Source organism: Mesoplodon densirostris, chromosome 18, assembly GCF_025265405.1.
Source record: "Mesoplodon densirostris isolate mMesDen1 chromosome 18, mMesDen1 primary haplotype, whole genome shotgun sequence".
NCBI lineage: Eukaryota > Metazoa > Chordata > Mammalia > Artiodactyla > Ziphiidae > Mesoplodon > Mesoplodon densirostris.
In genome coordinates this window covers 9636157-9758052 of record NC_082678.1, presented here as the reverse complement: position 1 = coordinate 9758052, position 121896 = coordinate 9636157, and the positions used below count along the sequence as shown (strand labels likewise).

General features: G+C 50.9%; 2 protein-coding genes across 9 annotated transcripts in view; both read right to left on the bottom strand.

The window, feature by feature from the left end:
• Window positions 1–1371: 1371 nt before the first annotated feature.
• MAPT (microtubule associated protein tau) lies at window positions 1372–102905 on the bottom strand. Of its 8 annotated transcripts, XM_060080738.1 has the most exons (15): window positions 102783–102905; window positions 49226–49345; window positions 45022–45108; window positions 42400–42486; window positions 38235–38300; window positions 32827–33939; window positions 30141–30196; window positions 27362–27559; window positions 26169–26301; window positions 24912–24965; window positions 22907–23172; window positions 12678–12770; window positions 8342–8423; window positions 6323–6435; window positions 1372–2002 (listed from the first exon to the last, which is right to left on the bottom strand). In XM_060080738.1, the coding sequence occupies exons 2-15, from the start codon at window positions 49326–49328 to the stop codon at window positions 1787–1789; spliced, it is 2667 nt and encodes an 888-aa protein (XP_059936721.1). In that variant the 5' UTR covers window positions 49329–49345; window positions 102783–102905; the 3' UTR covers window positions 1372–1786. The 8 variants fall into 8 exon arrangements, with proteins under 8 accessions (XP_059936721.1, XP_059936715.1, XP_059936717.1 ...); XM_060080732.1 differs by lacking the exon at window positions 24912–24965; XM_060080734.1 differs by lacking the exon at window positions 24912–24965 and having other exon boundaries at window positions 32827–33732.
• A 17215-nt stretch (window positions 102906–120120) lies between these two features.
• Window positions 120121–121896, bottom strand: part of SPPL2C (signal peptide peptidase like 2C) — a 2062-nt gene continuing 286 nt past the window's right edge. Inside the window, 3 exon segments of the mRNA XM_060082626.1 lie at window positions 120121–120449; window positions 120452–121537; window positions 121540–121896. The exon segment at window positions 121540–121896 is cut by the window's right edge and continues 286 nt beyond it. Coding sequence (XP_059938609.1) covers window positions 120121–120449; window positions 120452–121537; window positions 121540–121896 — 1772 coding nt within the window.

Below are 121896 nucleotides of genomic sequence, written 5' to 3'. Positions count from 1 at the left end.
GAGGGGCGACATCTATGTATATGTTCAGCTGCTCCAGGAGGACAAGACAGCATTGCTTCCAGCCGAGACTGGGGGAAGAACCGTTTCCGAGGGGGCATGTTTCCCTTTTTGGGGTGAGGGCTGATTATACGCTCTTGGGGTTGAGCAGTGGCTGGGCTCTCTTGAGAGGCTGGCAGTCACAAGCTGGGGCAGACGTAAGGAACGGAGGGAGTGTGGTCCTGCCCTGGGGGCCTTGCCTGCCCGTCCCCGTGCCATCTCTGGCATCCAGGACGGCCAACCTGCTGCCAGCTTGGCACAGGAAGGGAACCAAGCCTTCTGGGAGAAAAGGTTCTCCAAGGAAACAAGGCATAAACGTCCAGGGTCACTGCGAACCCCACCCTGGCTCCCATCTGGGATGGGGGCAGGGGCAGGGAACCGAGTGAGGTCATCAGGTTCATCGTGAAGGACGTGCCAGCTGGGTGAGTACAACTTAGACCGAGAGACTGAGGTCCCCCGCCGTGTCCGGTCCTCACCCGCCTTGACTTTCCCCCTTGGTTTAGAGGAGGTGCCTCCCCATCTAAACAATGTCCGTTACTGAGAAAGGGGGGTGGGGTGAGGCTGGGAACTCGGGACAGCGTGATGTCATGAGGGGTACAGGCGGTGACTGGGCTCCGCACGGCAGACACAGGCATGGTGGGGCAGACAGGTGGCTGCGGTGGCCGTGGGAGGGATGAGAGGTTCAGGAGCCACCTCCCAGGTCCCCGTACACTCCAGAGATGCCAGAGGCCCAGGCTTGGGAACAGGCGGATGTCCCCCAAGAGGCACAAGTCCTTACAAGGAACCGGTTAGCCCTAAAGTCCCAGGTCTGTGAGGTGCCAAAATCGTGGCTGCAGTTCCAACCTTCAGAACTCAACAAAACAGGGTTTCCGCGGGGCACAGGGAAGCCCCTCAGCTCAGGACCCCCACCCTGCGGGGAGGGAGAAAGGGGCCAGCGCTCGGTCTTCTCCGAGGAAGAAACCCCCAGGATGCCACTCCCGCAGCCTGCCTTCTCCTCCCGCCCCCTTCCTTCTCCTCCCGCCCCCGGTGGAAGCCCTTCTCCCTCCAGAGCGGGGCACGCCGACCCGCAGCAGACCCCGGGCCACCAAGAACCGGAGGCCACTTGGTCCGAGTTTGCTGTGGGCGGCGGAGGCTGTGCCCTGCCTGCTGCGCCTCCGGGCCGTCCTCGGCATCTCCTCCCTGAGCTCCTCCGGCATCCTCACGCCGCGCCCTCCCTCCGCCCCGTCACCTCGCCCTCCCCGCTGCCCAGCCCCCCCCGCACCCCGCCCTGCTCCAGAGGTGGCCCGACGCCTGTGGTTCCACCTGTGCACCAAGTGCCGAGTCCCTTCTTGCCGCTGCTGCCTCTGTGACACCCCCAGAATGGGGCGCCCCCCGCCCAGGCCCTCGAGAGTCCCCAGAAGCAGCTTTCAGAGCCTCTCCTCCTCCCTCTTGCACTCAGAGGGGAAAAAAAAAGAATCGAAAGTAACTGCCCAAGGAAATTCTGGGTAGGGCCATCTTTCTTAAGGTTTTTAAAAATATTTTATTACGACTGGCCCGCCCGTCAATTTGGAAAGATGAACTTGGCTCTCGTTCCCGTGACCGATTTGGAAGTCCCGAGCCAGAGGCGAGCGACAAGCAGGTTACGTGATTGACCGATCTGTGAGGAGCAGCTGGGGGAGGGCAGAGGGCGAGGGGCCAGATCATTATTCTTTTTTTTTCCACACTCTCTCACTCTCTTCTCTCCACGATTACTGACCGCCCGGGGGCCTGATCACAAACCCTGCTTGGCCAGGGAGGCGGACACCTCGTCGGCGAGCGTGGCCAGCTGCGGTGAGTCCACCATGTCGATGCTGCCGGTGGAGGAGACGTTGCTGAGGTGCCGTGGGGACGTGTCCCCCGACACCACGGGCGACTTGTACACAATCTCCGCCCCGTGGTCGGTCTTGGCTTTGGCGTTCTCGCGGAAGGTCAGCTTGTGGGTTTCGATCTGCAAGAGAGGAGAGGGCAGGGTGAGGCGGAGGGGCCCCGCCAACTGCTGGCCTTGGGTGGGAGGGAGGTGTGGTGGGGACCACAGTTTCATCGTTTCCCGACGGCTAAGCTGCTGCAGGGTCCTGGTCACCTGCCAGCCAGCCTCCCAGGCCCCTTCTCCAGAGGCAGCGACCACTGTGAGTTCCTTGCGTACCCTTCCAGAGATAGATAGGCCACCACACACGCAAACGCGTATGTGTGAGTAGAGGGGAAAAAATACCATACATAAGGCAACGACAACCACAAGCTTCGCACTCTGGTGTTTAGACTTAACACCTTGCCTTGTCATCAGTACATAGCTCCCTCTCTGCTCACTGAGGGCTGTGTGGTTTCCTGTCACAGCAGATGGACCAAAATGTATCCACGCCCCTGTGGGTGGATATTTAGGTTGTTCCAGTCTTCTGCTCTCACAGACAATGCTGTGTTTGAATAACCTTGTGGGCGTGTCATTTCACATGTGTACTGTGCGTGTATCCCACAAGTGGAATTGCTAGTAGGTCAAAAGGCGTGTGCGCATTTCATTTTGACCTGCACACATTGCCAAATTGCAAATGAAAGTGTGGAAGGAGAGGCTGGAGGAGATTGAGGGATGGGGCCGGAGCCCCTGCCGCCCAGCTGTGAGCCACACACGTGCCTCCCCTTTGCCAGTGACTGAGGAGGATGCTGGAGGTGGTAGCAGCTGTGGGCAGCCCTGGCAGGTTAGACTAGAAAACACGGTGCAACAAAGCCCTTTTGAAAGTAGGGCGTCGTTCCCAAACATACAAACAGCTCATACAACTCCATCAGAAGAACAACCCAATAAAAAGTAGGCAGAAGACGTAAGTAGACATTTCTCCAATAGACGACGTACAGATGGCCAACAGGCACATGAAAAAATGCTCAGGCTGATGATTAGAGAAATGCAAGTCGAAACCACATGAGGTAACACTCACTCCAGTCAGAACAGCCATCATCAGAAAGTCTACAACTAAACTAGAGTTGCCATATGATCCAGCAACCCCACTCCTGGGCACATACCCAGACAAAACTGTAATTCAAAAAGACACACACACCCCTATGTTCACAGCCGCACTATTCACAATAGCCAAGACGTGGAAACAACCTAAATGTCCATCGACAGATGAATGGATAAAAAGGATGTGGTACATATATACAATGGAAGACTACTCAGCCATAAAAAACAAAATAATGCCATTGCACAGCAACATGGATGCAACTGGAGATTATCATACTAAGTGAAGTAAGTCAGAAAGAGAAAGACAAATACCATATGATACCACTTATGTGTGATAAGTGGAATCTAGAATATGGCACACATGAACCTATCTACAAAACAAACCGACTCACAGACATAGAAAACAGACTCGTGGTTGCCAAGGGGGAGGGGGGGTCGGGGAGGGAAGGACTGGAAGTGTGGGATTAGCAGATGTAAAGTATTATATACAGGATGGCTAAACAACAAGGTTCTACTGTATGGCACAGGGAACTATACTCAATATTCTGTGATAAACCATAATGGAAAAGAATGTAAAAAAAGAATGTCTACATGTGTATAACTGAGTCACTCTGCTATACAGCAGAGATTGGCATGATGCTGTAAATCAACTATACTTCAATTTAAAAAATTAAATAAGAAAAGCATACAAATGAACTTATTTCAAAAACAGAAAGAGACTCACAGACATAGATAACAAACTTATGGTTACCAAAGGGGAAAGGGGAGGGGAGGATAAATTAGGAGGTTGGGAATAACATGTACAAACTACTATATATAAAATAGGTAACCATCAAGGACCTATTGTATAGCACAGGGAGCTATACTCAATATTTTGCAATAGCCTATAAGAGAAAAGAATCTGAGAAACAATATATATATGTATGTATGTATAACTGAGTCATTGTACGGTACACCTGAAACCAACACGACATTGTAAATCAACTATACTTCAATTTAAAAATAAACAAAAGGTAGAGCATCCTTGACCCAGAGGTCTCGGCGCCAAAGGATTCCTGGGAAGCTCAGAAGCAGAAAGCATTAGCTGGAGATGCCAGCAGTACATAATAATTCTCTCCTGCTGAGTCCTGGAGTGGTGAACACAGTAATTCTCAGCCTGTTTTGGATCCTAAGACCTCCTTGAGCATCTGGTGAGACCAGGAAAATGTGTACACACGCGTGTCTGCTCTCATACACACGTGACAACTGCTCCCTACAATTTCAGGAGTCCCTGGACGCCAGGTAAAGAGGGCCTGTTGCAGGGGCATTTGAGTGTAGAGAAAAACCAGGCTCCCATTTAAGCCATATGCTTCTTTTGTTCACGCTGGGTTACTACTTTGAACAAAGAACTCTTCCATATGACTACAGCTGAAAGGCCGTTTTGACCTAAGCTTTGATAAGAACACTTACGTTCTTAAGAAAAATGGGACAGCATCCTGGGAATGTCCCCACATCCCCCAAACTGAAAGGAACTCAGGTGGCGGGGGTCCTATGCTGCACTGCTGGTCAGCAGTTTTGCTCATCACAGAGGGAAATAGGGGACTGAACACAAGAGGACCCTCTGGGACCAGGTCAGTGTCTCCTGGGCAGTGGGTAGGGCAGAGCCCACCCTTTCTGAGGCATCAGAGAGATGAGTTCCAACAGGAGAAGTTCTGGCTCGGATTTGGCTCTAATTCATGTTCTTTGATGAGTACAAAGCTCCAGGCCTCCTCCTCAACATTGCCTCATCCGGGTCTCACAACCACCCTGGGACAGCAAAGTTTCCATCCGCTTTGCTGAAGGGGAACCTGATGCTGAGATGGCTTGTAGATCTTGCCTGGGTCACGCCTCCAAGCAGAGTCAAGACCAGAGCTTTTCCCAGGACACAGAACCTTCCAGAGTCAGGGGTAGAGGCCTTCCTTCAACTGGGAATCACCAACGCCCAGGCCTACCCAGACTCATTCCATATACAATATATTCAGTCAGACTCTCTGGGGGTGGGACGTGGTCTCTTTAAAGCTCCCCAGGGCAGGGAGGCCCTGCATTAAACAGGCTCGGGGAGGCAATGGAAACAAGCTGGGCTTTTGCAGAAAATCTTCTCATTTCCCTGGGTCTCACTTTTAATAGAGACCCAGGCGGCACTGAGAAGTAGTCCTGCACCTGGGGAAGCCCAGTATGTGGAAGCCTGATGGTCAGGGAGCCAGGACCCCGTCCTCCCCCCGCCTTCGGGCGCCTCCATCACGGGTCAGGTCGGCCCCGAGGTCTCGGTTTGCAACCTGTGATCTAAGAACATGCCAGCAAAGGCTTCTCCAAAACTATGCTGTCGGGCTTTCACTGCCAAGGTGGGGTGTGTCTGTTCAGAACCAGAGGAGGAGGTGGTGAGCATGATGGGGGGAGGGGTGGTGACTGCCTTGGGGACCCTGGTGGCCTCCAAGCAAGGCCCGGCTGCCACTTCTGACCAGCGGGGCCCCCTTGGGCTGCACCGCTGCTCACTGCTGCGTCGGGTCTCAGTTGCCACACCCGTTCTGGGACATCCCTTCTCCCTTCACCACTCCTCGGTCAGCTGCCGGGAGGCACTGAAGACTGGAAAGTGAGTCACTTGCAGGACTTGAGGGCGGGCGCGGGGCGGGAAACCCCAGAGGGCACTTGGCTGTCTTTATGCAGAAGAGAAAAAGTGCAGCCACAGGACGGCATTGTGCAATGGGCCCAGAGGGAGACACTGGTGTCCCCCGACCCCCACTGCCCACAGACACCCAGAGCCAGACCCAGGGCCTCTAGAAACTGCAGGGAACGCTGAGGTCCTTGGTCTAGCAGCCTCCCTGTGGACACTTAGAGAGGCTTTCCTGAAATCTGGATTCCAGCATCACTGTTTTGCTCTAACTGCCTAGTGACCCATTTAAAAGTTAGGTTACATTCCCGTGACTGGCTCTTGGTGACTGGGGCTGGCTTTGGTGATGGCTACTTCATTTGGGGGATGCTTGCACACCACAGGGCATAGGGCAGTGGCTCTCACCTTTAACTGCACTAAAGAGTCACCTGGGGGCTTTAAAAGCTCCACTCCAGGTGCCCAGATGGCACCTGAGACCAATTAGTCAGAATCTCCAGGGTGGGGCCTGGCATCAAGTGTGTTAAAGCTCCCAGGGTACATCAAAGGGCAGCCCAGGTGGAGCCCCGCAGGCCTGGTGGTAGCTGAGAATCCATGTCAAGCCAGTCAATACAGGACCCTCAGCTCTCCTGCCGTGGGAAACTGGACCAGCCTTGTCCACCTGACTCTGTTATAGCCTCCTCCCCGCCCTGCCCCTTTACCTTTTTATGCCCTCCGCCAGGGACGTGGGTGATGTTATCCAGGGACCCGATCTTGGACTGGACTCTCTCCTTGAAGTCCAGCTTCTCAGACTTTACTTCCACCTGTCCACCTCCTGGAACACAATACACACAAGGGCACCAAGCCTTGAGTGAGGGCTAAGCAAGTGAGTGATTCCATGCAGACGCCTACCTTGAGGGGGAGCTAAGACCAGCTTTTATATAGAGCGTGGTTTGGAGCAAGTAGGTCCTTCCAAAGGGCTTGAAAACAGTTTGCTTTCTCTCTCTAATCAGGGTGCACATCAAATATTTACTCAGCAAACTCTTCCTCCTTAGATGATGCAAAGGTAGATGACAGCTCAGTTCGTGAGAAATTATTCCAAATTAGTTGGCTTCCAAAGAGTCAAGTCTTTCTATGCCAACATCCTATAAGCTACAGCCCTATCAGACCTCAGAATTAAACTAAATGGCAAAATGCACCCTTAATAAGGAACGGCCCTGACCCCTTCTCCCTCCTCAGACACTTGATGCCATGCCCAAGTAGGGGGGATATGGCCTGAGGAAGAGACGAACTACTTTACTTTCTTTGGAAGGATAAAGCCAGTTAAGAAAGCTGCTCCCTTGGGACTTCCCTGGTGGCACAGAGGTTAAGAATCTGCCTGCCAAGGCAGGGGACATGGGTTCGAGCCCCAATCTGGGAAGATCCCACATACCGTGGAGCAACTAAGCCCCTGTGCCACAACTACTGAGCCTGCTCACCTAGAGCCCATGCTCTGCAATAAGAGAAGCCACCGCAATGAGAAGCCCTTGCACCACGAAGAGTAGCCCCTGCTTGCCACAACTAGAGAAAGCCCGTGCACAGCAGCAAAGACCCAACACAGCCAAAAATAAATAAATAATTTAAAAAAAGATATCCATACTTTATTAAAAAAAAAAAAAAGAAAGAAAGCTGCTCCCAGTGTGGTAGGATGGTGGCCTCAGGAGAGGCATAGTTTTCACTGGGAGAGACTGAACACCCACAAGATGTCCAAGGGAGGCAGGAAGTAATGACACACTTTCTAGACTACATTTCTGATGACCTTCTCTTCCTGCAGTCACAGTTCAAGTAAAGACCTCAGCCCTGAACAGGGCCTAAAGCAGAAGGCCCTGCTCTGGCCTTTTAGGCAGAAGTTAGCTCTCCAAGATGGTAGCCAGTAGCCACCTGTAGCTACTTAAATTGCATTTATTTATTTTTAAATTTTAATTGAATTTTATCTTTCTGGCCACGCCGTGCGGCTTGTGGGATCTTACTTCCCCGACCAGGGATCCAACCCAGGCCTGGCAGTGAACGCGCCAAGGCCTAACCACCGACCGGACTGCCAGGGAATTCCCCAAATTTAATTAAATAAAATTTGTTCAGTTCCTCAACTGCACCAGCCACATTTCAAATGCTCAATAGTCGCATGTCATTAGTGGCTACCATACTGAACAGCACAGGTATAGAACATTTCCACTGTCTCAGAAAGATCTATAGATAGCACTGATTTCTATACGGCATGAGATGAAGAGGGAAAAGGTTAGCATGGGGAGTTCCAACAGCATCATTTTCTGTTGAAATGAAGTGACAGTGGGAGCATGGCAACAGCCCAGGGTCCCATGTTGTAGCTGGGGCAGTTGGTGAAATGCCCCTCACGCTGGCTGAGGGCCAAACTGGGACATCCACATTAGCCAGGCTTTGGGGGCCAGTTCAGGCCCTTTCCCAGCTCTACATACCCCGTGTGCAGCCTGCTTGGAGAACTGCGGGTTAGGATTTAGACCAGCATCTGCCCTCCCTCCTTATCTTGTCCTGGCCAGCCTGGCCCTGCTCAGGAACAACACATGGAGCCACACCTCCCAGGCCGAAGCAAGTTCCACCCTTAACACTCTCCTTGATGGCCCATCCCATCTGTCCTTCCCAACCACTTCCGGAGAAGGCACCACCCCATCCTGTCCCACCCCTCGGGCCTCCCCGCCCCGTCCTTGCCTTCTACAAGGGCTGGCTACCTGGCTTATGATGGATGTTGCCTAATGAGCCACACTTGGAGGTCACCTTGCTCAGATCCACTGGTTTGTAGACTATTTGCACCTGGAGGAGAGAGAGAATGAGAGGGACAATAGGATTATTTTCTTGGGGGCGTAACGCAATGAAAAGCAGCTGTGTAAGTCCAGGCTCCACTCAGACAGTGTTTTCCTGTCTGCCGCGAGGAAAACACCCTAGTCAGGGTGGGAAAATGTGTTGGAATTCTGCCAACCTTGCCCCAGGGGAGCTGGGTCTTCACAAAACAAATGGAGTGCCTTCAATTCCACAGGACAAGGACCCTCAGGGAAAAACAGGGCTACTTCCCCATTGTGCAGGGCCTACACCTTTGGTTTAGCAAACACTTACATGAGAAAAAGTTATTCTCTTTCCTGACATGAAATCCACAGATCAGGTTCAGTGAAGACAGAAAGAAAGAAGGGATCAATATGATGTTTGTGCAGCATTTGAAAAATCTTGGAAAAGCAAGAGAGCCATATCTGCTGGGCCTCTGAGAGCAGAGGGCGGTGTGGGGCTGTTAGCAGCACTCCTCCCAGGAGAAGCTTCACAAACCCAGCAGCCCTCCACAGCAGTGGTGGCCAACGAGAGGGCCCCAGAGCAGTCCCACAGCCCAGTAAGAGTTAAGCACCAGCTGTCCTCCCCACCGCCACCCAGCCCCAGGGCACAGTGTCCTGGACATTTTGGTCCTTTACAGAAAGGAGCAAAGCAACACCAGCAGGATGGGCAGGCGGCACAGCACAAATCACAGGTTTAGTGTCTCAGGCAGGTTCAGCAGACACACGTAGGGGAGGCCTAAGGGCCTCAGGGCTCAGAGCCAGCCTGAGGGTCCAGCATGTGGCCAGGCCACACAGCCACCCCCCAGCCGCCTGCTGACCTCAGCCCCCCGGAGGAGAAACCCATGGGGACCCAGCATTAGCAGAGGAGTCTCCTAGAGGAAGTCTCTACAAAGCCATGGCTGTGAGGGGTCCCTGATGGTCCCTGAGTGACACTTCCCTCATGTGAGGTCACCTGAGGGTACAGGAGGCCCATCACCGTGGAGCCAATCGGCCCCTGCTCCCTGCCCTGGAGTCACCCAGGGGAGAGATGGCCTCGTGCCTGAGAACGGGGTTAACAAGGACATCAGAAAAAACGGAGTTTTTACTTAGGCCTAAATCATCTGGAAGAATCCCAAATTACACTAGTTAATCAAAATCATACTGGCGTCTGCCGATTACTGATGGAGTTGATTCAGGCTGACAGGTGGACGTGGCCTGTGTGCGTGGGTGCGTGGAGGGAGGTGTGGAGAGCCCGCGCCTGTGGCCATTGGGTGAGTTAAGGACGGATTCTGAGCACAACGGGCCCTCGGGGGTGGGGTGGGGCAGGGCTATGGGAACTCCCCCCTCCTTCCCTTTATGCGGGAGATGAAAGTGAAGGCTGGTGTGTACAGGCTTCCTTCTCTTCCCTTCAGCCTGGATTCGGTAACCAGTGGGGGAAAAGGGAGGGTGGAGCAGTGAAGAAGGGAGAGCCTGGATTGGCAGGGAGGGGAAAGGAATGGGGGAGGGGGAGGGAAGGGGAGAGGAAAGGAATGGGGGAGGGGAGGGAATGGGGGAGGGGGAAGGAATGGGGAGGGGGAAGGAATGGGGGGAAAGGAATGGGGGAGGGGAGGGAATGGGGGAGGGGAGGGAATGGGGGAAAGGAATGGGGAGGAGAAAGGAATGGGGGAGGGGAGGGAATGGGAGAGGGGAAAGGAATGGGGAGGGGGAAGGAATGGGGGAGGGGAAAGGAATGGGGGAGGGGAGGGAATGGGGGAAAGGAATGGGGAGGAGAAAAGAATGGGGAGGGAGAGGGAATGGGGAGGGGGAGGGATGGGGAGGAGAAAGGAATGGGGAGGGGAAGGGAATGGGGAGGAGAAAGGAATGGGGGAGGGAAGGGGAGGGGAAAGGAATGGGGGAGGGGGAGGGAAGGGGAGGGGAAAGGAATGGGGAGGGGAAAGGAATGGGGGAGGGGGAGGGAAGGGGAGGGGAAAGGAATGGGGGAGGGGGAGGGAAGGGGAGAGGAAAGGAATGGGGAGGGGGAGGGAATGGGGAGGGGGAGGGAATGGGGAGGGGAAAGGAAGCGGGGAGGGGAAAGGAGTGGGGAGGGGAGGGAATGGGGGGAAAGGAATGGGGAGGAGAAAGGAATGGGGAGGGGAAAGGAATGGGGAGGGGAGGGAATGGGGGAGGGGAAGGGAATGGGGGAGGGGAAAGGAATGGGGGAGGGGAAAGGAATGGGGAGGGGGAGGGAATGGGGGAGGGGAAGGAATGGGGAGGGGAAAGGAATGGGGAGGGGGAGGGAATGGGGAGGGGAAAGGAATGGGGAGGGGAAAGGAATGGGGCAGGGGGAGGGAGGGGGGGTCAGGCAGACTGGAGGCCGGGGAGGGGGAGGGAGGAGGCCAGGCTCTGGAGTGAATCCTGGAGCCGGCCAGGAGGCAGGGAGAATCCCTAGGAGAAGGAACAGAGCCTGCCTGCTGGGGAACCACCTCCCAGCTGAAGAGAAGAGGGGCCGGGAGCAAACAGGCAGAGCCCAGGCCAAGAGTCCACTGTCCCCAAAACGCCTGAGGCTGACATTGTGCTGGGGCTTGTCACCCCCCAGCCACCTTTCACCAGGAGAAGAGCTCTCTATGGTGGCTCCTACTGCAGTGGCCACAGGCCAAGGACAGCGCTCGGGGCCAGCCCGGGACATCCTGTGGCACTCTGCTGGGGTCACAGGCTAGCCCACCAGCTGGCAGAGAGTGCAGGGGGGAGGGGAGGTGCCCCTGAGGAAGTCCCTTGATGTCCTGGGCAGAGCGAGTGTACACCCTGCCCCCACCTTCCGCCTGAAGGAGCGGGGGCGGGGGGGCGCTGACTGCAGCCACTGGACCCCACCCCTCGGCCCCAGCAGCACAAGCTCCCACCAGCTGACCAGACACACCAGACGCGAGTTAAACCGGAAAGCACATGTCTTTCCTTCTCTGGCCAGAGGCTGCCGTCTGCAGGGAAGCCAGAGCGCCGGAGTCAAAGCTAAAACAGCAACAGCACCGGGAGCCCACGATCACAGCCTGGGGTGGTCCCCACCCCTTCTCTTGGCGGAAGACGAGGTGGCATTGGGACAGGAGAGCAGGGACCGGGGGCACAGCAGAGATAGTGAGCGGACACTGGTGAGGAAGCGTGAGTGAAGCGCCATGCAGCAGCCTCGTCAGTGGCAGAGCCAGGACCCGGCGCTCAGGGCAGGAGGCAGCGCGTTGCAAGAATAAACCCCCAGGTCCGGACGCGGATATGCGGGCCAAGGCTGGGCACTTTCTGGAGAGAGCCCCACCCGGGGGCTCCCACTGTCACCCCGGCACTGCCAGCCAGAGGCCAGATGCCTGCTCTCAGAAACCATCCTCCTCCCCAGGGGTGGACCTCAAAGGGTCTCGAACCTCCCGTTCCCCGACGTGTGTAAACATTTGCCTACAGCTGACCAAGAAGGCTGGGGGAGCGAGGGAGGCTGCGGAGAAGGGGGGCCGAGCCTCAGGATGCCGAGTCTGCACCCATTTGTCTGTGAACTTGGAGGATAACCGCAGAGCCGGTCAAGTGGGCAGGCGAGAATGAGGATGCCAGCCCCAAATCTCAGGGACACATCCACTGGGGACGCAGGGAGTCCGCAGGGACATCTGGAGGAGGCCGAATTTAAAAGGGCTCCAAGCAGCATTTCTGTCCACCCTCGGCTGCGGGCAGGTCCCTGGTGCATTTCTGTTGGGCTCTCTCGCACCTGGAGCTTCTGCCAGGGGGTGGAGCTGTTTTCAAACAGGAGCCGAGAGGCTTAAGAATCAGCTCATCCCTTGCAAAGGCAGAAGTCAAAGGCGAGCAGAGCACGGCCTCTGCTCTGAGGTTGGATGGTAAAGACCTTTGCGTCGGCTCGTCAGAACAAGCGGGCCAGCTGTCCCCAGTGGAGCCCCTTAAAGTGAACCTGCCCAGGTGACGGAGCAGTCTTAGGCGCTGCCACCTTCAGCCCAAACTCAAACGGGCTGTGGGGCTCTCAGCGAGCGGGGGTGAAGATGGGGCTTATGCTGTGAGGACCCAGCCACCAGGAACAGGTCGGAGAGAGGACCAGTCACCTTCCCCGTTCCGCCCACGCAGCTCTGGGGCACCCCTCCTGGAACGGTAGGCGCGGGTGTGGGGAGCCTGAGCTACATTTACCTGGGGACCCGGAGAGACTCCGAGCCTGAGAATGGTTTATTCTATGCAATATGCAAGTACAAACACTCATGCCACTTCTCAAACCCGGAACCGCAGCTCGGCGCAGGGATAGTGTGACCGTACTCACACTGCCGCCTCCTGGCACGTGTTTGATATTGTCCTTTGAGCCACACTTGGACTGGACGTTGCTAAGATCCAGCTTCTTATTAATTATCTGCACCTTTGATAGCCAGAAAAAAGGATGAGTGACACACCACACTCAGATGCATCTGCCCCGCACAAACTTGTCTGGCTGCAGGCCAGGGAGAGGAGGGCAGGGCTCAATCACACCTCCCCGGGAAGCATTCCCGAACTGTGAGTGGCTGGAGGTGGACCCCACCTTACAGCACTGGGTTTACAAAACGGATCCATCAGGAGGCAGTTCTTCCCTTTACATGAGGATTGCGTTATGGAGGACCCCTCACAGAGCACCTCGGAGGCCTAAAAATCGGAGGCGAGTGTCCACCAGGTTGGGATGGAGCAAAATGGACTCAGTTACATTATTAAATGAATAAATAAAAGCCCAACTCTGGCCTCATTCATACACCTACCAGACCCCTGTGAACATTCACCGAGACCTTTAGGTGGCTGTTCTCAAGTCTGTTAGGTATTGGAATCGCCTGCAGATATATTTTTAAAATCCCAGACCTCACTCCTGACCTTAGAATCTCAGTCTTTGTGCTTATGAAAAGCACCCCTGGTGCTTGGTTCAGATGCATGGCTAGGTTCAAGAATCACAGACTTCATGGGGAGGACACAGGTGGTTTTATGGAGAAGATAAATCTGGACTCCCTTCCACGGGAGGCCTTGGCCTCCTGGAAAGCAGGGCAAGTGCCTGCCCGTCACCGTCGGCTCTCCCTCGTCCACAAACCACCAGGCGCTCAGAGGGAACGGAGCGATGTTCCCAGGGGACCTTCCCTAAGTTTTCCTGGGCAGCTGTGGTCCAGATGGTGGAGATCCCACTGTATTTCTGCAAGGCTTCTCCTTCTCCAGGCACCAGGGAAAGGGTGTGGGGCTATCAACATTCCAGGGGGGAATGATTTTTACCCCATTTGTCTGTGTATTTCATAGACAGACAACCATAGTGCAGACAAGAGGAGCTGAAACACTGCGTTTTGTCTGCTAGCGCAGGGATCACATCCTCGCCAGGTGTCCTCCATCAGGAGTGCTGGATTTGGAACCAGTGGGCCTTAGTTTCTATGAATCACAGGTATAAATAACTGCCAACTGAAGTTTCCAATGAAGAACCGGCACTGCCCTCTGAAATTCTGGAAATGGCACCAAGACCTCAGTTGCCGCCAGGTGGGGGCCACTGCCCCTGAGGCCCAGGGGCAGCTTTTAGAGCAGCTGTGGCTGGGGGGTCAGAGCCGGGGCCTGGTTCATCTAGGGTGAAGGGCCCCAAATCTGACCCAAGAGCCAGAGGCGGCCATCAAGGGGTCCACAGGTCCTCAGCCAAAGGAGGAAATAAGTACATGATAGCAAAATCTGTCCGTCCTACATTTTGGTTTTAAAAATGGCCTTTCCCCCAATAAAATTAAAAATAAAAATGAAGATAAAATGGCCTTTGCTTTATTACATTATTAATTATTAAATTACATTGGTAGGAGATATTATTTTTAAATGTCCTTAACCTGGCAAAATTAAATATAGTCATCTTCTCTTGGAAGCCCATTCCTGTTTTTTTCCTTAATTTCACTGCTCTGAATTGAAAAACCTGGGAAGCACACATCTAAGCCATTGTTTTGTTTTCTTTTATGTTCCTTTAAAGTAAAAAGCTATGCCTTGGGCTTCCCTGGTGGCGCAGTGGTTGAGAGTCCGCCTGCCGATGCAGTGGACATGGGTTTGTGCCCCGGTCCGGGATGATCCCACATGCCGGGCTGGGCCCGTGAGCCATGGCCGCTGAGCCTGCGCGTCCGGAGCCCGTGCTCCGCAACGGGAGAGGCCACAGCAGTGAGAGGCCCGCGTACCGCAAAAAGAAAAAAAAAAAAGAAAAAAAAAAAAGCTATGCCTTTTTTCATCATAAAAAAGTAACAGGACATTACGATTTTGAAAAACAGAGGTTCCAGAAAGAGGAGAAAACGTTTTCTTGCTAACCCAGCACAGCCACTGTTGCATTTTCTTGAATTCTCTTCAATTCTCATATATAAAAATAAAACTACCATCTCAGACATATAAATGGTAGTAAATATTGTGTACATACTATTTTATATCTTCCTTTACCAAGTATTTGCCACGTTCTACAGTCATCAGAAGCATTAATTTAAAAAATGTCATATTCCATTTCATGTTATCTGTGCTATCAGATATTTATACTGATTCCATTTTAAAGAATACAAACAGTCTCATCATGAACATTGTTCTGCAAGGATTTTTTCCCATTTTGTGAATTATTTTCATAGCACAGGGTGCCAGAAGTACAATTTCTGGGCCAAAGTTACAAACACTCTAAAAACTCTCCACACAGCTCTCCAAATGGCTTTCTAAAAGGGTCAGATTAATTTCTCCTGTGAGCAGTTGAGAAAGTCAGTTTCACCATGTTGCTGCCAGCATTGTGCATTAAAAGAAATTGTTTTTCTTATTTCTTTGATTAAAATAAGTAGATCTGTGTTATTGGCTTATTATGCATTTCTTTGATTATTATTAAAATTGTTCCTTTGTCCTTTTTTTTTTTGCTAGTAGTTGTATTTTTTTTTTCTAACATACAAACATTGACATTTTTATATACTTCCTTTGTAACTTCCCTGGTTTTTAAATGTAAAAACCATCCCTCATTTAGAGGCTGGGTAAATACCTAATTCCACGTCACCCGTCTCACCTGCCATCCCCCCGGCCCCGCCCCCAACCTTTCTGATGAAGAGGCCATTTAAAGCCCAGAGAAGTTCGGTGACTTTCTCAAGTCAGTGGCAGAATCCACACAGGAATCTAGATCTGGATGTTCTGCGGCCACGGCTACCTACGTAACAACAATATTTTGCCTGAGCTGTTCTCAAGCCTGTTGTCTCATAAACCAAATAAAAACAACACTCTCAAGGTGAACAGTGACATCTCTCCTGCCATATAGGAGACAGCATGGCAACGTCTCAGCCCAGGCTTGAGCTGGGAGCAAGAGGTAGAACAGGTTTTCTCACCCTGCTTTGTACGCAGTGGCTGTCAACCTCTGCACAATGTCCTTGAATCATTTCATCCCACCCTCAAATTTTAAGGAGTCCCACATGAACTCCTGCTTTGGGGATCATTTTTTTTTTTTTTTTTTTTTTTGCGGTACGCGGGCCTCTCACTGTTGTGGCCTCCCCTGTTGCGGAGCACAGGCTCCGGAAGCGCAGGCTCAGCGGCCATGGCTCACGGGCCCAGCCGCTCCGCGGCATGTGGGATCCTCCCAGACCGGGGCACGAACCCGTTTCCCCTGCATCGGCAGGCGGACTCCCAACCACTGCGCCACCAGGGAAGCCCTGGGGATCATTTTTTATTGATAACTTTCCATTGGATAAGTCCCAGAAGCAGACTTTCCAGCTTTCATAAGAGAATCGGAGCAGTTTAGAATTAGAAAACACACAACAACACACAAAATAATAAAACAAGAAGATTGAAAAGACAATCATAAAAGAACGGGAGGTCATCAGGACTGACAATTATAAGACTGATCATTACACTTAACTCTGAGCTTCCTGGAAGCCAAGGCAAAAAGCGAAAACATGTTGGGTTACATAACTCTCTTATCTGACAAAGAAAACTTACCCGTTTTTCAAGGAGGATTGCCTTATTTTCTGTATTAATCCTTACAAGAACATCATAAAAAAACTCAAGAGCCATTAAGCAATAACAAGATGTGCAACATACACAGAAATGTTTTCTCTGTGAAGCTTTTTCTTGTTCCAATCCCACAAAAAAGGCAACGAGCTTTTGTGGGATTTGGCAGGAGACATAAGGATATTTACAAAGCAGACCTGAATTACTGTTAGTTGTCAAATTAAGTCAACACCCTTTTCAGAATGGTAGATTTACAGAAAGGAGAAAAACGGGCAATGGTTTGTATTATGAAATTGGAATCCTGAAACTTAATTTCTCAACTAGAGTAAATGTATGATATTGAGACTCAGCTCTGGGCAGACACTGAAAATAGCCAAAGGAAAAAAACAATGTTTTGGAAGCTCCAAATTTTGATCCCGGGGACTCCTAGTCAAAGGATAAATTCCTGTGGTCACGGTTCGACCCTGGAGGAGAGGCTGGGGTGGTGTGAGCCTGGGAGCGGGTCCAGTTTGGTTTAATCCATTTCCTGGAGAGTCCCAAATGGTTCCAAACCCTCATCAGACCTTGTTCTGGTTCTGTTTGGGCTCAGCTTTCTTGAGGGGCTCCAGATCGCCCAGCCCTCGCCACTCCCACCCCAGCAGCTTCCAGGCTGGCCCAGTGTCCTTGGGTCACCCCTGGTGAGGCCTGTCTCGAGCACTGCCTGGCGCTGGGCCTGGCTTGGCCTCGCTAGGGTCAACAGGCCCCGTGCTGAGGATGGGGGCCTGGGATGCTCTGGTGGGAATTTAACCTGGGGTGGGCACTGGACGCCCGAAGCAAGCCTTCTCTTCAAGTCCAAGGTGGTCGGCCTGAGAACTGACACAGGAGATCAAGTAATAGGGGAGTCACCTTTAGAACTATTTACACTGTTCCTTTAAACAGTGACTGCCCCAAGATTCTTTATAATGATGGGATTTACACAAGATTTTCTTCCAGAAACAAAGATGCTATGTATAGGGAGAGATGCGCAGAGAGTCTCAGAGTTACAAGGCTACCCCAGAGCAGGCTCTCAGCCTGGCTCTGCACAGCCTGACACTTCAGCTCAAGCACAGCTGAGCGCCTGGCCCTGACCCAGGACAAGCAAACTACCCTGGGCACAGACTCACTTTATTTACTCCACATAAATGTTCTACACGTGTTCTTTTAAAAAAGAGACAAAAGTTTCAACAGATGCAACCCATTTTTGAAACAGTTCTCCAGAATGGAGACAGACGCGGCGTGCCGTCGCCATCTTGTGGCCACCTGGAATATTGCAGCCCAAGGCTTTCCAAGCCCGGCAGCTTTGGTAGGTTTCTGTCCTGCCTGGGGCCTTCTCACCCCGGTTACTGCCTTGGACATCCTTGGAGGAAGTGACTTTAGCTCCATCTGCTCAAAGCCAACCAGACCACGCCCCCATGCTCTGGTCATGACTCTGCATGTCCCTTCTCACCTCGGAAGCCACAGGGATACCCTCAGTTCTCCTTACCTGGCAGCCTCAGCCCCATATGAGCTCCGTCTCTCTCACGATGGAAGGTACCTGGGACCTCTGTGCTCTCCGCTGACCACACAGCGACGCTGCTGAGGTTGGTGCTGCCTTCACCTGGGCTGGGCCCAGACCTGCCCTCTTATTCACCTCCCCCTCCGTGACTCACTGACAGCCAAGCCAGAGTCTCCACTACCCTCTTTCTTCACCATCCTATCCTGTCCTGTCGGGGCAAACACAGAGCTGGTTCACAGCAGACCCAGCAGGGACCTCCCTCTAGCAGCTGTTAACTCTCCAAAGTTCTCGCGTAAACGGACAAAACTCCACCCTAACCCACGCCCTTCTGCTACCCCAGCTGGTACCAGTTTTAGCTTTATTTTGCTTTTGCTCTGAGTATCTCCAGGTGCAGTTTCCCACTATGCTCTCTTCTGTGTCTCCAGCACTCTATATGGGGGACTGTCCTTTCAAAGACCCAATGACGGTCCCAAAGAAGGGTCTGTCCTATCTTCTCTGACTTGGTATCAACTGATATTGTGGGTGAAACTCCACAACACAGGTGACTCTCAGTATGGGGGACCCTTGATGGTGCAGGCTGCTCCCTCCTGCATATGCTTCCCTGGCCAACCTCTCCTCTTGCCCTTTTTTATATGCTCATATGTCTCTCTCTCCTGCCTGGGCCTAGGGGCAGAAACTCTCATAACACAGGGCCTGGCGCTCAGAGGTGCCCCAGGAATGTTGGATCAGTGAATAAAGGAAAGAGAGAAGGAACCAGCTTTTGGTGCTATTGTATGTTCTGTTTTCTAATTTATTTCTGCTCTTATCTTTGTTTCTGTATTCTTTTTTCCCTCCAATAAGAACATAATTTATATGCTGCAGTCATTAATTTTTTTAAATAATAAAAGCATTTAAAATTATGAATTCCTTCTAAGTACAATTTGGGGGCATCACCACATAATTTATGGCATTTGTTATCAAGGCACTTGGAAAAGGCATTTTCACTTCCAAATTGAATGAGCAGTGACAAAGGAAAAGTGTTTTTTTTTTTTTTTTTTGTGGTAGGCGGGCTTCTCAGTGTTGTGGCCTCTCCCGTTGCGGAGCACAGGCTCCGGACGCGCAGGCTCAGCGGCCATGGCTCACGGGCCCAGCCGCTCCACGGCGTGTGGGATCTTCCCGGACCGGGGCACGACCCCGTGTCCCCTGCATCGACAGGCGGACTCTCAACCACTGCGCCACCAAGGAAGCCCAAAGGAAAAGTTTATAATTCCCAGGCATTTGTGGTCATATTGGTGATATGCACACAATGAAGTTCTGGTGTATTACACTGAGGTTAGAGATTAGAAGCAATTTCTGCTTCTCTATATTTATAGGTATTTTTCTTTATGGACTAAATAGATTATTGACATAATATCTGAACTCTGAACAACAGATAAACCCTTTGCCCTACAGTTTAATTCCTGATATTTGTTAATTTTCCCCTTTCAATTACATGGACTTTCTTTGTCCTTTTATCTTTTACTTTACTAATATCTACTGTGACACCTCCAGTCACAACTGTATTTCTATCCATTTTTTTCTTTTTTAAAATATTGATTGATTGATGTGGACCATTTGTAAAGTCTTTACTGAATTTGTTACAATATTTCTTCTGTTTTATGCTTTGGCTGTGAGGCATGTGGGATCTGAGCTCCCCATGGGGTCTCAGCCTGGACTGCACACTGGGAACCCCTAGGCAGGCCCTCTCAAGATTCTCACGGGCCAGGGAGAGGCTCTGGCACTAGGATTTGTTTGTTTGTTTGTTTGTTTTTTTGCGGTACGCGGGCCTCTCACTGCTGTGGCCTCTCCCGTTGCGGAGCACAGGCTCCGGACGCGCAGGCTCAGCGGCCATGGCTCACGGGACCAGCCGCTCCGCGGCATATGGGATCTTCCCAGACCGGGGCACGAACCCGTATCCCCTGCATCGGCAGGTGGACTCTCAACCACTTGCGCCACCAGGGAGGCCCTGGCTCTAGGATTTTTAAAAGAATCCTCCCCCTTCCCTGCCCCAGGGGATTCTTCTTTGCAGTCACAGGAGAACTGCTACGCCTTCCTGCCCTCCCCACCTTTGGTGGATCCAGCTGGTTCTGTTAAAGTGGCCAAGTGATCATCTGCATTTTCCGTTAAAAGTAATTTCGTTTTGGACTCTTCAAGCAATATATGTTCACTGTAGCAAATCATGAAAACAGAGAAATGTACGAAGCAGAAACCAGATGTTTTACATTTTTTTCCAACCAGTGATCTGCTGCGGTTTTCAGTCTCTGCAGGTTTACAAACATGACCGTCTCCTGCTTCTCCTTCTTCAATGTGTCATCTGTTCCGGGAGTTGAGTTATCCTTCAGACTCTTGGAGCATTCGTTGTCCCTTCTGTAGCCGAATAAACAGTGATTGAGCACTTACTGTATTGTATGTTGGGCTGAACGAGAGGCCACAGGGACCCAGAGATCTCACAGGGACCTTGAGGGACCTTCAGTCTAGTCATTTTGTTTTATTATTTATTATTTACTTATTTATTTGGTTGCACTGGGTCTTAGTTGCAGCAGGCAGGCTCCTTAATTGCAGCTTGTGGGCTCCTTAGTTGTGGCTTGCCAGCTCCTTAGTTGCGGCTCACGGGCTTCTTAGTTGCAGCACGTGGGCTCCTTAGTTGTGGCATGCGAACTCAGTTGCGGCATGCATGTGAGATCTAGTTCCCTGACCAGGGATCGAACCCGGGACCCCTGCATTGGGAGCGTGGAGTCTTATCCACTGTGCCACCAGGGAAGTCCCAGTCTAGTCATTTTAAAAGGCCTTCTGTGTGGATCCCAGGTGCCTTCTTTTTTCCTTTTCTTGTCGTTTTCCCTAGAGATGAATGTGTTGAGCTTTGTTGTGGGTCAGGTTTTCTTTGTTTCACACAAGTTTCTAGGTTTTCCATGGAATTTAAGGGGAAGCTGTTACTTCCCCTTCTGCACTTCCTCACATCTCCCCCCCAAAAAGCCCCAAGAAAAGTCACTTTTCTTCTTTAACCTTCAGTTGCCATGGACACACGTCTGTGCCCAGCGCAGTGCGGCCATAACCTGGGGGCACCCTCCCCATTTCCGCCCTGAGCATCAAGTCACTGGCCCTCGGGGCCAGGCAGCTCAGGTGCGAGGGGTGGGTTCCTCCCCGTCAGCCCTGTCACTGCTGCTCTCAGCGGAGTTACGAGAACGGGGCCAAATGGGCTGGGGCAGCCGGCGGGTGTTTGCGGGTGTGTGACAGAGCCCCGCAGGCTGGGATACACTGATGGCCATGGTCCCCTCTCGCCGTGATGAGCACACGCTGGTCACAGCCCCACGGTCTTCTCAGTGGTGCAGAATTGGCCGTGTGGGGCTTTGTTTTTCAGTTTTCAAAACAGAGGCAAATGCTCTGTGCTATGAAAACAGAGCACACGCAGGACATCCACAGCGTTGAGGGAGGGGTGCGAAGGCCAGTGGGAAACATCCCATCACCTTGGAGACCCTCTCCCTGGGGGTCCCTCTGCTCCCAGAGCCTCACAGAGGGGTCAACTTCAAGCCAGCGCCCCAGCCAGCTCTACCAGAGCCCCTTCTGGAAGGAGACAGGCATCTTTACGAAGCACAGCAAACACTGCAGGAAGGGAAACACGGCTCAGGCCCAGCACTGTGGCCCAGAGACCAGTGCGATGAGACCCCGAGAGGCACCCAGACCTCCCCACTGGGCAGGACCGTTCGGGTCCCAAGGATGGGAAAGGCCAGCAGGGGTCCCTGAGGCTCCACGGGAAGCAGAGTGCACGGTTTCAGGCAATGGCACCAACGTGGACCATAGGTGCTCCGAGACACCCTCCCTCCGCGGTGACCCAGGCCCCAGACAAGAGTGATTAATAAAATCAAGAGTGCGGAGGCCCCAGCTGGGGGTCCCGCCTGAAAGGGAAACATTGGCCCCTGCCCACCAGGAGGCTCACTGCCCCCAAAACGGCCCACCCTGGAAGGCCCAACACAAGAGCTGGGTCTTGGCCCTCCAATCCCTTTCCCGCCTGCCTTCTTCCTTCTCTGTTCCCCACCCTGTGCTCGTGGGGGAGGACTGCTATGGTCTGAATTGTGTCCCCCAAAATCCACATGCTGAAGTCCCAACTCCCAGCACCTCCAAATGGGACTGTATTTGGAACAGGGTCTCTAACGAGCTCATTAAGTTAAAATGAGCCCATTAGGGTGGGCCCTAATCCAATATGACTGGTGTCCTTACAGGAAGGGGGGACTGGGACAGAGCGACACCCAGAGAAGGACCATGTGAGGACATGAGGAGAAGGCGGCACCTGCAAGCCAAGGAGAGAGGCCCCAGAAGACATGAACCCTGCCGACACCTTGATCTTGGACTTCTGGCCTCCAGAACTCTGAGGCATTACCTTTGTGTTGTATAAGCCGCCCAGGCCGTGGTATTTTGTATGTCAACCCTAGGAAACTCATACAACGGGGGATGGGGTCAAGAAGAGGAGGGAGAGGGTCCAGGCCGTCCCCATTTCTCTCTACCTCTGGCCATTGGAAGCTCATTTTCTCCAACTTTGGGAGACCCAGAAATGTCATGAGCACCCATTCGTCCCTGGAAGAATCAGTTGTTCAAAACAGAATCACGAATTTCCCCAGAATTGGGACCTAAACAAATGTCCAACCAACACCAGAGACACACCCACCTATGGACTGGTTGTCTCATTTTCGAAACACAAGGCAGCCAGGGAACCCCTGTGGCACCCACTTTGAGAACCGCCAGGTCATGGAGCTACAAGCCTGTGACCTCAGGTCCGTCCAATCAGCAAGGGCTGAAGTGAGGAAGGGAAGAACCGGTACTTTCTCTCCCCTGAGCAGGGCACTCACGGCCTGGTGGTGACCCCAGTAAAGAACCAAACAGTAAACTGCTGTCTTTCCTTGAAGAGGCTGGGGAGGCGCTTGTGCTATGGGGGGCGGCGGGGGACCCAGGCTGGTGGTGGGAGGAGAGCCGCTCGCCTGCCTCCAGCCCAGCTGCGGGGGACCCACCCGCCTGCTTTTGCACAGCCAGTCTCTGCACGGCCTTACCTTCCCGCCTCCTGGCTGGTGCTTCAGGTTTTCCGTGGAGCCGATCTTGGACTTGACGTTCTTCAGGTCTGGCATGGGCCCGGGGGCGGTCTGCAGGCGGCTCTTAGCTGCAGACGGCGACTTGGGTGGAGTGCGGACCACTGCCACCTTCTTGGGCTCCCGGGTGGGCGGGGTCGGCAGGGAAGGGGTGCGGGAGCGGCTGCCCGGAGTGCCTGGGGAGCCGGGGCTGCTGTAGCCACTGCGGTCCCCGGATTTCCCAGATTCACCTGGAAAGGAAGGAGGTCATGAGGCCAGTTAGCAAAGGGCTATCTGTCCTGGGGTCCATTCCCAGACTCAGGGCTGGATCAGGCACGTGGGAACAAGGTCAGAAGCTCAGTCAAACCAGCAGGAGGCTGCCCTCGGTCCCATTTCTAGAGAAACGTCTCCATTCCCAGCCGTGCTGCTTTGCGACAGAGATATCCTGCTTCCCAGAGAAGCAAAAGAGTGGTCGTCAAGGACCACCCTGTACCCCCTAGAGGGGGACCAACTCTGCCCTGTGGCCCTGGGGTCAGGAGAGGCTCCAGCTAGCTGTGTGGTCTCAGACAAGTCATTTACCCACTCTGAGCTCAGAGGAAAAAAATTGTAATGCCTGCAGTGAGTGAGGCCGGACAGGGATACGTGGCCTGTGCCCTGAATAAGGGCAATGCAATGGTGGGCCAGGGGCCCATCTGGATCCACTGGACTCTTTAACCACAGGGTGAATTTTAAGCTGTTCACCAAGTTCAAGGCCCCTTTTCCCTCAGACCCCATCCAAACTCCCAGCCCCTCTGTGGTACCTGGGCTCCACAGTGGTATACCTGCGTCGTGTCCATCTGTCCCTGGCTCTCCAAACAAGCCATGCTGCTTCCTGCCGCCCTGCCCTCCCAAGAACCCTCTCCCCACCAAAGCGATGCGCAGCGAATAGCAGTGCACTTTTCCAGGCACAATGCGGGTGCCAAGCCCTCCAGGAAGACCGCTGGGCCCATCCCTCTCCCAGCAGAGCAGCCCTGGGCTCCCTCACACGCATCTCTTCCTGCACTTCTCATCCCCCATCCCACTTTAATAGTTGGCTGTTCCGTCTGCCTCTTGGATTCATGTTTCACCAAGTGTGGCCCAGGCACCCCTGCATCAGAATCTCCAGAGCCACCACGGAGGAGTGGGACCTGTAAGATGCAGATCTCCAGGCCCCATCTAGACCTGATAGGACAGAATCTCTAGGGGTGGGGCCTGCAAAATTGGTGCTTCCCACGCTCCCAGGGATTCTTGAGCAGACTCGAGTCTGAGAGCCACTGGGCTCCAGCTCTGAGGGTGGCTGATGCCCCCGCCCCAGGAACCATTTGTACCAAACAGGGACCTGCCGGGCCCCAGGCTGGAGAAGGGCGGCTCTTTGCTGGAAGTGGCGACTTCTCTTGCCGAGGGGAGGAGAAGCATGTGGCTTTTAGTGGAGTCTCCGTGTCTGTGGAACTCCCTCACGGTGCCAAGCTCTGCAGCAGCAGGGCAGATGAAGCCTCCAGGCTCGGTGCCCCCCACCCTCTGCCCCCAGGCACACAGGCTGGCTGGTGGACCTGGTGGTGGCTTCAAATTCTTTCTGCGCCACTGAATTGCAGAGTGACCTTAGGCAAGTTACTCGACCTCCCCGGGTCCAGCACAGTGACCATCACCCACAGGATGCCAGTGTGATCTCACATGTAACCTGGTTAGGGCCAGTGCAGACCTCCAGCCCCCGTATCAGCTCGAGGCATGTCCTCCCCTGGGCCCACCACAGCCCTCAGCTGAAGCACGCAGGATTAGAAAGGCCCGTCAGACAGACATATCCGCACAAACCACACGAAGAGAGGAGCAGGAATTCTGACTGTTCCAACTTCAGGCTCAACGTGGGAAACCTACGTTTCAGAAGCACATCCTCCCAGCTCTAAAAACCTAAGCCAACCAAGAGCCACATGCGCAAAAGGCATGACCCCGCTGGGCGAAGCAGGCTCAGAATTACCTCTCTCAGATTTTGCCCCTCCAGGGGGTGGTTTTTTCTGCACTTCCTTGGTAGCTTAAAAAGAAAAATCCACAGAAAGCCTCGTTATCATCGAGCTTAAAGAGGCCTTAATGAGTGCTTTCTTATGGGCGCCCAGTCATGCCCAGCCAGGCCATCCACAGAGGCGAGCAAGGCGGGGAACGGGGTCAGGGAGCAGGGGCCCCATCTGGCAGGAAACAAGGCCAACCTGGGGGAGATCTGCCCCACCAAGAGCAGGTGAGATCCAAAGAGAAACACACGTTCTTGTTTCAAGTTATGACTCCAGTGCGTGAATCAACTGGCATAATGTCCAGTGAAAAAAAGCAGGGTCAAAATCATGTAAAAATTCCAGTCACAAGTCTGTAAATTACCCCGTATCGTATGTATTGTATACATGAGGAAAAACCCGGTGGGAGAAAACCAACGTACGGGCCTCAGCGAGTGGGCGTCCATGCAGGCCCCACCCTACAGCAACCTCGAGAAACACCACGGCCAAGACATGCAGCAGACAAGGGCTCTGAGCAGCCACCCCGGGGCCAAGAAGCAGCAGAGGCCCCGTGGCACCAGCCCAGGCCTCGTGCACAGCCCATATAAGATCCACAGGGCCCCGGAGCCAGCGCAGGCCAGACGCCCTCCGAGTCATGCACAATCTAAACCCAGTTTCCTGGGACAGTCCCCAGGGCAGTGAGACAGGGGCACTCAGCCTGGCTGCCCCAGTGGAAGCAAAATGACTCAAGTGAAGCCTTGCCTGGTATGCAAAACTACATGGGTTTTACTCACAGGAGACCAGGGGAACGGGCCCAGCGTGTGACTGCTTAGCTAAGATTCTTAGGTTCTATCTGAGGGTCACTAATATCGCAGCAAGTTAGCAGGGGCCGTGCCCTGTGTAAGGTCACCTATAGTGACCTAACCCTCATTTGGGGACTGAAAAACACCTCCCAGGGGCCCTGGATGTGGGGTCCAAGGATCTCAGAGAAGCCCCTTTTCCATCAGTTATTAGTCTTACGGCTGCATTTTCCTCATGCTTAAAAGTCTGGTTAGACTTAGTCGAGCCTCGATTTCTTCATGGTAAAAAGTGGGGATTCAATATCTAGCTCAGCAAATTAAAAGAATTAGAAAATGAACATTCAGTGCTTAGTAAACTGCAGGCATCGATCAGCTACCAGAGCTTAACTGTCAGGGTCTCCACAGCGAGCTGTCCCCCCGCCACACTTGGATTCCAGAGAACATCCGTCTTACCAGTGCCCGGCGAGGTCTTCGGGGTGGGCGTGGTTTTCGCTGGAATTCGGGTGGCGTTGGCCGGGCCCTTCTGGCCTGGAGGGGCCGCTCCCCGGGGTGTGGCGATCTTCGTTCCAGGTTTACCATCCGCCCCCTGTAAAGGAAGCACGGTAGGGTGGTTTTCACGACTGGGAAAGGTTCCTGCCACCCGGTGTCGACGCCAGCCCCATTCAACCACCGTGACTCCAAATGAGGCTACGGTCGGGGTAACACTTTGCCAGCCAGATGCAACAAATGTCCTCTACAATCACGAGGGTTTGCTGGGCACAGAAATCCACAGCCCCTCCCGGATGCCTACCTTTTCCTCCTGGAGGGACATTTTACATGAGTTATCTGCAAGAGCTGAGCTAATGTATTTAATAAAAAGTCAACAGAGCTTATAGCAATGGTTGAGTTCATCACCCAACCAGTGTCGGCAGGCAGGACATCTGTAGACTCCTCCTACGTGGACACCATTCTCTGACTCCCTTAGGGATTTATCTGACTGGTGGTGGTTAGTTTCAGAGGGACACGGAGACAGTTTGTTGAAACTGACCGAGAGCTCGGCCCTATCCTCCTGTTCTCTCCCAAACGAGCCTCAGGCTTCCGTACCACCTCAGGTGTGCTAAGAGCCCTTGGTGGGTGAACACCAGCATCAATTAGCAAACTGGCCAAAGGTGGAGCACAGGTGCACAAGCACAGTCAGCTGACTGGGGACAGTGACTGGGTCTGGGGACCCAGTTGATGACCTTGACAAATAACACAAACTCAAAGAAGAAACTGACATGAACTGAGGACCACGAGATGGACCAGGAAGGAGTAAACTGGTGGGACAGGCACGGCTGCAGAGAGATGCTGTCCAACCCCAAATGAGGGCAACCTGGAAGCACCCCCGCTTACCAAAGTCAGAAATGGACAAAGGAACCCAAACAGAGTGGTGATTTCCAAGCCAGGGTCCCCGCCGGTGCCTTAGGGGCTGCTGCCACGAGGGCCGAAGGGGTGCCAGGAAGGACAGCACTGTGCCTCCTTTCCCTTGTTTCAACCAGAATTTTAACTGTTCTACGTGGCGCTTCTAGGTAAGAGCTGATCCAAAGAAAGGTCTCTGCAGCTAGAAAAGCACACACTTGAAAACCACAGTAGAGCAGCCTGATTCTTCCCAAAGGTGGTTTCCTTACCTTGACTTTCATCTCCTTTGCTCCAGAACTGCCAGTTCGGGGTGTGACAGAAGAGACGTGTTTAGGAGAGGAAGATGGCTCTGGGCACACGGCGGGGCTGGAGGGTTTGATCAAAGGGTCTGAGCTACCAGGAGTGGGGCGTTTGGAGCTAAGGCAAGGCCTATTGCTCAGGGTTTTAGCAGAGGAAGATGTGGATGTCTTAAACATAAACATGAATAAAATCAAAATAAAAGTCAGCACATGGGAGAAATGAACAAACTGAAAAAAGGACAGTGACTATAAATAATAAGACAGGTAATGGTTTAAAGCTGTGATCTCCAAACTGTTTGGATCACGCACCCTTATCAGTCCTTCTTATCAGGAAGAACAGAAAGTGACCATGCATCTCATGTACTTGTAGTTATGCATCAGCTAATACATATACTACGATACTAACATATGATGAACATTATGAAACTTTCATACGGCAGAACTTGGAAAATGGATAGACTTTCTGGAACGTTCCTTCTCCAGCCCATTGGATCTACTTCAGCTCTGCCCTTTGGAGACCACTGGTTTAAAGGTGTCTCGCACCCAAAGAGTTGATGGAGGTCGCCCAAAGTATGTGATTCTTAGGATGTTTCTCAAGAAAACATCTCCAATGTGTCATGGGTCAGAAGTGCCCCAGGTTCTGCTCAATTCCAGGTGGGGAGCTCATGCTGGCCCCCTAACTCCTGGCCCTCTTCCACCACATGGATAGAACCGTACTTGCTAAAAAGAGAACTATGCCTGCCCCAGGTCTTGAAGATTCTGCCTGACACCACTTAGATCACACGTGTGCGTGCACACACACACACACACACACACACACACACTTTCTGAATAAAGTCTCAAAACTAAACACTGCCTGGTGAATCTTATCTGGCCACTGTTTACTCTTGGACAGATCCACCTAAGGAAATAAGCTGGGTGGGGCAGGCGGCCAATGGGACAGGGTTCTGTGAGCTGGCTGACCTCATGGAGATGAAAGCATGTGAAGGATGGTGGCCGACACCTGAGGTTTGTCTGGATGGCCTCCAGGGGCCTTGGACGGGGATGTGTGGCCCTGGTAGAGAAGGGTGGCCTGGGAGGGGGAATGGCCATGCCTTCAGGAATACAACCAAGAGGCCAAGTCCAGAGGTGTTCCAAGGAGGAAGTCAGAGCTACAGAGCAGGGTCCTGACCAGAGACTTTGTCACTGGGGTTCATCACTAAGGTGGCTGAGACCCTCTCTGCTACCAGCCTTGGGGAGGACAAGGGCGAGAGGGATGGAGCAGGGGGGTGAGGGGAGGGATGCGGGCTGAAGCCCTGGGGCTGCTGACAAGAAAAGCTGAGGGTGGGTACTGGCAACCCCTCCTTCCTCAGCTGCGCGAGGTTCCCCTCCCCTGGCACTGCTCCCTACTTGGCCAAGTGGCCAAGGTGCGTGAGAGATCTGACCCCCTTGCTGTGAGGCTGTGAGCAGCTCCAGGGCAGGGCCAGCTTCCTGATGGATGAGTGAACAGAATGCATGCCGGCATGAGGACGGGATTCCCCTGAATGGGCATCATGATTGGCAAGCAGCTATTGTCTTCCCTCAAGTTCCCGCAGGACCCTCAGCTGCCCCACTGATGGGCAGAGTCCTGATGGCAAACCCTACTTCCTCTAGGGCAGGCACTTCGGGCAGCGACCCTCAGCACACATGACCAAACGCTTAGGGCTTCATTCTGCATCTGGGGACTCCATCAGGCCTCCAGGACTGATTAAGACCCAGGCGTTTCAGGCAGCATGCACATGGGACATTTGAGACGCCTTTAAGAAAAACAGGTCTTCATCTAGGGCCCCAGTGAGATTTTCCTGGCAAAACACTACCATGCAGTTACAGGAGCTTTTTCCCAGATGCACAGTCACGGAGGAGAGTAAACTACAGCTGAAAGGGGGCATGGGAAGGACCACATTGTTCCGGGTGTGGTTTTGGTGGGGAGCAAGTTGCTTCCTTTTCTGGTCCTCGGGGGGTTTCTGAAGACCGGCTGGCAGGATTTCAGGACGGCGTCCATGGCATCAGGGCCCACGTGTCCACTCAGCATGTAGGGTGTGTGTCAGGCTTCCCTCCTCCAGCCTGTGTCAGCCCCACTCTGAGCTCGGCAGCAACCAAGCCGATGTGCTCAGAGCTCCCTAAACAGTCTCCTCGTGCCCCCGGGCCTTTGCTTGTGCTGGTCCTACTCCTTAGAACGTCACCAACCCCCTTCATATTTCCTTCTCGGCCTGCCTCACAGGTCCTCTCTTCTAGGGCTTTTCCAGGACCCTCCACCTCAGGCTGGAGATCCCTTTCTTGCTCAGTACTCCCTCAGCCCCCTAAGTAAATGGTATTTTCTAGATATATCTTAAATATATCTGTGTGTGTGTATGTATATAGATACATATTTGCTGGGCCTAGACCTGTAGCGGGAAGTGTAAAATGTGCAGAATTCAAACTTCATTGCAGAAAATTCAAACACACCTTCATTTACCGTGAACGTCTTAATTCAAACTATGCTGATGCAACTACAATTAGGCGCGTTAATTAATTCATAACTTGCTGACTGTCCTTCCGTGGCCCAAGCGTCCATGGATAAATGCTAGAATTTTAAAAGTTTGCATAAAAACACAAAGCACTTTGAATGACAGGTGTACTTCAGGGAGAAACGCTCTCCACATGTTATATATAAAGATTAATTTCAGATACAAAGCATGGCTTCTTGATCAACTTGATGGCAGCAGAGAGGTTCATGGTTCTGTCAGCTTACCTTGGTTTTCTTGTCCTCGGGTCCAGCCCCATCTTTGCCTTTACTGACCATGCGAGCTGATAAAATATAAAATGAGAATGTATGTTACACCCATTAGCACAGCTCACAGAGAGCCCAACGGAGTGGAGCTGATGTCTCAGGACCCATACAGCGTGTCTTTACAGTTGGGCCAGTGAAAATCCAGTTGATTTTCTTTCCCCCCGAATCTGTTAGCTTCTCGTTGTTAGTATCCACACAGCACACTGGAGTCATTGCTTGGAGCACCCTGACAAGAGGGGTCAGCAGGCTGGCCGAGGGCAGGGACATGCAGAGGGGAAACTGTTCCGGGCATATGTTGGCACAGGGGCAATCAGGGAAGGTAGACAGTACAGGACCACCTCTCACAGGCTCCCTCCCCGTCTCGGTCGGGGTCAGCCTCCCCCAGCTGGGGCCAACCCCACTCCAAGGTGGGGCATTTGGAAAACCCAGGGCCACGGATGGGGCAGCTCAGCCAGGCTCCGGTCCCTGCGGGACCCTCTGCTCAGTCAAGGGCCAAGGGGCGTGGGCTGTTTTCCCAGAGCCCGCCCCTCACTAATGGGGGGCTTCGGTGACCAGCCCCAGCTGGCTCTCTGACAGGCCCATCCCACCCTTGACCCAACCCTGGAGGGTCTTCTCACCACTTACAGGCTCTCCCAAGAGGACTAATGCTTGCCATTTCTCCAAGTTAGCAACAATCTAGCTACTGTCAAACAGCCTCTAGATAACCTCTGGATTTTAGGACCCAACCATGGACGGCTCTTGTGTCTGGAAAGCCACACCCCTTGGTGAAACCAACCCTCTTGTCGACCAGTATCACCTCTAACTCACTCCTGTTATTGGCGTTCATTACCGAAGACTAATTATAGGTTTCTGTCTTCGGCTTCAATATTGTACTTCCCCTGCTCCAGGGACGATGGGGCTGCTTGGAGCATCTCACTGCTTACTGGAGACCAGATTTCTAGAGTGACCAGCACGGATGACCTAGCCCAGAGGTTTTCAAACATTAGTACGCAGCAGAACCCCACTGGGAGAGATTCCTAAAATACAGAATCCCGGGCTCACTCTGAGACAGTAAGCCTAAGGTGGGGCCCAGGAATCTGCATTTTAATAAGAGCCCCAGGTGGACCTGGTTCACATCTTTTGCCCCAGTGACCATCATCATCTATGTCACAACAAAAGCATCTGGTAGATCAGCATTTCCCAGTGCTGACTGGCGAATTGGGGAAATGCATATCATGTATCCTTCTCAGAGGGTCATAATGTACATTCGAATATTAAAGGCTCTGACAAGTTCTGCTGCAGCAAACGCTGTTTAAATTTGTTTCACCTATTTTTTTTCCCAAACTAATTGGACCATGGAACTCTTTTTTTCCCTGGACACACCTATCAACATCCAGTGGACCAGTATTCAATAAAATGCCACTTCGGGAAACACTGTTGTAATCTGTCAAGTCACAGTATTTTGTCCCATACTATTTTGGAGTTTAGGATATTTTAAAGTAGGACTCTTTCTCTGACTTAAATTTTAAATACAGGTTCCTTTATCTATAACATTTCAAAGTTTTCACGACGAGTAGACTCTAATCCACATTTAACAGATGTCTGCAACTGACAGCTTAAGTAGCCTCAATTTCTGGGCCCCGCAAATAATTCTAAAATGCTACAGGACCTAAATATATGAATGCGCCTGACTTGTGGCCATGAGGCCCCCTCTGGAGTATAAACTGTCCTCTCACTGACAGGACACAGACCCTGACCCTTGGGAACCTCCCCTCCCATCTCTCCAGCTCCTGAAGGGCTGCTGCAGTGACGCTTCCCAGGGCTCAAGACTGGGCCAGGGCTGAGACCCCTGCGATCCCAGCACAGGGACTGCCTGGGCTCTGCCGAGGGAGGAGGAGGTGTTTTCTTCCACGGGGAGTTTTTCTTTCTGCTCACTGTCTATCCCGCCACAAGGCAGGGTGGAGTGGAGTGGGGGTGGGGACTCTGGGCCACCTCCAAATGCTTGTGTGTGTCGCCTGCTACATGTGATGTGTTTGTCCACTGACAGCCGAAGAAGACAGGCACGTGCCCTTTGAGTCTCCGGGCTAGGAGGACACACTTCAGGACCTTCTGGAAGGCACTGTGGTATATAGGGAAGGAAGGGCCTTTCGGAGCAGACCTACCTGGATTCCGAACCTGGCTCCATCACCTAATACTCAGTGACCTTCAGCAAGGTACTTTACCTTTCCGAGACTCAGTTTCCTCATCTGCAAAGTGGGGCTAATATGCCCACTTGGGAGGGTTCTAGACAAGGAATTTGAAACACATAACAAGCCCTCCAAAGTGGGAGGAGCTGCTATGCTCTTTGTGGAGTGCAGCCCACCAGCCTCCAGCGGGCCGATGGAACCTTGTGGATAAATCAAGTGGCCAGAGAAGCGAACGGGGCAGAAAGCACGGGGCAGGGGGTGTTGGTGACATGCAAAACGGCGGGCAAGCGTGAGAGGAGCCTGAAGGGCAGGAGGAGGCGGGAGGGTGAGCAGAGGCCCAGGTGGCCGGTTTGGTGGCTGTGCCCCGGGGGGCCTTGGAAGCGGCAGGAACCAAGGAGGGGCCGGAAGCTCAGTGGCAGTGCCCGCAGCCTGGGTGGCACACAAGGTCGCCGGGCAGGAGCAAAGGAGCTGAAGACACAGACCTTTGAGTAGAGGAACCCGGCTGACGGGCTTCCCCGGCAGACCAGCTGCAGGCTGCTTTTCAGGTGGTTCTGGAAGGTCAGTCTTTTTTGTGTCCTCGCCCTCAGAGGGGCCCCAGGGCTCTTGTTCTGCTCCAGAGGCCCCAGGAAGTGCAGCCCCTTCCAAATCCACCTCCAAAGGTCCCTGTTCCTTCTGCACATTGGCTTTGATTTCCACGTGGAACATGAACTCGGGGGGCCCGTCGTGCCCTTCCGCTGGGGGACCCTCCCCGGGCCCATCGGGCTCTGAGACCCGGGTCTCTGCAGAAGCTTTAGAGAGGAAATCGACAGGGAGGGGGATGGCACCCTTGGCTGGGAAACCAGAGATCCCAGGGGCTTCTCCAGAAACTGCCTCGGGGGTTGGCCCGCCTCGGGTGGTGGGGCTCTGCAGACGTGGGGAGACCTGGGAGGGAAAGGAGTCCTGGGGAGAGGACTCATCAATGTCCCGGTCTTCATCCACCTCCTCAACCCCCAGCCTCTCTTTGCCCTGCTCCCTCTTCAGAGGCGGCCCCTCCTGGGTCAGGTCTTCCAGAAGCTGGCACTCCAGCAGCTCAGTGCCACAGCGGCTGCCGTCTGCATCCTCAGGTTCTGGCCCCGACTGCTGATGTGTGGCCTCTCTGGGGCCTTCGGGCAGGATGGGAGCCCCAGGCATGTCAGACACGTGCTGGCAGGTCAGACCTGGGGTCCCGGGGTCTGTGGCCTCACCTCCACGGAGCCCTGGTTCCCTGAGGAAGCTTTCCTGGACAACCTTGACACTCCCAGGCTCCGTCTGGAGACATCCAGTGTAGGTGGGCTTCGGAGAGGCCAGCCCCTCCTCGGCCTGCTCCCCTCGCTTTGGTCCCCACTCCTGGTGGGGCTCCTGAGGGCCTCCTGGTGGGAGAGGCGGCTGGCAGACAGGATGATGCTGGGAAAGGTGAGAGATCGCCAGGACGGGAGCTTCTGGCTGTTTCTCCCCCAGATGCAGCTCGGAGACCCCAGAAGCTTCTTGGCCGTGTGAAGGCTGGACCTGAGAGCTAAGCCCGTTAGCAGGGCGCCTCTCAGACACTTCCCTCTGCTGGCCCAGGACTCTCCCCTCCTCTGGGTTTGAAGAGGCGGAGGTGGCAAAAGGTTAGCAAGAGCGCGTTAAGTGTTTAAGAGAGGGGACACGCTTTTGAAAGAAGAAAAGGACATTTAAACGGCCTCTCAAGCCCACCTAACCGAGAAAAAGGAGCCCACGCTCTGGGCGCGCCCTCGTTGCTTTTCTTTGCTCAGAATGAAAGGTCTCTTGGTCTATCTGCCACCAACTTGCTGGGTGAGCACCTCCCCTCTCTGGGCCTCAGTTTTCTCATCTCTGGACCAAAGCCCTGTCTAGTGCCAGCATTATCCCTCTGCCCATCGTGGGTCTGGTTGGGCTCTGACACCCTGTCATTAGCTGGGGCTGCCTCGTGCTAACTCCACCAGCCACGAAGCCTGTCCTCCTCTCCAGGGACAGCGAGCCCCCCGAAGACTCTGGCCTCTAGCTGGGACCTGGCTGGGGCACAGTGAGGATCTCTTTTCCTCTCCTTCTCTCTCTGTCCCCCCCCCCCCCCTTTTTTTTGCGGTACGCGGGCCTCTCACTGTTGTGGCCTCTCCCGTTGTGGAGCACAGGCTCCGGACGCGCAGGCTCAATGGCCATGGCTCACGGGCCCAGCCGCTCCACGGCATGTGGGATCTTCCCGGACCGGGGCACAAACCCGTGTCCCCTGCATCGGCAGGCGGACTCAACCACTGCGCCACCAGGGAAGCCCTGTTCCCCCTTTTTGCTGAAGGAAACCAGCAGGTGCCTACGAACCCACCCTGACAGATTTGAAAAACCCAAAACGTATCACCATCAGGGCTCAAGTCTTTACTAACAGACCTGCCATGAGACCCCAGTAAACAGAAACACGGTTCAGGGGCATCCAGATCGTGGATTATGGACAGCCTTCTGCACTAGGTGAGGCGACCACCGCAGCAGTAAAGGTGGTCTGCACAGCAAAGACATGCGCGGCCCACGGGGACCACTGCTTCACCCCTATCACACCACTTGCCATGTGCCAACCCAGTGGATGGAGGGCACACTTCCCTTTTTTCTGCTTCATTCATGCGACATTCACATGAATCCCTCCTTAAAGCATCTGTGTATTGGGACTTCCCTGGTGGCACAGTGGTTAAGAATCCGCCTGACAATGTAGGGGACACGGGTTTGATCCCTGCTCTGGGAAGATCCCACATGCAGCGGAGCAACTAAGCCCGTGTGCCACAACTACTGAGCCTGTGCTCGAGAGCCCGTGAGCCACAACTACTGAGCCCGCATGCCACAACTACTGAAGCCCACGCACCTAGAGTCTGTGCTCCGCAACAAGAGAAACCACTGCAGTGAGAAGCCCGCACACCGCAACGAAGACCCAACACAGCCAAAAATAAATTTTAAAAAAATGTATCTGTGTACTAAGGACAGGAGACGTATGCTCGATGGTTCTCCTAATAAACATCCTGTATTTGTTTTAACTCCCAACTCTTCAAACATCCTACCTAGTTCCAGAACAACTTCACGGCTCTCCTCTAAACAAAATCTGGAACCCCGAAGTATTGGGGGTCTTGGAAGAGAAAGAGACTGGATGAGGGGAGGGGGAGGAGGTGGGAGAACACAGGTGTCCACACACATGGGTAACACGTCCCTCTCGCCCCAACCCAGTCGGAGTCCTTGCAGCTGCCCGCTGGACCCTTGTCAAGAGGCCCGGCTCACCCTTACCTCCCACCCCTACACCGGGGCCTTGAGCTCACCATCTCACTCATCTCGTGTTCCTAGCATCGCCACAGATCCTGCCACAAGGCCAGGGATCACGAAGGCGTGTCAGGAAAACGTGCTGATTTCCGCCTTCCGCGGGGTCTACAGGCACCTCACGGGGGCCCTTGGTCAGTCTCGGGGAAGAATCACCCAAACGACAGAGATGGAGGAAACAAGCTGGGCAGCAGGCAGCCTGAGCAGGTGCCTCAGTGCCTCTCCTTTCCAACCCACCGCTCAACAGACCAGAAGCGGCAGCAGCTGCCGGTCCTTACGCCCACGGACGGGCCAGGTCTCCAGTGCCTTCTGGAAAAAGCTTTCCTCCAGAGCTTCCTAGAAATTGCTCGTGATGTGGATGTTACTGTACTCTGCTATGCTGCAGGACTTTAAAAGCCCCTCATTAAATAGAAACAAGGGCACCAAACATACAGAGTAAATGCAGCCTGAAAAGTTACCAATAGATGATAGTACAGCCTATGTGTGCATGTGTGCGTGTGCATGTGTGTGTGAGGAACCTTAGCTCATGCCATTGCGCTCCTGGAGGAAGGAGCCAGGCTGGGAGAACATTCTATTCATCTCCCAGAAGACTGTAAAGTGCTCAGTAAGTATTAAACGTAGGGCTTCCCTGGTGGCGCAGTGGTTGAGAGTCCGCCTGCCGATGCAGGGGACACGGGTTCGTGCCCCGGTCCGGGAGGATCCCGCATGCTGCGGAGCGGCTGGGCCCGTGAGCCATGGCCATTGAGCCTGAGCGTCCGGAGCCTGTGCTCCGCAACGGGAGAGGCCACAACAGTGAGAGGCCCGCGTACCACAAAAAAAAAAAAAAAAAAAAAATTAAACGTAGCCATCACCAGGGGTGGGTCCAAGGTAAAAAAATATTTGGGAAAACACAGTTGGATGTGTTAAATTTGTGTCCCCACACTCCCTTGGGAGACCTGGTCCTGGAGACACTCACAGAAGAAAGGTCTACCCTGGTGTGAGCAGGGGTGAGATGGGTAGGCTCTCCCCACACCTAATGCTCAGCAATTGCAGCTCCATCCTGAAACATCTTTTCTGTCTTAGTACTTCATGAACACAGGCTGCCAGAGGTTTTCCTTCTGCAGCAGGAAAGTAAAAAGCTGTGCTTTTGTACACATGGCTCTCCCTAAAGCTGCCTGTTTTTGTACAAAACAGTCTGCAGGCCTGTGTCAGATAAAATGTTTGCGGATCACCAGTGTGCCTGAATTTCACAAGGTTCCACTGGAGGAAGCTTGGGCTTGGCCATTTGGATCAGCAGCTCCAGTCAAGACACTAAATATTGGCCTTGGGAGTAGAGGTAGAAACCTCCACGTGTTCACAGATTTGGTGCCAATTTCCCATTGCAGATGTTACCTGGTGTTCATCTTTATATCTATATGGCTCTAGGCCAGGGCTGGGAAAGTCAAAAATTCAGTTAGCACAAAAGTAAAGTTTCTAGGAAAGCTGATGGCCTGATCTTTTTGTTGCATGGAATATGTTTTAGGGGCATGGAGACATAGCCTGCAATAAAAATTGGTAGAAAAAACTCATTCATTTCTTTTTATGGAACTAGATCATCATTTCCAGAGGTTATAAAAACCTCTAATTTTACCTAAAAGCTGCAAATCATAACCTAAAAGAAACAGGAGGCAGGATTCTAGTTATTTAACACATACACTGAGGTTTCCCTTATAATGATTATCCCTTCTAATATTTTCTGAAGCTCTTTGTAAGCCTAAGAATGAAAACACGCCTTTCCATGACATGTGAGATGAGAAACCCTAGCCCATTACGGGGCAGGGAGCCCTGGGGAGCAGAAATGTGTAGTTAGGCTTCAAAGCACCTTCAAGGAAACATTTCTTCAGGGCCCAGAGTCCTCCTAAAGTCAGATGGCCCCAGTGGTGGCGCTATACAAATCCCAAATCACTTTCTGGAGAAAAGAACAGTGTTTTCCCTGCTTTCTTACAATCTAGAAGCTTCCACATTACACAGTAGACTGTCAAATTCATTTATGTAGCAAATGACGGAAAACAAACCCAGCTAGGTTGTATTGGAGGTCTCCGTTTCCTAAGATCAGGAATCTCTAGGATTTAAAAAATTGAGTTCTTAAAACATTTATGCTCAGTGATTATACAAAGTTGCTTTTCCTGAGCACAGCAGTTTTGGTCCCTGAGAAGAAAATCGTAATAAGGTTTGAAGGCTGCACAGAAGAGAGCTGAAAAGAAATAGCTCAGTGGTGATTTGGTTGAGGCTTTGTTCCCGGGACAGGCCAGAGGGCCGCCTACAGGGGAAATCACTCATCGTACATATTTGTGTCTCTGCTGGTCATTGATTCTCGACTCCCCATGCTGGGCAGGGCCAGCTTCTTTCAGAACACTAAACACCTCAGGAAAGACTCAGAAATGGCTACAAAGACCTAGAGCTCTTTCTCTATCTGAATAGCCCACCTTTGATAAAAACCAACTCCTAAAGATCAGGAATTAAGGCCCAGGTCCAAATTCTCTTGTCAGGGCAGGTAGGGTCCATCTGAGTCGCCATCCCCCTCTTCCCAGCCCCCCACGTCATGCGTGGCAGGCAATTCTAGCCCACTGACCTTGGGTCACATGTCCAGCAGCTTGGTCTTCCAGGTTGGGGGTGTCTCCAATGCCTGCTTCTTCAGCTGGTTTGTGTGTCAGCAAATGAAGAAGATAAAAGCAAAGACGGTTATTGTTTGTTAGAGACAAAGCTCCCCGCCTCTTCCGCTATGTTTCTGAAAGCATTCAGGAAAGGCACACCTTAGCAGCACCAACGCGCTGCACCTCTGGCTCTTTGCAAGTGTGACTGCTGGGGACATGGATGAAAACAGTTCACTCAACAAAACCCACACAACCACGCACCTTACGGGTGACACAGTTCAGTAGGAAAGACCTTCTCCACAATGGGCCCAGGGTCCTCAGTACCCCACTCAACAAATACACAGGACAGGTGAGGTCAGAGAAGCAATTTGCTGCTCGGCCACTGCTGTGGGAGCTGTGTCGGGGCAGAGGCTGCCCTCCCAGCCCCAGCCAGCGCTCCTGGGGCGGCGGGCGGCAGAGGTGCAGGAAAGACTAGGAACGGGCTGTGGAGTCCGGCTGGGGTTCAAACCCAGGTGCCACCATTACTCAGCCTCTCTGGGCCTCTGTCTCCAACTCTAGAATCCCAAGGTGATGACACTGGCTCACCTTGCAGGAGAGTGGTGAGGATTCATACAAAATGGTGTGAATGTATTTAGCAAAGTGCCTGGGACACAGCAGGGCACCCCCCTGCAGTTCAGTTTCTTTCCTCCAAATTGCTGGGCAAGCCCTTTAACCTCATGCTTAGAATAGGGGCTACCTGGCTAAAGGGAGGCCAGCAGTGTCAGTGAGCAGCTTTTGGGGTGTCTTGGGCTCCTGCTTAGGGAGCCACAGTCCATCCCAAACAAAAAAAGACTGAGAAAAGCTACTGATCATCAGTGGTACCAAAATCAATAAGCTTTCATACAACACCAATTTCTGAATCGTGAAAAAAATCGGGATATTGCGGCAGGACAATGGATACAACTGTCCAGAAGAAAGAGCCCCTAAAAGGCAACTTGGTCATGTCACACTCTGACGTGCGGTGGCCCCATGATCCCAGGAGAGCCAACATGCCCTGATGGACAGTGACAGAGAGGCCACCACCCTGAGGAATGCCCACCAGTTGCTGGCTGGGCCACCAGTCTTCTCTGCCAGTCCTGCAATGACTCAGTCTCTACACCTAAACCAGAAATGCCAGGTTACCACCACCTGCCATACGGGTCCACCACAGAGAACACGGCGGAGGCAAAAGAAAGAGCCCCTGGGTCGCTGGACAGACGCATGATGGCCTTATAAACAGCCAGGCCTCTGGCTGGCCCAGGGCAGCTGTGGCGAGGGGCAGGGGGCCAGCAGTGGGCTCGGGCAGCTCCCCCACTGCCAGGTCCTAGGCAGGAACATCTCTGGGTCCCCTGCACGCTGACACTGTACGGCCTGTGACAGCTCCGCGTCAGTTGACAACAGCCGACTGTCTGGGAAGCACAGGTCCGAGCATAGGTTTGATCTCAGTTTCTGACAAGGTTATGGAAGAAAGGCTCAGAGTGACAGCAAGACCAGCTAAATGGCACAGAGTCCTGGAGACAGAGGACATGAGGAGGCATGCCGATGACATCACTGCCATGGCACTGGGAAGCCCACCGCTTTCGCTTACCCATGCGGTGTCTTGATATCCTGGTCCTGATGCAAATCAGAAACTGCGGGCTGCTGCCCACATCTCTGACATCCCCTGATCCCAGCAAGGGAGATGCTCAGAGAAGCCAAAGAGAGCGAGGGTGTGTGACAGTGGCTGGGCCGTCACATCCTTATATGGCTTCTCCATATCCCTGGAGCCCCAAGAGGGCTCCACGCTCACCCCGCGAGGCAGGGATTCCTGCAAAGGGATGGCCACACTGCACCCCCAAATGGACCTCAAATGGGAAGTTTCATAGGAGAACCAAGATACAGCAAAGGGGACATGCCCAAGTGAGGTGCTAAATTAAGGCACATATTGTTAAAGCCACCAGCTGAAAAAATGTCCCCCCAACTCTAAAACCTCCCGCTTCATTGAGGATGTAAAGGGTGGAGGGGGAGAGAATTTTTGAGGAGGATTTCTTTAGAGACAGCAGCTTGGGGGATGGGGGGTGGATGCCTGGCCACCTCCCATCTCATCCCATCGAGAGGGTGTCAAGGCAGCAGGGGAAACACGTGGTGTGAGTTCTCTATGGTTAGGGACATGGTGGCGGCTGTCAGAAGCCCACCTGGGAAAACCAGAGGAGGAGAGACACGCTGGCCCTGCCTTGGTGGCAGAGAAAGCCTACGGGCAGTCTGCATATCCACAGTCTGTTGGGGCAGAGAACACCCATGTTCCCCATGGACCTGTTGTGGGCACAGGGCAGCTATAGTGGAGGGGGCACCTCAGGCCACATGCAGCAGGGCCACTGGTGTGAGCAGGCGAGAGGCTGGAGGTGGCTCTTCAGACCCCAAGGGGCCAAAGAGAGAAGAAATGTCTGCTGGAATCAAACGCAGAGGGAGGGGCCTTCGGAGGGATGATGGGGATGGTGAGCGTGGGGTGTCTGGAAGAATTCCAAAACGGTCCCCACAGAGAAACAGTCAGCTTTAAACACCTGCAGACCACGTGGAGCTGGCTCACAGCAGCGCCAACGCAGTAAGAACCTTCCTGCCCCTGCCCCGTCCTCACCCCCTCCCTAGTCCCAGAGAGGAGCTGCAGCTTTGGCTCTTATGCAGGACTGGACATTCTAATCAGCATTTTCAGACTGGGTTTTGTGATTCTGGAAACTTAAAACACTTTTTTTTTTGGTTTTGTTTTTGTTTGTTTCTTTTGCGTTACGCGGGCCTCTCACTGTTGTGGTCTCTCCCGTTGCGGAGCACAGGCTCCGGACGCGCAGGCTCAGCGGCCATGGTTCACGGGCCCAGCCGCTCCGCGGCATGTGGGATCTTCCCAGACCGGGGCACGAACCTGTGTCCCCTGCATCGGCAGGCGGACTCTCAACCACTGCGCCACCAGGGAAGCCCTGGAAACTTAAAACACTTTTGATAACTCAGAAGTGATCAAAAGCCAAGAGGTGGCTAGAGTTTTCACCCCAGGCAGGGGAAGAGCTTCGCCCACTGACGCAATTGTAAAGGGACAGCGGGAGACAAAAGCCAAGTTACCATGAGTCGTTCCATGGCCTTCAAAGGACCTTCACTGCCAAGGACGGGGCCTGCCAGCTTCCAGAACATCCCCCTCCACCCATCTCAGAAGACCAACTTGCAAATAGAAACTACCTGGAGGAGGCCGTGGTGCTGCTCGGCCCCTGCCCAGTGTCCCCAGCACACAGGCCCGGGAGAGGGCTGCAGGCTTCCTAAACGGCTGCCCTGAGCCCCGTCTTCAGGAAGGAAGGAAAACTCCTGCCAGGGGACATTTCCCCCGCTGTCCATTGCTGGTGACATACAGTCCAGAACTCTTCTGCATTTCGTGCTGAGCACCCTCCAAATCTCCAAGCCAACGGCTGGAGTCGTGCGTAAGCCCAGGGAAGGGGACGTGAAGGAAGTGACAGCCAGGGCTCTGGGCTGTGCTCGCTGTTCCCTAAGGGCCTGGGCAGCTCACAGGTGACTCTGGCGGCCCCGAGTCCAGTGTTATTTCTGGTCAGTGCCCTGTCTGGGCTACTCCCCATCACCCGCGTTGACAGGACAGTCTCGTCATATCTGTTCGACACTGCTACGTTTGAAAAGATAGTCCTAAAAAATGGATGCTAGATTACATCGCTGAGTTCCTCGGGGACTGTCCAATCACAATCCTCCAAAGGTGTGGGTGGGCCATCTTGATGCTGCTGCACACTCGGCTGCCCCCCCAGGGAGCTGTTTACCTCCGAGGAAGTAACCCTGTTGCTGGCAGAGTCGCAGCAGGAGGGTGGATTGATCTTGAGGGTGAAGGCAGGATCTGCCACCAGCCTGCCTCAGAGAACTCTCTGGAGCTAAGACAAGCAGAGGAGGAGCTAGAAGGAATCCAGAAGGTCCTCTATTCTCTGGGAGGCAGGCAGGCAGGCAGCCAGCCATGGAAGCAAAAGGGCATCAGGCTCAGAACAACCAGAGATTCCCAGAGGCTGGTGTCCACCCACATTCCTGCTGCACTTGGAGACGGGCATAACCCCACGTGCACCCATCCTCCAGCAGGGGAGCTGGGCACCCCGACCTGGGAGTCACCCTCACCTGTGGTTCCTTCTGGGATCTCCGTGGGGGGCTGAGCGGCCGCCTGCTCACCGGGGGCTCCCTCATCCACTAAGGGTGCTGTCACGTCTGGAAACCACGGAGAGTCACCTTAGGGGGCCGGGATGAGCTGTGCCACACCCCTCACCTTTGCTCTTTGGGGATGCAGAGATGCAAGGAGGGGGAGGGGGAGGGGGAGGGAACTCAGCCACATGCAAAAAAGCAGCCCCACAGAGCAGGGCCCAGAGCTGTGCTCCAGCCTTGACATCTCTCCAGGGAGCATATCAATACTCTGAGTGGCACCCATGCATGAGACACCCAGGCCGTCTGCCAGGAAAGCCAGGACAGCCCCCTGTAAACACTGCAGTGAGAGGGACGGCTGGGGACGGTCGCAAGTGTTTTAAGGAGGAAGTGTTGAAAATCAGATGACTGGTCACAGGTGTTTGATCCTTAGAGCAGGGCAGAACAGGAGAATGGGATTGGGACCAAGGCAGTGCAGGAACCCTGCAGTCAGGGCTGGAGTCTATGGCTCGGCTGGGAGGCTGGCTTTGGGCAAGTCCTTCATCCTCTTAGGGTCTCAGTTTTCTCATCTACAAAATGGGAGTATCACCACCAGGTGACCTCCAAGTTCTCTTCCAGTTCTAATCCCCCTGTCTCCCGGAGCCCATGGCCCATGGTTTAAAACCACAGACTCCCCTGGGTGGCAACGAACAGGCCGGCCCTGTCTGGAGTCAGGTGCTTGACAACAGGCCCACAGATGGATCCACCTTCAGAGCAGAGGCTGGAGGAAAAGATCCACCACCAGGAGCTGCTGTTGGTCTCTCATCGAGGTGAACACTTCCAAATCGGCATTCTTCCCTGAGCAATGCCCTGGCATATCCCCAGGCCATTCTGGGCAAACATAAGGAGTTGTCAGCTTTGAAAGTTTCCCAAGAGCCTGACTCAGGTTCGTCAAAAGGAGTCCATTTTATTACAGTTGTCTTGGGAGCAGCCTGGCAGAATCCAGCCCCAGCAGACTCCCCCATTCCCTGCAGGGCCAGAGCTGAAGCTCTTGGGATGCACACATGGACAGGGTCCAGAATGCAGCAAGACTTGGTTGGTAGATTCTTCCAGAATAAAGCTGATTTGGAAGGTTGGCATAAAATCTGGCATTAGTGTTTCAGGACCTTCTCAGGGCGGTAGGCAACTTGCAAAACTGTCCTAACAAGATCAGCAGGCTATGTCTTAACATCACTGGCTCTAAGAAGGAGAGCAAACAGCATTTGGTCTGGTATTCTCTTCACTAGGCTGAGAACCTCAGAGGTTGGGGTGGGGGGGCAAAGGTGGGGAAGGGCCACATCCACTATATCCTCCACGGATGCACCATCAATTGGCAGGCACTTGACAGCCACTTTCTGAATTCATCCAAAGGTGGACGCTTGGGGAGATGCTGGGGCCAGGTTCTCATCAAAGTCATGGGCAGGGCCCAGGGAAGTGCTGAGAATAGAACCTTGGAGACGATGGAGAGATGGAGGGGCAGATACTGCCGACTGGTTACTCAAAAGCCATTCTCAATGCCCTTATCCCTTGATTTTTCTTGCTAAAGAGCCTGGAAGGCAAAATGCTCAATGTCCCAGCCTCCCTTACAGCCAGGGGTGGCCGTGAGACCCAGTTCTGGCCAATGATACATAAACAGAAGTTGGTTAGGTGGGGCCTGCAGAAAAACTGTTGCTTTCCTAATAAAAAGGGCACACATTTGGTTTCAGGGTTCTTTTGGCTTTGCTACTTTCTTTCTTCTTTGAAGGCAGATGTGATGCCTGGAGGTACAGCAGCCATTCTGTAACCATAAGGCAACAATCCAGCCATTAGTGATGGCAGAAGATAAAATAGTTGACACTGAGAAGCTGCTGCCCAAGTCCAGACATTTTGTTATGTGAGACAAATAAACCTCTTCATATGTATGTCACAGTTAGTTGGGTTTTCCATTACCTGCGATCAACACAGTCTTGACTGATATAGATGGGAAGCAAGAGAAGATGGTCAAAATCAGGACCAAGGAACACTTCAGGAAATACATCAGCAGCTTTGTAATAACTTAGACACCAAATGTCTACAGAGGACAGGTTAGAAGATGGGTTGGGACTAACACCATGGCCAAGGTCTAGACACCGAGGCCAAGCTCAAGAAATGAAGGCTACTAAACCAAGACCAGTCCCAAAGTGTGAGCTTGGAGATGTGCACTGACCTGCCCTTTCCTCAGCCAAACGGCTGCTTTAGGACCTGGTGGCTCATGAAAGAAGTTTGGGGACAACAATGGGCAGGGGCTTTGTGGAGCTGAGGTCAGGCCCTGCTTTGCCACAGGTCCCAGCCTGTTCAAGTGTGGCTGCCTCAAAGCTCACACACGATGAAGCTGCCCATACCTGACCCTAGCGAGCAAGGCATCAAAACAGAGTGTGGCTCCCACAACATCCGGGGCCTGAGCCCCGTCCTGCAAAGCACTGAGCGAGCTATCTCTCAGCCAGAGGGAGAGGCAACAGCAAATGCAGCCAGGAAGGGTGGCACGTATGAGCTCAAAGCGTGGCTAAGCGCAGGCTGGAGCAGGGAAGGAGCTGCTTGAATAAAGCCATGAGAAGAGGGAGGCCCCACCTTCCGCCGTTGGAGTGCTCTTAGCATCAGAGGTTTCAGAGCCTGGTTCCTCAGATCCATCATCAGCCGGGGTCTGCAGGGGAGATTCTGGAACATATACAATGAGCCCCTCAGAATGGCTGCCTCTCTCCACCCCTGCTTTCGACCTCAGAGGACCTTGGGGACAGTGTCTTTTGGAGCTGAAATCACCTAGCGTGGAACCCAGATGGATGGACTACAGCCACATGATAAAACCACAAAGGGGACCAATCCCACCCCCACCCCAACACAGCTGGGCCCCCAAACCAGGGTCACCAGGCAAAGAGGCACACAATGTTTACCTGTTCTGGGACGAGAGGAGAAATTGCCTTTTAATTAGCTTGTGGTTCCAATTGAGACAAAGGCTCTTATATTGACAAACGGGCAGCTGACACCAGAAAGCTAAGCCACAAGTAAACTTGGGGCTTTGTGTTTCCCTACTGAAGAGATTCATGGGAGATCACTGCCATGAATTAATGACAATTAATGACCTGGGAAAACACTCAGAGATCCAACTCCTTCCTCTGCAAAGGAATTAGCTCAGGGAAGACACAGTACCTACTTCTAACTGTACACTTGTCTGTGCCTCCAAGTACCACCCAACACCTGAAATGTCAGCCATCGCTACTTATAAGAAAACTGTCCTTTCAGAATCCAAAGCCAAGGGAGCTCTGATGGACTCTGCAAAAGCCACTCCACCTGGGGTGGGGGTGGCCTTGGAGATAGAGGACAGGGAGCTGGTTCTGCATGAAGCAGACTCACGAGACGAAAAAAGGCAAGTGGTGTTCTAGTACACTTCGAGATCAGACACGTCGCACCCTCTGCTAGAACACCATCCCTGGACACTCAGCCCTGGCTGCACCCATCCAGCCAAAGAAGGGCTGATTCTAAAGAAGCTTCCGGTCCTAGAGCTTGCAAAAACCTGCCAACTCCCTCAAGTAGGCTCTGGACACATGGTGAGGGAGCATGATGCAGACTGTCTGCCGGGTCTTATTACAGACCAGCCTCGACTGTCAGAGCACAGAAGCCTATGGGTGTGACGGTGCCTCAAACACTTGTCCCCCAAACACCCCTCCCCCAATCCATCCCCAGCCTACAACGGTCATCATCTGCTTTATCCTTGTTAAATTTCTTGGAGGGAGGGAAGGAAGGAGGAAGAAGCCTCTTCTGAGGGTCTTCTGGAAGGTCTAACAAGTTAACTCGTTAACACCTTTTAATTCAGGTGGGTGCATTATTTTATCGGTTAACCAGCTTTTACCCACTTTGCAGCTCTCTTTGCCTCTATCTAATCCTATTCCAACTTTTAGCATCAATGCAGATGCTCTTTGTTTTAGTATTTTACATGTGGTTTCTTGTCATTATTCAAAAAAGGCTCTGTCACTTATCTAAAATGTTGCTTGTAAAGTGACACCTTCTGTCAAGTCACACTGTTCACTCCCCATATAAAAACAACTCATTCTAAATCCTTAGTAGCAAGAACAAATTTGATGAGAACTATGAAAATCTCTTAGGTATCAACTTGCTTTCTTGGCAAGTACATTCTTTGGGTAAGTTTGTTTAAACTGTCTTCAAACACTTTCAAAGCAGTGACAAAAAGGTTATTAGCATCATAAAATTTGCATATATATATTATACATATTCATACATACATCTGTTTCAGGAGAGAACTTCCAATCACGTTTTATGTTAAAAGAATTGAGGAGTTTCAGTAAACATACTTTAAGCACCTCTGAGACATGAAATAAATTGGTAAATTTGTTCTTACTTTACAAATTGAATTTCGTTTCTCTTTCAAAAAATAAAAGTAGTAAAAACCACTTTTTTTTCCCGGACTTTAAAAAAATGAACTTTTTATTTGAGAACAGTTTTAGATTTACAGAAAAACTGCAAAGATAGACCAGAGAGGATACCCCACACCCAGTTTCCCAAATTGTTAACATCCTACATTATTATGGTACATTTGTGACAACACAATATATATATTTTAACTTAATTTTTAAACCAGGCTACCCTAAACAGAGCATAATTTTTCTTTTTTTCTTTTGGCTGGTGGGACCTTAGTTCCCTGACCAGGGATCGAACCTGGGCCACAGCAATGAAAGCGCCAAGTCCTAAGCACTGGACTGCCAGGGAATTCCCAAGAGCATCATTTTTTCATTGGCACAATTCATCTGGGGCAGAGTTCAGTATGCTGGGATTCTAAGTTGGATTCCACCCACAAGAGTTTAATAACTGGAGCTTCAAGGAGACTTGGCTAAGGGTGACCAGAGGCAAAAACAGCTGACCTGGAGCTGAAGGCTATATACTAGCCTCATAATCTCACACGAAACTTTGTCATCTGTAAACTGGGGAAGGCAACCTCCGCCTTCCCTGGTTATTGTGAGCACTACCTGAGACGTCGGTGGCTAAAGCCCTTTGCCAACTTTTGTAGAGTCCTACAAAAATGCCTGAATTATCTTTTTTTTTTAAAGATTTTTTTTTTGATGTGGACCATTTTCACAGTCTTTATTGAATTTGTTACAATATTGCTTCTGTTGTTTTTATGTTTTGGTTTTTGGGCCACATGGCATGTGGGATCTTAGCTCCCCAAGCAGGGATCAAACCCACACCCCCTGCATTGGAAGGCAAAGTCTCAACCACTGGACCCCCAGGGAAGTCACCTGAATCATCATTTTAAGGAAGTCCCATTATAAGTAGGGTAGCCATATACTTTATCACCCAAACAGGGACACTTGAAAGTGAAAGCAGCCATACTGATACTGAGGCAGAACACGCACGTGGAGGGATGGTGGGCTCAGGTCCTCAGATGAGGGAGCTCTCAGGGCCCAGCTGCCGTTCCAACCCCTTGGGAGTTGAAAATTAGCAGCTCCGGCTGGAGCCAGGCTGTGGCCCGGGAGAGGTCAGAATGCACGTTTCCTGCCACCATTGGTGCCCTTCACCAGGAGGGGAGGGTTGAGCCAAATGGGAGCAGGCATTTCCCCTCACCCAGAGCTTCGGGCTGGGTGTGCTCCCAAGAAGGCCAGAGGGTGGCCTCTGAGCTCCGGGGACAGCCCGTTTCTTCCCTCACCTCCCCCACCTTGGAGCCCACTTGTCTGATTCCCAACCTCTGCCTCCTAATGTGTTCTCTGCTTCAACAGGTACAGAGAAGTCAGCCTTTGAAACAAGGCCCCCCCAACGAGTCCTGAAGCGTCTCCAAGGTAGGGATGTTTTCTCCATGTGCTCCCCCAACCCAGGCCTCCTTCTGGTGACCCCGCCTCTTCCAGGGAACCTTCCCAGATAGATGTACCCAGAAGAGTTCCCTCCCCACCTTGGAGCTCTACCACTGCCATCGACACCGCACACCCCAGGCTTGTTATTTTTAGCATTAAAAGAGAAAAGTAGACTGCCATTTCATCTCCTTAGAAATGGGTCTAGAAGACAGGGACCTCGTCTTTCTTATCCCGGGGCTGCACGGTGGGCTGCTCCAGGGGGCACTGGCCACCAGTGACACTGTGGGGAGAGGGTTCCTTATGGTACAACCCAGTGCCCTACAGGTCCTCTTGGTGCTCCCATCAGCGATGCCAGGGACTAGCATTCGGAGCCAGAGAGAGGGCTCTGTGTGCTCCATGGGGCTCCCCGATCTCGGTGGTCAGACAGTGCAGTGAAGGGGAGAGAGGAGGCCAAGCCAATTGGGCCAAAAGACTGTACTATAGAACATTTAGAGGTTGATGTGGTTTATTAAGGTATAATAGGGACAGTAAGAAACCCAGAGCTAACCAACTCTGGCCAAATAGGGGCCAGACAGGCCTATTAAGGAAGAGAAAAAAAATAATGTATAAAGTCATGTATTTTGTATGCAATAAATCCTGCTGATTTATAGGTTAACGGGTATGGTTAAAGACTCAACAGAGCACCCTTGTATTAATTAGACCAACAAGCCTCCAGCAATCTTTATCATACTATAGCCACTTATGTGGCAAACTCTCCTTTGCAAAAGGCAGATTTTCAAGTAGCCTCACATTTTGAGTTCTGCTGGCTCACACAAATTAATGAGGTTTCAAGTCTGCTGACAATCTAACACAATAAGGTATTTAAAACTCCTTTAAAACTCAGGATGCGAACTTTTCCTGCCAGCCCTTTCCAGAGCCATCGGGTCGGCCGTGATCCCCACAGCACCTGGGCCCGTTACGCAGGGCTGTGCACTCACCTTTCAGGCCATGCTCCACGTCAACCTCGTGGTCTTGCAGCAGGGTGTAGTCCTCCTGAGCATGATCTTCCATCACGTTGAACTCCTGGCGGGGTTCAGCCATCCTGGTTCAAAGCCCACCTGGGGAATGAAGATGGGAGGTGAGGGCTGGGATGCTGTGCTGAGGCTAAGTGCTTGGGGGTGGGGTAGGGGGCAGGGAGAGAGAGGTGCTACCTGCCCAGTTCACAGCAGGCAGATTTCCACCTCCCCTCTCAACAACCAGATGCCCAACCTCATCCGCGGGGTGTATCGCTGCCAAAGTGTGATTTACTTGTATGTGCACTTTTATTTCACTGGCATCACATCAGTTCATGTCCAAAACCATCAGGTGGGCAGGTTCAGCAGGCCTGACTTGTTACTATGCTCACTGCTCTTTCCACTTCATTAAAAAGTAAATGCTGCTGACTGGGAGTTTGATGGTTTTTTTTTTTATTTTATAAATTTATTTATTTTTATTTTTGGCTGCATTGGGTCTTCGTTGCTGCGCACAGGCTTTCTCTAGTTGCGGCAAGCGGGGGCTACTCTTTGCTGCAGTGCCCGGGCTTCTCGTTGTGGTAGCCTCTCCCGTTACAGAGCACGGCCTCTAGGCGCACGGGCTTCAGTAGTTGTGGCACGTGGGCTCAGTAGTTGTGGCACACGGGCTTTGTTGCTCTGCAGCATGTGGGATCTTCCCAGACCAGGGCTCAAACCCATGTCCCCTGCATTGGCAGATGGACTCTTAACCTCTGCGCCACCAGGGAAGTCCCTGATGGTTTTTTTTTTTTTTTTTTTACTGAGAGGGAAGACATCAGCTGGGCACTGCTGGTGAGGAAAAGGAGGCACAGAGAAGCAACGTGATAGTTCAATCACACGCTGCTGTGCCATGGAATCAACTTGACCTGGGTGTCCCAACTCCCCAGCTCTGGGTCAGGTGGCCCTCCGGGGTCAGGGACGGGCTTTCACTCACCTCACTGGTTCCCACCAGGACCCTCAGGTGTGCATTCTGAGGGCCAGGCTACGTCCTTAACAGGGCACAGTGCAGGGGCATGAATTTGGGGCCGAAGAGCAGCATGCATTCCCCTCCCCCAAAAGCCCCAGCTGAGAGGTGGCTTCAGCTCAAGAAAGCCCACTAGAAACGATCATTTAATCATACTCTGCCCTCTTCCTTACTGAGAATATTTAATTCTTTGTCTTAAAACTAACTCATAACTTTGAATTTCTGAACTTTTGAGTATGTCATTTTGCTGTGGTTCATTCATGTTACTTTGGATTATTCCATGTTTTACATTTTTATCTCTGTAATTTGAGTCTCTTGTATTTTACTTTGATATCTTCCTTTTAAATGATCTAGTTATCTCATATTTATTTTCTACTTTATATTTTTTCTTATCTTTGAAACTCCCCTGTTCTAGCTGCTTCTACTTCCTCCCTTTAAACTTTTATAATTTTTGATCTTGGTTTTTATTTCTTACCCTTTTAAAATCTCAGTAATGTCTTGATTTATTTTACATATATTTATTTGATTTATTACATATATTTATATAAAGCTATGTAATAAATACATATATATTGCTATATATGTAATAAAACATATCTAAGTAAACATTTATTTACACATATTTATTGGTTTGTTTTACATATATTTATTTATATCCTTATTTTTTCATTATTTTTACTTTGAATTTTCACTCCAGATTCATGTTAGCGTTTCACTTAATATTTTAAATTTTTTGAGATAATTTTAGACTTATAGAAAGACTGTAAAAGTTGCCCAGAGGGTCATTAACCTTTTGAAATCCCTTTAAAATATATTTCCCTGTTATCTTCTATCTTTCTAAACTTTTAGGTTGCTTTTTCTTTTAATCTCTCTTTTTGATAATTGTAACTTTTATCATTTTTTATAACTCTGATGTAAATTTAGTCTTCATTTTTAAAATTTGGGCGGCCATTTCCCTTTCTTTACTGCCTTTCATTTATGTTCTTACCTTTATTCTAATTTTGTTTGCTTTCTTTACTTTAAATCTCTAGTTTTCCTTTATAATTTGTTAATAGTTATCCTCTTATGTTTCTGTTCTCATTTCACAGGCTGTTTTTCAGTCGCCGTAGGCGAGTTGTCAGGGGGAGAACTGGTAACACAAACTGGAGAGGACAGGCCTTTCTCCTCCAAGTCTCCACTCTACTAGCTCTCTGGCTTCTGTGATCAATGAGTAATGTCTGCCATGGGCCAGGTGTGGAGGGCGTACCTGATGTCATGCATTGTCAAAATGCATTATGAGTGGCCAAATGTTCTAAAATCCATAGTCTTACTAAGCTCTGACAGGTATTGGGCAAGTCATATAAATGGTGGGCTACAGGGTGGGAGGGTCCACCTGGGGCAGACACTCCACCTAATACTTCCCAGACTGACATAGGTGTGGGGAGACAGCCAGCCTCTGGCACTGTGTTTATACCAGCTGGCCACTGGCATACTCAGGTCCAGCTCCATTTCTCTCCTTTCTAGGCAGGACACGCTGGTGTGGGTGTCTGAGCTGTCTTCTCCACCCACGATGTAGGATAAGAAGATGGGAGGGCTTAGGATGGTTCTAAGAATGAGGTCAGTGAGACCTCCTCTGGGTGAGGCAGAGGGTGGGTGGCCTGGCCCCTCCTAGGCAGCTACTTTTCATTCTGACTGAGGCCCTTGTCTCTCAGAGAGCTCTTGGGAGAGGCATCTGAGGCTGATCATCTCCAAACCTTTGATGTCTCCCCAAGGATGAGTAGGATTTTATCCTGGGAAGATCAAAGCTCCATTCATCCTTCAAGACTTAAGATTTGGTGGTGATATTCTCTATGGTGATAGTCTCTACCCTGAGATATACTGATGGTCTGTTTCCCTTAGAAAGCCCCCAAACAAGAACCCCTGTGCTAAGAGGAACAAGTTTCATTATCAAAGGAGTCAACTACTGCTTCCCACCCAACTCTAGGAAGTAACGCCTCCCTCGCTGCTTCCTGGTGAAGCCTCTCTCAGGACGTCCCTGGTCACTGCCCAGCTGCTCATGCCCGGGATTGGTCCGTGAGTCACCTCACCTGCTGACTCACCAGGAGCCCCACCCGGGAGCGGTGGAATCCTCCCAGAAGCGCAAGGCCTCCCAAACTGGCTGGAGACACACTACACCTGGCCCTGGCGAGCCAGATCAGCCAAATCAGGTCGTCCTGTTCAACCTGCAGCTAAGGTTTTACTGAACACTAAGAAATGTAATGAGCCCCGTGGTTTGGTTTTGTTTTGTAGATTTGATCAATTCCTTTCAAGGACTAAGTTTTCCCATTTGGAACATGGTGGCTGGAAGTGTAAAAGTAAAAATCTGATGCACTGGCTTCTTTTATAAAATGCCCATTTACATCCTTTGCTTCTCTGTCATGCCTCAGTGATCACTGTAATGATTTGAATGAGTTCTTAATCTATGAGTGACATGAACTCTTTATCATATTTGTGGTTAATAGCTTCTCCTTTTACTTTGGTTTCTTTTTTTTTTCTTTTGGCCACACCGCACAGCTTGTGGTATCTCAGTTCCCCAGCCAGGGATTGAACCTGAGCCATGGCAGTGAAAGCCCGAATCCTAACCACTAGGTCACCAGGGAACTCCCTGTTTTGGTTTCTGACGGCTTCTACTGACGGGTTTTACTTTTTATACAGTCAAGTCTATTTTTCTTTGTGATTTATTCCATTGCTCTATAGTATGTAAAGATCCTAAATATTTTCTACTGTTTTTTTAGTGATCTAATTCTTTGTATTAAATTTATTAATTCATCTAGAATTTATTTAAGTGTATGATATGAGGTGGGAATCTAAAAAATTTTCTCCCAAATACAATAGCTAAACCAATGGGCTCAGCCCTATTCATAGAACAATCTGCCCTCTTTCCCCAGGTGAGTGAACCATCTATTCTGCTCCATTCACCTGTCAATTTGGGTGCTAGAGCCTCCAGATTTAAGTGTTGAATCTCCAGTCTTATTTTCTAGGTGGGCTCAGACACGCTCATCTTCTTTTTTCAAAATTGTTTGAACTTCTTGCACATTTTCTCTACCAGATGCTCTTTAGAACATTTTTTCCTCAAATTCTCAAAATTCCATTGGGATTTTGGCTAGAACTGCATGACGAGCCAAAACGATAAAAGTTGCTATCTTCACAATATTTAGTGTCCCCACCCAAGAGCAAGGTATGTTTTCCCTGTTTTTCTCTGTCTGCTTCCCCACCCAGGCTTTTGCTCCTGCCCAGTTCTCCAGGGTGTCTGCGGGTTTCAGCTGACCTGGGGCAGTCTTTACCTGAAGGAGATGAAGACCAAATAGCCTTCCTACACCTACTGCCATCCTTCTTATTCCTTTTAATTTTCTTACAGCAATGCATCTTGATTCTAGAAAGCTCCTTGGGTAAGCCAGGACAACAGTGGACACCATTTTTGGCAGTTTTGGAATATTAACAGCATCTGTTTATTTGAGTCATGACTATTAGCCAGTCTCAGGGGCTTCAGAGAGAGAAAGCGAATCTCTGTAATACAACAGCCCCAAGAGAGGAATTATCCTCACTTTCTAGATGAGGAAACAGGCTCAGAGAGGTTCAGGAACCTGCTGAGGGTCACACAGCTAGTAAGAGGCAGAACAGGATATGAACTCTGATCTTTTGATGCTAAAACCCATCTTTCGGATATTGTATCATATCACTGCCTTCCCAACAGAGAGTTAAAAAACATAGCCCTTTTGTCCCCTCCAGGACCCAGAGAAATGACCCTGTACCGGCTGGATGGAATTAGAGTCGAGGAGGTAAGAAGAAAGCCCGTGTCAGGGGCTGGTCCCGCACCCTGGCTCACCAGGCTCCAAGCAGGACGCGCTGCCTGTGCAGTCCAAGCCCGGGAGGAGCTTTTTGTATCCTAGAGCCTCCTCCCTGAAGGCGCCGGGTGGGCTGTTTCGGGCGGAGCTGCAGCCCTCGCTAGGGGGCAGCACATCCCGGGGCGCAGTGCCCGCTCGCTGCAGCCCAGCCACCGGCCAGCTTCTCCCCCAGGCAGCACTGCAGGCTCCCGGGCCGTTGCCGTGACTCAGCGGGATCACCGCCACCAGAACAGGTGGCTCTGTCCAAAAAAAGGACGCTGGCCCTTAAAACTCCCTCAGGTTAAAAACCCAACTGGAATTAGAGAGTGGTGATATTGCACAACTTTGTGACTATACTTAAGTCACTGAATTGTACACTTCAAAGGGTGGATTTTATGGCATGTGACATATCTCAATAAAGCTGTTATTAAAAAAACAAACACCCTAAATGGATCTCTCAGATAGTTGAAGATCAAGTAGAGAGAAATCTAAAAATAACCTTAAAATGAACTTTGATCTCCAAGGTTATTTTTGGCTCCCGCATCCCATCTTTCCTTTGCTCTGGTCCCTTTTCTGCACCATCATGAATTTGCCAGTGCGTTCAGGTGGAAAACAGAATTCCTCATGACAGGAGCCATGTTTCAAGCACTTCCAGGTATTGACTCATTTAATCAACACAACTGCCCCTATTATTATGTCTACTTCTACAGAGGGGGAAACTGAGGCACAGAGAGGTTGAGTAACTTGCCCAAGGTCACACAGTAAACATGTAATGGAGTCAGGGCTCAAAGCCCAAGCAGGCTGGCACCAGAATCTGACCTTGTGAGGCCGACTGACACAGTGATTAAATCAAGCAGAGACTGAGATCACCCATTTCAGGAACATAAGGACCCACTCAACTGAGTGAAAGCTTTCGTTTCCTTTGAAAACTTTCTCTTTGTATTTACAGTCTATTCTTTAATGCTTACGGTTCAACTGTTTTACTTTAAGATATAAAGATTAGTGAAAGGGCAGGCATAGTAGTCTCCTTGGCGGAGGTGAAGTCTGGGCCCAAGGTCATTAGGAAATCCCTATACTTATGAAGCGGGGAGTCACCTGCATCTAAAGAAAGAGAAAGAGCCTCCAGGGTTCAAGAAAACACTGGGCTGGCTCGTGGCAACTCTGCTGCTTCAGATGCTCTTCCCTCACAGCTAATCCCAACCGGGAGCTGCATCTCCTTTTGTGTTGCCCCTCTTCTCTCCCGCCCCCGACAGGCAGGTGGCACCCAGCACCCAGGCACCGCGGGGAAGTTCTCAGGAAGACTTGCTGGAGGGAAGATGGCCTGGCAAACCTCAGAGGAACTCTGAAGTGTGAGCTTGTGCTCACATCCTATCACAGGGTACCAGAGAATGTTCTAGAACCAAATCTGAACAATAATGATACTACGTGGATTTCAAGCAGAACTGCCAAATTAAGTGCAGAGAAGATAAAGGAGTCCACAGAGAGGAAAGACTTAGGTTGGTGAGAAGAAACTGGAATAATCCCGGGCCTCAATCCAAAGAGAACAATCAACAGTTGTATGAAAGCATGAATGAAGGTCGCTTTCTGGGGGGAGGTGGTGTTGCTCTGCACACACCATGTGTCATGGCTGATGTCAGCCGGCTGACGTCCACCACTAAGAAAATCCACAGACTGTGTCGGCGAGGACAATTCTGGTTTTAAGCTCAAGGATTCTGTTTTATTTCTTTTACCTCCTTTGTAACTGCTGGTATAGTCAAACAGCGCTGTAGCATCTGTTAGGATGATACGGCGTGCTTGGGTGGCCTTTGTTTTCAGAACTGCAGCAGTTTTCCCTCCAACCCCCTTTCTGATCAGTTAGCCTTCAGCGAGGACAGCACTGCCATGTGACACCCCTGCGGGGGGTGGTGGCAGGCTGCTGAGCCTCTGTCCCGTTCAGGGACTGCCAATGGCCCTGGTCACCACTTAACTGTATCTGAGATGAATCCCCTGAACTCAGAGCACCAAATGGATAAAAAGCAGTCTCTTTTGATGTCAAAGCTGGGCAAACCACAGCGAAAAATTGCTTTTTTTTCCTAGGGCAAGCCACTCTTAATCCTGAGAGAGAGGGGGAGAGAGAGAGAGAGAGAGAATTTATTGTTTTATAAAAGTGATTCATAGTCATTATTAAAAAGTTAAATACAGGGCTTCCCTGGTGGCGCAGTGGTTGAGAGTCCGCCTGCCGATGCAGGGGACATGGGTTCGTGCTCCGGTCCGGGAAGATCCCACGTGCTGCGGAGCGGCTGGGCCCGTGAGCCATGGCCGCTGAGCCTGCGCGTCCGGAGCCTGTGCTCCGCAACGGGAGAGGCCACAACAGTGAGAGGCCCGCGTACCGCAAAAAAAAAAAAAAAAGTTCTGGAGGAGGACTTTTAAAGTCCCCCCCAGACCCTGCCCTTTTTTTTAAGCCATCCATGATCTTCCCTGAATAAATATTTCTGTAGCCGGCACTATTTACACATTTCATCTCATTTAATCCTCACAATGACCTATGTGAGGAGGAAATGTTATTATCTTACTATCCCCATTTTTGCATTGATGCTCAGTAGCCCTGGCTGAGTGAGGATGCACGCATGGCTTTGAGTCTGCAGTCCTAGCCTCCAGTTGGACACAGGGTGGGTCTTTGGAGACCTTCACCGACAAATCATGAAGCCCCACTCTGAAGCCCTGATATAGGAGGAGCCATTCCAACTGCACCTCTGTGAGATACATGGGTCATCTTAGCTCCATTTTGCAGCTGGGGAGACTGAGGCACAGAGAGGCTAGAGATAGTGCCAGAGCTGGGGACAGTGTGTGGCGTGTAGTGATTTCCCGGAAAGCTCAGCTTAGGGCTAGGAAGTCGCTGGGAGTGAACGCTGGGAGGAATGATGTCAGGGGCGTGAGGACACGGCTGTACCCGATGTTGAATGGGCCCCCCACAGTCAGGGTCTTGCCTCAGCAGCAAGTCAGGTGCTGGGAGGCCTCTCAGAGGCACCTCGGGCCATTTGCCAAAGACCATTATGGGTTCTCGGGAGAACCTGCTTCTCCATTAGCCATTCCTGGGACTGATGAATAGCACTTAGGCTGCCCCCTCTCAAGGCCCTCTGAGAACACTGCACGGCTTCACCCTCACAGCAGGGGCTGGGGAGGCACCCTCCATCCTGCCCCCAAAGGTGAGCCTGGAGGGTCCCTTGCTTCGCTTCCCCTTGGACCTGGGTCTCTCCCATGAAGCAGGGTCTCATGATCCAGAGATGCCATATTTGCATGTACCTTGAGAGGCCACTCAGCCCTAATGCCTCTCGTGGAATGCACCAAGTCCAGCCTTGTTAGTTGCATGAACGGCTGGACTCCTTGTGTCCTTGGTTTCCAAGGTGTAGGCACTGGCTCCAAATCTTCCTGAGGACCTTATTGCCGGTTCAGACCGCTCCATGGATTTGGATAGAAAGGACATGTGGTGTGAAGTCCAGAGCCCTGGGTTCTAGGCTTAGGAGGGACCACTCACTGGCTGGTCGATGCTGGGCCAGCCACTTGCCCTCTCTGAATCACAGATTCTTCATTTGTAACATGGGCACGAGGACACCTGTGTCACAGGGTGGCTGTGAGGGTCACTGGCAAAAGGCACGTGAGAGAAAGTGCTTCAGTGAACTGCGATGTTCTAGGCTGATGCCTTGTACTGTCGTTATGACACGTGGGTTCTGAGCAAGGAGAGGATATCTGAGGATGGGAAGAGGAGGCCTAACCTGAAGGGATAAAATCAGGGGCCAATACAAGAGCCTGTGTGCTTCTGCCTTGAAGGAGGGGGAGAAAGAGCATGAAGACGTGAGAGGCACCTCTGGGTCAGCCCAGGGAGAGGAGGAGAAACAAGGGGGTCCTTCCAGGAAGGTCTCGGAAGTGACAGAGCAAAGGTAAGCATCGGGGGAGAACTGGGGTGTCTCTGCTCCCCACCCCTCCCAGCACTGGCACCCGGAGCACGGAGGAGACAGGGGAGGTGATGCGGAGAAGGTGATGCCGGGAGGTGGGGAGAGACGAATTGTCCACACCCGTCTTGGCAGCGAAGGAGGCGGGAGTCTGAGAGGCCACATGCAATGACCAGAAATGGGCTCTTTTTGCTACAACATTTCATTAGATCGAACAACAAGGAAGAAGCGGAGGGGAGAGGAAACGAGGAAGGGAAGGTGGTAGTTCTGAGGATGCTTTCATTTCTACTTTTTGAGTCTGAGGACACACCCTGAAGGACGCGGGGCACAGGAGGACGGCGTAGTCTGTCTCTAATCGGCAATGTCCCTCAGTAATGAGCAACCTGAACTCAGCACGGCTGGAAGGACGGAAAACAAATAGTGTCCTTTGAACCCATGGGAGAAAGGCCACCCAGGTCAAGCATACCGTCCCTGAATCACCCCCTTGACAGAGGTGTCCACACAGCATCAGGGGCGGAGTTGACAGTGCATTTCAGGGGCGTGGAGCACACACTGGGGTCAGGCTGTCTGGGTTCCACTCCAGATCCGCCACTTACTAGCTGGGTGGCCTTGAGTAAGTCACTTAACCTCTCAGAGCCTTCACTGCCTTGTCTGTAAGATGTGGGGATTAAACGAGTTAATACAGTAAACGCAATCGAAGTGCCAGCTGTGGTTATTATCATGACAACCTTATCACCCATTATTTGAGCCAAACCTTTCTGTATCCTGTTTGTATTTTCAGACTAAACAGCTTCTCAGGGCCCAGAGCCCCACCCCACATTGGATCCAACGACACATGGTGCCCCCTTGGCCCTCCCGATGCAGCCTCTGGCCAGGCAGGGCAGATGGTGTACCCGGTGAGGTCATCCCCTGGTCCCGTGACTCCTGGAGACGGGGCCAAAACCGTGTCCCGGAGCACGCTGTGTGAAGCTGACCCCTTTGTGAGGAGGACAGGGGAGAAGTGAACACACTGGCATGGAGAGAGCTCCATCCTGTATCACCAAGGGAAAAAAGCAGTTTTAGAAATGTGTATGCACAGAATGTTTATAAACAAGACAGTAGCATATATATGCATATGTGCAGACAAGAAATCGCAAAGGGGGCTTCCCTGGTGGCACAGTGGTTGGGAATCCGCCTGCCAATGCAGGGGACACGGGTTCAAGCCCTGATCCGGGAAGATCTCACATGCTGCGGAGCAACTAAGCCCGTACGCCACAACTACTGAGCCTGCACTCTACAGTCCATGAGCTACAACTACTGAGCCCGTGCGCCACAACTACTGAAGCCTGCGCGCCTAGAGCCTGTGCTCCGCAACAAGAGAAGCCACCACAATGAGAAGCCCGCGCACCGCAACAAAGAGCAGCCCCCGCTCACTGCAACTAGAGAAAGCCCATGCACAGCAACGAAGACCCAACGCAGCCAAAAATAAAAAAATAAAAAAATAAAAAAGATATTGTAAAGGACGTGATCTGGGAAGGGAAGTGGAATTAGGGAGACTTTCTCTTGTTGTTGTGTACGTTTTTGTTTCATTATACTGTTTTCTAAACATGTGTTTATAACCTGACAAAAAGTAATAAATACATTCCGCTTTTGGCAAAACAAAACACCCTGTAACAAAGTCAAGGATTTGTCCCACAGTGTGCTGCTCCTTTTATTCACAAATCATGGGCTGCCTGTGGGCACCGGCATGGCTGATGGGTCAAGGTGACCAAGAGGCTTAATACTGATTCTAGGCGTCAGTGTGATGTGTTCAACTACATCTGTGATCAACCATGAAGACAGAGGCCGCTTAGGGGGACAATGTGTGAGGGGCATTCTTAACCTGGGGCCGGAGGAACGCCACCAGAGGTGCCTGATGGGGGTAGCAGGGGAAGCCCTATGGAGCCAGTGATGGCTCCTGGATGGGGAAGCTTCACACTGTGGGGGAGTCATGATGCAAAGAGATGGGATTCACTAACAGCTGACATGCAGCCTTTCAGGTACACATTTAATGCAGAGAGCCAGGGACACCTGGACATAGCACTCTGATGTCACAAACCCTTGCCTATCACAAGTGTGATTCTCTAAGATCCAGTGAAAAGTCTAAATACATCGGGGGGCTGTAATTGTTCATGTATTTATATATAGCTTGTTCCGAAAAGGGATTTAGAGAGAAGCAGGGAGGTGAGAAGCCCCACCAGAGCTGAAGTTACAGCCTTACGAGCCCTAGAAAAGGTAACTTCCCAATGCAATATGCGCAGTAAGGGTTCATGGCCACGTCAGAATATAAAAATACAGGCTCTTTATTTAGATAAAGGGGAAACCAGACAATTTTGCTGCATCTATGGAGGTTGGGAAAGTAGTTTCAATATTTATCAATAAAACTTCTCATTAAAATTAAAATAAGAAAATGCAAATATTATCCAGCATGGGACCCTGGGTCATGCTCCCTTATTTGGATAAAATAATTATGCTTGACAAAGTGGAGTACAGCAGAAAACAGAAAATTTATGGAGGAAATGATCTTGAAAGAAAGAATTTCAACACAGCTTTGGAACGAGATCCAATCCAGGCGTACAAATATCTGGATCAATTAAAATGGACACAGCAGACATTCAGATCAGGGAGAAACAGGAAGTCAAAGCCAGGGGCGTATATTTAGGCTCTGGGCCCCCAAGTATGTATTTCAGAAAAAGCCCAGGCAGCCTCTGTTGGTCGCAAAATATTCATTATCCAGCAGAAAGGCCTGGACATTATGTTCAGAAACAGAAATTACAGTCAAGGAGGGAAGGAAGAGAGAATGAGCAGATGAGAGAGAAAAAGCTGGCGAGAAAGAAGCACAAAGAACTTAGAAACGTGATAGGAAATGAAATTCTTCTTGGAAAAGGAGAAAACACTACACCTGGAGTCACGCATCCAGAGAACAGAGAGGCACAGCTGCCTTGGCGCTGTCGCCCTGCCCCCATCTGAGCTGCTTCTGGGTCTTCCTAGTGTCTTAGGAATTACCATCGAAGTCGAACTTCTACAGGAATACTAAAACCCACTGAATTGTAACTTTAAAGGGATGGTTTTTATGGTACATGAACCATAATCTCAATAAAGATGTTTTTAAAACATTGCAAAAGAGGCTCAAAGTCAAATTTATTTTCTTTTGCTAAATCTAAAAATACAGATGCCCTCCAGCCTTCCTCTGGGGAGGTGGAGCCCTCTGCCCGGGCGGGTAGAAAGCAGTTCTCTCTGAGGAACAGCGGAGATGAAGCAGCTTGTACACAAACCTTCTCTCTGCTGGGCCATCCAGCTTTGGCTCCATTCTAACCCCTGGGGGAGTCTGTGACAAACAAACCACGAAGGTGGCTTTGCATTGTTTGTATGATCTGAGCTTTTCCTTCCGGTGGGCAACGACCCCATCCCATTCAACGGTCCTGGCCTTTGTCGAATGGGGGGTTGTGGCCCACCAGGGTGCAGCGGGGCACCAGGAAAAGCGCTGGGCCGAAGGGCACCTTCCCAGGTGGACGGGCTGTCAGGGGGTGGCAGGTCAAAACACCTTTGCAGGGGAGGTGCAGCGTCCTCCCTGTTAAAACCAGGAGTTGGATACACACAGCAAAAAGAGGGAAAATGAACGAACGAACTGCTTGCTTGGGAAGGCTGCTGTACTGCAGAGAGGGAGTATGGGTGTCTTAGGGGCCCCTCCAGGCAGCATTCACCATCCTGTCCCCGCAAAGCTCAGGGCGGGCAGAGGCTGAGAGAGGCAGGGCTTGCTGGGGAGGTGCACACACACACACACACACACACACACACACACACACACACCAGGTTCCTTGGGGAAACAGAAACATCACAACTCCCTCACTTCCATGGAATTCACCACATCTCCCTGACCCCACTTCGGGGATTAGGCTGGAAACTCACGCATTCCCGAGACATGGGTAAGAATCTATTACCTCCCTGGCCTCCTTCCACTCAGCACTGGGGCCGGCCTTTCCTGTTGTACCTGTCACATCATACTCTAATTGTACCCATGAGTCCCCGCATTAGAATGCAAGCTCCTCGAGGGTGGAGACTCTCCTGTACTTGTTTTTTTAAACCACTGTAAACAACTCAGTACTTAGTGCAGTGCTCAGTCTGTGCTCAGGATGAACGAAAGAATGACTGTGAACTGAAAGCCGCCCCTCACACTTCTTCGACCCTAACTGCTACACTTTCTTCCCCCCAGGCCTTTGCCAGAGCTGGTCTCCCTGCCAGGGAAGCCCTGTCCTCCACATCCCCTCCCCATTGTCTGGCTAACTCCTACTCAAGCTTCAGGCTCTATCAAAGCAGCCACTGCTTCTAGAAGCCCTTCCTGACTCTGCCAAACTCCCTCGAGTGTGCCCCTCACAGACACTTGCCTGGTGCTGTAATCCTCTGGGATGCTGATGCCCTGAGGATGGGACGGCCACAGCCACCTCCTTCACCATCATGTCTGCAGCACCTGGTCCCACACCGGGCAGGAGGAAGGCCCCAATAATGCTGCTGAACCAAGGAGTTGGGGGGCAGAGAGATGGGTTCCCGTGGAATGGAGGAGGAGAGGTGACAACATTAATCCATGACACTTCCCAAGCTCATTGTCAGTTGCAAATCTGACAGCAGACCTGTTCTCTAGTGTGGGTTACCCCAGCTCCCTGGATAACTACCTCTCACACCCCATTGGAGAGAATATTCCTCTGTGGTAGGGGAGGGAACTCAAATTCTCTCCCCGCTTTGCAAACCCCAAGTGACCAAAATGAATGAGATATAACTGCTGAGTCATCTGGGCATTGGGTTAACCAGGAATGACCTTGAATTTGTCATCAAGGTTCCTTCTCCTCCCCCCAAAACAGACTTGTTCTCCAGGCATCTGTCTGGGTGCCCCTGCTTGACTAGGTCAGAATCATAGAATCCTGGGTTCTAAGCTTAGAATGGACCTTAAAGAGAGAGGCCCTCAGGCTTCCCTGGTGGTGCATGGTTGAGAGTCCGCCTGCCGATGCAGGGGACACGGGTTCGTGGCCCGGTCTGGGAAGATCCCACATGCCACGGAGCGGCTAGGCCCATGAACCATGGCCGCTGAGCCTGCACGTCTGGAGCCTGTGCTCTGCAACGCCCACAACAGTGAGAGGCCCGCATACCGCAAAAAAAAAAAAAAAAAAAAAAAAAAAAAGGCCCTCGACAGCACAGAGAGGTGAAGTAACTCGCCCAGCGTCACACAGCTAGCTGACAGTGAAGCCAGGATTCAAACCTAAGTCAGGAGCACATTTCACTGAACACACCCAAAGTAAAGCAGAAACCATTGTTTTCCAAGCATCAGATCCATGCATTTGATACTGAAGCTCAAATGCAGTTCTGTTTACTTAGAAAATACCACAGTGTTTTTGTCATAAAATTAGAAACTTGTAGTACAGAGGCCGTCATTGTCCCTTTTCATAGATTTTACTACTCTCTGTTCTCTTAGAGTTCCCACCACAATTTTAGGACATTGCATCTCTGCTTCCCGTCAAGGAGGAGGAAAATAATCTGATTCCTTCAAGTTACACAAACGATGAACAAAAATACGAGAAAGCGAGTTCATTGAGAACAGAGTAAAGATCACTGAATGCCTCTTTCCACTAAAGGAAAAAAAGGGCATCAGAATCTGAAACAAACATACTCAGAGGGAACCCTCGCCAATGCAGGCCCTGCACGAACTCCAGGGTCCTTCTCAGATGTGGCCCCAGGGACATTTTGGGAGTGGGGGTGCCTGCTCTGTGACTGGGTCCTCTGAGGCTCAGGATGAAGCCACATCATATGATTCTCTGTCACCCACACTTCAATGCCTCAGCTCAAGAGAAAGAGCAAAGTAATTAGAAACCTCCTTGTAAAAGGCCATTTGCAATTAAAGAGCACTGTCCTTTCCTTTGCATCCTGGGGCTTATTGTTTAGAAAGTATTTTCCAGGGAGCCATGAAATGTTGATTTATAAGCAATATCCAAGCGACAAAGAATGTCTAAACACCTTAAGCCTGTGATTTAAAGGCTTGTTCTATGTGAAAGAATGCAAGATGAGATAAGATACTGCAAAAGGGTTGCAAAGAAGCTGATTTTATTTAGTAAAATCTGGTTAAAAATGGGCAATGAAACTAAGGATATTACAAATATGATTCAGATTACTCGCATCTTAATTTATACATTTATACCACCTCTTCCAGATCTTGTTGAAAAAGGTTAGTTACTAAATCTTCTTCGATTAAGTAAAAATATGTATTTGCATTTCGTTAATGGGGTAGACAGAAGAACAGCATCTTAAAGATATCCATGTCCTAATCCTCAGAACCTATGAATACTTTGTTACTTTATGTGGCAAAGGAGGGTTAAGGTTGCAGACGGAATTAAGGTTGCTAGTCAGCTGACTTTAGATTATTCTGGATTATCCAGGTGGGCCCAATGTAATCACAAGGGTCCTTACACGTGGAAGATGGTGGCAGGGGAGTCAGTGTCAGAGTGATGTGATTTGAGAAAGACTCAACCAGTCAAGCTGGCTTTGAAGATGGAAGGGGCCATGAGCCGAGGAAGCTGGAATAGGCAAGAAAACAGATTCTCCCCTAGACCCTCCAGAAAGGAATGCAGCCCTGCCATCACCTTGATTTTAGCCCAGTGAGACCTGTATCGGACTTCTGCTACCTCCACAACTGTCAGATAAAACAGTTGGTTTAAGCCACTACATTTGTGGTAGTTTGTTACAGAAGCAAATAGAAAATGACTAGTTAATTTCTGTTAAGTCTGCTCATTAAGGTGGACCAGCAGGTTAATAATGACAACTTGATTCTGGGAAAAGAAAGGAAAGAAATGGACGTGGATGGTGCACCTGCCATGTGGCAGGCATTGTGTGAGGCCCTGGAGTACATACCACACAGTCTCCTCCACCCTCTGGCCAGGTAGGCACTGAGAGCACCAGTGTGCCACCCACAGCTCTGAATCTCCAAGAGGTCAAGGTGCTAACGCTTCGGCTGGTACAGCGGCCGAGCCAGGGTGTGAATCAGGTTTATTTGCCTCCAGAGTGCTTTCTAATTGATGGTGTCGCCTTCCTTTCCACTCAAGCTAAATGGTACAAAGCGCCCACAGGGCCTGGTCTGTCTGACTGTGCACATGGACAGCCCCAGAGTTGTGGCCACATCCTCTCCACATGCCCTGCTGGACCCCCTCCTCCCTTCTCCCCCGTGTCAGCACCCACCAGCTTCCCGGAGGGAATGGGGCTGGAGACCAGGGCAGTGGTTGGAGGGGGCTTCTCCTCACGGTTCTGGTCCTTCCATGGTCCCACCTTCTGCACTGTCCACTGGAGGGGCACAAAGACAGAAGCACAATGCACCTGAGCCTGTGCGGGAAGGAGGAAGTGATGCAGGGGGAGTGGGGAGTCTGACCCATGACCCACGTTGAGGACAGCTGACTGACATGCTCTCATACCACATTATGTATTTGCAGACCAGGAGTGGGCATGTGCCGCTCAGGGAAGACTCCTTTTCCACTCTGAATGGTGAATTGGATGGAAGAAAGCTCCTCTTCCAGGTGGGGAGAGATGGGATGGGAGTCATCTCTCTGGGCGTCTCACACTGCTAGACAGCCCCAGGCGTGCACGCTCTGTGTATCTAGGTGGTTCTCGATGCCTCCCGATCGGGGAACACACCTGAGATGTGCTCTGGGCGCTGTCCAGATGTCGGTAGTTAACGATGCGATGAGGAGGGCGCCTTTTCCAACCAGTGGACAAAATCCAGTTAATCAAGAAGAGCCATGTTTTGTGCTTAAAAGGCACAAATTCAGACGCATCCATTAGTCTCTTCGGTTTAAGATCACTTTTAAATCAAAGCTGTCAAGCTGAGGCTGTAAGAGGCATCTATTATTCACAAACAGAGACAAAAGTGGGCTCCTAAGTGACAGGCTCACCAATCACCACACGCTTGGTGGTGGATTTGGGAGCCAATTCAGACATGTCAGTTGTGTAATAAATAAAGTTTACGGCAGCTTTCAGTGTATAAAATGCATTACTGACGCCGAGCTTAGGGGCTGTGTCTATGTGCACCGTGCCCGCAATGCATGTGCATATATGCCCTCCAGTCTCAAAGGCATACCTTTGGGCAGGAGGGTAAGTCAGGCAGGGAGAGATGATATAACCAGGACAGAGCAATCCCACTGGCCCAGGCCTGGCTGAGCAGCTGGGGAGACCTCAGGGACCAGGGCAGTGAACAGACTATGAGAAGGTCACGTACCAGCCCCCAGTGGGGAGCAGATGTGGCCCCTGCCCTTGGACATAGTCAGTCTGGCCGGGGAGATACATATGCAAATACTGAATGACACAGGGATAATTTCAGGGCAACCCCATGGTCAACTCCATTTTCGGAATGCTGCCTCCCATGGGTGGGGGTCTCCAGGCTGGACAAAGGGATGGAAGACTTCTTGGGATCTGGCTTGGGACAGAAGACAAAGAGATAAATACAGTTCAAGGCCACAGATCAGAAGATAGAAGGCAGATTGGCTTGTGCCCCAAGAGTCTGTGATTCTGTGAGCTAAGTGTGGAATAGGTGCTAGAGACAAAGCTGTAGCAGCCGGAAAGAGATGGGGGTCAAGAAGGCTGGAGAAGGCTCTGGAAAGAAGATGAGCCTGAGCTAAGACTTGAAGGGAAGGCAGACCTGGAGGGACAAACTCCTTCCTCTAGGCTGGACAGGGGGTAGAGACAGGGTCATTATCAGGAACGGGGTGCAGGGGGGTGTCATCACCAGACAAAGGGACATCATTGGTCAAAGGGGTGATGGTTGAGAGACTAGACATTTTGGTGGAACCCAGTTCTGAGAGACTTAAGGCCAAGCGTCAGCTAGGAGCCCTGAGCCAACATCAGGGGAACAGTTCCCAACAGGCTTCTCTGTGACAGTCCTGTTTGCTGGAATTTAACAAAGAACAAAGAGCATGCACCTCACACGTTTGGCTCTGGGGCTGGTGTTGGAGCTGTTAAGTCCTGCAGAGTCCAAATTCCTGCACCGCCTCGCCTCCAAGTTCAAAGGAGGTGCGGACGGTAAACAGACTGGCCCTGGCTGTGTGCCCACCTCTGACACCCTTTTCAGGGTGATCCCTGGACCACGTGATCAAGCTGCAGCGAGGCCCTGGCCAGAACCTCCTCATTAGAAAAGGCTGCAGCAGCATAAAGGCTTGTGAGAAAGTTGAGGGCGTTGGGGAGGGAAGGAGAGGGACCAGTTGGGGTGGGGGGTTGAGGGAGAAGACAGCGCCACGGCGCCTAGGAAGGGATGCCCGACCGAGCGGAAAGGCCTCTTTGGAGGGACACTTCTCAGCACACCATTAGCTGTCAAGGTCATCAGACCCCACGACAGTCAATTTTCAAATTCTGGTGATGGGTTCTGGGCACAGCAACCTTCCCCAGAGAGGTCCGCCCTGCAAGGCTGCAACTGCACGCAGTTACCTCCCCAGTCACATCTTTCCAACCAGAAAAGGACAAAACCACACATGATTATCTAAACAGAAGTGTTCCCTTTGCTTTTCCCAATTATTAACTTGTGGTTGTTAAACAGCTGATAGGATCAGAGGTCCTTCTAAGAGGGGGAAATTACACAGCCTCGGGCTCAGGGTCCACCTTCGTCTGGTAAGGAGATGACTCCACTTTGCAGAGAAAGTAACAGAGAAGCTAAGCAAGTTGCCCAAAGCCACCCAGCTAGTCAACGGCCAAGCAAGGCAAGAAATTAGCTTCTGCCTCTGACACTGCTTTAATTTAATAGAGAGCTCCTTTGGCTGTACCACAGGCTCAGAAAGCTGGTATCCATTTTTCAGAGGATTGATGACTTTACATCAGCGTTGTTTTGTGCTCCAGCCCACGCCTGTTCACGTGCAGTCTCTAGCCAGTGGCCTTCAGAAAGCAAAACGCTAGGAGGCACCTGCAGAGCACACATTCTCAACCGTATGGCTGATGATATCATTTGGGTGATTGTCCAAGAAAAGGTTAGTATTTTTTTAAATTTATGTACTTATTTTTGGCTGCATTGGGTCTTTGTTGCTGCACGTGGGCTTTCTCTAGTTGCGGTGAGCGGGGGCTACTCACCGTTGCAGTGTGCGGGGTTCTCATTGTGGTGGCTTCTCTTGTTGCGGAGCATGGGCTTCAGTAGTTGTGGCTTGTGGGCTGTAGAGCACAGGCTCAGTAGTTGTGGCACACGGGCTTAGTTGCTCCGCGACCTGTGGGATCTTCCCGGACCAGGGCTCGAACCCATGTCCTCCGCATTGGCAGGCGGATTCTTAACCACTGCACCACCAGGGGAGCCCTATTATTTTTAAGTTAAATTAAAACCCACAATATAAACTACTCTGCAAAAAAGAACAAATGTATGCATCATTTAGATCCAACACACTGAACTGAAATATCCTAATGACTAAGGATCATAATTTAAAGAAACACACCAATAACACAAAGTATAAACAACAAATGAAGCCTCTTTTTTTTTTTTTTGCGGTACGCAGGCTTCTCACTGTTGTGGCCTCTCCCGTTGCAGAGCACGGGCTCCAGACGCGCAGGCTCAGCGGCCATGGCTCACGGGCTTAGCCGCTCTGCGGCACGTGGGATCTTCCTGGACCAGGACATGAACCTGTGTCCCCTGCATCGGCAGGCAGACTCTCAACCACTGCGCCACCAGGGAAGCCCCATGAAGCCTCTTTCTGAATTCAGAATAAATCTACTGTGAGTGGCTGGAGATGATATTATTCCTAAGAAAAACCTGCTAGAATTTACTGCAAGCTCACGTTCTAGCTCAATTGCTCACATCAACCTTCTCAAACCTAACATTTAATTGCTTGTCTGTATTCTTTTATAAAGGAAGTCAATATAACAGAGCAAAAGTTCCATCGGAAACCATGTTAAGATGCAGAGACTCTTGGGCGCACGGGGAGAGCTGGTCCTGTCCAGGAAGAAGGTCAAGGGACCTGGAATCTAGCAAGTTGCCGCGGTTTCCTCAGTCCTAGGAGGATTGCCAGAGATTTTTTTTTTTTTTTTCTTTTTTTGGCTGCACCACGCGGCTTGTGGGATCTTAGTTCCCCAACCAGGGATCGAATCCGGGCCCTTGGCAGTGAAAACATGGAGTCCTAACCACTGGACCACCAGGGAATTTCCGCCAGAGATGTTCTACCATCTCCCTTCACCTCCACCAGGACCAGGGGCTGGATATAATATTGGGACCAAGTGAAGGGTAGACGGAGGGCTGCACATGGCAAGCTAGTAAAGGGTGGACTGTCTGTAGAGAATCCTGAAACAAGAATAAACGGACGAGGGCTTCCCTGGCGGCGCAGTGGTTGAGAGTCCGCCTGCCAATGCAGGGGACACGGGTTCGTGCCCCGGTCCAGGAGGATCCCACATGCCGCGGAGCGGCTGGACCCGTGACCCATGGCCGCTGAGCCTGCGCGTCCGGAGCCTGTGCTCCGCAACGGGAGAGGCCACAATAGTGAGAGGCCCGCGTACCGCAAAAAATTAAAAAAAAAATAAACGGACGAAAAGTCAGCCTGATTTTTATGAGCATCACATGTTGGAAATCTTCAACAACGTCAGTGATAACGTTCTCCTTCCTGAAAAACGTCTTTTTGGTCCAAGTTACAAACAATTGGTACTGATGTTGTTGACTGTCAATAATACATATTTAAGTTCAAATTCGCGCGTGTAAAAACGAGTCCTTTACTAAACCTTGTCTTCTCATGGAAGTCATTTGGAGAACTCCTAGTTACACAGTCGGCCCCAACATATGCGGAGTCGACTACACACAGCCGTTTGGAGAGAAATCCTCAACTGTTCAGAATTCCAAGCCTGCTTCAGGTGACCTTTGCATTTCCAACCTCTGTGAGACCACATACTCCTGCATTTAAGCAGTAGATTCTAAGCTTGAACAGTGGTAGTGCCGTGATCACAAAGAAGCTGAATTACTTCAATTCTGTCATTCCACATGGCCACTTGGAGATTTTATTTGTTTTTAAAATTGAAAACAGTGACACCGGATGTGAACTGTAAAGTGTATTACTTTTGCTTGGTAAGTACAACATTTACTCCATACGTGACATATTTTACTGAGTTTGAATAGTATTTTTTAAAATGGAAATCTGTTCTTTTAAAATTATGAGTTTTAGCTTTTAAAACTAAAAATTAAGCAAGAAAATAAAGCAGTACATCAAGGGCACGATTTAGTAGTTGCTAAATTATAGGCAACTTTTGTAGATGTCTCACTTTTACTAAAGTTCACCTATTAGTAACAAATAATAATTTATATAATCATTATATAAGGCTGCAACCAAAGGATCAAAACTCAGTAAAGAAAAAAATTTTTAATAAATAGTTGTGCTTTTTTTCCTTTTTTGTACTAATAGTATTTACTTTTATTTAAAAAATCCTGGCATAATTACATGTACAGAGTTCAATAAGAGAAATGTTATCTGTGTTTCTTTTCTGGCAATTATTAGGGTTGTTTCATTTCATGATTCTTTCTTTTTTTATAAATTTATTTATTTATTTTTGGCTGCATTTTTGGGTCTTCGTTGCTGTGTGTGGGCTTTCTCTAGTTGCTGTGAGCAGGGGCTACTCTTTGTTGCGTTGCGCGGGCTTCTCATTGCGGTGGCTTCTCTTGTTGCGGAGCACGGGCTCTAGGCGCGCGGGCTTCAGTAGTTGTGGCTCGTGGTCTCTAGAGCGCAGGCTCAGCAGTTGTGGCGCATGGGCTTAGTCACTCCACAGCATGTGGGATCTTCCCCGACCAGGGCTTGAACTTGTGTCCCCTGCATTGGCAGGCAGATCCTTAACCACTGCGCACCAGGGAAGCCCTTCACGGTTATTTCTGAAGATAATTTTGTCACATAAAGGAGGGGACAGTTAAATGGCTGGGTGTCCAGTGGCTCGGTACCTCTGTTCTGTAAAGTGGCATGTGATGGCAGGGAAAACCCCTTCAACAATCAGTTAGTCTCAATCACCCACAGATCTACAACAGAATGAAGATTATTTTTTTTCCCCAGACCATCAATTTCCCTGTTAATCCTTATGTTCCTTTCTCTAAACACCACCTCACACAGCAGCCACAATGACAGTGAATTCTACAATGATGTGAAGGTTTGTGATGACTTCACAGGGCCAGGGATGAGAAATCCAAGCAGGGCCCTCAGAGGGTGATGCTCCCTGCAAAGTCTGGCCCCTGCCCAGCCCTGAAACCAGAGGTTGGCCCTCTCAGCAGCCAGAGTGTGTGGTCCCTGCAGCCATGACCTACTTCCCAGTCTACCGGCAGGGAACTGGGCAGCCGTGACGAAGCAAAATTAAGCGGAGCTGAAGTGAGCCCATGCTAGAAAAAGTGTGAGCAGTGCACAACTTTTTCTGGGGAGGGGAGGCAGACAACATGGATAGAGGAAGAGTCCAATCTTGGAAATTAAAAAATTAATCAGGGGGTTGTAGAAAGAACAGGCTTTGGAGCTGAAAGATCTGGGCTCAAATTCTGGTTCTGCAATTTACTGGCTGTGTGATCTTGAGCAAGTGACAATCATTCTGAGCCTCAGCTTCCTTATTTGTAATGTAGGGATATAACCCCACCTCTAGAGGCTGTCCTGAGATGAAGGAGAACTGTGTCTGTTCTCTGAGTAGCTGGTAGTCGGGATCTTAGTTCTCTCTCCTTTAGTTTTCAACAATGACACAAAATATTCTACAGGGACAGAATCAAAGCCTGGTAGGGCCTAGGCATCCCATCTCAGGGCTGCACTGGTGGCCAGGCAGAGAAACTTCTCTAAGAATGCTGAGTATACCAAACTTTATCCAGGTAGGAACTTTGCTTGCCAAAAGGTGGATAGCTTGCCAGCAAGGGCTGGGTACCTATTACCAATTCCCCTTGGAGCCTGGGCTTCAGGGATCTGTTAGCAGCAAACAATGGCCAGGTAATCCTGGTATTTTAAATAAATATGTGCAAACTGTGGGTAATGAAGAATAAATCACCAGAACACTCTATACTTAGGAATTACGAGACTAGATTGCAGGTGGGAGAGAATAATAAGGAAGGAAGGGGGAAAGAAGGAAGGTCTAAGCTGTGATTTAAAAGTAATGAAGGTTTTTTTTTTTTTTCAGCACAGCCCTTTTTTAAAAAAAATATTTATTTATCTTGGCTGCGCTGGGTCTTAGTTGCGGCATGTGGACTTCTTAGTTGCGGTATATGGACTTCTTAGTTGCAACATGCATGTGGGATCTAGTTCCCCGACCACGGATCATACCCGGAGCCCCTGCATTGGAAGTGCAGAGTCTTACCCACTGGACCACCAGGGAAGTCCCAAAAGATTCTTTTTTTTTTTTTTTGGCCATGCTGTGCGGCATGCAGGAACTTAGTTCCCTGACCAGGGATTGAACCCGTGCCCCCTGCATTGAGAGAGTGGAGTCTTAACCACTGGACTGCCTGGGAAGTCCCATAATGAAGGTTTTGTTTTTGTTTTGTGGTAGAACATTTATCTAGATCTTTCTATATATCCCTACTAAATAAGACACAAGTCTAGAGGTATGGGTGGCCATTTTTTACCATCGCCTGGGGAAGACTATCTGAATAGTAGACAGTAGAGCCAAGAGAGGGTGCATTCCAGGTTCTTGGTGACATCATTTGGGTGACTGGATCCAGCTGTACCTCAACCTCATGAGATCTATCCCTGACTTTTTAAAATCTGGAAACCAATAAATTTTCTTTTGTGTTTATGCCAGTTTCTTTGGGCTTCTGTCAGTTGCAATTGAAAGACAAATACACCCTGGCTGAACCTTGAAATCCTTTACTGCCTACTTGTGCCTCCCTCACCTAAAGTAACTTCTCCTTGTCTGTACAGTGGGTATAAATTATACCCTTCCCAGTCATTGGGCCTGCCCCATGTAAGGTGCCTAATAAAGCTTGGTTGAAATTAAATATGAAATTTCACAAAATATGAAATTAACATATTATTACCTAAGCGGAATATCCTTAGCCTCCTGTCTTTTGGAGGGGTTTGGGGAGATTAAATTTTCAGAGATTGATTTATTCATTCAAGAAAAATTGAGTGTTAAGCACAATGCAGGTCATTGGTTCTCAAGCTTGTGCATTAAAATTCCCTACAGTGGGAATTCTCTGACTGTCCAGTGGTTAGGACTCAGTGCTTTCACTGCTGCGGCCTGGGTTCAATCCCTGGTTGGGGAACTAAGATCCTGCAAGCTGTGTGGCGGGGCCAAAAATAAAATAAAATAAAATAAAATTCCCTACAGTGTTTTAAAAAGATACCTATTGCTAGCTGGGCCCACCTCAAATTAGAATTCATTTGGCCTGGGATGGGGCCTGGGTATGATGAGGTTTAAAGGCTCCTCCGGTGGTTCTAATGTGTAGTTAAGGTTGGCAACCAGGGTGCAGGGGCTGGGACCACAGCAGTGACACAGATATGTCCTTGCCCTTGTGAAGGCGCCTCATGAGGGAGATAGTCGACAATCAAGTGAGACAAGTGTCACAAGGAAAGGACAGCAGGTCACTGGAGTCTAAGATGGGCACTTGTTAGCCTTGGGGGGTTGGAGAAAACTTCCCTGAAAAAGTGATGCTTATACTGAGACCTGAAGGATGAGTACAAGTGAGCAAGGTGAAGGGAGGGGGTAGGAAGGAACATTCCATGCAGAGGGAACAGTGCATGCAAAGGCCCTGAGGCAGGAAACTGCAGAGAGTTTTCAAGGAACTAAAAGATGACCCATGAGGCTGGAAGATGAGGAAAGTGGTGGTGCCAGAGGTGTGAAGCCACTGGAATCTGGGACTTGTTTATTACTGCAGCATAAACCTGGCCTCGTTGACTAATACAAGTGGTTTTAGTAGAAAGATAGGGGGTGGAGTCCAGCTTGGATTCAGCTGAGGAGGGCAGGCATGTGGGGAGAAAATGGAGTTTGCAGAAGTGTTGATGATGCTTTAAAAAGAAATCTGTCTGGGAAGAGGAGGACAGAGCTAGTGTGGTGGACTGAATGGGGGCATTTGTTTGGTTTTAAAGGAAAACAGCAAGGAGTCAGGAGAGAAGGAGAGGACAGAAACAGGAGAAGATGGGAAATAAAAGCTAAGCAAGCTTCCTGAACGGTGGGAGAGGTGGAGGGATGGAATCCAGGGCATGGGGTGGGGGAGGGTCTGGCTGTAGCAGAGTCACCCAAGAGCTGCTGGAGAGGTGCACACAGCAAACTCTGGCCAAGTACAGAACAGTGCTGAGTTAGCATGTGAGGTGCTCTGGGCCGCCCACATAGGTCAACCCTGCAAAACGCCTTGACCCCTGGGGGCACTTCCTAAGACTACCAAATCCCAGTATCCCCCCAACATTTAAGGACCATTTGCCCACAACAGAAAACAAATTAAATTGTCAAATCACATGGGTTGGGCTTCCCTGGTGGCGCAATGGTTAAGAATCTGCGTGCCAATGCAGGGGACACGGGTTCGAGACCTGGTCCAGGAAGATCCTACATCCCGCGGAGCAACTAAGACCATGTTCCGCAACTATTGAGCCTGCGCTCTAAAGCCTGCGAGCTACAACTACTGAAGCCCGTGCGCCTAGAGCCCATGCTCCACAACAAGAGAAGCCATCCCAATGAGAAGGCTGTGCACCTCAACAAAGAGTAGCCCCCGCTCGCCGCAACTAGAGGAAGCCCACGCACGGCGACAAAGATCCAATGCAGCCAAAAATAAATAAAATAAAATAAATAAAATTTTAAAAAAATAAATAAAGACTATGTGGTTAAAAAAAGAAAAAATCACATTGGTTATGTTTCCAGCATTCCAAAAGAGAGCTCAGGGGTGGCCTGGTCCTCTCCCCTCCCCCAATCTTTTACTTCAAAAATTTTCAAACTTATAGAAAAGTTACACAAATAATACAATCAGCACCTCTATATCCTTCTCGTAGACTCACCAACTGTTAATATTTGCAACATTTGCTTTCTCTCTGTCAGTCTCTGCATGTGTATGTATAATTATATACAAAACTTAATTTTAAACAATATTTTTCTTACTATGAAAGCAACACATGGGGACTTCCCTGGTTAGGGGGAGTGGTTAGGACTCTGTGCACCGGCAAAGTATAAAGAAGTATGTACCTATAATCCTACCACAAGAAACATCACTATCAATATTTTCATATATTTTCTTTTGGGTTTTTCCCATGCATTTTCTTTCTTTCTTTTTTTTCTTTGGCTGCACCACGCAGCATATGGGATAGCCACAGGGATCGACCAGAGATCAACTCCCAACACCCCCTGCATTGGAAGCAAAGAGTCTTAACCACTGGACTGCCAGGGAAGCCCTCCCATGCATTTTCAAACACAGTCAAGATTATTTTGAATATGCAATATGTACCATACTCTTTTTTTTTACCATACTCTTTTATTATGTCAAGTATTTTCTCGATAATTTAAAATTCCATAGACATCATTTTCTAATGGTTACCTATATTCTACATAACCACTTCCCAGAGATTGGACATGTAGCCAGCTTTTGAAATTTCCTACTGTAAACACTGATGAACATCTTAGTGTTTTCATCCTTTTCATGTTTCTAATTATTTCTTTAGGACAGATTCCTAGAAGCGAAATGCTGGGTCAAAGGGCAGCAAACATTTTAAAGCCTCTCTTTACATCCTGCCAAAGTGCTGCTTGGAAATTGGTCCAAATTTTCCTCCCACTAGCATTGTACGGGAGCAGACTTGAGTAAATGCTATTGTTGAATCGGGGAAGGACTGAGGGGCACAGATGGAGACAGGGGGTGACCCCCAAGGGGAGAACGTGTCACAAATCACCTTCCACAGTGGAAACCAGGAGTGGGGGCTGGAGAAACCCCAGCCTCCCAAGGCCTCCCATTCCTCCTGGCCCACTGCAGACACTCGAGACACGGTTGCTCCATGAATAAACAAATCCACAAACATGTATTTCTGCATTCCCATCACATGTCCAACACAAGATACAAAGAAAAGAAAATAGCGAGGGTTCATGGGGTGAACCGTGCCAGTGGGCACACAGGAGTCAAAACAAAATCCACCCCATGGGCAATACGGCAGGTTTTCTTAGGAGAGTCTGACCTCTGCTTAGGCTGATCATTTACAGATTTCCCACCCCCACAAGACAAGCCCCGATCTAATTCAGCTCCCAAATCCAAGCAGCTATGAAGAGGCAGGAGGGAAGAGTCGGGGTGAATTAAGTGCCACTCCCCCAGCATCGCCCAGGAAAGGGCAGTGACATTACCCAAGGAAACAGCGGGGGGTCTCTAGCAGCTGCTTCTCTGCCAGGAGCCGGTTGACAAAGAGTGGCTACAGAGATGAAAAGCAGTTTCCCGGCCCAGCGGTTTGCCGCGGACGTGCTGTCACTACACTGGGACGGTTTTCCGTAAGCGACTCCTGGTTGTCTACATGGGCAGGAGCAACCCCTATTGGGTGAGATGGGCTGAGCAGAGCCGGCAGGGAGGCTATGGGCACACACAGGCGCACATGTGTGATGGAACTGACGCGTTGTGCCCCCAGGGGCTGCATGGTCATGGAGGGCGGGCGTGGCATCACAGTCACCCTGGGAGAAAAGCCTGTGACGTCATGGAGTTCTGGGGCCTTTCTTCTCCTACTTTGCGCATTGGTTTTTGGCCTTGTTTACCTTCAAAGAGGAAGTGATGGAAGAACAGGCAAAGAAGAGTGGTGTGGAGGAGGCTGGGAAGCCAGCCCACCGTTCTCCAGTAAGCACCCCTCTAGTCCCTAGGCCCTGACAATGGTGATGCACTGCGCAAAGGAGCCTTCAGAGGCCCAGGTGACTTGCACTCATGAGCTCTACACCTGCCTCTGAAGTGGGCTTTGGAGAGTCCAGACTCTGAGCCCCTGATGGCGTGGTGAGGACACTATATCCTGGTTTCACCATATTGGACGAGGGGCTGATTTCTCTCCTCTTTGTGTAGACCTGCCAGGGCAGCTGTGAAGCAGAACTGGGGTTGGATCCCGAGGGAGAGCGGGCTTGGGTGTGAAGTGCAAAATAAAGGGCTTGTGAAATCCACAGAGAGTGTACTTAAGGATCTTTTCAATCTAAACCCTTAGCTAGTACTTGCTACATACAAGGCTCTTTTCTATGCACTTTACAAATCTTAATTCATTTAATGCTCTTCCCAGCACTATGAGGTAGGTATTATCATTATTCCAATTTTATATGTGAGGAAACTCAGGCAGAGAGGCTGAATGACCTGGCCAAGTTTACACCACTAGGACACAGCAGTGCTGGGATTTGAGTCCAGGCCACCTGGCTCCACAGTGTGTGCATAGATCCGGGTCTCATGCAACATGGTACTGGCTGAGTCAATAACAGCTGCAGTCCCATCATGTGCTGCAGAGTGAGGAAGACTCTGACGAGAAAGACTTTGGTTACCTTTTACGGGAGCAACTCAGAACCACACAGAACCTAAAATGAAGACTGGCTGACTCTGGGCATTCACCCAAGTGCCCACAAGTAAACCCAGGATGGCCAGACCATGTCCAGGCTGCCCTTTCCCGGGCATGTCTTGTGCTCTTGAATCAGTAGTAAACTCTATGGGGCTTCTGAGCTAAAGCAGCCGTGGAAGGGTTGCTGTTTCCTGATGGTTCCGGGGATCAGCCCTAACCTGGCCTGACTTCCTGGTCGGGATCCAGTCCTAGTGTCAGCCCCATCTTTGGACCACATTCCAATCTCATTAGTGAAACACCTGAATCATGATAGAAGGCAACCAATGCTGGAAGAAGGCTTCAGGTAACACCTGTTCTAGGCATCCTATCTTTTAAGAGTCTGTATATCAACATAATAACATAACACCTTTATCATACATATAAAACTGACTTATAAAACCACAGTGTGTGTGAGTGTGTGGGTGTATATGTGTGTGTGTACCCTAGCTAGACTCTGAACTTCTCATGGGCCAGGACTGAGTGGTTCCCAAGTAGCCTGGTACCCAGCACATAGCAGGCATCCAAACGGACACATCGGACCTTCTCACATTTTACAGTATAATTTGTCTGGACACTTTGGCTGGGAATTTTGATAAAACATCCCTTGGGCTTCCCTGGTGGCGTAGTGGTTGAGAGTCCACCTGCCCATGCAAGGGACACGGGTTCGTGCCCCGTCCGGGAAGATCCCACATGCCGCGGAGCGGCTGGGCCCGTGAGCCATGGCCGCTGAGCCTGCGCGTCCGGAGCCTGTGCTCCACAACGGGAGAGGCCACAACAGTGAGAGGCCCACGTACCGCAAACAAAACAAAACAAAACAAAACATCCCTTAACCTTAAAACTTAAAAGATGGCACCCAACAGGCATCAGATGAAAGGAATCCTCAAAGAGCAAAATATTAGGCCTTTGGAATGAGAGTCACAGACCTGCCTAGAGTTGCCATTATACAGAGCCAGAGAGAGGACTCAGGGAGTGTCCATCGGTCAAAAAAACACTTGCTGAGGGTCATGGGCTAGGTGCTTTGAACCTCCCTGAGGAATCTTCTAGTCCCTGCCCCTTACTTCCAGCTGGATGGCACCAGAATACCCTAAAGACACACCATACCCCTTTTCCCCAAGGTCTCAAAATCCCCACCTCAGGAAGTGCTGTCTGGCTTGAATTCCTCCAGATAGAGTTTAAACCACACCAACAGCCCAGGAGTATATTACAGGGTTTAAAGCTGCTAAATGAGTAAGCCATACTTGAAAATAGGGATATTTGGTTGAAGGACAACTTCTGATGTATCCTGAAAAGTTGGAATGATCTGGCTAAGATGGGTCCACAGGACACTATCATTGTCTGGAGGCCTCCCCAGGCCCCCCCAACGTTGGCATTTGGTGACAGAATGCTTGTCTGGGTTCTTTGCTCCTTGTCCCTTGGTAACAAGTGATTCGTTGTCACCCATTTAACGAAGCAACGCATGAACCCCCTCAGCTTTTCCTCCACGCCTGGTGACCCCAGGCCGGGCACCAAGCTTCCTCCAGGGCAAGCTGTCCCCATGGGGTCGTGAAGGCAAAGAGAGGCTGCGGCATTCTGGGCTGAGAGGTGCTCTGACCCACACTGTCTTGCAGGACACACCCCCAAGATGGCTGCCAGGCCACGGGATCTGGGTCTGGAGAAGAGAATTTTTCTGCAAGGGATGTTGATGGCCCATTCCAGAAAAATTCCCACAGCCTGCTCTGCAACGGCCCTCACCAGTGAGAAACACTCCAAATTTCTGCCCAAATCTACACGGAGAAGTGCATAAAGGTTTTAGTCCCAATTCTTTTCATGACAAATCCTACTACAAGAACCACTGAAGAGCAATTATCCCTAAACTTTCATTTAAAAGTCTGGGGAGGGGAGGGAGGAGTACAAATCTTTGTGATCAGATTTTTCCCACATTCATTTTTATTCCTGATGAACTGTTAATGGCTTGTTCATCATGCTGTATAACAATTGTGCAAAGATGCATACATTTACCACATGCTGGCCTTTCTTAGTTCATTCTGAATTTAATTATCATTAAGTACCCACGGTGTGCCAGGTGCGAAATGCCAGATGAGGGGCGGGATGTGATGTGGGCCCTGAGTCGCCAGTCAGCTGCTGCTAGAACCCCTCAGCTCTGCCGCTAGCTCTCCTGCAGAGCCACGCCCACTGCCTCGGAGACTTCAGACGCGTTCCCTGCGAGTGACTGAGGGGGGCGTGTCTGTGGGATTCCCAGGCACTGGGCAGCCACCCCCTGCTTTGCCAGGGTGCTCCAGTCTGGTATCCCTGTGGAACAGGGGAGGGTCCTGGGCCAGATCTGAGCCACTGAAAGAGGGCAGGATGATGGAGCCGCCAGGCAGGCAGGAGGTCCACAGCTTGGGGAGAGGAGGCCCCTTGGGGAAGCAATGCTCGGGCTGGAGGGTCCTCCAGGCTGTGCTGCTGAGTGTGGCCCCGGAGAGCTGAGGGACCGTATGGGAAGGTTACCTAGCCGCTCTGAGCCTCGTTTCCCCAGGTGAAAAAATGGAGGTAGAATCTACAAACTCAATAGGTGATAGAGTGATGAAAGGAGATAAAGCAGGAGCATACCAGCCATCACGGTTCTGTTCCCATCGCCACTGCCAACTCCGGCCAGGCAGCTGGTCAACAGCTTCAAGTACCAGACAGGTGACAGGGGAGCAGAGGGTTGGGAGAAAAGCCAAATCCATCCCTCCACATAAAAAAAAAAAAAAAAGGAACCCGAGGCCTAGGATCTGTACAAAGCAAGTGTGGTGCCCAGCGCATCACAGGTGCACACTGAGCTCAAGAAAACATTCCCGGCTCCTGTGTTCTCTGCCTACAGCTCATCTGGAAGGTTCTTCTGTCTAAGGCAGCCAGGTGCCCAGGCCAGCCCACCAAAGCCGAGTAACACAGGGTGTGTCTGAGATAGACCTTAGGGGCTCTGAGCTGCCGGGCCCATCTTGAGCCCCTTTAAACTCCTCTGAGCTTTAAGTCTCACCTGCCTCCAGTTGAGCCCAGCCGTGGGGGAAGGTGGGGAGGGGGAGGAAAGAAATGTGAACCAGGCAGAGTAATGAGAGCCAGCTCCGGTGACGAGCCCACTGTGTCCCACAAGGTCGTTTGTGGGTTCAGCCACGGGAACTAACGGTCAGCAGAGCTCTCTGCACCGGGTCTGAGGAAACCTCGGGATCCTTCACAGGTAGCGGCAGGTGAGGGGCTGGGATGGGGCCTCTGGCCTCGGCAGGGGTGAGGGTGCCCTGGGAGGAGGGCACCCTTTCCTTCCTCCTGTTCTGTGAGTCCTGGCATGCTGGATGTAAGAGGAAACACAATCTACCTGGGAAGAAACCTTTCCTGGGGAGGCACCCCCGGGCCAGGTGGAAGGAGGAGTAAAGACTTATAACATCAGAAGGGTGGAAAGTGGAGTTGATGAGATGAATTTTCTCCAAATGTTATTTGTTTCTTTTTTCCTGATTATAAAAGTAATTCATGGTACTTCCCTGGTGGTCCAGTGGGTAAGACTCCACGCTCCCAATGCAGGGGGCTCAGGTTCGATCCCTGGTCAGGGAACTAGATCCCGCATGCATGCGGCAACTAAGAAATCTGCACGCCACAACTGAAGATCCCGTGTGCTGCAACTAAGACCCGGCACAGCCAAAATAAATAAATAAATAAAATTTTTTTTAAAGAAAATAAATAAAATTCATGCTGCTGTCTGAATTTCTGATGAAAATCTGTTCACGTATTACTTATGTAATATTTTAAAAATTCCACGCACACACACAAAAGAAATACAGACCTACTGAATTTAAGAAAAAATGCAAGTGCGGAAAGTAGACAGTGAGAGACTTCTGTAACCCCTATTCAGTTCTACAACCGCCTTCTAAAAGCTTATCAAAGCAGGAGCATGCTTCCAGGTCGCTACCTATGGGTCCACCGTGATGACTGGTTACCATGGTGGGTGTTCAGTAGTGTAACTAAGGGCCAGTCACTCACTGTGCTCTGTGCTTTACAGACATCACCACCACTCCTTACAGCAGCCCTGAAACAGAGGTGCTACTATTCCCATTTTTCAGATGAGGAACCGGGCTCAGAGAGGTCGAGCTACTTACCCAAGGTCACACAGCTAGGAGGGAGCAGCCAAGAGTCAACCCCTGTCAGCCCTCCTCCAAGGCCTGGGCCCTTCCCACTACATCTCATCCACAATCCAGGATGGCAGGGAGAGGTGGGTAAATTGCATCTCATGTCCATTACTTAAGTATGACATGGTAACAACATAATGATTAAAACAACACTTGGGGAAAATTGTTTGAGTGGCTAAGAATAGGCCAGGCAGGTGCAGGGAGAGATGACCGTTGAGGAGCCCCCTTAGCAGCTTTTGTGCTAATAGTGGGATGGGCTGACTTTGGAAAGGAAGATGGTTCCAGGAGACAGCAAGGGGGGAAATAATCAAAGGGGACAGAAAAATGAAGGGCTCTGGGGCTCACCCCATGGGTGGGCCAAACGGCTTGGCAGTTCTGCCCTTTTTTCCCATACAGTGTGTCCATTGTCGGGAACTGCTTCATTTTCTGGGCAAGTAAAACCTCATTAACTTAATTGATATTTTCCAGCAACAAATGTTGCATCTGTTATTTAAGCAGCCAGAGGGGAAGGCTATTCCACTAGGGACACCCATGCATCCTCCAGGAATGGTGGACGTTCTCTAGGAAAATCAGCATTTCTTTTTAAGCAGGGTGTATGCTTGTCCTTTCAAAAGGAGTGAAGACAATTCAGCCTGGCTGCTTTTTTTTTTTTTTTTGCGGTACGCGGGCCTCTCACTGTTGTGGCCTCTCCCATTGCGGAGCACAGGCTCCGGACACGCAGGCTCAGCGGCCATGGCTCACGGGTCCAGCCACTCCGCGGCATGTGGGATCTTCCTGGACCAGGGCACGAACCCGTGTCCCCTGCATCGGCAGGCGGACTTTCAACCACTGCGCCACCAGGGAAGCCCCAGCCTGACTGCTTTAGTGAAAGGTCTCTTAACCTTGACTCAGAGTTGTTTTTGCTTTTGTTTTTCTCCTTGAGGGCACGTCCAGGCATAAGACCCACTCTAGCTCCGCTGCTGCTCCTCTGAGGGGTAACTACTTGGCTTCAGAGCTGATTACTCAACACAGGCTCATGTGATCCCTCTGAGGCAGGTCTCACACTTGCTGTGAAGTGAAATGATTTGTCAAAATCAGTGAAACAAGGGATCCTTGGGAGGACACCAGCAGGACACTGCAGGAGAAGAGGTCTTTTCAGTATGCAAGAAAGTGGGAATGTTCTGGAAAGCTGCTGCTCAAGGGACGCATCTGTAAATCAGATCGTGTGTCCCAGAGACTGGCCTCCATCATCTGAGAGGCTTCACCTTCTCTTGCTGGGACCTCAAATATTGGTGCTTCCTGGTCAGGCCTCCACCCTGGGTCGGCTCCACTGGCCAGGTGGGGCTGAGGGTCCCTCTCTGGGGAAGGAGGCGAGATGGGGCATGGGAGGGCATCCGTGTGGGGAGGAAGGAGACCTGGGCTAGCCCAGCTTTGCCATGAACTCACTGTGTGACTCTGGGGAGGTCGCTTTACCTCTCTGGGCTGTGTCCTCATTTCTCAAGTGGCTCTGGCATCTGTTAAAATGCCAAATTTGCGGTCCTTATCACCTTGTGCTGGCACCTCTGTGGATTTTTCTCAGTATAACTTTAGAAAGCAGGGAGGTGTGGGGGAAGGGAGGTCCCGACAGGAGAAGAAAGAGTTGAAGGGAAGGTGGTGATTCATTCTAAGGATGTCACCCGTTTGGGGGCTGCTCCCAACACTTTTATCTTCCTCTCTGGCCCCTTCTTTCTCCTCCCTCCCAGCCCCCTTGTCAGGCTGTGAGCTGCCATCACAGGGAAGCCGGGGTGACTCTGTCAGGAAGACAGAGGAGGAGGTCTGCAGGGAGGCTGGGAGGTGGGACTGGGTGGGCTCTGGGGGTTCTTGCCCCTCCATGGTACTGGGAGGTCTGGGTCCCACAGGCCAGGCAGAGTGACCCTTAACTAACAAACAGTAGGCAATGCTCAGGCCTTGGGCTCAGGAAACTTACATTCTAGCCGTGGCCACGCCCGTGGGCCTCTCTGGAGAGAGCCGATGGGACAACATGATAATTAAAACTGAAATGAGGCCCTCAGAGGATTGGCTGGAATGTCCCTGAGGGCTGCAGTTCTGTGTCTGAAAGAGAAGACCAGCAGTGCGCTTTTGCTTCTCTGGGCGTGGCAGGCGTCCCCAAATAGCAGGGGCTGTGGCCTACATCCTTCAGGGAATGAGGGGGTTCTGGAGGGACTCTGGAACCTGCACCACGGAAGTTACTCCAGAAGAGACAGGCTCCTGCCCCACAGCAGGGCTGGGACCAGGAACCCCTCACCCTGTCCCACTGCTGAGGTTCTGGGATGGCAGCTTCCGTTACTTCCCTTTCCCAACAGGAAGTGCCACCCAACCTGGGGTGGCTGGGAGGATGATATGAGATCATCTGTATGAAGCACTAAGAGAAGAAATAACATTGAGGCTGTTTTTGATATAAAAGGATTGGGCATTAACATTGTAAAGTGGCACATCATGCAGCCTGGCCTCGGAACTCGTCCACGGGGGTCTCACTTGCAACACAGGTCACCAGGCACTCCGGGGACCAGGGTGGCTCATGGGGCTAGTCTGGGTTGTCACAAACCACGACAAGGATTAGACACTTACATAACACAGTAGCCCACCTTCCCCTGTCTTCCTCTACTCCCAAGGGAGCATTCTAGAAGGTGATCTCTTGTGTTGCATTGCACATTTTATATACACTGCACACACACACTGTGCATGTGCTCCTGCTAAGTCCTATTCCTCCAGCTTATCTGGAAGGCTCCCCTGTCTGAGGCATGCAGTGCTCAGGCTAGCAGGCCAGGTAACAGAGCTTCCGCCCCTCTGGGAAATGAGGGTGAGGCCAGATCAGAGCTTCTCCACAGGGGTTGTCATGCAACACCTGGGGAGGCTCTCGAAGAATCAGATATGCTTATCCTTTTGAAGTGAGCTAGGGCCTGAGCATATATATAAATTTACCTTTAAAAAAGGTAATATGGGGGCTTCCCTGGTGGCACAGTGGTTAAGAATCCGCCTGCCGGGGCTCCCCTGGTGGCGCACTGGTTGCGAGTCTGCCTGCCGATGCAGGGGACATGGGTTTGTGCCCTGGTCCGGGAAGATCCCACGTGCCATGGAGCGGCTGGGCCCGTGAGCCATGGCCGCTGAGCCTGCGCGTCCGGAGCCTGTGCTCCGCAACGGGAGAGGCCACAACAGTGAGAGGCCCGCGTACAGCAAAAAAAAAAAAAAAAAATAAGAATCTGCCTGCCAATGCAGGGGACACAGGTTTGAGCCCCTGGTCAGGGAAGATCCCACATGCCGCGGAGCAGCTCAGCCCGTGCGCCACAACTGTTGAGCCCACGTGCCACAACTACTGAAGCCCGAGCGCCTACAGCCCATGCTCCGCAACAAGAGAAGCCACCGCAATGAGAAGCCCATGCACTGTAATGAAGAGTAGTCCCTGCTCGCTGCAACTAGAGAAAGCCCGCATACAGCAATGAAGGTACAACGCAGCCAAAAAAATAAAAATAAATAAATTTAGTTTTTTTAAAAAAAAGGTAATAGGTATACAAGATAAAAGAGTACAGAGTGAAAATGGCGTCTCCTGCCCCCACCCACAATTTCTCCCCCCAGAGGCTGCCATCAAAACCTGATTTTCGCCTTTCCTTCCAGTGTCAGGCCCCATATGCATGACTCATTCACATGTACACTCCCGCCTTTTACACAGATGGTAATACATTATGCCTACCTTGCTCTCCGCTTAACAAGGTATCTGAGGGAGCAGCCAGAGCTGCGACTATGGACCTAGTTAGTGCATTTCTCCAGGGACCACAGTTTATTTAACGAGTTCCATACCGACTCTTTCCATACTTTTGCATAACAGATAATTCCCCAATGAACCCCCATATATAAGCCTTTGCTCGCACAGAAACAGCAAATTCTTAGAAGCAGTGATGCTCTGTCAAAGGGCATCTGGTCAATCTTCTCTCCAGAAGTGGTGATTTTCCACTCCCACTGACAGCACACCCCGGCCAGCCAAGGGTTACCACCCCTTTGGATCTTGGCCATCTCATCCATGTAACAGTGGCATCTTACTGTGGTTTTATCAGCAGTCCCTTAATTGTGGGCCAGGTCAAGCATCTCTTTCATGTTTAGTAACCCCCCTCCCCACTTTTCTTTTTCTCCTGTAAACTACTTGCTTTTCTCTTTTCCAAGGCATGGTAAAGCATCTGGGGGCAATTCTGGGGTGTCCTAGGACCCCCTGCCAGTTCTGGATGACCCAAGGTCCCTTGAAGCTCTAACACCGTGGATTCTGGGAGCATCATTAAAAGCCCGAGGGTCCGGGGACTGTCCAGGTTTCAGAGAGCCCAATGGTAAGCGAGAGAAGCCCTCAGTAGCCCAGCAGGGAAAGCTGCGACTTTCAGCCCTGCCTTGAGCCTGAGTCTGAGCCTCTGACGATAGATGTCCCGGCCTGGGCGTGGCAGCCCTCTCTGCATGGGAGAATGGGCCAGTTTGTCTTTAACTCATGTTAGGGTGTGATGCCACGAGACACAATGGAGACATTTTGCGTCTACTTCCATTGAGAGCTCCTCCTGGGAATCCAGAGCTAGCTCATTCCCGCAACATCCGCTCCCTCCCTCCATTTCAGGTCTGCCATGAAGTCCTCTCCTTCAGCAACTGGGATTTACCCAGCTGTTCTGCTCGGGCCCCACCATCCAACAGTGAAAGTGTACAAGATTCCCAGGGGCAGCTCAAGTATCAGCAATGCACTGCGGCATCACTTAGGCTCTGCTAATGGCCATTTTTCATGTGATGTAGCTGGAATGGTTTGTAATTTAGCCTAGATGTACCGGATTAACGGCTATCTCCTCCACCCTTACACAGAGCTTCTGTTTTATGGGAAGTGCTCAAAAATAAATCATTAACACCTGTCTAATTGCCCCCCTCTTTTGTCCAGAGGGTAGTTAGTAAAGTTCAAATTGGTTCAGTTGGACTGTGTTTACAAAGACTCCTAACATAAGGAGGTACACTTCCTGACAGGCTCAACCAGCTTTCTTGCAAATTCAAAAGCCCCTTTCTTTGGTCCTGGGAATTAGGATTGCCACATCAAATACAGGATGCCTAGTTCAATTTTAATTTCAGATAAACAACAAATAATTTTTTGAGTGTGTGTCCCAAATATTGCATGAGACGTATTTAATTGTATTGGTTTCCCGTGGCTACTGTTAAAAATTATCACAAACTGAGTGGCTTAAAATAACAGATATTTATTCACTCTTAGGTCTGGAGGCCAGAAGTCCAAACTCAGTGTCACTGGGCTGAAAGCAAGGTGTTGGCAGGGCCATGCTCCCTCCAGAAGCTCTAGGAGGAAATCCTTTGCTTGCTTCTTGTAGCTTCTGGCGGCTGCAGGCATACATATCACTCTCATCTCCGCCTCCGTCATTACATCATCTTCCCTCCCACGTTTTTCATCTCTCTCTGTCTGGCTCGTATAAGACACATGTGATTGCATTTAGGAGCCAGATAATACAGGAATCTCATTTCAAGATCCTTAATTTAATCATATCTGCAAAGATCCTTTTCCCAAATAAGGTCATATTCACAGGTTCTGGAGACTACGATCTGATATCTCAGGGTGGGTGGGGGGGCATTATGTAGCCTACTACACTTAAAAAAAAAATATTATTTATCTGAAATCCAAATGTAACTAGGCATCCTGTGTCTTAACTTGCTAATTCTGACAGCCCTACCTGGGCCTGAGCCACTCCTGAAATGGCTGGGATTTAAATGGTTTGCCTGAAAAGAATCTAAAAAAAGAGTGGATATATGCATATGTGTAACTGATTCACTTTGCTGAACACCTGCAACTAACACAACATTGTAAATCAACTATACTTCAATAAAATAAATTTAAAAAAAACATTTTCTTTGTCCCTGTGGTGGGGGAGGGAAGCAGTGTACAGCAAAGTGATTCAGTTATGCATACACATATATATCTATTCTTTTTCAGATTCTTTTCCATTATAGGTTATTATAAGGTATTGAGTAGACTTACCTGTGCTGTACAGTAGGTCCTTGTTCGTTACCTATTTTATACATAGCAGTGCGTATATGTGAATCCCAATCTCCCAATTTATCCCTCCCCCTCTTAACTTTGCATCCAGGTCTGTGTGCAAAGGGTCCCACACCCCTCAGCTCCTGCCTGGAACCACGTAGCTAACCAGGTCTGTGCCCAGCGCCAAGGACCACCAGGCACTCCAACTTTCTGTTTGCGGTGTTTTAAAGAATTTTCTTGAAGAAACACTTACTACTCACCCTGAAGGCAATGTATAGACTGAAATGATCCCTGTGCCCGCCCCCGCCAAAAAACACAAAAAACAAAAAACCCCAACAGATCAGAAACCAGGGCAGGATCTCACAGGTGGTATCTTGGTTTTATAGCCGGTGCTTTTTTGTTTTTTGTAATTTGGGGGAGAAAGTAGGAGGCAAGAACAGAACTGAGACCAGACTCTTGTTTTAGTTATAGATGGAAGGGTGGCTGTGGGAAGTGTATTTCAACACCACCAAAGTGCCTGGTGAGGTTGCGGCTTTAAGTAATGTAGTATGTGCAACCTCAACCTCATGGCTGTCTGTCCCTCTCTTCCCTGACCCCCGTCACTTTTCCTGGTCCTAGAGCGTGGACGGCAGTGGTGTAGACCTGCGGGATATAAAGTGGACTGCTGAGTAAGGAGGATGAGGCAGTACCCAGGGGACTTGGTGCTGCAGGTTTGGCCCCAACCCCTCCCTCCCTCCCTCTTCTCTCACTGTAACCCGTTTTCCCTAACGCCGGCAGGGGACTTGCCTGACTTGCTACGGCCGCCCAGGGAAACCACTCACGGTGAATTAAATTTCTCCCTGCAGACACTGCCTGGGAACCTGAACGTCATCTTCCCTGAGTCTACACCCCAGGGCTCCTCTGGGGCCACATTTTCCAGGCTTTTGGTCCCATGTACCCCTCCATGGAAGTGTGGCAGGTGTGAACATTTTTCAGGCTGGCAGAAAAATGACCTTCACTATTTGGTAAGTGTAGACCTGCCCACGACACTAAATTTGGTTCTGCCGTCACCGGTGACATGAAGCAGCAGCCCAGTTTAGAGACTAGCTTTCAGTTTAAAATATTTTCTCCGGGCTCATATTACATATGACCCGACCACCGAGGCTGGAGGGCACGGCTTCTCCGGTCATTAGCACGAAAGACATGCCCGCTGGCATGGAGGGTGGAACCATGGGGGCGCTCTGAGGGCAGGGAGGCAGCAAGACAAGGTCCTGGACTGAGGCACCATCTGGCTCCCTCCCCAGCTGTGAAATCCCTGAACCTCAGTTTGCTCCTCTGCAAATGGATGATAATAAAATAATAATAATAATAAAATAAAAGGATGATAATCCCTGCCTCGTAGGGGAGTGAGGGTTCAATGCAGCAACGTTTTTAGGAAAATAAAAGCAACCTGTTACTACCATTATTATCAGCATCTTCATAGAGCAAAACGAATACGGACTAACAGTTAAGTTGGTCTGAAGTAAGACAAAGCAACAATTATAGAATATATTAAAGGAAATGTGACTTTTGTTATTTTAAGTATATAGAACAATAGAACCATGTACTAAGAGGTGGAGAATGTACTTTATTTAAAAGGGTAAAACTCATTTGACATCAGCCTGTTTGATTTATTAGTATCCAGCTTCGTGATTCAAGAGTAATTATTTTGAGCTATGTATGTGCTCAGCTCTGTGACTGGGCAAGCTCTGTGACCCAGGGGAGCAGGAAAGCCACACAAGACACAAGCCTTGCCCTCAGAGAACATACAACCTGTGGGAAGACGAGACGGGCACACACAGAAAGACAAGAGGTCAAACAATTAAGCGTTAACCACTGCAGTGCTGATGACTGCTGAGAGATGAAACGTGTAGATCTATGGATCTTGTTGAGTGCAGTAGCCGGCGAAGGCTTTCAGAGGAGATAGAGGTTAGGGAAGGTCGGGAGAGGGGAAGGAGGAGGGGACATTCTCAGCAAAGGTACCATGGATGAGCTGGGGCAGAAAGAGCACGATGTTTATGAAGGAGCCAAGAGGCAGGCTGGCCAGCGGTGGGACCGGACCTGTAGGACTAGACAGGGAGGCCAGGCCGAGGCATGCGGACTTGGGCAGGCAGCGAGAGGTGGGACATGACTTAGCAAGGGACAGAAAAGGCAATCTTGGACTCATGCTTGAATGGGGCAGGGCAGAGGACAGGGCTACTCTGGGAAGAAGAGTTTGGCAATGGTCTGCAAAATGGACTGGATGTCAATTTCGGAACCGAACTTGGGAACAATCCATTATTGTTTCCACAGTGATCCGAGGGTGAAGTGATAAGACCTACATCCCTTTTAGTGCTGGTGAGGAAGCACTGGAAAGGGAGGGGCAGGTCCAGGTGACATCTGGGAGGAAGCAAATGATGGTTAAGTCTGTTCCAGGAAAAGGGGGGGGGGGCGGGGAGAAGAGTGTAAGACTCCAAGGTTTGCTACATGGGGACTTGAGGATGGCAGGTTCCAATGACCAAAGCAGACAGGACCATGGCGTAACAAGGACAGCTTTGGGGAGAGCAGGGTAAACAAAGGTTGATGATGTGGGGACACCAGGTACCCAGGACTGATGCTCAAGGCCAGCCACTCAGTAGAACAGCCGGGCTGTTGTCAGGGCGGGGTGACACAGCCCCTGAAATACTTCCCACTGTCCACTTGCATGAGAAACCCTCCATTCCCAGGGCAAAGGCAAATAGACTGCAGCCCAGCCCCAGCTCAATTCAAATTCCAAGTGCAAGTGTTCAATTAGTGAGCCTTCACTATGCCTCTTGCGGCCAAACAGCCATCAGAATATTATACCATCAAAGTCAACTCCAGACTTTAATCGCTCTTGACCTGATCGATTCCGGCACGTGCTAAACACAGTGGTGGGAAGAGGCTGCCCCTGGGCATAATTAGAATATGAGATTCTGCACCAAGTCCCTGTTCGATTAGGAGGAAACTGAACCCCCCTGAGAAACCAGAAAGGCTCCCAGGAAATTAATTCCCTCTGAGGGTCACAGCATGAGCCAAGGAAGTCCCACTGGCAGGATGGGGTATCATCTGAGGTCATATTAAAGGCACCCCACCCACTGTCCTGCACCTGGCTAGCGGCTTCCCCTCCAAAGAAGGGGCAGATAAGACCAGTACAGGCTGGACTGCGGCCATCTGTCTATCCATCCAGGGCTCAGGCCCAGCTGACTGGGTGCGCACTCCTGGGAAGCAGTGTGCACCGTCTGGCTGGCGCTAAAGGAGAGAGGTAGCGGCAGCGGCTATACTATTCCAGGCTCAGCCCAAGAGAGACTTCAGATCAGGTGCATGACTGTGGCTCCCAGGAGGCATCCCCCACCCCTGTGGCACTTGTTTTCTGAAAAGCCCAAAGGAATTCTCCTAGATTGTTTCATTTCAGTTCTGTGATTACCCAGTGAGAAGAAAGACTACATTATTGTCCATTTTGAGAAGGAAGATTGAATAATCCCCATTTTACAGATGGGAAAATGAAGGTTCAGGAAATCTTTTTTTTTTTTGGCCGAACCTCACGGCTTGTGGGATCTTAGTTCTCCAACCAGGGATTGAACCTGGGCCCTTGGCAGTGAAAGCTCGGAGTCCTAACCACTGGTCCGCAAGGGAATTCCAGGAAATCTTAATTATTGCCCCAACTGGTAGGTAAACAGGAAGATTGCAATTAAATTCAGGGCTGGGGGGCTTCCCTGGTGGCGCAGTGGTTGGGAGTCTGCCTGCCGATGCAGGGGATGCGGGTTCGTGCCCCAGTCCAGGAGGATCCCGCGTGCCGCGGAGCGGCTGGGCCCGTGAGCCATGGCCGCTGGGCCTGCGTGTCCGGAGCCTGTGCTCCGCAGTGGAGAGGCCACAACGGCGAGAGGCCCGTGTACTGCAAAAAAAAAAAAAAAAAAAATTCAGGGCTGGGTAAGCCCAAGCTGTGAGTGATAACAGAGGCCCCACAAAATAAGAGGATGGCTAACTTCTGGAATTCAGTCTTGCTGGCAAGATTTATTGTTCAGATCAGGAGATGTTTTAAAAAGATTTTCACTTGGCCCAGATTGTCAACTTATAACATGAATCCTGTCGGTTAAAAATTTTTTTTTCCTGCATTTCCCATGAGACATCAAACATTGGTTCATAATTATTCATAGCACGTTAGTGACACTGAAAGGGATTTATTTCAATCTATTCAGTCTGTATTAATACTCTGCAGGGAACAGAGTGCAGCCATCTCTCACTGTGCTGCTAAGAAAGGAGGGACTTCAGAACTAAAGGGGGAAGAAATGCACCCAGTGGAGAGACACCCAGGAGGCATGTTATCCCCACAAGATTAACCCCGGGGAAAAGATTAAACAGGTTTAAAAAAGGTTCAGGTGAGTCTCTGAATGATCAGTCCTTTATTCAAGCGGGTTTAGGGATGTTCTGCAAAATCCTTCGTTTCTAAGCCAACCTCATGGCGACAGCAGAGGCAGAAGCTGAACTGCTGTGCCATGGAGTGGGGACAGTGTAGAATTTCCCTGTTCTTAGGAAAAAGATAAGGCAGAAAATGGACGGCAGAAGAGTTAGCGACTCTTCCAAACAGCTATTCCCGGTGATTCTTGGCAAGTGGCAACTTCGGAAGGGACAAGTTTCATGTGAATCAAACCATTATTACCAAGTAATGCCAATAACCAAACGATTATTACCTTGCCCCAAAGTAGCAGGTTACATACAACTATTTTATTTGTATGTAGAACTTTTGCTTGGCTTACCAACATACGTTGATTTAAATTCTGATGCCTTACCAGTACCAAAGTTGAAAGCTGTTCCAGTTTTCAGCAAACCCAATATTAAAAGCCCAGACATAAAATAAATAAGGTAGTGAAAATTCATATTTAAATATTAAACCAAAGAGACTCTGTCAATTGTAACCTTCTTTTGGGCACTTAAGCCTTTATTTTTTATTTACTTTTTAATTTTAAAAATTTTCATGAGCTCCAATTTGTCTATGTTTTCTTTTGTTGCCTGTGCCTTTGGTATCATATTTAAGAAATCACTGCCAAATGTAATGATTTGAAGCTTTTATCCTGTATTTTCTTCTAAGAGTTTTATAGTTTTGTTTTTTGTTTTTTTTTGTTTTTGGTTGTGCCACATGGCATGCAGAACTTCCCTGAACAGGGATCAAACGCGTGCCCCCTACACTGGAAGTGTGGAGTCTCAACCACTGGACCCCTAGGGGAGTCCTTAAGCCTTTAGATTATTAATTATCCAATAAGCCTCTTTTTGAGATCATGGGAGAGGGAGTGAGGTAAGACAGTGGTTTGGTATCACTGTCCAATCAAGAACAACTGAAAATAAGCACCTCTGAAATGATCTGTAAATCAATGGCAGAACTGGATTTGATCCAGGACAATTCTGTTGACACATAATTTAGAATTCTGGTTCTACTTCTGGAGGAAGGGCTGTCCTTTATCCTGGGTGAGGGGCACAGTTCTAGGATTCCATGAATTGGTCCTTTCTGCCACTTCCTTCTTGGCATTAGGCTGTGGATCACATCACAGGCGATTATGGACCCAGGGGTCTTCTAATATCCTTAATGTCCTGAAGAGGAGGACACAAGGATGAAAGTGCCTCCTGAGGTTTTTTGTAGAACTACAAGCTTAGGTCCCAAGACAACATCACCCAGCCTTCCCGGAAAACCAGAAAACTGGGCGATAGGCTGGAAGGAAAACCAGCAGTTGGGACCAGAGATAATTGATGTCCCTCTTCTCTTTGATTCCTGATTTAGCAGTGAAGCAGACAGGACCAAAGGGAGGCCCATGAATGAAACATCATTATCAATGGCTTCAGATTTAATTCTAACTTGCTGATTTAAAAATGGCTTTTTAATTGTTGGATCTTGATCTAAAACTCCTTCACTAAGGGGAGTTAACATGGTAAAGAGAATTTAAATTTATGTTGAGTTTTATGGGGAGAATTTTGCAATGCCCCCTTTAGTTGGGATTCTATGTGAATGAATTCCAAGTGACATGCTAGTCCTGGAAGACAGGCAAGAGATGTGGGGAAGATGACGCCCACCATTTACTTAACACAAAAGTCTCCACAGCAGGCCCTCTCCTGCCTGACACCAAGTAAGAAGCAGAAATGAAGGAGTGTAAATATTCAAGGCTGGGTCCACAAGGCCTGATGTCCACAGCCAGGGCCTCCTCCTACCACCACCAGCCTTCTAGGTCCATCATATTTGTTACAATAGTCACACAAATTAAATACAGTGCAAGCTGATGACATTCAAGTGTTAAATGTAAGATGAATTCTGAAAATCATTCACTGACTCTAAGAAAATCAAGTTGAATACTTGGAGAGACTTCATAAAGGTGAGTAAATTTTTAACCATCAAATAGGATGTTAAAGACTGTGAAAAAAGTAGTAAAACTCTAGAGAGACTCTGCATTCAGATTATACACAGTGTAAGCCCTTGTTCCAACCAGCTGGAAGTCCTAGACAATGCATTATGGGTGTTGCTTAGGCCAAAAAGACAAGGAATTCCAACCAGCTGACCCAAACACCAAAAGGAGGCCTGGGCCCTACAGCAAAAGATGGAGGAATAAATGCACAACTACCTGGTTAATTTAAATGTTTAAAATATATATGTATCATTTTTTATGATTTTCTTTAAAAATTTTTTATTTATTTATTTATTTTTTGCTCCATTGGGTCTTAGTTGCAGCAGGCGGGCTTCTCTCCAGTTGTGGAGCACGGGCTCCAGCATGTGGGCTCTGTAGTTGTGGCACATGGGCTCAGTTGCCCTGCAGCATGCGGGATCTTAGTTCCCCAGCCAGGGTTCGAACCTGTGTCCCCTGCATGGGAAGGTGGATTCTTAACTGGTGGACCACCAGGGAAGTCCCTTTGATTTTCTGATTTAATGACTTTTTTAAAGAAACATGTATTATCACTCTCAGTATTCACTCCATGGATAAGAAAGCTTCTTAAACCGGATTTATTAATTCAGATATAACTATGGTTATCGAATGCTTGGCGCTCCCTGGATTCAGAGCATGTTGAGTTTGCTTTATTTAACATTTTTCGTCTTGACTCTCAGCTGCCACCATGAAGCCTACTTCTTCTTTTTTTTTTTTTTTTTTTTTTTCTGTGGTACGTGGGCCTCTCACTGTTGTGGCCTCTCCTGTTGCGGAGCACAGCCTCCGGACGCGCAGGCCCAGCAGCCACGGCTCAAAGGTCCAGCCGCTCCACGGCATGTGGGACCCTCCCGGACCGGGGCACGAGCCCGTGTCCCCTGTATCGGCAGGCGGACTCTCAACCACTGCGCCACCAGGGAAGCCCTGAAGCCTACTTTTGAGTTTACCAAGTTCAGCACTGCTTCATTATTTCATTTGTAGAATCTCTCCTCCATTGTCTTCCATTAGTTCTGTTACTTTCTCAATCTCATCAGTGCTCACTTTTTATTCAATCAGTAAGCTAGTAAGATCTTGGAACCGACCTGCTAAGCCAGGTCACCAGTCCCAGGCTGGTGGGAGGGAGGGTGGTTCAGCTCAGGCTGGCGTGGACAGTACACAGGCTATTCCTGGCATGCAGGAGATTTCAGGAAGGAAGAGGGCAGAAGCAGGGACAACAAATGACAAGTCACTCTGCTTGCCTGTGGCAAGAGTTCTGTTGTGTGCAGTTAAACCTGGGTGTGTGTGATTTTCGGGGGCTCCACTACCAGCCAGACAACAGCGCCTGCTTCCAGGAAGAACTGCCCACTTCTATCTTGATCCCTGCTCAGTGTAACAGTGTATCTGTTCCAACTAACTCCATCACCAAGGTCAGTAGTTCGCACATTCATCCAATCACAAGGGGCTGCTCACAGGCTGCTGCCCACGAAGCCATTTAATGAGCAATTATTATGTGCTGAGCCCTGGGCTAAGCACTACCCCATTTAAACCCCACAGCAACTGTGAGATAGGTACCCCAAGTTACAAACAATAAAAAAACTCTCGGGCTTCCCTGGTGGTGCAGTGGTTGAGAGTCCGCCTGCCGATGCAGGGGACACGGGTTCGTGCCCCTGTCTGGGAAGATCCCGCAAGCCGCGGAGCGGCTGGGCCCGTGAGCCATGGCCGCTGAGCCTGCGCGTCTGGAGCCTGTGCTCCGCAGTGGGAGAGGCCACAGCAGTGAGAGGCCCCCATACCGCAAAAAAAAAAAAAAAAAAAACTCTCCAAGGGCTTCCCTGGTGGCGCAGTGGTTGAGAGTCCACCTGCCGATGCAGGGGACACGGGTTCGTGCCCCAGTCCAGGAAGATCCCACATGCCACGGAGCGGCTGGGCCCGTGGGCCATGGCCGCTGGGCCTGCGTGTCCGGAGCCTGTGCTCCGCAAAGGGAGAGGCCACAACAGTGAGAGGCCTGCGTAACGCAAAACAAACAAACAAACAAACAAAAACAACTCTCCAAGAGGCTAAACAACACAGCTTAGGCCCCGCAGTGAGTAGGGGAGCTGGGATTTGCACCCAGGAGTTCTGATCCCGGGCCCCACCCTTAACCATTAGGCCAAACCTACTGTGTCTACATGCAGGACACTGCCCTGCACTGGGGAACCCATCCAGGGAAAACCAGCATCTGCCCTCCAGGCATTCACAAACTTTCCTTGAATAGCTGAGGCACAAAATGCATTTTTTGGGGGTGAATTCTTAGTCTTCCTGATCGGGGCAAGCACAGAAATATTACAAAGAAAACACAATTTCAGATAATCCACCTGGAGGTCATTCAAGCTGGCATTTTGTGGAAGCCGATTCCTACACCTACAGAATGTTTCCTAATCAAAGAACCCCCAAAGCTCAAAAACCACCCCGAGCTGGCCTCAAGCTCCCTCCCCACACTCAGGTGGGGGCCATCTGTGCAAGAAAGGAACCTGGCAGAGATGGCAGGAGCATGGCACCTGAGGCAGGGAAAGAGGTCTTGGACAGCAACCCCTTTGGCAAGGGAACAGAAGTGAGTCCGGTGTGTGTGGTGTGTGTCCGATCGCCCACACAGGCGCTTGTGGAAAGCAGCAGAATCGTAGCTGGGTGGAGTGGCAGTGAGTCCTGTGGATGGAGGATTCCAGGCTGTCCCTCTACACCACAGTATAACGGAATATTTACTGCAGAGCCCAGGCCCCAGGAAGTGAGAAAAGCTCCCAGGCCCACCTTTGCCAAGGGAGACTGAGATTCTCGCTTGAGGTCCTTCCTATGCCTGCCCAAATCCTCTCACACCCACAGGCTCCGAGCTGGGTCCCAGTGGCTGTTGCCAAAGCTTCAGCCTCTGAGGTGCAGAACCTAAGATGGAGATCTAATGTCTCTAAAACTTCAGTGATTTGGTTTTGAGTCTATGTCATGATTCCCCGATCTTGATTTCCAGCCTTAAGCCAGTCAGACCTGGCTGCTCCTTTGTATGACAGAGCAGTCCTGAAATCCTGGATTTGGGGGAAGAGGTTTAAGGTCCCCAGGATATCTTCCCTGTTTTATAAACAGAGGCACAGAGGTTGAGTAAAATCTCTTGTTCCATGTGTCAAGGCCGAAATTCCGAGCTTTAGGCTGTGCTCCAATTACAGACTCTTAGAAAAGTTCACATGCGTGTCAGTGGTTTTGGAATTAGTATATTTATGCGCGTCAGTGGTTTTGGAATTAGTATATTCCACTGGGTCAATGTTATAGATCGCGCTTTGGTTCCCGCTAGCCCACAAAGGCCTATTAAGCCCACATGTAGCTGAGAAGGGGCAGGGGCTCCTGTCAGACACCCAGCTCCACCACTCACTGACTGTGTGACCTTTAGTGAGTTACTAAACCTCTCTGCACTTCAGTTTCCCCATATGTAATACGGAGATAATACAAACTGCTACTTAAAGGGGTTGTTGTGAGGATTGAATGAGATAATCTCTGAGGAACACTTAGAACAGTGCCTCCAAGAAGCTACTCAATGAACATAAGATGCCACTAAGATGATGGTGCCAGGGTAACAATGTTTCTATAGCAGGGCTTCTCAACCCTGGCACTAGTGACATTTGGGGCCAGATCATTTAGGCACCCTGGGCCTTGTAGGATGTTTAGCAGCATCCCTAGCCTCTCTCCACTAGATGCCAGTTGCACCCCTGCCCAGTTGTGAAAACAAAACCAAAAAATGTCTCTAGACATTAAAGTGGCCCCAAGGCTTGAGAACCACTGTTTTACAGGAGAACAGCTGAGAGTCCCAGCTGGAACATTGGATTCCTCTCCCTGCTGTAGCCCAGTTGGTGAGGCTGGGGTTTTCTCTTCCCCTCACCTGCTGAGGTGGCCCTCCCATGCCAGCTCCAAGTCACTAGTGGAAGCATCTAGGCTGGCAAGTTAGGAATGGTCGGGCAGGTGGGTGTTTCTGGGGATGTGGAGGGGTTGGGGGGTCCTCTAAGTGGGATGATGAAAAGTGGGAGGAAGAAGAAAGAGCAGAGGCAAAGGGGGTTTCCCACCGCCGTCCCTCTGACTCCTGCAGGAGTATCTGCAGTGCTAAAGGTCGCAGGGCAGGGTCCTCCTCCCCCTGGGGGTGGCATGTGGTCTCTCCCCTTTCCACCCTGCTGGCCAATGAGGGTGAGGTGAGCAGTGGGGACCAGGCTGTGGGACCATATGCAGCAGGAAGGGAGAAGGCAGGGAAGCAGTGGGGGAGGGGAGGGCATGGAGGTGCACCAAGGGGCGCAGGCAGCTTTTGGGTGTCATTTTGACACAGAGCAGGGGACAAACTGGACTGGCTTTGTTCCCCAAACTTCTTGATGCCATGACCTCGAATAAAGCCCTCCTCCAATTCTGCTCTCTTTTCACCACATTTTTTAACCTGCATTTTCCCATTTTATCCATTTATTTGTTAAATGAGCAGGGCCCAAAGACCTATTGTATGTCTAGCACTGTACTAAGCCCCTCAGGGTGCTTTTATTTATTTTTTATCTTTTTATTTATTTATTTATTTATTTATTCTTTTTGCGGTACGCGGGCCTCTCACTGTTGTGGCCTCTCCCGTTGCGGAGCACAGGCTCCGTTCGCGCAGGCTCAGCGGCCATGACTCATGGGCCCAGCCGCTCCGCGGCACGTGGGATCTTCCCGGACCGGGGCACGAACCCGTGTCCCCTGCATCGGCAGGCAGACTCTCAACCACTGCGCCACCAGGGAAGCCCTATTTGTTTTTGAGTGATTCTTGATTTCAAGGTGAGAGGAAGGAAGGTACTAATTAACTAAATAGAAGGCACAATCTAATTGAAAACTAACATATGTTCATGTACACAGCTGTGGAGCCACCCAAATCATATACATACATTTATATACATAAATCTCGGGGGAAGGTAGAATAAAACAATTTCTTAAAATTTTCAACCAATGGGCTTCATGAATTGATGTTAAAAGGGCAGAAGAAAAACTCAGCCTAAACAAAGGGCACCCCAATCCTACCACATCTCCAGGCTGCCACAGCTCTCAAAGGGCATGTGGGTCAAAGGGCATGTGCAATAGCAGGGACTCTTTCCCCAACTGGAATAAATCTGACCCTTCTTAAATCAAACTGATTGTAAGTTTTCTTCTTGTAATTTGTGGGAATAATCCTTTTCTTTTGTTCCTGTTGGGGGATCTGTGCCTGATATTAGAAACCACTCAAAGATGGGCATGTGCAGAGGAGGTCGGACAGACACAGACTGTCATTCATCCAAAACCAGTATAACCAACAAACACCTTCCCCAAATTGTCCAACGTTGTACGCCAAGAGTCAAGCTAGGTTACTGCAGTAAACACAACCTGCTACAGAAGCAAATGTTGGTCAAGAAATTGATTAGCTTCAAGAGCCACTCTGAAGCGGGCTCTGGGAGAAGCGTGTTATTAATTTGTTTAGGGGAAGGTTTGGAGATGGAGGAATGGATAAGCAATTCTTATGTGGTAAACATAAGCAACATCATAAAACACAAAAAAATACCTTAATTAATTATGGTAGGAAAGGCATTCAATTCTCTTTCTGTCGTAGGATCGGTCAGTTGGAGGGACGGGGATCAGACAAAACTCAAAGCTGTCCTGTTGAGCCTGAGCGCGCGGTGGCCCAGAGGAGCAGGCTGGCATTCGCTGTCCCAGGCCCCACCATCCATCCCAACCCGGACCAGCCGGAGACTCGCGCATGGAGTTACGGGTCCGGACCGCCTGACGCCAAGCGGGGTCTCCCGGGACTTAAAATAGCCCCCACCTGCTGGAGATTCGGGGACAGGAGTCTATGGCCCTCGAATTGGTGCCCGGGAAACCCAGGCGCGGCGGCTGGCCCCAGCTTCAGCGTCGGAGCGTGGGCGCAAACGGGGCATCTCTCGCGTTCCCGGGTAGGAAGCCGTTTAGTTAAAGCGCGCCCAGAGCCAGGGATGGAATTTCCCGATACGCGTACGAAGGACCGTCCCCGGCCCCCGAGATTCCTCCGTTAACAGCCCCCCAACCCCGGCCTTGCCGACCAGAGAGCCCTACCAAACCGCCAACACATTTCCAAAGAGTAAAGTCGCGGGTGCCCGTACTGCGCTTTGTTCCCGGCACTGAGCTAAACGCCTCTGCCGCGCTCCTTTTCCCCCAACCGACAGGAGATGACCTTTCTGCCCCCGGTCCATCCCGAGCATAGGTGGCCGCGGGCTCCCCGTCCCCAGCGCCGCTCTGAGACCCTCGCTCTTTCTGGTACCAGAATCTCCTGTCCAACTCTATTGGGGGGAGGGGCGGGGACGATGCTCGAATTGATGCTTGAACCTCTCCAGCCCACCCGTGCCGAGCCCAGCTCTGCAGGGAGGCTCTGATCCTGAAGCCACGAGAAGGTTCGGCTTGGCCCCGGGCAGCCTCTCGACCCCCCGCCGAGTCATTCCCGAATATTCAGATCAATCTGCGCGGCTCGAGAGGACGATTGGGCCCCTAAAATGCTCATCCCTCTCAGAACTGCGCCCCCGCACCAGTCTCCAGCGATAGAATTAACCAGAAAGCCGGCCAGGCTCCGGCTAATGGAAGGAGGGCGAGGCTCGGATTTGTTCGCCGGGGTCCGTACCCGCCTCTCTATCCCTCCCTCCCCACCCCCGCCTCCCGGTTTCAAGGCGGCGGCGAACTCGGGATCTTAAGTGAAAATCCCGCACAGTTCTAAAATAATATTCGGCTATAATAATAAAAACACACGAGAGATGCCTATCTGGGTGGCTGCGGCCGCCGCAGTCCAATTAGGAACAGGCACGGGTTCAGGGTTGGGGGTGCGGCTCTCCCTCCAGCGTCCTCCAGGAGCCAGAAGGGGCGGCCCTGCTTGTCCCAGGGTTCTCCATCTCTGCTGGGAAGGGGCGGGGCACGCCCCAAGGGCCCGGGGAGCGTGTGGTCTCCATGCCAACCTCCCCTCGGCGCCCCCCATCCGAGTCCTCCCGATAAAAATGGGTGTGGCCCGCAGCACCCGAGGAAACCTCACGGCCCCTCCTCACAATCTCCTGCCTGGCGAAGCAACAGGGCTTGAAGCGAAGCGGGGCCCTGCCTGCGAGCTCCCACCGGGAGTCACTGGTGCTCCTTGGTGGGCAGCCTGGTGGGGCACGGCCCCCGGGACGTTCCGGGTGTGGGGAGGGGCATCGTCCCTTCGCGGCGACCCGCAAGGCGCTCGGAGCCCTGGAACCCCACCCCTTCAGCCCCGCGGATGCTTTCTGGCGCGTGGCCCGGCTCTGGGAGGGGGCTGCGCGGGGTGACGCCCTTTCCATGCGTGCCCTGAGGCTAACTCGAGTTCCTCGACCCCGGCGAGCTCTGAGAGCGAACAAAGGGCTCGGAAATGAGGGGCAAAAAGCGGGAGGAGGTGTGGGAACCTTGGTTAACCACCTTCGTAGAATAAAAGCCAAAAACCAGTGCTGGCAACGCAGATCACGTAAGCCCTACAAACAAAGCATCGGGCCCCCGAGGAAGATTCCGGGTTAACGCCCCCGGTGCTCAAGACCGCAGCAGCAAAATGCCAAGATTTGAGCGCTAATTGCGCTCCCCCCTTTAATGACAGTCCCCGCCCTGTCCTCTAAGCCCAGCCACCCGGCTTGGCATGGTACTGTGAAGACGTGACACACCGCAAAAAGATGGCACCTCGCGTTCGGAGGGGAGAAAAGCAGGGGTGGAAGTGGGAGGAGGCAAAGCCTTCCCTCCCCCTCCTCGCCCACCCGGGTCCACACCCACTGCCGCAGTGAGGGGCGAGCCCTGCGCGCCAGCCCCTCGCCTCCGGCAGGGAGCGCACAAGCCGGACGCCCGGCGCGGAGCGCAGAGAATGGGGCCCGCCCCGAAATGCACCTGCAGCCCTTGAGCGGGTCGGTGCCGGGCTGCGGCTGTGCGCGCCCTCGAGCCGGGATCGGCAGCGGCCGAATCCTTCCACATCGCAAGGCCAGGTGACCCCTGCCTTTTCGAGCCTCCACCTTGGGATCCGCGCGCTGTCTTCTCTCGGGCACGGCGCTGCTTGCGTCTCGGTGCCAGGAGCGCGCAGGGGGAAGGGCGACTAAAGTGACAGCGCCGGGACCCCTCCCCATTTCTCCGATTCCACTCCCAGCCCTCAAATGTCCCCTGCGGGTTTCTGAAGGAGGAAACCGAGGAGAGGGTGGGCCACCGCCTTAAACCAAGGGCAGCGAAAGCCTCACTGGAATCGCTGCCGGGGAGGGGCAGGCAGGGAGTCATCTTTTCTAGAACCCGATCAATACCTTCCTTAGAGCTGATGGCAAACCGAGGCAGAGAAAATGGATTACAGGTTCGGTTTCGGGGGTCGTCACCGGACTCCCCTCCACCCCCGCCCCCCACACACAGTCATACGCCCATTGCGGCAAAAGGCGGTGTTCGAGAGTGCATAGCAGCCCCCTCCCCCAGATCACCGCCATCCGCGCCCCACCCTGTGGGCACAACATCTGACGGGTCCGCGAGAAGCGGGTCGTGTAGACAACCCCCCCCTCAGGACACACACACACACACGAGCACGCGCGCGCGCGCGTACATCCCTTGCATGGGTCCCTTTCCAAATCGCCCCAGTCCAGGCGCCGGAGCGCTGAGGGAGCAAGGAGGGGCCGCCGCCTTTGCCCCCGACGAATGCTCACCTCATGAAACCCATCTCTGAGGCGAGGGGAGGCGGCATGGGGTTGCAGGAGGGAGGACGGTGAGGCAGATTTCGGAGCCTCGCACTTACCTGTTAGTCGACAGAGGGCGAGGACAGTAGAGGGAAGCAGAGGAGAGAGTGGCTGTGGTGTCGGTGGCAGAAGGTGGGCGGCGGCGGCGGCGGCGCTGCTGCTGGTGTCTGAGCTGGTGGGTGGTGGAGACTGCGAGCGCGCGCACGAGCGAAGAGGGCGCGCTCCCGAGACCGGCGGGCAGCGCAGGCGCGAGCAGCGGGAGCGCGAGCCTCCCGAGGGGAGGGGCGGGCCGTGAGGCCTCCGCGAGCGTGTTCTCCTCCGGCCACCAGTAGGCGCGCGCGAGAGCTCCAAGGATCGGCCTATCCTCTCCTCTCGGCTCTCTCCTCTCTGGGCTTCCTTCCCGGGTCTCGCCTCCCTCCCACGACTTGGGCCGCGGCGCTGACCGCAACGCGCACGCGCATTCTGGCCCTCCTCCTGCTAGGGGAGCTTTTGTCTTGTCTGAGGGGTCTCCTCCCTTGGGAGGGAGGTTTGGGTGCTCTCTGGGTCGAGAAGAGGCTGGGTGCTCCGCTCCCAGGTCCGCTGCCCCATTTTTTCCCCTGGGGTGATGTCCTGTCTGGGAAAGGTTCTGAGCGGGTTTCCACATGGCCAGCCCTCCAGTCCGTCCACCCTGGACCTCAAACCTCCCTCGGGCTTGCCCTCCTTATCGCTGGCACCCTGACCCTCCCCTGAATTTCCCGAAATGATTCCCCTTGTTGGAGATCAGTTCCCCGGATCTGCTTCCTTTCAATCTGTCCACCTTTTTTGTTACTGATCAAGGTGAATTATTTCCTTAGCAGATATGCTGAAAACAGGCTAACTCAATTGCAATACGGTAGTGCAAGGTTTTGGGGGGTTTTGGTTTTTTGTTTTAACAAGGAGCATTCGAATCTATTATTCATCTGTGACCCAAGAATAAAATCTTAAATTAGATGAAGATTCAAATGGCACTTATCACATTACAGAGCATCTTCACATATACAGTTATTTTTACCTGTGAAACACTGTTATTTTACAGTGAAACACTGTTAAACTGTAAAAAGAGCTTGAGATCTGAATTTCTAAATGCCTGCTGGAGATTCTCACCTGGATAACACTGCCTCAGGCTGAAACTGACCAGAGGCTTTCATTCTCTCAGTCAGCCAGCATCTAGGTTTTGACCTTAGCTTGGTCTCCCCAACATCTAATTTAAGCCCTGGCAGTGGGAGGTTTTAAGTGTATGAGGGCTTGGAGACAGCCATCTTGTCCTAAGATGGGAATTTGCCTTAAAGCTTTAATTTGCATAGCTCATATATTTTTTTCAAAGCAGTATTGTATGTTACAGATTAATACAAAAGCAGGTAATTAAAGATGCTTTATTCACAGGGGTTTAATTAATGTATTATTGGGAGCACTGAGTGGATGATGGAGATGGGGGCCAGTTTCTTAAGCTCTGAGTCTCTAGAATTGACCTTTTGTTGTTCCAACTGCCACCATCCTAAAGACCCTTATCTTGGTTCTCGATATGTAGTGACCTTACTGGTGTCCCTTCTCTGTTTCTTTCTATATCAGCTCATCCTGCCTAAAGGCTTCTAACTTCTCCCTAAGTGAAATTAAAGTCCTTAGCCTTAAACTTCTCTTCATCTGCACCTCCCGCCCGCCCCCCACCACCAGCCCATCATCTGAGCCTCTGTCCTTTCCAGTTTTCTCTCTTATCTACTCTATGGCCAACTGAGCTTGTTTGACTGGAACTCTTGCTCTACTCTGGGGTTTTCCTTTGCCTACAAAGTTCTTGCTCTTTCTTCACCAATATCCTACCTAACTTTCGAAACCTAGCTCAAATTTTACCAAAACCTCCCCTAATCATTCCAACTGGAAGGCATATTTACAACCAGGCAGAGTATTTGCACAGCCTGAAGTGTATTTGTTCTGCTTAATTGTCTGCTAGGCAAGGTGCTTTGATGAGACACGTACAGTCCTCTCTCAAAGCCAACGTAGGGGAATATCAATATAATTGTAAGGTCGGATCTTAACAAACGGCATCGCGAAACAGAGGAAAGCTTCAAGTGAGCTTTATTAGGGGGCGCTCCCGGGCAAGGCTCACTGGTCCGAGAGAAACGGGCCAGAGAAGTCGCACCCCGGCGAGGGTTGGGCAAGATTTTATAGGGGAAGAAGGGAAAGGGGTGTGGTGAATCTGGGAGGGCGCAGGGTATTCCTTATTTGGTGGTCTCTTCGGGTATCGTGGCAATATCTGGTGCGGGTTACATCGGTCTTGGGACCGCTAGTCCCGCCCCTCGAAAGGCGGGAAGGCTGGGCCGGGTGGAAGGTCCCAGGTCAGTTCCTGGGAACTGGGTGGTCCGGAGAGTTTCGGTCTGATGCAACCTGTGAATCTGATTGCATTCCCCTGCCTCGGGCCAGTTGGCCTTCCAATAATACAGCTAGATTAGAAAGTGAGTATTAACATTACAGACAAATGCTTTACTATGCAAAAGGAACCATATCCAGATTCCCCTAAATGTCAGTTCCCCTGATGCGTTTGAAATGTAAGTTGATTTACAGGCAAATTTGTAAACACCTCAATTACATAAAAGGAGGCAGATCCATGCCTTAGTTTCTCTGGACTTACCTCTCGCTAATTATCTCTTAGGCCCAAATTTTCCTTTCTGTCTTTATATTTCCTGAATGCCTCTTACCCACCTCTCCTCCCCTCCATTATCCTGCTGAGAACATTGCCCCTTGTCTAGGTTTTCTGGATTCCAGCAAGAAGCAGGACAAACTGCAGACGAGGGTTTCAGTTACACATGACTCAACAGTGTAGCTCTATTGTCAAAAAAGCGAAGGTCATCCTGGGGCCCAGAAATAGGGACAAGGCATAACAGATCCATGAGATCAGCCTCTCCTTATATTTGGCTTTGCCCAGACACTCTGGATCTGCCTGCCTAGGAGAGTGTCAGGTAATTTGGGGAGTTTTCAAAGGGGAGCCCCAAATACAGAACTTGAAATCAAGTTAAATATTAACTTTCACTTAAACTGTACCATCACTGGCAAAATCCCACTCTATAGAAGATGTAGTCAGAATTCTAAAAGTGGGATGTAATGTACAACATGATGACTAAATCCTAAAAGTTCTCATTACAAGGAAAAAAATTTTTTGTAACAATATGAGGTGATGGATATTAACTGAACTTATTGTTGCAGCTATTTCACAATATACATCTGCAAGCCATTATGCTGTACATTTTAAACTTATACAGTGCGGTATGTCAATTATATCTTAATAAAACTGAAAAAAGTAAGAATTCTAAAAGTTACCAAAATATTGAGACCTGAGTCACATCTCATGAGCTATAGTCTGGCATTTGTACTTTATTTTTTACAAGCTGTTCTTTTCCGATACCCCCTCCTCCTGTTCTTTAAGACTTAGCTCCGATACACCCTCCTCAGCAGGCCTCCCCTGAGACCTGCCTTTTAGGGCCGGGTGTTACCCTGGGAGGCCCACTTACCACACTGGGAGGGGGGTGATCGCTTGTGTTCCTGTCTATCCCATCTGAGTGTGATGCCCTGGAAGGCCTGAACTGTATTTTATTCACCTTACTGCATAACACAGTACTTGACACACAGTAGGTGCTTCATAAACAGCTGATGAGAGGCCTGTAGACTGGATGGATAAAAGAAAACTGGGTGAAACATTTCTGAGAAACAGTTTCAGACTGTGGGATACAGCAGAGCCTGAGAGCTCAACTGGCAATCCAGAGAAGTGTTGATGTGGCTAGAAAGCAACAGAACAGGTACAAACCTAAGACAAATAAAAGATATGCATAAACCCTCTTTAGGGGACCTGGAGTGGGCCATTCAGCTTGTCTCTCCCAGCTTCCAAAAAGTCCTGAATCATTGTTTAGATGGAACAGCCTTTTATTAAATACCTCTCACTCCCATTCAACCGCACTGTAAAGCTTGATTGGATTCTGAGATGGACCAGGAGGAAGGCCTCTCCCGTTGCGGAGCACAGGCTCCGGACGCGCAGGCTCAGCGGCCATGGCTCACGGGCCCAGCCGCTCCATGGCATGTGGGATCTTCCTGGACCAGGGCACAAACCCGTGTCCCCTGCATTGGCAGGCGGACTCTCAACCACTGCACCACCAGGGAAGCCCTCGCCCCTGTCTTTTGATTACAGCTGAACAAAAGTCAAGAGGCCAGTAAAAGACCAGCAAATCTAATAATCCTGTGATTATGATTTTTTAAAGCTCACAGGCAGATTCAAGCTGAATTGAAATTGTTCAATTTCTTTTGTCATTAGCAAGGAAACAGCAGAGTCGCACACACACACACACACACACACACACACACACACACACACAATTCCCTCCCATTCTTGGTACATTGCTCTTTTCTCTGTGTACTTTGCATGCTATTTATCTAAACTTCTCCAAAAACCATTCAGTAACCTGCCCACCTCTTCTTATTCCTTGGATCGCAGATGACTTTTTAGTGCAGAGTCAGCGCTGGAACTGCCTTTTGGTGGTTTCAGGACCTCCACTGCCTCTCCCCTCTCCTCCTGTTTGCCCAGCCACCCCACTGGCTGTCAGCCCTCCACGTTCTTTGGTCCCTTTATCAGCCCCCTCCTGTCACATGAACTGTGTCACCGTGCAGCTGAAATCCTCACTCCACTGTTTCTTTGGGGAGAGGGTGAGGCTGTGACTGGAAAAGTATTAGAATGAAAAACTCCAGCACCCCAGCCCTAGAGCCTTAGAAAGCTCTGAATAGACTTTAGAAATCGTCCTGTTCGAGCCTCTCATCTTACAGATAGGGAAGCATAGGCCCAAAGAGGGAAGCCCTGAGTGATTAATGGCAGAGCTGGGTTTAAAATCAGGCCCTCCATTTCCCAGTCCAGGGTTTGTTCCTCTGCAGCACAACTGGAATTGTACTCTCTGCAAACTTGAAAATTTTATTAAAACAGGGTCTCTACTGGTGGAGATTTTGCCTCCAGGGACATTTGACACCGTCTGGAGACATTTTTGGTTGCCCTCACTGCTGGGAAGGAGTGCTAACAAGTGTTTGGAGAGTCAAGGCCACTTGTAAGCACTTATCAGAAGTGGGATCTGGTCACCGCCCCATGTAGGGCCCAGCTGCAGCCCATCTAATGGATGCTTCCATGTGGCTTCAGCAATGGGAACCACAACCTCCCAGCTAATCCAACATGCAGGGGCCGAACTCAAGGCAGACTTTTGCTTGTTTTGGTTTGGGGATTTGTTTTTGTTTTGTGTTTTCAGAATGTGAATTTTGCATTACTCTAATACAGGGCTTCTCAACCATGGCAACCATGGGACAATGAACTTGTCCCATGATCCTAGGTGGGCTCAGGAGTGAGGTGTGAGACCTGGCCTCAGATTTATGTGCCTGGAAGAACTCTAGACAACAAGTTTTGTTGTGGGGCCTGTCCTGTGCGTTGTAGGACATGTAGCAGCATCCCTGGCCTCTACCCAGTAGATATCAGTAGCACCTCTATGACTTTTTTCCTCCATGGAAGAACCCATCAATTTTTTTAAATTGAAATATAAGAGGGAAGAGATATGGGGATATATGTTTATGTATAGCTGATTCACTTTGTTATAAAGCAGAAACTAACACACCATTGTAAAGCAGTGGTACTCCAATAAAGATGTTAAAAAACAAAGAAATATAACTCATGTACCATAAAATTAGGTGAAAATTTTCTATGACTTTGGTTGTCTTTATTCCTTAGTTCCATCCAGGCCTTGCTCATAATTGGTACTTAAATGTTTGACCAGTTGATTCGGCACTGGGCTCTCCTTAGAGAGGCTTTTCCCTGGACACGGTATGGAGGTGGGGTTCTTGTGAGTGGTGTGTGTATATGCTGAGGTCTGGTGAGCACACAGGGCAATGGACCTACTGATGTGCAGGGTCACGTGACTAGTTCAGACCAATGAGTTGTGATGGGTGTCACTTCCAGGCTGGAGCATTTGATTGCTTGTGTGAGTCCCTCCGGAGTTCTCTCCGTCCACTGAGGTGAGTGGAGGCACAGGTAAGATGGAGCCTCCTTCAGGTAGGGCCACTGAGTGATTACCATAAACTTCAAGCTCCTTCCTGATCCTCATGGGACATGTAACATGAGAGGAAAGCAAACTTCTGTCAAACCATTGAGATTCGGGTATCCTTTGTTATTGCACCATAATCTAGCTTATCCTGACTGTTACAAGGGCATACACAGAAATCAACCCATATTCAAAGAAACCATCCCATTCAAACCAGCCAGTGGAGTCCATTCAAATGCCAAGATAATCTAGGGTTAAAAAAAAAAAAAGTTCATGAAGTTAATTAACAAACATTTTATTGAGTTAAAAATGCCAGCAAGCTAAAAAAAGAAACGGCTTGTTTGTGTTATGTTTCAGTTGTTTACAAATTCAAGAGGGTGAAACAGAGCGTGAGCACAGTGTGTGCCCTTTTTCTTGCTCTGTGTGATGTGGGGGACCAGCTATTACAAAGTCACAGAGGGGCTTTTGTGTCCAACAACAGCATCTCAGGGCCCATGTGCTTTGCATATTCATCCACAATAACTACTTTCTTCTTGTAAGTTCAGGCCAATGACTTTGGGTTTGGGGTGTGGAATCAAAATTATGAACAGTCTAGAGAAGAAAAATTTTACCAGACATGATAACAATAGGGGTGCATGTCTCTTTAAGGAAGACAAATGTGAATATTCAAACTAGATAAACCAGAAAGAGTGACCAATGACTAAAGCAACTCTTTTACAAAGAAGTCTTCTGTCCTAATTCCCTTGGTGCCCTGAAGTGTTTGCTTCTAGATCCCGAGATTCCAGAAGTGGAGGTAAACGGCAAAGAAATGTGAAGCTAAGATTCATTACCATTTGACAAAAAAGATAAAACATTTTGTAGATAAATGCACAAAAGAGAAAAATTCAATTTAATATTCATGTAGTTAAAAAAAAACCCTATGGCTTAAACTTTAAGCCTAAAAAAAAAAAAAAAAAAAGTCATACCTGTCCAGGATAAGTTTTCATTACTACATTTTTTCTTAAATAGTTTGCAAACATCACATGGAAACCCTGAGTGTTGATTAATTATTAGGATTCCTTATTGCCAATGTTACTAACTAGCTCCGCGGCATATGGGAATCCTCCCGGACCGGGGCATGAACCCGTGTCCCCTGTGTCGGCAGGCAGACTCTCAACCACTGCGCCACCAGGGAAGCCCCGGACTGTTTGTCTTTTTATAATGATTTGCAGAGGCTCTTTATTTAAGAACTCTTCTAAGATCACACAGCTGATTAGTGAAATGAAAACTCAGGTCTATTGATTGCCTATTTCCACTACAAACACCCTGTCCTCAGTTCTCCTGCCTCTCAATTGCTTCCTTTCTCTCCTGGTCCATGCTCTGTGGTCCCCAGCTGGGAGACCATGTTCTTATCAGCATCTCTCAGAGAATCAAGTGGGGCCAGGGCTGCTCGCTTGTACCTCATTTCACTCATCATCGCTGGGCTAATGACATTAGAGGCCATCTGGGATGGGCCTTTTCTGGACAGCAGCTTGCTTTCTGGAAATTCTCATCTCCCTCTGAGGCAGGCTGCAGAGAAAGTTGGCTGCCGAGGCCCAAGAATGTGCCATTGGCTGATTGTCCCTTCTTTAATTGCTGTCCTGGCAATCATAAAACCTCCTGCCCTGGCAGAATGGAAACTGCAGAATGAGGGAGTGTGCATCTTGGTATCGCTGGGGCCCCTGCAATTCTCAGAACACCGCCCAGGGCTCTCCAAGCCCCCTCTAGGCCACTCCCTCATCCTCCAGCAACAGCTCCGGAAATTGACGGGAGATGGCAGGCCGGGGTGGGCACTGCCGTGGGCGGGGGTGCAAAGGTGGCACCCTTCCTGGCTGCTCTGCTTCCGCCCAACCATCAATTCCTTGAGGAGGGGGGCTGTGTCTCGATATTCTTCTCCCTCTGGCTCTAAAATGGGGCTAAACAGAAATCTTGTCACTTGTAGTTACTCTAGATAAGGAAGGAGATGGGGTGGAGACACCCTTTGTCCCTAGTCTGGTCCCAAATGTTTGGCAGGGCCAGTGGTGTGGTGTGTTGAACGGTGCCCCCCTCCCCAAATATATGTCCACCCAGAATCTGTGATTGTGACCTAATTAGGAAAAAGGGTCTTTGAGGATGCAATTTTTTTTTTTTTTTGGCTGTGTTGGGTCTTCATTTCTGTGCGACGGCTTTCTCTAGTTGCGGCAAGCAGGGGCCACTCTTCATCGTGAAGCGTGAGTATTCCCAAAGATAAAACTAAGCATCTGGAAAGTAAACCAGTGACGGGAAGGGACATGCTCACAAACACAATGAATAATCGCTGTGCTGTGTGTGGGAAGGGACACCTGTGGGCCTACAAGAACAAGCACTGGGGGCACCAGAGGACAAAATGGGGAGTCCCCCTCACCTAGCAATGGTCCATGCCCTGGGGGTCTTGAAACACAGAATTCGTTATTCACAATAAGGTCACTTATTCAAGGTGACCTGATTCTATGGGAGTGGGGTAAGCACCAGGGCATGGACCCTTCAAGCATTAAGGATGTTTAGTATTCGTGTTATAATTCAGATTCTGACAACCCTTTGTATTATCTGACCCTGCTCTTCTCGCTGTCCTTTTCCAGCCTCAGCGGATTGGACCAAGAGTAGATGTTGAATCAAGGGCCTATGGGCTCACCAGCAACCAATGAAAAGACCCTGACCACATAGAGTAAATCTAAGCCCAGCCGAGTCCCTCTCTTGAGAATCAGAATGGTGTCTGAATAGAGACCGTTGCCCACTAGTGGTGGTCCCTGGGCAGAGACCACGATGCAGAGTTGGGACCAGTGCCACGATGAGACAAGAGCAAAAATGAGCGTGCAGAGGCAGCTGGCTCAGGAGGGGAAGAGAGGAAGTGGATGCACAGAGCCTGTCCAGCCTGGAGAGGCAGAGGATGCCTTTGCTTTCTGACAGCTCTCGAATTCCCAATTCCCATGAGCCCCATCTGGGCTGTTTGCCCTGATGCTCTGAGAAACCCTGTGTCCTTCCAATAAGCTCCTCTTTTTGCTTGAGATACTTTGAATGGGTTCCTGTTCCTTGAAGCCAAAGGGCCTGAATTAATCAGAATGTACAAATCTATGCCCTCATCCACCCGCTCCTGAAGGTGAAACCCTCTGAGGCAGGAACTACATCCCGGGTAATGTTTGTGTCCAGGACCTTGGACAGGGCCCTGCACAGGGGTGCTGGAGAGTGTGGCGTGAATCTCTGGATACAATGTGCATAGGTATTAGGGGAAGGTGCAAGAGGACATTCCAAGTGAGTGGGAGGCGAGCAGAGGCACAGAGCTGGGCGAGCCTGTGTGGAGGGCTACACACACAGGGTGGCTGGGGGATATAGCAGGCAAGCTTGGCTGTAGGGAAGGCTGATCACGGACTGCCTTAAACACCAAGCCGAGGAGCTGGGCTTGGTTTGACAGGCAGTGGGGAGGCATCCAAGGTCTTTCAGCCAGAAGGACACGACCAAGAATAGTTGTGTTCTTTTTTTTTCTCAAGGATCTTAATGACCTCTCACCCCCAGGTGAGAGGTGACACCTTGAAATAAGCCTGTAAAAATGGGAAGGAGAAAATAGATCCCAGAGGTTTTCCTAGCATAGAATCACCAGGAAATTGCGACTGGTTGGACACCGTGCTAAGCCCGGGAATGGAGAGTATTCTGTTAATAAACCAGAGTGTGGAAATAAAAGTCCAACCTCACTGTTAAGTAGAGACATGCAGATTGAAAGTGATATTGTTTTTCATCAGAGCAAATTGGAAAAGATCCTGGTGAAAGTGTGGTAAAATGGTTACTTCCATGTTTTACAGCACACGCAGAGGATAAATTGACACACACACAATTTGGAAAGTAATTTAGCAAAATGCATTACCATCTTTAAAGATTTTCATACCCCTAGTTTCCCAGAAGTACAACTACTAGATCTATCTTACAGAAATCTCCTAAAACATGTAAAGTAATTTACTGCCAAAGATATTCCTCACGGTGCTGTAGGAAACAGATCAAACATCCAATAAAGAGAATGTGAAGTCTATGAAGTTATATCTGCTATGGAATAAATACATAGCCCATTCCAAATAAAGGTTCAAAGGGTACATAGAATATTCATAGCAGAATACCAATGTATATATCCATTTTGATAGTAACTATGTAAATGAAACACACAAATAAAAACCTGTGAATGGGGAAAAAATGACTGCATGGAAATATACCAAAGTTTAACAGGAATTGTGCTTTTTTCCTACTTTTCTGTGCTCTCCACTTTTTCTCCAAAGCACAATAAAATCACGATAAAAAGAAATCCCTGGAGCCTGATAAAGCAGCTAGAACTGGGAAACACTCACTGGCTATTGCAGTGGAGACCCCCAACTCCTGTCTCTCCTTCACTGACTCCGGGTGCCCCGCTCTCCCCAGTGGGAAGGACCAGGTGTGTTGCTGTGGGGCTGTGTCTTTGCCTCGTCTGCTCTGTGAGACATTTAATTCTCAAGCACAGTGCTGGGCACTCAGGCAGCTTGTGTCAGGGTTACCTGCTGACCAGTGTGCTAGTTTCCTGTGGCAGCTGTAACAAATTACCACAATCTCGGTGGATTAAAACAACAGACATTCATTCTCTCACAGTTCTGGAGGCCAAAAGTCTGAAATCAGGACTACTGACCTGAAAACAAGAGGTCGGCAGGCCAGTGCTCCTTCTGGAGGCTCCCCGGGAGAATCTGTTCTTTGCCCCTTCCAGCTCCTGGGGGCTGCCGGCAATCCTTGGCTGGTGGCCACATCACTCTCAGCTCTGCTTCCATCTTCACATTGCCTTCTCCTCCTCTGTGTGTGTAATCCTCCTCTTATAAGAACGCTTGTGATTACATGTAGGACCTACTTGGATAATACAAGATAGATTCCCTACCTCAAGATCCTTAACAATCACCCCTGCCAAGTCGTCTTTTTCTTCTTCCATATAAGGTAACATTCACAGGTTCCAGAGATTAGGACGTGACTATCTTTTGGAGGGAACGCTATTCAATTTATCGCAACCAGCTTTAAGAATTAAGGGATGTGGGGCTTCCCTGGTGGCACAGTGGTTGAGAGTCTGCCTGCCGATTCAGGGGACGCGGGTTCATGCCCCGGTCCGGGAAAACCCCACATGCCGTGGAGCAGCTGGGCCCGTGAGCCACGGCCACTGAGCCTATGCGTCCGGAACCTGTGCTCCGCAACGGGAGAGGCCACAACAGTGAGAGGCCCGTGTACCGCAAAAAAAAAAAAAAAAGAATTAAGTGATGTGGGTTGAGACCAGACCCACCCCTGGCTCACACTCTTGTGATTATAGCAGGGGATGGCAGGGAAGACAATCTGGGCTGTGATGGGTGAGGATTCGCAGGAGGGCTGCCTCTCCTGCCCAGGTTCACTTCATTGTCTGGGTCGGAACTGCAGGCAATGGCCAGGCTTTGCCCAGCATGATTTATGAGGGGCTGAGGATTTTGCCCAGAGAAGTTCTTCACTCTCTGTATCCAAGAGCCTCCTGCTTTAAGAAAACCAAGAATGTGGTGGGAAATTGGGACCTTGTGAAACAAACCCTGAAAGGCAAGCAGTTGCATTCCAGAAAGAGTTTCCTGTTTGTGAAGGGTTCTTGGGTTCGTCTCCAGGTTCTTAGTTACCTTTGCCTTGTCAGGGGCTTGCTGTGTGACCTCGGGCAGGTGTCAGTGTCTTGCTGTGTGACCTCGGGCAGGCAGCTCTTGCCCTCGGTCCTCAGTTATGGAGAGTTCTGAAAGGTCCCTGGAGGCTCTGCCAACGCCCTCACTCAGACCTCATACACCGTCCTCCCCCTAGTCTTTTGCACCGTTCAAGTCCTTAAGAGGCTGGGGAAGCCACTTAAAAGCATTTCTCAGAACTACTCCTCCCAATGTCAGCAGCCCAGGGTTCTCCCGGTGGAGCCTCAGTTTCCCTTTCCAGCTTCCCCTTCCTGGGGTCTCTCTGAGACTGTGTCCCATAATTCTAGGTGGGCTCAGAGGTGAGATGGGAGACCTGGACTCAGACTCATGTGGCTGGAAGAACTCTAGCCAAGAGTCCTAGAGGCTGAAGAGTGAGTATTCCCAAAGATAAAACTAAGCATCTGGAAAGTAAACCAGTGACGGGCAGGGACGTGCTCACAAAAGCAATGAATCATCGCTGTGCTGTGTGTGGGAAGGGGCATCTGTGGGCCTACAAGAACAAGTACTGGGGGCACCGGAGGACAAAATGGGGAGTCCCCCTCACCTAGCAATGGTCCACGCCCTGGGGGTCTTGAAACACAGAATTCGTTATTCACAATAAGGTCACTTATTCAAGGTGACCTGATTCTATGGGAGTGGGGTAAGCACCAGGGAATGGACCCTTCAAGCATTAAGGATATTTAGTGGTGCTGCTTTGGGGCTACTTCATTTCATAAAATATCAAAATACTCTCAGACCCTTCTCCAGGACACCTCCGCTTCCTCACAGCCAGCTTCTAAAGAGTTAACCTTGGGCCCAGTAGGGACTCCAGAACTTTGCTGATGGGTAGTTTATTATACATTTTTTGAATATCACCCCTGACTATAATTATTCCAAAGTTCCCTGATGGAATGCCCCTGGCCCTTGGAGCGTGAGCCCTCCTGCTCTTACATTACTGACCAGGAGATGGCAGGACAGGAGCGCACAAAGTTCAGCGTTGCAGGAAAAAAGGCACAAAACCTTCCGCGTTTCAGTCTAACGGAGGAGGGATTCCTCTTCTGGTTATGTGGTGGTGCCCTTGTTCACCGCCAGGCACCCACCCTCACACCGCACCTCACTGGGCATGGCCGGACATCCTAACCCTTGGAAGGGAGGAGGATGACACCCCCTCTGGGAACTCAACCAGGAAGAATTGTAAGCTGATTGGGGAAAGATGGCATTTGGAGGTGTGACACGTGCTGTCCTGGAAATTTTGCTCTGAAACCTGGGCATCAGGTAATGAGATAACATGTATATCTAGCCTATCATTAGTGCTTAGCATGTGTTAGCTGTGTGAACACATACCTCACCTCATTTAATCCTTTCTCCAAACCCACCGTGTAAACCTTTGCAGCCCATTTTACAGATGAGGATATCAAGACACAGAGGGGTGGCTTCAGTTGTCCAGCAGCACACGGCAAGTGAATAGTAATGCTGGACTTTGAATCCAAGTCTCAGTGACTCAGAGTTCAGCTGTGTCCTCCTGTGCTAGCTGAAGAGATGCTTGATGGTGAATCACAAACCTTCCACACACAATTACTTCTTAAAGAGAAGAGAGGGCTGAACCTCCTGAGGGGCACAAGGCAAAGGAATGGGTAGACCCTGGGTTTTCCTGGAGGAGGCATATTTTGCAGATCGGGGTGTGCAGAGAGGAACGGTGTTGAGGATGGGAACTGATGCCAGCTGCTGGGCTGGGAGGCAGAAGACCAGAGTTGTGTTCTATGTATGCTGTCCCATTGCTGTGTGATGTTGGGCAGCTCCTGACACTCTCTGGGCTTTCCTTTCCTCATCTGTGGGATAGAACATCTCTTGGGTCCTTGCTGGTTCTCACTATCAAGGGAAGCCAAAAGCTCTGGTACCAAACTTCTCATCAACTAGAAAAAAACTAGGCTGTGACTATTCAGCTCATGGGGTTCTTGCTGGGATTAAATGAAGCCACGGAGAAAAATGCCAGGCAGCCTGAACACAGCGCAGCCCCAGAGCTGGGACTGGGCCACCTGGAGCCCTGGGCACGGCTCAGGAGTTCATTCCTGCCCTGGTCCCATCTTAGTTTTTTTTGGGGGGGGTTGGGGAGGGGGGTTTAGCTGCACTGCGCAGCTTGTGGGATCTTAGGTCCCTGACCAGAGATTCCGCTGAACTGCCAGGGAATTCCCCACCTCCCCATCTTAGGTTTCACCTGTCACAGATTGGGCTCTGCAGATGTTGAGATGGGGTTCGAAGTGCAAAAGCAGCAGAGGAGGGAACAGGTGAGGGCAGGGGAGCCATCAGACCGGGGTACAGGCTTGCCTGCCACCGTCTCTGCTAGCCCAGGGGGAGGTGGTCAGGCCCTGGTCCCACTGTACTGCTCTGTCATTAGCTACCTGAGGGTGCAGTACGGATGTGTGTGCATGTCTACTTGCACGTACCCGTGTGTGTGTGTGTGTACATGCACATGTGCAGTACTCTGTGTCCCTCTGGCACTCAGATGGGGGTTGCCAACTCTGGGCACCTCTGACAGGTGACAGCCACCTGGATTCGGCCCAGTCCCTGGGAAGCAGACTGGCAAAGGGAAGCACAGCCCGCAGCTAAGAGAGGATCCTGGCTCTGGAGTCAGGGCAGGAGCAGGGGATGCTGGGCCATCAGAGAAGAGCAGCAACAGTAGTGCCACAAGACGTCGGGAGCTCAGGCTCAGCTCCTTACCCGGATGGTTTAATACGTGCCAGAGCCCCCGAGGAAGGCAGTATCATTTCCCCCATTTTACAGACAACATAGTCTCTGAATGTTAGCCCCTGTTGGGTAGAAGTGTGAGCACAGAGTTGGATTCATTCTTCCCTGAATCTGTTTGGACACGGCAGGGGGTGGGATGGGGAGGGCTTCCCTCCTCAGACCAGCATCGCCCTGTCCAGGGGGCTCCAGTCCAGCGTCCTCAGAGCCACATCGACTGCAAGTTCCTGGGAGAGCAGAGCTCCCTTGCCCCCCAGTCTAGGCGGTGAGGGGGACCGAGAGGCCTCAGCTCTGTTCAGCCCTCCCCCCTGGGCCTGGCAGAGGGGTATAGCCCACCCCTTGGCGGGCCCAGTGACGCAGGTCAGCAGTGGGGAGGCCGCCCTGGCTGGAGGTGAGCCAGGGCCTGTGGAGGCCCCTCTGTCCAGGCCAGATGGTCGCTGGCTCCAGCAGAAGGGGCTGCCAAGCCCTCCGGTCAGTGTCCTGGCCCGGGTTCCTCCCTCCGCCCTCGTCCAGACCCGGCCTTCAGATGCTGCTTGCCGAGGGGGCTGCGCTTCGTCCCCAGTGAGTGGGACTTTCTTTGAGATGCACTTTACCTGGCCCCCTTCCTCCCCACCCCCAGGGCACAGCCAGAACCCTCAGAGTCTCATCTCCACACTGACCAAGGCCCTGCAGTACCCCAGGGAGGCAGCCTGGGGTGTTCGCTCATGGTGTCCAGGCTGGAGCAACTCATTCATGCATTCATCCATTACAACCAGCTTTAAGAATTAAGTGAGGTGGGTTGAGACCAGACCTACCCTTGCCTCACACTCTTGTGGCTGCAGCAGGGGATGGTCTGGAAGGCAGTGGTGGGTGAGGATTCCCAGGAGGGCTGCCTCTCTTGCCCAGGTTCACTTCATTGTCTGGGTCAGACCTCCAGGCAGTGGCCAGGCTTTGCCCAGAATTCATTGGTTCATTTATTCCATTCATTCATTCAATGATTCATTCATTCATTCGTTCCTCCAACAAATATAACTCAAGCACCTGCTACATACCAGGCCCCGTTCTACACAGATGAACAAGACAGAGGGTTCCCTGCCCTCACCAAGCTGACGTGACTGGGGGAGACGAGAAAACTAATGAACCGGGTATAGGGTGATGTGATTGAGGCCAGGGGATGCTTTAGGAAGGGTCCTCAAGGTAGGCTTCCATGAGGAGGGGGCATTTGAGCTGGGGCTGGATGGACAAGAAACTGGCCAGACCCGATTCTGGGGGTAGGAGGAGTGGAGAGTTGCAGGTAGAGGACCCAGCACGTGTGAAGGTCCTGGGAGCAGAGGGAAGATGTGTGTGATGGGGACTGGTGTGTGCTCGCTGATGGTGGGAAGAGCAGGAATGCTGGGTGTGGAGGGCAGGAGGGGAGGAAGCTGGGGCCAGAACCCAAAGGCTTGTAGGAGTTGGATTTGATTCTTTCAGCTCCTTTCACAAAGGGGAGTAATAGACACAGAGCTAACATTCATATCGATCTCCCTACATGCATTGCGTCAGTCCTCGTATATAAGCCAATGCGGTCACACCTCCCCCAAACCCCCACAGTAGGTCCTATTATTATCCCATTCTGCAGGTGAGAAAACCGAGGCACTAAGAGGTTAAATCACTTGCTTAATGACACAGGACAGGTCAGTGGTGGAGCTGGAATTTCCACTAGGCTGCTGGTTCCAGAACTCTGACCACAGTACCACACTGCCCCTCCCACATAGCCTCCTCCGGAAGCCTTCCCTCACCCCAGAGTTTGTTTGCTCTGCTTAAGCAACATATAAACACACCATAAAACGAAAGAAACTGTGGGGTCCTCAAGAGGTCATTTTGTCCATGCCCCTGCCTCCAGGCGGACATGGTATAAGTCCCATTTTGAAGATGAGGCTCCTGAACTTCAAAGGGGTTAAGAGGGCTTCCCTGGTGGCGCAGTGGTTGAGAGTCCGCCTGCCGATGCGGGGGACACGGGTTCGTGCCCCGATCCCGGAGGATCCCGCATGCCGCGGAGCGGCTGGGCCCGCGAGCCATGGCCGCGGAGCCTGTGTGTCCGGAGCCTGTGCTCCGCAGCGGGAGAGGCCACAGCAGTGAGAGGCCCGCGTACAGCAAAAAAAAAAAAAAAAAAAAAAAAAAAAAAAAAAAAAAAAGGGGTTAAGAGATTGGGCCATCATCCAGGGTCAGGGAAGGAAGCACGGGAACTAGAGTCGTGGTCTCCTAAATTCTTCCACTCCGGCCCCAGCCTCTCCATCCCCATTTTGAGATGATTCTCAAGTTGTTTCTTGTCTGTTCTCCATCCCCCACCCTTCCCCCAGCTGGACAGCTGTCTCCCTCTGTGCCCACCACAGGGTGGTGTACACAGTGGGCGCATACTTGATGTCCGTGGATGCAGCAGGTGGACGACAGCAGGCACATGCTGGGCGTGGTGTTGCTGTCCAGGATGCCTAGAGCAGGGATGCTTAGCAGGAAGGGTGGTAGTAAGCTGACACTTGAAGGCTGCTTAGAAATGCTCCAACGAGTGAGGGAGCTGGGCTGTGGTGTATCTGTCTGGGATGGGAAGGGTATCTCAGCCAGAGAGAAAAGCACGTGCAAAGAGAGAGGGAGAGAAGGCGGTGTGATCAAGGAAGAGTAATTGTTCAATTGGACCTGAGCCTGAGAAAAAGATGGGCAGTGAGGCCGGGGTTGGGCCGCAGGGGAGATGGGGCCTGTCCTAAGGACCCTCCAGTCTCTGCATGGACTTATTCCGTGGTTGCTGCTTTCTTACAGTCCTAACAAACAAAGAGGCTCCACTGGGCAGATATGGAATATCTTTAATGCTCCGATTTCTTTTTGCCACACGTGGCTTTGCTCTGCAATAGTCTGGAGGCACAAGTCCCAGGGCCCCCGGTTCACAAGGGAGCCTGGGCCGACAGGCTCTTCTTTACCTTCAGGCCCTTCTTCTTGTGGAGCCCCGTCCAGGGCAGGCCGGCGTCGTGGGCCTGGGTCTGGGCGTGGCCGTGGCCCAGCTCCGAGGGCGGTTGCATGAGTGACATCAGTGGTGTCAGCACGGCCACTGACATGCGTGACGTCAGCTCCTCTGAGGCCCCAGGGTGGGTACAGGGCAGCTCATCAGCCTCCAGGTTGGCATCAGTCCAGCCCTCAGAGCTGTCACTGCGGCCTTCAGGACTGGTGGCTTCATCCTCAGATATGGTGACGATCTCAGCCGTGTCCTTCCCAAGGTCGCTAAGTCCCCTGCCAGGTGCTCAGTGGCCCCCTCAAGCTCGCTGGCTCTGTGGACATCTGCTACATGCTTCTGCTTCTGCTTCTGCTCAGAGCCGACTGAAGGGGCACCGTGGAGCCCTGGCACCGGCCACGTGGGGGTCTTGGCTCTGCCCTGGCCAGTCCAGAAGAGGGTGAGCTCTTGGCGGCAGGCAGCCACGGCCAGGCTGGTGAACAGGGTGCTGGACACCAGGTAGAGCGGGGGGGGCTGGCACATCTGCATGAGCGTCATGGCAACAAAGGTGACCAGCAGGCCCACAGCATAGGCCACGGTGCAGGCCACGAAGTAGACCTGCCGCGAGCGGAGATGCACGTCAAAGCGGTGACAGTAGGCCACCAAGAAGCCGGGGACCACGATGTCAACGAAGCCAAGGATGGAGAAGGGCTGGTCACACAGGGTCAATTCCGAGAAGCTCAGCCGGGGCACCTTGAGCACCACGGGCAGCCTCTCGTGGCTCAAGGAGTCTGCCAGGCCCGAGGCTACCTCCACCATGATGCTCTCGCCGGTCCTGGTGAGCAGGGGCGTGACGAAGACAAAGCAGACACCAAAGGCCGGCGGGGCCAGCAGGAAGGAGGCATAGCTCTTGAGGGTGGGCAGGCGCACACGCCGCAGGACGAAGAGGCAGTAGGCCACACCCAGCATGTCCTGCAGGAGCCACGCCCAGCGGTCCTCGTTGCGGTAGGCGACCCAGAGGACCGTCACCACCACGCACAGGCCGGCCAGCAGCAGCAGGGGCAGCTGCAGACAGGCCCGGTGGCCGGGCGGGAGCCACCGGTATTGCTGCAGGGGCAGGTGGTGCACCACGGGCACCAGGCAGCTGTAGAGGCCGGTGCTGGCTTCCAGGCCGAAGACGGCGACCACGACATAGACAAAGCAGTCATAGGAGAAGGAGAGCAGCAGCATGATGGAGGCGGACCTGGTGACCACTGCGGCCGTCATGGCCGGCGTCAAGTCCACTGCTGCGTCTTCTTCCTCGTGCCCCTGTTGGGCTGCCACCGCTTCCTGCTGATCGTGACCGCCAGGACCCCTCCCCCTTGGGCCACGTGCCGCTGCAGCCAGTCAGCCTCGGTCACTCCAGCCCAGTAGCCGCCCACGGCCACGGTGCCCACAGCCAGGATGAAGATGACCACTACGTTGTAGTCAAGGACGGGCTCTGGGGGTGCATACAAGGCCACGCGGACCCCGGCGCCGCCGTGGGTGTAGTTGAGGATGTTGAGCATGTCAGTGTAGCGGAGCACGGCCATGGGGATGGTGAGGTCTGGCAGGGGCTTGTGGCGGTCCTGGGTCGCCGGGGTGCTGTCTGAGCACTGTTGGTCGCTGACCTGGCTCACGACAAGCAGCCCGTGGGCTCCTCGGGCCTGAGCCAGCCAGCCTTTGGCGTAGAAGCTGCAGTTACCCCTCATGA

Coding starts and splice junctions, on each gene's coding strand:
- MAPT (XM_060080738.1), bottom strand. CDS start 49,328: ATGGCTGAACCCCGCCAGGAGTTCAACGTGATGGAAGATCATGCTCAG. Junction 45,109..49,225: donor CGTGGAGCATGGCCTGAAAG/GTGAGTGCACAG, acceptor TATATGTTCCAG/AATCTCCCCTGCAGACCCCG. Junction 2,003..6,322: donor CTGGCGGAGGGCATAAAAAG/GTAAAGGGGCAG, acceptor CCTCTCTTGCAG/ATCGAAACCCACAAGCTGAC.